Consider the following 121896-nt stretch of genomic DNA (forward strand, 5'->3'; position numbering starts at 1 on the left):
ATCCTGACCTCCCGCTCTAGCGGGGCATCCTCGGGGCAGGGCCTGCCTGTCACCCTCCACAGCCCCACCCGGGGCCCCAGGACGCTGGGTGTCTGCCCAACAGGCTCCTCCTGCTGCCCCTGAGCAGGCAGCACACCCGCCTACAGAGGCCCCGATACACTCCTCCTAGTGCCCCCACCCTGGCCTGCACCAGGCGGCCTGGCCCCTAGCCTGGTTCCCCCTGCATGCCTCCTGAGCTGTATTCTGAGCCCTGCGGCATCTCCTTTACAGAAGGCGGATCGCCTCCCAGCGCTGCTCCCTCGAGTTTCTGGAGGACACGGTGGGATGCCCCTCGGTTCAGAGGTAAAGGTCCTGTCTGCCGCCCGCTAGAGCTCTAAGGCCCTGCGTACTCCGCCGCCTCGTCCTGGGGCCAGAGGGTCCTGGAGGGACTAGTGACCTGTTTGTTTTTCACCTGCAGAACCAAGCACATACCTGGGTCCCCCAGACATAAGGGCCTGAAGAAGACTCATTTCATCAAGAACATGCGGCAGTACGACACCAAGAACAGCAGGTATCCCCGCACAGGGCACCCACTGCGTCCTCCCTTGAACCTGAGGGGTTGCAGTCCCGCCCTGGACCCACAGCTCACCCATGTCCCTTTCCGAGTGGGCTGGCCTCCCTCCTAATTAACCAAGTACCGGTCCATGGCCAGCCCACTGCCTCTCCTCCCCAGAACCTCGGGACACGGGACCGGTGGAAGGGACGTGGGAGCAGGTGGCATGGTGGGATGGGCCCAGGACAGGGCAGGTTTGACCACAACCCACACCCGGCTGCCCAGACTTGCAGTGGCAGCAGGTGCAGCCCTGGAGGCTCGGTGTCTGCAGACGCTGGGTGAGGGCCACTCCTGTCGCTGTGCCTCAGCCCACCCGGCCAGTCCCGAGGCGTCTGAGCTCCTCACCCTCACCCCAAGGGACCCCACACTGTTTCCCCTCCCACTGGAGGCCACACTGCCAGGCATCCACCCTTCCCAGCGGTGGCCGTAGGTTGGACAGTCCTGGATCCCGCAGCATGACGGGCAGGAGCGAGTGCTGAGGAACAGGTGCTACCGGCCTTGAGAGCCAAGCTGGCCTCGGTGGGCACTCAGTGCCCAGCTGTCCCGCCAGAAAAGGAGGGCGTCTCACTATTGTCTTCCCTGCGAGAGGCCCGCCGGGCAGACTGTCCCACTGGGGACGGCTGTTCTGCTGCGAGCACCCATGTGGGGCACCTCGAGGGTGACTGGCTTGGGACCGCCGAGGGGGGCTCCCTGAACCAACGGCCCTCTGGGCACCCACTGGCTTGGGACCGCCGAGGGGGGCTCCCTGAACCAACGGCCCGCTGGGCGCCCACTGGCTTGGGACCGCCGAGGGGGGCTCCCTGAACCAACGGCCCTCTGGGCACCCACCTCTGTCTCCTGTGTCCACCGCCTGACCATGTGAACTAGGGTTGGCCTTTACCCTGCTGCATGGGGCCAGGAGAGACCCTTCCAGTGTGGCCAGTTAATGTGGAGGACCCGTGACATTAGCTACTGGGCTTCGGCCTGAGAGTCCCCTGGACACCTGGGGCAGTTCCCGTCACCAGGCCTCGGCAGGAAGCTCTTCCCAGCAGGGAGTGCTCCCCAGGAAACCCGCCACCGTCTGACACACACCTCCCCGCAGGATTGTGCTGATCTGCGCCAAGCGGTCCTTGTGTGCGGCCTTCTCGGTCCTGCCCTATGGAGAAGGCCTGCGGGTCAGGTGAGTGGCCCGGCCCGGGGCCCAGGGTGGGCTGACCGCACTCGGCAGCTTCACAAGGCGGTCAGTGCAGAGATCAGCTCCCTCCGGATCTTCTCAGGGGCTCTGCCCGTTTCCTGGTTCTCTGCGAGGGGGGTGTCGGCACCTTACTTCTGTGTGAGCTGCCCACGTCAGAGCTGGGGCGTTCCTCCTCGTGGGGACCTGCCACGCAGCCTGGTGAGCAGCCCAGACCACTGTCCTACGCGCAGCCGCGAAGAAGGCGCCGGCCCTCAGGGTGGGGGGCGCCTGCGACCTGGCTTAAGCACAGTCGTGGGGAAACCTGCCCGTGACTGCAGGGCGGGGCACACACCCCCGGAGAGCCGGCTTGGCTGCGGCCACCTCGCTCCCAGCTGGCGTTTTAACAGGAAGCAACTGGGTCCAGGGAAGGAGCGAGACTGGGCAGTTCTTACAACTGGCGCCTTCACTGCGCCGGGGACACGCGTGCCGCGGCCCTTCCCGTGGGGCAGCCCGGCACGTGCCCTCGCGTCCGGGTGGCGTCGAGGGTGCAGAGGGCGCAGCCTGTGATGTGAGCGCTGCTGCCCTGCCCCTGGAGGGGCAGAGGAGGCCAGCAGCTCTCCTGTGCTGTGTTTTTGTTTTTTTTTTATTTTATTTTTGTTACAGATGTTTCTCCTTTTTTACCCCATTGGCACCCTCCTCCCCATCCCCGCACCCCGCTCCCAACTTTGCTGTCCGTGTCCGTTGGTTATGTGTGCATGCATGTAAGTTCATCTCCCCCCCACCCCTGTGCCGTCCGCTGCAGTGACCTGAGGGTGGACAGCCAGAAGCAGAGGCACCCGTCTGGCGGCGTGTCCGCTTCTTCCGAGATGGTCTTTGAGTTGGAAGGTGTGGAGCTGGGAGCAGATGGAAAGGCAAGAGGCGATGCCAGCACACGGGGCGGGGCGGGCACGCTTGGCGCCCACGCTTACGGAGAGGACGAGCACGTGAGGTGGCGTGTCCCTGTCACCTCAAATGCAGGGGCAGAGGGAGCGAGCCACACGGCCCTGAGAGGGAGGGGCCCTGGCACGGGCGGTGGGAGTTCAAGGGCATCAGAGGCAGGGAGACGTTCCTGGGCTACGACCCAGACAAGGCTGGCGGGGTGACGTTCGGGAACGTTCTTGTCACTGAGAACACCGACGTCAGGTGAGCAGCGTCCAGCCCACCTGCCTGGGCTGCGGAGGGCGCGTTTGTGCGGGACTCCGGAAGCAGCAAGGAGGGCGGACCTGATGCGCTCACCTCTCCAGGTCGTGTCCTACGCCAAGTTCCTGTACCCTACCAACGCCCTGGTCGCACAAAAGACAGACGGCCATGGCCCGCCGCCCCAGCCCCGGCCCAGTGTCCCCCGGGCTCTGCCAGCGTCCAGATACAAGCCTGCTGCTGCCAAGTCGGCGCCCACCAGCTCGGAGCTAGGTACCCTGACGGGTGTGCGGGCTCGGGCGAGGTCCCTGCCAGCCAGGCCAGTGGCCCCTTGTAGAAGCAGAAGAATGAGTCACATTTGAGCCCACAGCCCTCAGTCCAGACAGAGGTGGGCTTGGGGTGTGTAGTCAGGGTGCAGCTTTTCAGGACAGACGGGCTCTCGGTGGAGAAGACCCCCAGCCGGCAGTGGAGAGAAGCTGTGTCCACAGAGGGCACTGGGGCAGAGCAGGGTCGGTCCTGATCGGGATGCCCTTCCCTTCCACCCACGCCTGGGCCCCCCCCGGGCCCCGGGAGCGTTGTCTCGTTCCTGGGTGACAGCTGCAGCCTCGGGGTTGCTGAGGCTTGGGTTGCTGAAAACCGGGGGCCAGAGCTCAGGGCTCATGGTGGGTCACTGCTGCCTTCTTCCTGCAGGGAGTGACGCAGGGGACCCCCTGGAGTACAACCCCAACCTGCTGGATGACCCGCAGTGGCCCTGTGGCAAGCACAAGCGGGTCCTCATCTTCGCGTCCTACATGGTACACTGCACTGTGCCCTCGGGCACTCGGGCGGGCTGTGGGCAAGCTGGCCCAGCACTGGGAAGCCCAGCACCACCAGGGCAGGGCCGACACGCTCCACCCGAGACTCTGGCAGCACTGCGGGGAGAGGGTGCAGCAGGCCAGAGAGCAGTGCTGGCCACACAGCCCAGGGTCACCCTTGCCCTCGGCCCACAGGCTCCACGGCCAGGTCCCTGCTGTGCACCCTCAGCTCCCCTACCCTCTGTCCGAGGCGTGTTCCAGGCCTGGAGCCGCTCCGAGGGCTCGGTGCATCCGTGAAATCCTCACAGCAGCCCGGTCCCACCTGCCGCCCTCTGTGTTGCAGACCACAGTGATCGAGTACGTGAAGCCCTCCGACCTCAAGAAGGACATGAATGAGACATTCCGGGAGAAGTTCCCACATGTCAGACTAACACTCAGCAAAATCAGGAGGTAGGGAGGGCACAGACCACCCAGGGACACCCCCTCACCACTTCTAGTGTGTGTCGTCCTGTGAGGTCCTGTTGGCCTCTCCTCCCATTTCCCATGGATTCCTGCACCTGACAGGCCCAGATGCCCCTCCTGTCCTCTGATCAGGCCACTGGGACACACACACACGGATGGACACACGCATGCACATGCCTCTGCCAGTCAGGCTGCCTCCTTGCTCCTGCAGCTGCCCACACCCGCTGGTGCCCACATACTCCTGAGCCCACATGCTCCACGAGTTGGCTGCACCTCTTGGGTAGGCAGGAACTTGTGGGCCAAGGCAGCTACCCCACGGCCCACAGAGAGCAGGTACTGGAGCTGCTGGCCAAGGAAGGACTCCAGGTCACTCCAGGGGTCTCGCCCTGCTGAATCCCACTAACACCCCAGCCCCGCAGCTGCAGGTTCCTGGAGTGGACCAGATGCCCCCCAGTCCACCCTCACCTCAGCTCCTGTGCAGTTGTGGTTTCCCGCCTGCACAGTCCCAGTGTCCCCTTGCTGCCACAGGGGACGGGACTCTGTCCTCTGTGGTGGCCCCTAGAGGATGGTCAGTGCAGGCCTCCCCGTACAGTTGGGGGGTGCTGTGGTACCCAGCCAAGGGGCGAGTGGAGCCCAAGACCAGCATGCTGCTTGCCCACCAAGCTGAGGGCCCTGGTGCTGGGCTGCACCCTCCTGGAAGGAACAGAGCTGTTCTAACGGCCCCAAGGCATGTCCCTGTGTCCTGGAGAGGGGGGCGCCCCCCCCAAGAGCGCCTGACTTGCGTTTAAACCCGCAGTTTGAAACGCGAGATGCGGAACCTCTCTGAGGAGTGCAACCTGGAGCCGGTGACCGTGTCCATGGCCTACGTGTACTTCGAGAAGCTTGTCCTGCAAGGCAAGCTCAACAAGCAGAACCGCAAGCTGTGCGCCGGCGCCTGCGTGCTGCTCGCCGCCAAGATCAGCAGCGACCTCCGCAAGAGCGAGGTGAAGCAGCTCATCGATGTGAGTGCGCTCCCAGCCCCGCCCCGCCTCCTGGCCCCGCCCCTTCCAGACCCGCCCACCACTTCCCCTCCGGTGTCACCCCAGCCAGCACTTTTAAGACTGGGCACCACCCCTGGGGAGGGTGGTCATTGCCCACTAGTGAACCTGGAGTGGGACCCCCGCCCACTCCCAAACCTGCTGACTTAGGGACCAGAGCAGGGGACCCTGCTTAACCCTTCCCTCTTTGCCCTGGCCAGTCTGGCTCAGTGGTTGGAGCGTCAGCCTGTGGACTAGAGTTCCGGGTTCGGTTCCTGCTAGGGGCACGTACAAAAAAAAAAAAAAACCACAATCCTTCCCTCTTCTTCAACGCAGAAGTTAGAAGAAAGGTTCCGGTTCAACAGACGGGATCTGATTGGGTTCGAGTTCACCGTGCTCGTGGCCCTGGAGCTTGCTCTCTACCTTCCCGAGAACCAGGTGTCACCTCATTACCGACGCCTCACACAGCAGTTCTAGTCGGGGACCCCACCCAGACAGCCCGTGCCCACGCCACTCGGCACACCCCCGTCGGGGGGCTGCCCCCTAGGCAGTGAAGTGCACCCCTGCGGGGAGGCGCTGGCCAGCCCTCACACGCTTGCTTCCTGGGCCGTGGCTTCCGTTCCAAAGAGCACTGCACCACCACGGCTCCCGAGCGCTCTCATTCTTGCGCCAACAGGACGTGGGATCTGCTTGTTCTCGCGGGCCTGAGACTGGCCTGGCACCGGACCTTGATGCACCACGGCATCTGCTCTTGTTCGTGTTGCCTCGCCTTCCACGTACCACGTACCAGCCGCCACCACATGGTGTCACAGCAGAGATCTGGGTTCCCACGTGTTGCTGAGAGTCAAAGTCAGCGCACTGTAGCATTAATCACGACTGTTTCTAGTTTCTTGATGTGGAAACCACTGTGGAGCACACCCCACCCCACGGCCTGGCTCCGCCCAGCCCTGCTGTCCACTCACCCACCAGAGCCAGCAAGAGCAGTTTTACTCTTGGGCCTCTCTTCTCCTGAGCATCGTGTCACTGTGAAGTCCTGAGACCCGAGTGTCGCACACCCCACAGGCCTCAGCGATCACAGCTGTCCCATGCAGGGACTGCCCTTCACCTCACAGGAAAACCCCGCTGGCCCAGGGCACTCCGGACCTCTGGACAACTGCATTGCTGGCCTTTGGCTCTTGATCTTACTAAGCAATATCGTGACAGGAAAACAACCTATTTATTGTCATCTGAGATTCTGTCCTGTAGGTCTTTTAAGGGAACACAAACTGGTTAAATGAGGTGTGCTGAAGTTGACTTGAAAGCACACTTGATCCTCAAGCTGGGAGACTGACCACTCAGCCCTGCACCCCTCGTACTGTCTCCCCAAGAGGGGCTATCAAGGCCAACTGGCCGGTGCATCACCACACTGAGCAGACCCTGGCTGCTGGCGCGTGTCACTCCCGTGCAGGCCCCCGTTCAGCTTTTCCAGGTCTGTCATCCGTGCACGAATTGTGTCCAGTTCTGCTGCTTGCTGCCCTACCAAACACACTGTAAGAACCAATGACAGCTGGTCTGGAAAATGGCCACGTTGCTTCCCTAGTGTACTACAAACTCATCACTGGAGGGGCTCTGGGTCGGCCCCACCCCGCATTCTCTCCATGTGGACTGGTGTTTGCAGAAAGGCCAGTCCCGCTCATCACAGCACCCAACCACCAGCAACTCAGCCCAGACCCCAGCAGAGGGGCAGGCCAGTCACAGCCCACTGCTGTCTGCAGGCCTGGCTGCTCCTCCCACACTCCTTCAGGCTAATGGAGGCTGCAGGACGGAGGGCCAAGCCGCACTGCATCCTTAACTCACTGCGGTGTCTCCCTCTCCAAGATGGCCCCCAAACCCAGCGAGCGTACAAGGTGGATCAGAGGGTGTATGTAGCTGCTAGGCCCCGGCAATTTCTGGAAAGCAACCTGTCCGACCACCATACATCTCAAAGACACTTGTTACAAGCACTGTAAGGGACTTTTAAATTATGTCCTGGTTTACAACTTAGCCTCGAGGGACCTATCTCCTTGGGAATTTCTGTACAGATGTTAGAACAGCATATAAGTATGGTAATTTAAATTTGCACATTTATGTCCTAAGATTTAGTCGTTTATCAGTCTTGTCTGTAACCTTCCCGGCGGTGTCCTTAGCAGTGCTGAGAGCTGCCACTGTGTGGCACTCAAGAATCCCCGCAGCAAAACCAGTGTTAAGCCAAACCTCAGCCTGAGCCCCATCCTCTGGAACAAGCCGACACCTGAGGGTCCAGGCCCAGTGCCCAGCAGCTGTGCACCTGAAATGTGTGTTAAGCAACTACCTGACCTCAGTGCCGAGTTGTGTCACAGACGTTTGTATTTGTGCTTTACAGTAAAATTTGGTTTTGCAGCATGTTTCATAGGTCATCTCCTTTCAGCCGGCTGGTCCCTCCTCGTCAACCTTGCACAGCAAAACATCAGCCCTGAACCCGAGCCCAGGGGAGCACACACAGAATGGACCAACAGGGGGGTTTCCACTATTTATTTATGACAAATTTCATATCTGTGATGCTCTCCGCTCAGAAGTTCCTAAACAAAAGGAAGACCGACATTAAAGCCTAGTCCACAGAGAACCCCCGCCCCTGCCCAGCGCAAGCCCTCTTACTTTGAGACAATGCCATCAGCCTTGGCCAGTCGGAGAATGGAGTCATCCGACTCCCCCTGAGAAAAAGCACAATGAGGCTCTGGTCCCTGCGGCCCCAGGCTGGCAGGTCTACTGGGGACCACCCAGCCCTAGCGTAGGCCCTCTCCGGTGTCGTGGTGATGCCTCCCCGGAAAGGGGGAGGCCTTGGGGATGGGGATGAGGGGCTGTGATCACTGGGAAGCACCAAGATAAAGGGCGGACCCTTTGAGCACCGTTTCCACCCCAACCCCCCAGGACCGGGCAGACAACCGACGCAATCCAATCCCGGGGCCGAAACCTATCCGGCCGACAGACGGCCTCAAGCCCGAGAAACAATCGAACAGCAGGCCCGGTCACTCACCATCCTGCGAATAGCCCCGCAGATAGCATAGGTTTTAAACTGGCCGTTGAACCTGCCTGTCACCTTGTCAACCTATCGACGGAGGAGGAGGTCACCGACGGGCTCGGGGCGCCGCCCGAACGCGCTCCCCGCTGCGGGGCCCCCACCGCCCAGCCCCGCGCCGCCGGCTCACCTCGGCCACGTTCATCTGGATGGACGCGTGGTCCTTGGCGCCGATGATGCGGTTGCTGGCGGAGCTGCGGGGAGAGCGCGGTGAGCGGGGGCGGGGGGGCGGGGGACGGACTCGGGACGCGGACGCGGGCGGCGCTCACCATTTCCGCGGCACGTACAGGTCCACGAACTCGCCGGCGTCGTTCTGCATGGCTAGGCCGCGCCTGCGAGACCCCGCGCGGCGCCGTGAGGACGAGGACGCGCCCGGGCCCCCACCCCGACCGCGCGCGCCCGGGCCCCCACCCCGACCCCGCGCGCGGCCCCACCCCGACCCCGCGCGCCCGGGCCCCCACCCCGACCCCGCGCGCCCGGGCCCCCACCCCGACCCCGCGCGCCCGGGCCCCCACCCCGACCCCGCGCGCGGCCCCACCCCGACCCCGCGCGCCCGGCCCCGCGGAGCCGGCACCGACCACGCGGCCTACCTGCTGCCACCACGAGCGCGTCCGCGAAAAGAAAGCCCGACGTCCCCCGGCAGCGCTATGGGCGGGCGGGGCGGGGCCTCGGCCAGTGCTTCCGGGTCCCGGCGCGCCGCGGCGAGTCTGCGCAGAGCCTGGCCGGCCGCCCGGGCGCACTTCCGCTTCCGGTGGGCGGGGCCAGGCGCGTCCGCTGCGAGTGGGTGGGTGGGCGCAGCCCGGCTGGCGGGGCGCCTGCGGTTCCTCCTGCGGGCCGGGGTCCCTGCCGCCCCCGTCGGGCAGGCGAGCCCCGCGCGCCGCCGTCCCGGCTCCCACGGTGCCCTGGGCACCGCCACGACCTCCATCACCATCACCATCACCCTCACCATCATCACCATCACCATCACCCTCATTACTGTGCTGTGGCCCCAGGTCACACGGGCAGACGGGGGTCCTGGGCTGTTCGCTACAGAAGCCGCACTAGAACCACCCCAGGCCCGGGCAGGGCCCCACTGAGGCTGCCTAGGGGGGTGGCAGTGGCCCCTGCGCATCCTCGGCCCCACCTGCGGGCTCCCCTCAGACAGGGCGGAGGCTCTGGGGGGGGGGGCCCGCACACCTCCAGGGGAGGCCCCCCTCCTCCCAGACCCGCTGCTGCTGGGCCAGCAGGGCCGGGCCAGCCCGAAGCGCATTGTGTGTGGGAGAACAGCTCCGAACGGGGAGACTTCCTTCCAGGCCTGGGCGCGCGCCAGGGTGAGCGGTGGGTCAGGGCCGCCGGACAAGCTTCCACCGCGTCTGGACAGGATCGGCCACTGGCCCTCCGGCCTGCCCTGCTTTCTGTTGGGAGGGGGGCTGGCTCTTGACAGTCCCACCCCAGAGGGTCCCCTGGGGAGTGGGAGGATGAGGTGAGCCCCCCATGGGGCAGGTCCTGGGCTGCTCTGTGCTTTTATCCTCACCCGAGGACATTTTTCCATTTTTTGTTCAGACAGCGGAGGGAGAGAGAGAGAAACATCGACATGAAAGGGACACATCGAGTGGCTGCCACCCACACAACCAACCAGGGCCAAACCAACCGAGGCACGTGCCCTTAGCGGGAACCGAACCCGGGTCTCTCAGGACCGCAGGCCGACGCTCTAACCGCTGAACCAAACCAGCCAGGGCCCATCCTCTGTTCTGAGACAGGTTCCCATTCAGTCACGAGCCCTCCGGTGGGTGAGGCTCAGGGACAGGTGAGTCAGGCCTGCGGGGAGCCTGGGGCCCTCTGCAGCATTACTCACAGGCCGTCGGAGCCCCAGGGAGCCGGGCCAGCATTCTGTGCGCTCTTACTGTCGTTCAAATACTTTACTTTGTCATTTTATTTTCTACTTTTTCTTATTGCACGTTGTTGGGTTTTATTCACTGAGACACGACCTACACATACGTAATAAAGAGCACAAACCCTAGGTTTCCCACCCCCTGTTTTGACACCCGCGTCCACCCGACGGGCAGGGCTCACCACTGACTTCGCCAGCATTGGGTCAGGCTGGGGCGGGCTCATCCCCTTCCCCACTCAGCTCCAGGAGGCTCCCACGGACCCTTCCCAAGATAAAGGTGAAGGTGCCTCAGTCCACCTGGATGGCCAGCAGCAGAGACCCCTGCCTGGGCCACCCCCAGCGGAGAGACACTGTGAGATGGGAAGCGTCCGAGATGCCCCATCTTCTGACCCCTCTCGTGGCCAGAGGACTGAGCCCAGTGACAGGAAAGGAGGCACTTCCGTCCCAGGAGCACACGGTGTGTCCAGCTGGCTTGTCCCGCAGACACTCCGAGGGCTCGCCTTACTGGCCAGAGGCCAAGACGGTCCAGCCAAACCGTGCCGAGCTCCGGGTCCAGGGGAGACGGTTGCAGAGAACAGGCAGACTGAGCCTGTGTCCTGGTTCCAGGCTGACCTCGGACCCTGTGCAGAAAGAGCCCTGACCCCCTGGCCCTTCTCTCTGAGCCTCAGTGTCCCCATCAGGAGGGTGAAGCTGCTCTCCCTGGTGCTGTGGGTGAAGTTGAGGACTGAGCCGGAAAGGGGCAGCTAGCGGCCTTGTCGGGGGTGAGCGATGAGACGCGCCCACACCTGGGGGCAGGTGTGCCCCGCAGAAACTCACGCCAGCCCTTCGCTGCTGCTTGCCCCTGCAGAACCGGGTCTGATGGGCGGTCTGTCGGCCTGTCTGGGAGGTAACCTGGGACCATCTCAGGCCCTGGCTCTTCTGCCCTTGGAGGAGTAGGCAGCGTGGCCAGTCCATAAGCAGCCGCCGGTGGCAGAGCGAGCTCCAGGTGCTGGAGTCCCGCAGGGCTCACAGGACACAGTGCCCAGCGGCCACTCGGCAGTGTGCGGGGGCCACGGAGGCTTGGGGAGGGTCCTGGCCGCCAGTCTGGCACCTGGTTAAGGCCTCAACAAGGAGGCCCCTAGTGAACCCAGTTTACAGAGCAGGAACTGAGGCTGAGGGAGAGGAAGTCGCTCCCCAGAGTCGCAGTGCTAGGGCGCGGGGTGGGTTTGAACCCAGCCTCAGGCTCCGGGGGTGGAGGGGTGAGAAGCAGGAGAGGGTCCGGTCCCTCAGTGTCGAGCTGTGAGGAGGTTCACGGTCCCCCAGTGTCGAGCTGTGAGGAGGTTCACGGTCCCCCAGTGTCGAGCTGTGAGGAGGTTCACGGTCCCCCAGTGTCAAGCTGTGAGGAGGTTCACGGTCCCTCAGTGTCGAGCTGTGAGGAGGTTCACAGCAGGCCTTCGGGATGGCACATTCAGAAGCAGCAGTTTGAGGTCCCATCTCCCCTCCCTGGTGATGCCCAGAGGGGGACTAGAGGGGAATGTGGCCCTATTCCTCAGGCCCCTGGGTGGTGACAGGGCCTGTTTTCTGAGGCCCATCCATGCACCAAGCCAGCAGCTGCTGAAAACAGGCCCCGAGGCAAAGGTGTGCACCCAAATTCCTGCCCCAGGTGAGGGCCTGGCCGGGCTTGTCTGGCTGGCCCCGCCCCGTCCTCTGGCTCCAGACAGCTTCTCCCCTCCCACCAGCTCCTCTGGTGCTGGGGTGCTGAGGCCCTGGGGTGTCAGCAGAGCCCAGCCAGGCAGTGCTGTGAGACGTGCAGGTGGCAGTGTGGGGCTGTCCTGGCCCTAGGGTGGGCACTGGCCCCTGTCCCCAGGGTGCTCATGGCCTGAGAACGAGGGCATACACATCTTAGCTCTGGAGGTCTGGGGCAGAGGGTGTCACTCACAGCCGGTGCAGGGACGTTGCTACGGGCCACCAAAGGGGGGCGGGGGCAGGGAGGCTGCTGTGCCCAGTGCCTGGGACAGCCCAGCAGGTGGCCTTTGCCAAAATGCCAACAGTGCCTGGTCTGGGGCTTTGAAGGGTGATGACCCAGCTGGAGCCTCTCGAGGAGGGGACACCGCCATGCAGTGACCAGCCCTGATTGGAAGCCTGGGTTGAGGGCCGGGGGCAGGTGGGGTCTGGTGCGGGCCTGGGAATTCAGGAGGCGGGGCCTCCGCACCACTGTCTCCCCCAGGGCCCAGCTTCCAGCAGCCTCTGCCACATTCCTCCCCTGGGTGGGCAGGGGGTGGGGGCTCGGTGCATTCCTGGAGCTGGAGATAGTGGAGGGGGAAGGCATCCCCCTGGAGCCCAGCCTCGGGCCTTGCTGAGAGCCTGTGGGTACGTGTCCAGCCACCAGCACACGCTGCAGACAAGCCCCGTGTGGTCCTCAGCGGAGCTTCCTGACAGTCCGGAGCTGTGGCACGAGGGTCACAGCCTCTCTGGTCATCTCGCTCAGAGCCGGACCTTAGGGAGCGCACTTACTTAAGTGCTGGCCCAGCCCAGTCCCAAGGGCACTGGGTGTTTAGCACAGGGTGGCATGTGGCCAGAGGGCCCAAGTTAGACGGTAGAGGCAGGCAGGCCAGCAGCCCAGGGGCCCAGGGAGACCAGGTCATGCAGTGAGCCCTGGGGCGCTGGGGACTCTCGGCTTTTAGACCCCAGGCCCCACCACCACCGGTGCCTGGTAGGAGTCTCTTCTGTTTACATTCCCCAGATGTATGTCCCCAGAAGAGCCTAGGACCAATGTTTTGTAAATGTTGAAACTTGAGGCAAACAGAGCCCTGGAGTTGAGCCCACCGGCCCCTTCTTTACAGGGGCAGGGGCTGGGGGCAGGGTATCCTGGAGGAGCCCACCTGGCTTGCCCCCCTCCTCCCTGCCAGCCAGAATTGAGCTGCAGGCTTCCAGATGGGCAGGCAGGATGGGGCGCCCCCACCTTTCTGACATTCTCGAGCTCTTCCTTTATGAAATGGGGGTGACTGTAGATGGGAGTGGTTAGGGTGTTATTTATACTTGAAGCACCGTTGACCCCAGGGTCCCCCAGTCAGGCCTCCTGGGGAACAGGTGGATTTCACTCTCCGGCCCCCAGGGAGGAGCCGGCGGGCTAACCCACACAGTGGCCAGGGGCCGGGTGGGTGCTCCCTGAAGACAGGGCAGGAGGGATCGTGACTAAGCCATCTCTGCAGACGGACCCCCGTTGCGGACTGAGTCAGTCCCCTGTTTAGGGTTGGCTGTTGTGAGTTCACGGTGGCCCTAAACACAGGCCCACGCCTCCCTGAGGGTCACGGGAAGCAGGGACCAGCTGTGAGCGTCAGCGGCTGTGTGGGTGGTCCCCTGGCGCCTGAGACAGCTCTGTCTCCCCCCCTCCACCTGCAGGCCTGACTGGCACCCACTCCCGCCTCAGCCTGCACAGCTGCCACTCACATCTGCAGTCCTGTGCGAGGTGCGACCCGACCCGGCGGAGCCCTCTGACACCTGGGAGAGGTGGGGACCCGTGTTCACACCCGCCCTGGACACTGCCCAGGAGTAGAAGGTGCCGAGGAGCCGGGGCCAGAGCTCCCCAGGGGGGCAGACGGGCGGGCAGGCCTGGCAGGAAGCGGCCCCGGGACCAGGCTGCTGCCCCTGGTCAGAAACGTGTCCCTTCTCCACGCGCCCGGGAGAGCCAGGTGCCCAGAGGCAGACAGGGAGGTTGGTATGGCCCAGACCTGCCTGGGTGGCTGAGCTTGGCTATCTAGGGCAGCAGTGGGGACAGACAGAGAGACAGGGAGAGAGTGGGGGACCAGAGAGGGCGAGTCAGAGGCTGGGCAGTGGAGATATGGAGGGGGGATGGCGGGGCTGGGGTGGGGAGGTGAGGGCAGGGCAGGGGTGGGGTGGGGAGCGAGTCCCAGCCAGAGTCCTGCCTGAGGAAGGAGCCAGCCCAGGCTGGCCCAGGAGGGCAGGTGACTAGCCGAGGGCCCGTGGTGGCCTGGCTGTGAAGGCACAGCCTGTGGCTGCCGGACCCAGGCCAGTGTGGGGCAGAAGGGCCACACATGCTGGGCGTTTGTGTGGTTTGTGCGGTGCCGGGAGGGCAGGCCGACCAGACCTGCAGTTTGTGACTGGCAGTCCCAGCGGGGCCAGGCCCCAGGAGCTGCAGGCCACGCTGGACAGGGGTCAGGGCTCATGTGACCCCGTAAAGGCACTGGAGCCTGGGAGGCTGGGTGGGGTCAGTGAGGCAGTCCAGGCTTCGCTCCCCACAGCCCGGCCTGTCCTTCCTGGGAAATCGGATCCTTCCTGGGCTCCGAGGCCTCCTGGCCATATAAGGCCGACTGTGGGCACCTCTTGGAGAAGCTGCAGAGCCCTCACCCTGCCCCCCATGGGAACAAGGGTTTGGCCAGGCCCCAAGGACCAGGCGGGGGAGGGGGCCTGCAGGACCTCTGCCCTTCCAGGGAGCGGGGCAGAGCACGCCAGGCCGCCAGGCCGGGGCTGGGGGTCCCTCCCTCTGTGCTGGGGAGTCCCCACCCCTAGCCTCCTGCCCCCAGGGCTGGGGGCTGGAGCAGAGAGGTGGCGAGGATGGGACGGGGGTCCTGGTGGGGACACACAACAACATGTGGGGGACCATCACATATGTGTTCCCCATATTTCTGGGATCAGGAGGCCTGGACCCCAACTTCACAGCACAGCAAGGTTCTGGGAAGTGCCGGGATGGGCCCCCCTCGAGGGAGGTGCATGGGGCCGGGGTCCTGAGAACAGCCAGACACCAATGTGTCTCTCACATCGATGTTTCTCTCTCTCTTCTCTCCCTTTCTTCCATTCTATCTAAAAATATCCTCGGTGAGGATGAACAAAACAAAACAGAAAGAAATTCTCCTGTGACCGGCTGGGGCTCACTCTCCCAGGTCCCCGGTCTCCCCCCTCCAGCTCTCTCCCAGCTCCTACATTCCCTCTGGTCCCTCCTGAACTCAAACGCATAAAAGAAGCCGCAAACCGTCACTTCTGGGAAGCGTGTGTGATATTGCCCCCCCCCCCCCAGCAAGGTCGTGTTTGGCTCAAGTAAGTCTCATAAAAATTCTCTACAGGTCTGGACATCTCTTGCGTCAATAGGGGCAGGGGCCCTATTGTGTGCAGGGTGGAGGTAAGCAGGCCCCGTTCTGGGGGGGCTGGGGGATCCTCAGGCAGTGACTGACCGGAAGGGGGCGGGGCTGGGCTGCAGCCCGGGGCCTGGCTTTCATCTTAGGCCAAGCAGGAGCCCAGGTTGCCTGGGGGGCTGGGGGGGGCGGCAAGCAGCCAGCCCAGCAGGCGCTCAGCCCCTGGAGCTGTTATCCTGGGGGCTCCAGCTCTTCCCAAAACCAGGGTCCCCCACGTCAGTTGGGGGCGGGGCCTCTCCTACATTCAGGGGGAGACACTGAGGCCGGGCCTCTGGGCTCCTGGAGACCCACAGGGACATCAGGCCGACCTCCCGTTGGAGAGCCACAACCGGTTCCCGAGCTCCCCAGGTGTGTGTGCCTTTTGCACCTGCCCGGCCTGGACGCCTGTTGGGAAGAGGAGTCCAGGGGGAACGACAGATCTGGGGAGACTCTTCGGAGAGTCCAGGCCTTGTGGCACCCGGGCACACCTGTCTGTGCCCCTCCACCCCCATCAGGGTGCCCCGGGTCAGGCCTGCAGTGGACACCCTGGGAGTATGGCCTATGAGAGGGCGCACAGGGGTCAGAAGGCTCCCAGAGGAGGGGCCTTGGCCGGGCAGTGTGTGGGTTACCGGCTGTTCCACCCGCTGGTGTGGCTCAGGGGTTGAGCCTCGACCCTGCACCAGGAGGTGGCCGGTTTGATTCCCGATCAGGGCACGTGTCCAGGTCGTGGGGCCCGATCCCCAGTGGGGGGCGGGCAGGAGGCGGCCAGTCGATGTTCGCTCTCATCGATGTTTCTATCTCTCTCTCCCTCTCCCTTCCTCTCTCTCTCAAATCAATAAAGGAAAAAAAAAACCTGGCTATTCCTTGGTGGGGTCAACCGAGAGCCTATGGCCTCCGGTTTCCCAGGACCACGTGCCCTGGGGGCTGAGCCCAGCCCAGCGGTGGCCCAGTTGGGGCGGCAGCAGGGAGTGGAAGGTACCACTCCTTCCCAAGCAGCAGGGGCCTATCCCCAACCATCCTCATGACAAAAACAAGGGGGTCTCCCCTGGCCCCCCCTCATCTGAGGACAGCAGCTCTCAGGGGGGAGACAGGTGGCAGCCTGCAGGGATAGGGGTGCCCCTGGCCTGGGGAGGGGTCCAGCTGCTGCTCTGGGCTTCCTGCCAGTCCTCTGGTCCAGGTCCTCATTCCTGGAGGCCTGTCCTCTGCCCACTGGTCCCGGGCACTGGACTGGCTCCCACAGGAACGGTGCCAGCCAAGGACAGGGGAGGGCTCCTGGCTGAGCAGCGACCACAGCTCGTCCACCCTGCTGCTGAGGCTGCTTCCCGCCGGGAGTCCTTGGCGCCCGGCTAACGTGGCCCTCCTCCCTCAGGACTGGGCTCCCCTTCCAGCAGCCACCAGAATCGGCCTTGCCGTGCCCCCAGTTTCTCTGCTCCGTCACACAGATGTGCTTGCCCGCTGGTTCCGTGGAAGGGCACCCGTTAGGGGTCAGCTCCCACCCTGCGAACTGCAGCACCAGCTCCCCCACCCCTCTTCCTGCTGAGACAGACCTGGACCAGGAAGCGGCGGCCCCTCCCTCAAGCCGACTGCAGGGCCCCTGCTTCCCCCTCCTCCCAAGGGTGCGGGGCCGTAGACAGAGCTGGGGTCTGGGACCGGAGGCCAGCACAGCCACCTGTTACGTATTGCAAGCACAAGGACGAGGCGAATGTGGGTGGAGGGAGCACCCCACACAGCTGCTGCCTGGAGAACACCTGGCCGAGCCAGGTGTGCGGGGCCTGGCCTGCAGGTGGGGCGGCAGGTGCTCCTGGGGTGCTGTTGCAGTGGGGGGGCACCCACCCCAGGACTGGATGTGCCTTTCCTGGGGATTCAGGACAGAACACTGGGCGACCTGGTGTGGGAGGGACGCGCGACAATCGGGGAAGGCAGTGAATGACTGGCCAACTCCTGCCGTCCCCTTCCTGGCTGGGCACACGGGCACACAGTGGGGCAGAGAGTGGACACCACATTCTCCTCTGTCCTCCCCCCAAACGCACTGGCCAGCAGTTGCTCTGGGCAGCTGTCCTGTCCCTGACGAACCCTCCTCCAGCTGGGTGCTGCGCTGACTCAGCGCATTCTCTGGCCTCTCCTGCCTGCTCTGTGCCCTTAGGCGGGGGAGGCCTGGCCGCCAGGGGGCTCAGGGGCGCCCACCCACCACCTCTGCCCACTGGCCCCTCCACGGGTATTGGAAAGTTTACCTAGATCAGGGGGAGGGTTCCCAGTCTCTAGCCCCAGACTTCCAGGGCCCCCAGCTGCCATGGGGTGCCCGGGGGAGAAGTGGGCTGCAGTGGTGGGACCTGGGGCAGGTGGGAGGACTGGGCAGGTCAAATCCCCCATCCAATCGCTACTGCCCCAGGCGCTGTCCTTTGCAAGGGATCATAAATTAGCTCCTGAACCGGCCTGTCTGGTGACTCCAGATTCCTGCAGGTCTTCTGCCCACCCTCTGAGCAGCCCTCCTGACCCAGAGCTGCTCCTGCAAAGGGAGGTGCTCCTTCTTGCCCCCCAACCCTAGGTGGAAGGACTGAAAGGGACGTTAGAGAATTACGAAGGGGGAGAGGGGGAGGGGAGGGAGGCTTATCCCCACTGCCTGTTTCCCAGCTCTGAAGAGAGGGAAGGGGCCGGGCAGCCCCTGGGGACTCGGGTTTGCAGGAGGCCAGGGGCAGCCAGGAAGGGTGACAGTGGTGCTTCCGGGGACAGAGCCCTGCCAGGAACAGCTGGATGCAGCCCCAGGAACTCCCCAGGCTCGCAGGACGGTCCAGGGGGTCCCATGTGGGACAGACACCTGGCTGTCCTGGCTCAGAGAACGGGGGGAGCTGCCAGCCCGGCAGCTGCGGCCCTATCCCCACCCCCTCGGGCTTTCCTTGGGGCCAGTTTGGGCCTGGAGGCTCCCAAACGCAAACAGCTGGGACAAAACCCGAGCTCAGCCTCCAGTTTCTGTCCCATTTCCCGGGCATCCTGCAGGGCCTGCCCTGTGCAGGGGCGTGGTCCTGAGTGGAGGACTCAGCCTGGCCATGATGTTGGCTCCACATGCCCCTCAAGCACAGGCACCCCCTGGCACAGGGTGGGTCCCCCCCGCAAGTGCTCCATACCCGTGCTCCACTGTCTTCCTGGCACCCACCAGGCCATGAACACACTTGCTTTGCTGCATGGGTGGGCACCCGGTCCAGTCCCTCCTGACCATTTCCCTGTTTTAGAATATTTTAAGCAACCCCAGTGGGGATTATGAATTTGACCTGGCCGCCCGGAAACATGAGGTCTGCAATCGGGGGTTTCTCTCTCCCTCCGCCCCTGGGATTCCCCGCAGGGCCCCCCAAACGCGGCCACTCACGTGGCGCAGATGCACCTTCCCGCCCCCCTGCAGGATGGGGGCAGACACCGGGGCAGTCCGAGGGCAATAAAACCGAAAACTGGCCTGGGGAGGGGGAGGGGGCTGCGCGGGGTCTCCGGAGGGCACCCCGTCCGGAGGTGGGGGGACGGTGTAGTAAACGTCTGGGATCCGCGCGGCCGTCGCTCTGGACGCGGTGCGGTTCTAGGGGTGCGGTGGGGACGCGCGGCATCCTCGAAGGACAGAGGCCGGGGCTGGACGCGGGGCAATGCGATCGAGCCCGACTCCCGGCCTTCGAGCCTGCGCCCGGGCCGCCGGGGGCGCTCGGCCGCCGAGAGGTGCCCGAAGTTATGGAAACAAAGAACGGAGCCTCTAGGCTGGGACAAGCCGGGCGGGCCCGCCGGGGACCTGGGCGCCGCGGGGCGCGGGGGTGTCGGCTAGGATCCGAGCCACGCCCTGGGGGGACTGGGCGGCTCCGCGTTCCCACGGCCTGGCCCGGGGCCAGCAGGTGCCCCTTCCGGAGGCCGGCCGGCCGGCTGGGGTCCGAAGGGTTAAGGCCGCCGGCCGCCCCTCCCCCTCCCAGTCCCCGGGGCGCGGGGCTCGGGCGCCCGGGCGGGCTGGGCGGGGCCTGACGTCCGCGGGCGGAGCGAGCCGGCTGGCCCCGCGCTCACACCCCACGGGGCTCCCGCGGCGCGCAGTCCCGGAGTACAGAGCGCGGCCGGGACCTGCGAGATGGGGAGGTCGCGCCCCACGCCGCCGCCGCTGCTGCTGGTCGGACTGGCGCTGCTGGGCGCGGCGCGGGCAGCGACGGACGGCGACTTCAGCCTGCACCCACCCTACTTCAATTTGGCCGAGGGCGCCCGCATCGCCGCCTCGGCCACCTGCGGAGAGGAGGCCCCGGCGCGCGGCGCCCCACGCCCCACCGAGGACCTCTACTGCAAGCTGGTGGGGGGCCCGGTGGCCGGCGGGGACCCCAACCAGACCATCCAGGTGAGCGCGCGCCGGGGGCAAGGTCTCCGCGGGCGGGGAGGGGTGCGGCGGGGGGACACGCGGTCCTGAGGACCCGGCGCCACAGGAGACGGGCAGCTCGAGCCCGATTGGCGGGGAGCGTCCGGGCCGGGCCGGGGAGAGCCCAGGTACGGACCGAGGCCCCGCGTCCCGCCCCGACTCTCCGGTTCCACATTTCGGAGAGCGGAAGGTACCCCAACTTGGCCATTCAGGCTCTACCAGACAACTGCGCGTCCCCAGCCCACGCCGCCACCCGGGAAGGCGGGACGCGGAGTCCCTGGCGCGGACTGAGGACGGCAGGGCGAAGGGGGGCTGGTGCCCAGTCCCTGGCGGCCCCAAGTCCCGGGATGCGGGCGAGGTGGGACTTGGCAGCAGCCGCCCGCTGCCTGCGGGGAGGGGGCGGACCGCTCCGCCTTCCCCAAGACAAGCTGGAGCCTGCCGCTCGCGTCCGGATGGGACCGGGACGGGGCAGGAGGGGCCAGACCCGGCGGGAGGTTCTCCCTACGAGCTGCAAAGGGTGAATCCATCCCCAGCGGGGGCGGGGAGGGGCGCCCAGAGACCTGATGGGGCCCTGGAGGTGGAGGAGGGCGTCAAGCAGCCGGATTGTTGACGGGACGGGAACGGGAGCTCAGTCGGGGCAGCATCTCCGCCCCACACACAGGTGGTGAGGCCTCTGGCTGCAGCCCCCGGGGGACCATGGTTTCAAGTTCTGAATACGGGGGCGGGGGGCGCATGGCCTCCCCAGCCCTGTGAGCCTGTAGGTGGGGATGGGTTAGATGGCCTCACGCATGGTAACCCCCCCACCCCCACTCCCAGGGAGCAGGGCTGCCGAGACCCTCAGGACAGGTTGGGGGCTGGGGTCTTAGGCTCCTTGGCCTGCAAAGCTTCCTGGGGTTGCCTTGGGGAGAGCGGGTAGGGTCTGCGCTGGGGTCCCTGACACCCCATACTAGGCCCATCCTTACACTCCTGAGCCTCAAGGAGAGTTGGGGGCCCCCAGGGCTGATGTAAACGGAGCAGTCTCCTCTGGGGAGGAGGTCCCAGGCCACCACCTTCCTGGTAGGAGAGGCTGGGGGAGGGGAGGAAGGTAGTTGGACAGTTGATTAGCTGGGGTGGGTGATGGAGGAGCCTGGGGGCCCTGCCCTGCCTGCCTCGTGCCTGCCCTTGGCCCTCCCGGGGAGGGAGGAGCAGGAGGGGCCCTGGTGTGGGGAGCGTCCCAGGGCAGAGTGCTGCCTCCCTCAGGCCTGGATTCACCTGCTCTCCTCTAAGCCCTGCCTAGCAGAGAGGAGGTCTCGAGCCCACATGTCAGACAGGGGAACAGAACCCTGGGGAAGCCTCCCAGTCAGCTCCCGTCTGGCTGGGGTGAGCAATGAAAACCAGGGCCGCTGCGGGCCCTTGGCACGTCTGCTTGACGTCAGAGGGCCCGGGTCCAGGGAAGGAGGGTGTGTGGGGGTTTCCAAAGCTGCCCCAGAGGGCCCGGCAGAGCCTGGCCACTCCTCCGGCTGCTCAGCTGAGATTCTGCCCTTCAGACAGTGGAAGCTCCAGGCCCCCTCTGAGCCCCAGACCACTCCTCTCTGCCCACCGGGCGGCCCGGCCCCAGCGGCAGGGACCCCTGCAGGGAGGGGCCTTGCACCTCGGCCTCCTAGTGCTCGAAGGAGCAGCCTGGGGCCTGTGGCCAGGGCTCAAGCACCTCTCCTGCCTCCCGCAGCTGAGTGGTTCTCCTCCCCGATCCGCAGTCTCCTGGTCTGTGAAGTGGGCACGCCGCACCTGATTTGGCGGCCGGGAAGCCATCCTCACACGTTACTGCTTGGCGACCGGTGGCAGCCCTAGCGTTAGGTGCCACCGGGCTGGCCCCGAATGAGGAGCGTCAGCTTGCTCTCCCTGCCCACAGTCCAGCAGAGGCCAGAGCTCTCCCTGCAAGCCTGGACCTGCTGGGTAGAAAGACCAGCAGTCAGATGGAAAGGAGCTGAACAGCCCTGTGACCCTGGCCAAGTCCCTGAATGGCCAGCACCTCCGCCCTCTCCTCTGGGGGCAGCGGGTCTGCTCAGGGCCCTGGCCTCTGACTGGGTTGGTGAGGTGCCAGGGAGGTGAAGCCCACCTCCTCTCCATCCAGAGAGCCTGGTCTTGTGCCAGCGTGGGCTGTGGGTCACGGAGGACGTGGGGCCCGAGGCTCAGGGCCACAGCTCCCAGGGGATCAGGGACGGGACAGAGCTGGCAGGGCTGAGCAGGGGGTCCCAGCAGGGTGAGGCGGTCCTGTAGGGCGACCCTCTCAGCCTCAGGTAGGCACGGGAGGATTCAGGACTGGCCCCGAGGGGAAGTGTGGGCTCGGCCGCTGGCACAGTGACTCACTGGGAGGGGAAGTTCTTATCAGCTCATTTCCTCACTCGCTCCCGGCAAGATCCTCTGGCACAGGCGTGGAGGGAGCCTGGATGCCCTGTCCCCTGGGAGCCCAGGCCAGGCACAGTGGGATTACTGCCAGGGTTGCCCGGGCAGAAACTTCTCTCGACTCAGCCCTCCACCCAGCCCTACAGGGCGCTCCCGGGCTGGGAGGGTCTTGACCTCAGGCCTCCCTCTCTGGAAGGCCACTACCTCCCTGCCAGCCAGGCCCCTGACGCCTACACCCCTGTGCACAGCACCTCTGGTGACACCCTTGAACCCTCTGCTCGCCCCCGAGAGCTCCTACAGGCCCGGGAGCTGGAGCCCCAGGTTCCCGTTTAGGGGCCACCACTCGAGCTTGGTGCTCCGGCCCACATGGCTCAGGCGCTCCTCTGGCGTCCTCCATGGCTCTGTCCCCAAGGTGTGGCCGCCCTGGGTGGGCGCAGGGACACAGTTCAGAACCAGGTCGGTGTCCTGCCCCCTGCCCCTCGCCAGGTCTCAGCCCCGGGAGGCAGTAAACACAGACCCCCTCATAGCCACAGGAGTCCAGGTTTACAGGCAGAGTAAATAAAGCAAGGTGAGGCCTGTGGGGGGTCAGGTCAGCGTCCTGGGTGGTCTACGAGAGCTGGTGGAGGCCTGCTGAGTAGGTGACATCTGAGCTGAGGTAGGGCAGGAGGTCAGGGTGCAAGGGCCTCAGGCAGGAGCAGGGCTGAGCTGGGGGGGACTCAAAGCCCCCAGCATGGGGCCCAGGCTGCCTGTGGGTCTCCCCTCCCAGGTGCACTATAGACGCCTGCCTGGGGCAGACCCATTCAGAGCTGTCCTGTGGGGCCTGGGAGTGGGGGTGGGGCTGCCCCACCCCCTCTCCCACTCCCACCTCCAACTCCTGATTGAGGTCTGGCCCCCCCGGGAGGCTGGGCGGGGTGGTGACTGCCTTTCCCAGACTCATCCTCTGGGGCCTCAATCACTGCCAAGTCCCCGAGGGCGCCTTTGTGTGCAGAGGGATGGCAGGTCTGGTTTCCTCTGGGGTGGGGGGTTGGGCTCCACTGGGCCAGTGGCCAGGGCCCAGCCCTGCCCCCACCCCACCCCAGGCTGGCAGCACCTGCTGCTCCCCGACAGGGACAGCACTCTGCCCCCCCAGAGGACAGGCCCCTGGCAGGTGTCTGGACCGTGACAGAAGCAGCTGCCGGGCCTGGGCTGGGATCGTTAATCCTGGGACGGCCAAGGCAGGTGCCCGCGTCACCCCCACTCTTCGGATGGGGACACTGAGGCTTAGCAGCTACCATGACTTGGCCGGGTCCCAGGGCTCGGAAGCCGCAGAGCCAGGAGGTCCTGGCTGCCCACATGCCTTCACTCTGGGGCCTGTCCCCTCGGGCTACCGGAATGGCTTAGCTCCGTCTCTCCGGAGACTCTGATCCAGGCGGCTCCGGGTGAGAGCCTGGCAGGGCTGTTGTGGGAGACGGCCAGTAGGAGGTGGGGGGGTCCGGCTGTCCTGATGTTTCTGGCCCCCTGGATCCTTTGCCTCCAGGTCATCCCACCTTCTTCTGTTTGTAGGGAACATGTGAGTTGCCCCTTTCCCTCCAGCTCCAGCTCCATGGGTCATCTCTCTTTCCTCAGTGGCTCTTCCTGCCCCAGGGCCTGTGCACGGGCAGCCCTGTGCCCGAAGCACACACTTCCTTGTGGTGTATGTCACCTCCTTAGAGAGGCCCACCTTGATTTTCCATCAAAAGTGGGTGTTCCATCAGGCTGGTGTGGTTCAGCGGTGGAGCGTCGACCCTGCACCAAGAGGTCGCCAGTTCAATTCCTGATCAGGACACATGCCCAGGTTGTGGGCCCAATCCCAGTAGGAGGCAGCCAATCATTGTTCTCTCATCAATGTTTCTCTCTTTCTCTCTCTCTTTCATTTCCTCTCTCTCTAAAATCAATAAAGGAAAAACAATTTATTTTAAACTGGGTGTTTCTCTCCTTTCCACCCTCGGCCCCCCACAGTGGGTGTGGCCACCTCTCACCCGAGCTGTATCCTTTGAGTCAAGAAGGTAGTAGATACGGCAAATGAGGGAATGGTGAGCGAGGGTCCCCAGATTGTGGTGGGCAGTATGATGGGGCCCAGATCGCGGGAGGGTGACTGCAGGGGACCAGCATTCCGGCCCTTCTCACCCTCTGACCTCGCCTCCTAGGGCCAGTACTGTGACATCTGCACGGCCAGGAACAGCAACAAGGCCCACCCCGCGAGCAACGCCATCGACGGCACGGAGCGCTGGTGGCAGAGCCCGCCGCTGTCCCGCGGCCTGCAGTACAATGAGGTCAACGTCACCCTGGACCTGGGCCAGGTAGAGTCTCATTTTAGCTCGCCGAAGCCCCCACCTCTGCATTTCTGCCCTAGGGCTCCCCTTGGGGCACGGACTGGAAGGTGAGGTCCCCACGGAGCAAGGTCTCGGCCGGGAGTCTGGGCGCAGACTGTCTGCAGGTGTCCGGCCCGGCACCCCAGCACGGACAACGGTGTGGCAGCGGCACCTCACCTGTGTTCTTCCCACACCCCTGGGGCGTACAGGGAAAGTGGGTGCTGACCAGTGGTTCCGTGGGCATTAGGGTGGGGGTCCGCCACAGAAGCCGCCATACGCTGAGCCCTGGTGTTTACTGGAGGAATTCCTGCGCAGGGAGCTGGGCCGGCCTGCTGGTGTGGGAGGGCCTCAGGAATGCGGAGGAGGCCTGGAAGTGGACATTCCTGGGATACCTGCCTGGAAGAGCCCCTGGGGTCAGGTGTGCCCCCGGGGTCTGGTGTGCCTGCTCCGGGCCCTGTGCAGGCAGGAGGGAGAGCCCGGGCACTTCCCAGTGAGGAAGAGTCCCCCTTGGTGGACCTGCTGGCTCAGACCCGGGTCCAGGCTGTGTCCTGCTCACTGTGACTGCCCAGGTGCCTGGCCTTGGCATCTTGGCCTGTAAAATGGGCCAGCAATCCTGCTGCCTCCTGGGATGGGGTGGGAGCAGGTGGACAAGGCCAGGCCTGCCCGGAGTTGGGGCTACAAGGTTGATGTGACCAGATGCCCCCCCCCGCGGGGGCGAGGAAGGTTCAGGTCCAGAGGCTAGAGTCCAGGCAGGCTTTGCCGCTGCCCTGTCGTGTGACCTGGTGTGTCTGCCCCTTGCTGAGCCTCTTCCTGCTGTGACCCTGAGGGTGTGGAGAGGAGGGGTCAAGTGTCTTCCGTGAGCTGACTGGAAGGACAGGTCCTGGGCAGGTTCAGAGTGATGCCCAGTACCCCCTGCTCCGGCCTGGAGGCACTCAGCCCTGGCCCAGTGGTCGGGTGGGTTCAAGTTCTGACAAGTGGCCTGAAATACCAGGGGGCCTGGACTGGCTACGGTGTCAGAGAGGGGGTGGGGCTGGGTGGGAGCTGGGGAGAGGGCTCCCTGCCCCTCCTGGGCTCTGCCTGCAGGTCTGGGGCTGGTGCTGGTGTCTGGCCCAGGTCTGGCTGGGGCTTGGCCCAGTTCCTCCTGCTCACGGTTCTCCCCACACGCACGCTCTCCTGCCCTGGGAGCCTGGGAGGGGCCTCAAACCCCTGTGTGACCTGGGGTCGCCTTCCCTGGCACTGTGGGTGGGAAGGGGAGCGCCCCAGGGTGGTCAGAGGGCCCCCGTTCTGCACCGAGTTGGTGGGTCCTTTGAGCTGCTGTCCCTCCCCTCCCCTCCTGAGGGACAGGCCTGGCTGGGCTGGGGGAGGGGCGAGGCTCCAGCTGAGGATGCAGTGGCCCAGTCTCCATGGCAACCCCAGACTGGCCTCAGAGCAGGTGGGCACAGTGCCCGCAACCGGAGGTGCAGTAGAGGGGCTGAGGCGCCCACACAGCCCCCCACCCACCCTGGCGGTGACCCCTGAGCCGCCATCTCTGCATCTGTGACCCGGCCAAGCTGAGGCAGCAGGAAGCTCATTGGCTTCATAGGCGGGTCCTGGGCCAGGGAGAGGGTTCGCCACCTGTGCATCCTGCCTCTCCAGGCCTCAGTTTCCCGATTTCCAGATGTCTGGGGAACCTATCCACCTACCATGGTCCCCTCCCCCCCACCCCCATTCACTGACCCGCCCACCCTCCCTTCCTCCTTCCATCTGCGTGTTCCTCCCTCCGGCCTCCCGCCACACACCCCTGGTCCCTGACCACCCGTACTCGGGGCTGCCCACCGTGGTCAGGGTGGGGTGCGGCACAGGGACTGGGCCGTGGACCCAGGTTCCTGCCCCACGGCAAGAAGGTCTGAGCCACAGTGGGATTCCCGTGAAACGTGGGCAACGGGGCCCCCTCGCTGAGCCACTGAGCAGGCACTGGTCTCTGGGATGCCACTTGCTGGGTTTGGGCACGGAGACCAGGCTGGGGCAAGAAGTGAGATCTCGGGGGCTCGGAGCCTCGGGGAGGCCTTTGGAGGTGGAGGCCCTTGCAGTGACCCTGGCTCTGGTGCCGGCAGCCGCCGGTGCCCAGGGCAGAGCCCTCGAGCACACTCCCTGGGCAGGTGCGAGACAGGCCAAGCGAGGGGCCTGGCTAAGCTAACCCGGCCCGGGGTCCTGACCGCGCCCGGCTTCTCCCACTTTGGAGGCGAGGGGCCGGGTGGGGCTGGGGCTTCCGTGAGGAAGCGGGGCGAGGGGCAGCGGGCTGGGCACTCCTGCTGGCTGGCTGCCAGCTGTCTTTGTTCTGTGATGTGGAGCGGATGCCCTGGAGAGGGGGTGGGGCAGCCGCCCGGGCATCAGGCAGCTTCCTGCTCCCGGGCTGCAGTGTCACAGCTCACAGCTCGTCGAGGCCTGGTGGGTGGCCCAGGGCTGGCTGGTCGGTTGAATCTGTTCTGCTCTTTCCCATGGGGGGGGGGCATGGGACCCTCTTCCTTCCCAAGTGGCAGATGGAGACCTGGGGCTCTGGGAGCCAAGGCCTGGCCGGGAGGGTAAAGAGGGGGCCAGGGCTCGACACCCTGTCCTGCTTCCTGCATGCACCTCGGCCAGGGACCCTCAGGCCTGAGACCACCTCTATTCTCAGCTGGCTAGATGCCAGCCTCGGAAGGGGTTCTCCTCCAGTGGGGCCGAGGGCCGTGTCCTGCGTCCAGCGGTGACCTGCCCAGGGTCCCCCTGTCTTTCCCGTGGGACCTCCTGTTGCCTCAGGCTCTCCCTGCCCGGGACTCGGACAGCGTGGGTGCTCCTGACCTCCTGGGCTCAGGCCACACATGAGGCAGGTCCCTACCCAAGCGCTCTTCCTCGCCAGGGTCTGCCACAGGGTCTCAGGCCTCTGCCCCCTCTGCCCAGTGGCCTTAAGGACCTGGGGGAGTGGGTGGAGGCCCCCTGGTGGCCCTTACCTGTGGCTGCAGCCACACTCCCCGCCCGAGTCAGGCTTCAGGTGAGCAGAGGCACAGACTGGAGGGACAGGTGGAGGGGTACAGCCTTGGGATGTAGGCTGGGGTGGTTGACGGTGAGGCCAAAAGTGTGGGTTGGGGCTAGAAATGCCAGCTTGGGGGGGGGGTTCCGTGCCCTCCCGAGGGAACCGCAAACCAGCCGGGCTGCTGAGGAACAGAGCTCCAGGGGGCTGCCAATGCTGGGGGCTGAGTGCTCCCCGGGCACCTGGGGACACTGAGCACCTGCTAGAGGGGCTTTGCACCTCAGCCAGAGTCCCCCCCCCATGGCTCCCTTAGCTGGACCCCCATTTCCAGGCGCATGCCCTCCAAGGCTGGCCGGCCCAGGCTGCCTGGACAGGTCTCCTGGTCCCAGCGTGCCCACTGGCCTGGTTCCCCAGCTGGGCACTTGGCCATATGGCCAGGCCCCCAGAAGGGTCAGCGGGGTTATTCAAGGGGAGCGGCAGGAAGTTTGGCCGAGGCTGGCCAGGCTCTGGTTACAGAGCCCAGCAACCAGGACAGGTGTGGGGGCCAGACCGGACACAGCCCCTTGAGCTGGGCTCCCTGGGGTGGACAGTGGGGGGGCTCCTGGGTGGCCAGCCAGCGGCACCTCCTGTTCCGGCACAGGCCCGCCTCTCCTCACGAGACCCCACGAAACCCTGCCCTTGCCTGGCCTTCGCTCCGAGGACACGGGCCCTTTGTCCCAGGTCCCGTGCTTCCTGTCCCTGCCACACTTGCCTCCAAGAGCCGCACACGGTCAGCCTGGCTGCTCACCTCTGCTCACTCTGGGTGCACACATGTCCCCCGCCACCTCACACTGGACCCCCAGGCCTCGAGGCCCCCAGAGGCTCCTGGTTTTCATGTTCCTCTTTTTAATTGATTTTTTTTTCTTTTTTAGAGAGAGATAGAAACATCCATGTGAGAGAGAAACACCGATTGGCCGCCTCCTGGATGCCCCTCACTGGGGATGGAGCCCGCAAGCCGGGCCGTGCGGGGAATGGAACCGGACCTCTCAGTCCATGGGACGGCGCTCCATCCCCTGGGCCACGCCAGTCGGGCTGTTTTCATGTTTTTAAACAAACCCCCCAGTGTTGACCTCCAGCAGTACCGCTCACCAGAGACTAAACTGTTTGGGTTTGGGGTCCCCTTGGGATAAACTCCGCTTCCTGTGGTCTGGGGTGACCATCTGGCCTGACCTGGTCACCGCAGGGGGGAGGGGACGAGCTGGTGAGCTGAATGCCCGTCAGGAGCCCTTCCCCCGCACCCCGCTCTGCACCCCGCTTTGTCGGACACCACCCAGTAGGGCCGGGTGCTGGGGGCCCTGCCTGTCCTCCCTGCGTTTCCATGTTTTATTCTTCCGTTCCCCATCTCTCCCGGAGCCGGGTCCTCCCTGATCCTGCCGCGTGGACGGCCGTGCTGTTTACCCAGTCGGGGGCCTGCACAGACACACCTGCCTGCCCGGCCACCCAGCCCTGCGGGGGTGTTTATCTTGACCAGGGTTTCCAGAGGGGTCTCTGCGGGGGGGTGGGCACACGGGGGAGAGGGCAAACTGGGGGGGCAGGTCCAGGTGCGTTCAACACGCGGGTGGGGCCCAGAAGGCAGCCCCCAGTCTGGGCGGGGAATCTGGGAGGTTTGGGTGCCCACTGGTCACTCCGAGGGGAATGGCTGGGGAGCTAGCCCGGACGCTGGGTCTAGGAGGGGCTTCCTGCCTCCACCCGGCCACAGCCTGGGACCCGGGCCCAGCCCCAGGGATCAGCACCGGGCCTGCTTCCGGCAGGGCCAGGCTGAGTCACACGCTGCCCAGTGATTCACAGCCCGCCAGGGGTGGGGGCTGGGCCCTCTTCCCCAGGGTCCCGAGGTGCGCCAGGGCAAAGGTGGGTGTGCTGGCTGACCGCCTTGCAGTCCGGGGTTCCAGCTGAGGCCTTGCCCTGGTGACGCGGGTGCCTGGACCTAGGAGCTGCTGGCCAGCCGGCACCCCTTGCCACCCTCTAGGGTTTCAAAGACCCTGCTGGGGTGTCCAGATCCCAGCCAGGCCCTGCGCACTCCCCTCCCCCACCAGAGTGTGGTGTGATGTCAGGTGCCCCGTCCCAGACTGGTGGCTGCTGGCTTCTTGTTCACCTCGGGGACAGGTGACCTCGTCCCCTGCAGGCCTCTGGCCGCCGTACCCTGTGTTTGTCTCTCCACTGCCCCTGTGCCCACGGAGCGGGTATGACTGCCCAGGGCCACAGGACCACTGGGCCCAGAACCCACCGTGGCTTCCTGCTCAGGCCCCGCCCCCGTCAGGCATCAGTGAGGGGTGGGGGCAGATGGCCTCCTGGGGGACCCTGGCCCTCTGCGGTCAGGCTGGGCGTGGGGGCCGGGGTGCGGTGACCGAGAGGCCGTCGGGCTGCTGTCCTGGAGAAGTGCCTGCCCCAAAATAGCCAGATTGTTAAAAATAACTCAGGAGGCTTTTGTTTGGCTTTTGCTTAAAAGACGTTCTTTCCTTCTGCAGAGAACTCGCAGCAGCGGGAAGGTCAGCCTGTGCCAGCAGCCCAGCCAGGGGTGGGGGCGGGGCGGCCAGCAGGGCGGTCAGGGGGCAGCCGGGGCCCCGCGCCCCCCGGTCACGCCCAGGGTGGCCCAGGGCGCGGCACCAGGTCAGGGACAGACGGGGATTCAGGCCCTTCCTCTCCTCCAGGCCCTCGGGGACGGACAGACGCCCAGGGCCCCTGTGTGACGGGCCAGGTGGGCAGACGCAGGAGGCGGGGTCTTGCTTGAAGTGCGCCCGGCCTGGTGGGCGTGGGGGAAGTTCCCATGACGCCCTTGTCCTGCCCGATCAGTGTCTTCGAATCAATATTTGTGCAAGTGCCCTCAGCTGGGAAAAATGCGGCCAGCTGCTGCCGGGGGAGGGACCGAGCCGGCCAGGGAAAGGCGGGGGTGGCTCTCAGGGTGCTGGGGGGAGCCTTCAGTCTCCTGGGGGCCTCGGTGACTCATGGACACCAGGTCCCCAGGGCTCCCTGGAATGCTTGAGGGTTGGTCAAGGTGCCAGCTGGGTGCAGGGTCTGCCCCCCCGGGACTCCTGCCCCTCCCCCAGCTGCGCAAGGAAGATGACCTCAGAGCCTGAACATGGGTGAACAGGCTACACCCGCCACCCCAGGGGAAGGCCACTTGGCTTGACGTGGGCTCGTCCGAGAGCCGCAGGCCTTCCGGGAAGGGTTCGCACTCCACACAGGCGTGTCTCCGGGTGCTGGGACCCTGCCCCGCGGACATTCCTGGCAGCCTGTGCCTCCTGAGGGCTGGGCCTCGAGGGGTCCACTGTCGGTCCCTCCATGGTCGCCTCAGCTGGTCCGGGGAGGATCCTGCTCCCCAAAGGGCACCGTCTTCCCTGGGCCTGCTGAGCATGGCGTCACCCTCAAGGTCTATGCACAGTTCAGAACCCACCAGGGGGCGACCCTGTGAGCAGAGCTGGGGTTGGGGTGTGGACTGGGGACCCGCATTCCAGGTCCTGCGTAAGGGTGGGCACCCCCGACGGGTGGCATGTTCACCAGCATGTCTGGGCCTACCACTCCCGAGTGCAGACTGGGGGTGTCTGTCCCACCGCCCCCCGTCCGGTGTCCGTGGAGCCCAAACACCACGCACAGGGTGCAGGCTGGACACCAGCAGGCTGGACAATGCTGTCCGGCTTTCTTGTTCCCTTGGCTTTGGGGCCGCTTGTCCTGAGAGCTGCCGGGACCCACTGTCCTTCCCTGTGGGGGCTGAGCCTGGGGTGGGCACTCCCCGGGGGGTGTGGGCATAGAAGACCCACCTGCTGGGGTGTGAGGGTGGAGCTTGGGGGGGTCTGGGTGGCCCAGCCGAGCCACGGGGGCCTCAGGCTCAGCAGCTGCTTCTGAGCCCTCATTGTTTCCTGGGGGCTGTGGCCTGGGGTCAGGGGTCCCAGGTGCCGACGTGGGGACCCCACCTTGTGCTTCATCCCTGGGGAGCTGGACGAGGGATGCCTTTGGCAGCGGGAGCCTGGCTCCCCATTTTCTAGTGTCTCCCTCACTGGGACCTTGTGACCACAGAGAGGCTGGGCCCCAGCTGCTCCAGGCCCCTACCCCTGGGGGCTGGTCAGTGGAGGAGCAGGTTCCGAATTGGTTCTGAGAGTGATGGGGAGTGGCCAGGTGAGGCTGGGACAGGGCCCCACCCAGGAGGGGTGTCACCTGCCTACCGTGTGTGGGGCAGGCAGTGTCTGGCCGTGGCACAGGTTGGCCACAGGAGCCATGGCAACGGGTGGGGGAGGGCGAGCAAGCTCCTGTCTCGGGGTCTACAGACAGGCTGCCCCCCAGTCTCGGCCTCAGAGTCCTAGGCCGTGGGCTCCTGGGGCAGGGATAGCAGGCAGGTCTGGGCTCTGAGCCATCGCACCCCGACCTCCGCAGGGAGCCCTCAGAAATGGCAGTGTCCCCCATGTAGGCCTCAGTGGCCAGGTCCCCATCGTCACGGCCGGGGCTGCTCCCTGAGCGGGTGGCCCTTTCACTGGGGTGTGTGACGCCCTCGGGAAAACCCACAGAAGTCCACGTGGGAGAAGGGAAGCCTGCGCCGGGGGCGGTGACCCTCCAGGCTCAAGGAGAGAGGCTCAGGGCATCAACCCCTCACCCCCGCAGGTGTTCCACGTGGCTTACGTGCTCATCAAGTTTGCCAACTCCCCTCGGCCGGACCTCTGGGTGCTGGAGCGGTCCACGGACTTCGGCCACACCTACCAGCCGTGGCAGTTCTTCGCCTGTGAGTGTCCCGGAGCCAGGAATGGCAGGCGTGTTCCCGGGGGGCGTGGTTCCCTCCGGGTGGACTCACGACCTGCAGCTCCCGAGGGGCAGAGGCAGCCAGTTTTGCCACCGCGTTGAGTGTGTGGGAGCCCCATGCCCGTGCTCGCTGCGGGCCATGCCACGCCACGTGCCACCCAGACTGATCGTGGTGACAGGATGCTCCGGTTGGGTGGGCCTAGGTCACCTGTCCACCCGGTACTCCCCACCCAAGAGTGGGGGCGGGGCCGCCCTCTATTGGGGGGAGGCAGCACAGGGATGAGGGCCATCCAGGGGGCCAGAGGCTCGAGGTCTGGCCTGGGCCCGCACTGTGCACCAGGGGCTGGTTCCCTGCACAGACCAGCCGTGGTGCCCCGGGAAGCCCAGTCATGCAGGCTGGTGCCCCCGGGCGCGGGGTCCACAGGCTTTCCCGCACCCTGCACCCTCACCTTCCCCCCGGTCCTGCAGCCTCCAGGAGGGACTGCCTGGAGCGGTTCGGGGTGCCGAGGCTGGAGCGCATCGCGCAGGACGACGACGTCATCTGCACCACGGAGTACTCCCGGATCGTGCCCCTGGAGAACGGCGAGGTGGGCTGGGCGGGCGCGGGAGGGTCCTGCCGGGGCGGCGGTGGCAGCTGACCCTGATCCCGGGGCGGCGGTGGCAGGTGACCCTCCGTCCTGTCCGCAGGTCGTGGTGTCCCTAGTGAACGGGCGCCCAGGGGCCATGAACTTCTCCTACTCGCCCTCACTGCGCGACTTCACCAAAGCCACCAACATCCGCCTGCGGTTCCTGCGCACAAACACTCTGCTGGGCCACCTGATGGGCAAGGCGCTGCGGGACCCCACCGTCACCCGCCGGGTGAGCCGCAGGGGCGGGTGTGGATCACGTGCGGGCCGGGTGGGGGCGGGCGGGCCGCGGAGCTCACAGCCGCCTGCAGTACTATTACAGCATCAAGGACATCAGCATCGGTGGCCGCTGCGTCTGCCACGGCCACGCAGACGTCTGTGACGCCAAAGACCCCACGGACCCCTTCAGGTGAGGCCAGTGGCTTCCTGTTTCCTTCACGCCTGCCCAACCCGGTGGGGGGAGACCTGGTTCCACTGCCCGCCGTGCCCTGGCCCCTGCGACCTGCACTGGCCACCACCCTCGGTTCCCAGGTGCCGTGGCCCTGGCCCTGCGGCCAGTGCAGGTGCTGCTTGTCTAGACCCTGAGCCTGGGGCCCGAGGGAGGGGAGCTGCAGAGGGAGGCAGTGGGCCTGAGGCTGCATGTCCCTGTCCTCTTGGCTGGATGGAGTGCCCACCCCCCACCTTCCCCCAGGGCACAAAGGACACACGCCAAGCCCTGACCTCCCCCTCACACCTCAGGCAGGGGCCAAAGCCCGGGAGGGGGAGCTGGGGGCAGCAGCCCCAAGCCCACGGAGTCAGCCATGAGGCCTGGGTGCCTGCTCTCTCTTTTTTTTTAATCCTCACCCGAGGACATTTTTCCATTTTCGTTCAGATAGAGTGGGAGGGAGAGAGAGAGAGAGAAACATCGACGTGAAAGGGACACATCCAGTGGTTGCCACCCGTACGACCCAACCAGGGCCGGGGACAAACTGCAGCCGAGGTACATGCCCTGAGCGGGAACCGAGCCCTGTCTCTCTGTGCCGCAGGCCGACGCTCCAACCGCTGAGCCAAACCGGCCAGGGCTGGGTGCCTGCTCTTTACCAAGCTCCCGGGAGGTGCGGTGTGCCCAGCACCGTCCTTGCCTGGAAACCACAGCCCCCATGCCACACTCTTGGATTGGGCCTGCTCTGTGCCTTCTGCTGGGGTTTTATTGCTTTGCACCCCAACTTGCAGGGGGGACGAGCACCGCCCAGGCAGCACAGAGGCGCACCCCCATGTCACAGTCAAAGCTGCCCAGAGGCAAACCCCAAACCTGTCCGTGGCGACGGTCAGCCTGGCCGGAGGGCTCAGGCAGCCATAGGCAGGCCCTCGGGACCTATATGCTGTCCAGGCTCCGCGCCCCGGGCGGGAGCTCCTGCCTGCCCAGCTGGCCCAGGGATGGCTCCGGGGAACTCAGTGCCAAGCAGGAACTCACGCGGGCTGGCAGGGGGCCCGCCTGGTGTCGGGCGAGGGGCAGGTCTGCCCTTGCCTGCTGGGCGGCTCGGCACCCTCCCTGACGCACCTCACCTGGGCGAGGAGGAGCTCAGCCCACCCTCCGGGCGCAGGGCTGCCGTGGTTCCCAGAGCCGCACGCCAGCGCACACCAGTGTCCCGCCCTCCCCCGCCCCAGCCTGGGAAGGTCCGTGGTTGTTGCCGTGTGTGTCTCTCTGCTCCGGCAACCACCCCAAGACACCGCAGGCAGTGCTGTGCTTCTCCCTGTTCTGGGGTGCTGGGGCATCTTCTCCCCTCGTCCCCACATGGCCGGTGGAAGGGGCAGGGGACCTCTCCGGGGTTCTTTTATAAGGACAATAATCAATGAGGCTCTACCTCATGACCTCATCATCCCCATAGATCCCAACGCTGTCACTGGGGGCACATGTGCATTTGGGGGGGACTGGTGAGTCCCCTGCATGTCCTTCCTAGTGCTGCGTGTCAGCGTCTAAAAGGGCTGCTCTGCCTCACTCGTGGGGGACGCTCGAGCTGACTAGAGCTCTGGTTGAAGGGCTGTCAACCCTGCAGAGATGTCAGCTCACGGTCTCTTGGCGTCTGGGTGCTCCGGAGAGTCCCCCGTCCCGTGCACTGGGCATGCCCGTTGCCTGGGCATCTTCTTGGTGCTCTGCAGGTCCACCCTGTGGCCTCGAGGGGTGGACGTGGTTTCTCTGGCTCAGGACTCGTGCTTTTTGAATCTGAGAAGAAGACTCTTTGCTGATTCAAGACCCTCCCTGGCCACCAGCGCTCCCTGTTGGGTCTCCTCCTCTGCCCCTTTTCTCTTTCTGGAGTTCGGGTCACGGTTCCCTTCTGTCCCAGGCGGTCTGGATGCCCCGTCTTCCGAGCGGTCTCCCGGGCGCTGCTTCTGCTCCGAGCGTCCTCGGTGGCGCCCGACGCGCCGTGCAGCTCACCCACGGCTCTGACGCGATGGTTCCGTTTCCGTTTCCCGTTTATGGACGTTCTGACGGCCCTTCTGTGACATCTGCCTGTTTCTCGTAGCGTTTCAACCCTCAGGTTATCGTCTCGAAACACTCTCATTTTCTGGCTTCTGCTCACTGTGAAGCTCTGGGGTCGAGCCCTGTTCTGTTGTGATGGCCGACCCTGCTCGGGGACACCGGCCTCCAGGGGCTTTGTGAGGGCTTTTGCCAAACACGTGAGGGTATCGCCAGCCCGGCACCACTACGCATGACATTCTCAGCTTAGGGGGGCCCTGAGCACGTTGATTATCGAAACGTCTAACAGCAGCTGCAGGGCCTTGGCTGCAGATCCAACACAGATGGCGTCCTGTGACTGCCCATCTGTGGCAGGGCCTCCCCTCCGTGGGGGCCCCCAGGAGTCCTGGACTCTGAGGGACAGCAGTGTTGAACCCCCCCCCCCCCCGCCGCGGACCCTGGTGGGGACGGGGCGAGGCTGTGGGGTTGGAGCTCTGGGTCTCCGCGCCTGGCTGGGGTCCTGCACCGTGCTGGCCCAGGACCCAGGGACACGCAGCCCAGCATGGGCCCCTTCCAGCCCCCACCTTAGCGGATGTGCTGGATGGGGCCCTGACATGGGCGTCTGCAGTAGGTGGCCGCCACCTCAGTTCCCAGTTGCGTCCAGCTGTCCCCTCCCACGGAGCCAACAGGAGCTGCTGTCCAGGACAGCGGGCAGGGCTCCAGCCCTCTGACGCGTCCACTCCCGGCTAGAAGAGGAAGCCGTTCTTGGCCACCTGCCCCTGGGGACATGCCCTGGACCCGAGGGGGCATCTGGCTGAGCTCAGGGCTGCCTGCTGAGCGAGACCTGGGCCTCGGGTCCTGGCCCTGGGGGGCGGCCTGGCTCTGGGGCCCGCGCTGCAGGCTGACCACCCGGCACCCCGCCCCCGCCCTCCCGTCCCCCTGCGTCCGGGCGGCCCTGAGCCCGCTGTGCTCGCGTCCCCAGGTTGCAGTGCGTCTGCCAGCACAACACGTGTGGGGGCTCCTGTGAGCGCTGCTGCCCCGGCTTCCACCAGCAGCCCTGGAGGCCGGCCACCCCCGCCAGCGCCAGCGAGTGCCAGTGTGAGTCCCCGCGCACACACGCTCTTGCACACGCTCACACGTGCACCTCAGCTCACTCACTGGCCACACTCCTCGCACGCACACGCAACGCTCATGGGTGTCCCCGCACGCACGCGTACTCACGTGCTATGCACCCGTGTACACACGTGTTCACAGAAGCACGTACAACACACATACTTTGTGACCCGTGCGCAGCACACACGCGTACACACGGACCACACACACACATGCATGGGTGCTGTTTGCACACTCGGGCAGTGTGACATGGACTGGCACCGGAACCAGGCCACGTCCCGGGTGGTCGTCCATGGTACGTGGGATGCGGCCCCGGGGACCCACCAGGCGGGGTCTCGGGGGGCTGCTGACAGCGGGGTGCCTGCCCTGCCCTCCAGCCTGCAACTGCCACGGCCACGCGGACGACTGCTACTACGACCCCGAGGTGGACCGGCGCAACGGCAGCCTGAGCCAGGACGGCGTGTTCCAGGGCGGGGGCGTGTGTCTCCACTGCCAGGTGGGCTCAGGCTGCTCCCGGGCAGGGGGCCTCCCGGGTCGGGTCGGGTGCTGTGGGCGGCCCGGCTCTGGGGTGCGGCCCGGACTCAGAGGCCCTGTCCCCCCAGCATCATACCACCGGCATCAACTGTGAGCGCTGCCTGCCCGGCTTCTACCGTGACCCAGACCACCCCCTGGACTCGCCCCATGCCTGCCGTCGTGAGTGGGGTCCACCGGGAGGGCGTCCCGAGGACTGGTGGCCAGGGGCAGGGTCTGCTCCGGCAGGGTGTCCAGGGCCTCCACACCCGGGGCCCTTCCCCCGCTCCAGGAGGTCGGCCGTGGCTCCTCCCACCGCCCCTCCTGGACCTGGCAGCCTCGGGTTTGGGTTTTCATGACTCCCTGCCCCTCCCCCCCAGAGTGCAACTGCGAGTCCAACTTCACGGACGGGACGTGCGAGGACCTGACCGGCCGCTGCCACTGCCGGCCCAACTTCTCGGGGCAGCGGTGCGAGGCGTGTGCCGTGGGCTTCACCAGCTTCCCGCGCTGCTACCGTGAGGGCCCGGCGGGGGGCGGGGACCCGGGGCACCTGCCACCCTGCCCAGCTGCCCTCTGTGCCCTGTGCCGAGCCAGCCTGGCTGACACGTGTGTCTCCTCCCCAGCGGTGCCCCCTCTCAACAGCACTGTGGCCCAGGTACAGCAGGCCGGAGAGATTATCAGTGAGTGTCCCCCAGGTGCCCCTTCCCGCCCTGGGTCCCTGGAGCGGTGGGGCCGGAGGGAGGCCCACGAAGGCCCAGTAGGGAGACGGGATGTTCATTTTGGTCACGTTACTTTTGGTTCTTTTCACGTTGTGCAAACAATGCATATTCGTGCTGGAAAACCATCAGAGGTCTAGGTGAACGTGCCCTGGCCGGTTTGGCTCAGCGGTTGGAGCGTCGGCCCGCGGACCAGCAAGTCCCAGGTTCGATTCCGGCCAAGGGCACGTATCTCGGTTGCAGTTTGTCCCTGGCCCTGGTCGGGGTCGTGCAGCAGGCAACCAGTCGATGTGTCGCTCTCACATCGATGTTTCTCTCTGTCTCTCTCCCTCCCACTGTATCTGAGATAAATGGAAAAATATTCTCGGGTGAAGATTTTTTTTCTTTTTTTTTTTTCCTTACCCGAGGACATTCTTCCACTTTTTGTACAGAGTGGGAGGGAGAGAGAGGAAAAGAGAGAGAGAGAAACATCGATGTGAAAGGGACACATCGAGTGGCTGCCACCCGCACGACCAACCAGGGCCGGGGACAAACTGCAACCGAGGTACGTGCCCTTAGCGGGAACCGAACCCGGGTCTCTCCGGACCGCAGGCAGACGCTCTAACCGCTGAGCCAAACCGGCCAGGGCTCTCGGGTGAAGATTTAAAAAAAAAATCTAGGTAAGCTTAGCATGGAAGAAGAGACTGCCCGGCGCCACCCTGTGAATAGCCCCGTCCCCCCGCCAGGCCCGCTCGGCCACGCACGCTGCCTGTCCACGCACAGCCACAGGCTCCGCGTGTCGGTTCCCACCCAGCACAACCCTGTGACGTGTGACTTGTCCTGTGTCGTACAGAAAGGTGTCGCGTCTATTTAACCATTTCCCCCTTGCTGGGAACGTAGGTTCTTTCCCACTTTCTTTTTTTAAATAATGCTCTGATAAACATCCTTGAAGCTCAACCTCCCATACGTTCTGAGTGCTTCTGCAGGAAGATTTTCCGGAGTGGGTTCTGCCCCGGCTTGACTCGGGGCTGTGGGCTGCCAACTTCCTCTCGGAATGAAGCCGGCTGCCAGCACCCGTCGTCACCCCTTAAATCAGGGCACTGTTTTCAGGACACCACACGGTTCAGGGTTGTCAGCTTATTCTCCTCCCCTGGGGACTCTTCTCTCGAGGGTTCCTGGGGGTGTCTTTTGGTCGACAGCCTGTTACAGTCCACTCAGAGGTGTCTTCCTTCCGCAGAGGACACCTCGGCTGTTGTAAATGCTGCAACAGTGGGTGCAGGTGTCTTTTCGAGTCGGTGTTTTCATTTTCTTTGGGTAAATACCCAGCCGTGGAATTGCTGGGTCCTGAGGCAGTTCTAGGGTTCAGTTTTCGAGGACTCTTTGTACTGCTTTCCACAGTGGCTGGGCCTGTCTGCTTCCCACCAACCGTGCACGAGGGCTCCCCTTTCTCCACACCCTCCCCAGCACGTGTGTGTTGATGTTTGGATGACAGCCTCTCTGACAGGTGTGAGGCGACGTCTCATTGCGGTTTGAATTTGCATCTCTTTGATGGTTAGTGACTTCAGCATCTTTTCATGGGTCTGCTGGCATCTGTAGGTCTCCTTTGGAGAAGTGTCTACTCAGATGCTTTGCCCATTTTTTAATTGGATTGTTTGGGTGTGTTTTTGTTTTTGTTTTTAATCCTCGCCTGAGGGTATGTTTCCCATTGATTTTTGTTGTTTAGAGAGAGAAACATCGATGTGAGAACCATTAACCAGTTGCCTCCCATATACACCTTGACCAGAGATTGAATCCGCAACCTAGGTATGTCAGGACTGGGAATCGAACCCACAACCTTTCGGGGTATGGGACAATGATCCAACCAACCGAGCCACCCAGCCAGGGCTGTTTGGTTGTTCTGTTTTTTGTGTTTTGGGTTGTTGTTTTTTTTGGTGGTATATGCCCCTAGCAGGAACCGAACCCGGGACTCCCTGGTCCACAGGCTGATGCTCAGCTGCTGAGCCAAACTGGCCAGGGCTGTTTGGTGGTTCTGTTTTTTGTGTTTTTTTGTTTTGGTGGTATATGCCCTAGCAGGAACCAAATCCGGGACTCCCTGGTCCGCAGGCTGATGCTCAGCTGCTGAGCCAAACTGGCCAGGGCTGTTTTTTGTTTTTTTTTTAATCCTCACCCAAGGATATTTTTTCCATTTATCTTCAGATAGAGTGGGAGGGAGGGAAGGAGGGAGAGACAGAGAGAGAAACATCGACATGAGAGAGCCACATCAATTGGGTGCCTCCCGCATGACCCTGACCAGGGCCGGGGACCAAACCGCAACCGAGGTACATGCCCTTGACTGGAATCAAACCCGCAACTCTTTGGTCTGCAGGCCAACACTCTAACCGCTGAGCCAAACCAGCCAGGGCAGTTTTGGTTTTTTTTATGTTGAATTGTGTGAGTTCTTTATATATTATGGATATTAGCCCCTTATCGAATGTATCATTTGAAAACATCTTCTCCACTTCAGTAGGTCCCCATGCAAGCAGTATTTCACTTTTAATCAGTGAATTATATAACGAATTTTATTAATGCCTTTCCCAGCATGGACATGCCATTGAATGTAAATGCTTTCATTAGTAGGACTGGTTGAAAGATTTCTTGTTTTGGTTTGCAATTCACCTTGTAAAATCCTTGGAAATTGGCCTTGGCCCATGTGGTTCAGCTTGCTGGAGCATCTTTCTGTGCACTGAAGGGATGCTGGTTCGATTCCCTGGTCAGAGCACATATCTAGGTTGTGGGTTTGATTCCCGTGGTAGGGGCGCATACAGGAAGCAACTAATTGATGTTTCTCTCATATATCATTGATGTTTCTCTCTTTTTCTCCCTTCCGCTCTCTCTCTAAGACCAGCAAAATATATCCTCGGGTGAGGATTAAAATAAAATAAAGTTATCATTTTGCCTCAGAGTGTAGCTTTGGCTAGGTGAGTCCCACAGGGTTGATTGTTGTGTTCTCACCACTGCTTTACCCTACATAGTTGGTCAGTTCAGTTTTTATTTTCTTTTGACCCAAGTTCTTTAGAAGTATGTTTGTCCTTCCTTCTTGGAGGTCTGATTTCCTTCCTGTCCTTTCTTTGTTGGTTCAGTTCTCGTTTTACTACATTATGGTCAGATTTGGTGGCCTGACAATTTCTACTTTTTGTTTTTAGAACTTGATGTTTTGTTTGTCACCCTTTTAGGTTGTTCCATGAACGTGTGTTCTCTGTTGGGTACAGATTTCTGTGTGTGCATCACACACATACGTGTGAATTAGTCTATCTAAAGCCACTCCATCTCCTTGCCTGGTTTTCGTCACATTCTGAGAACAGTAGATTCAGTCTTTCTCTCTAGGACTCTGGTTATGCCAAACTCGCGATTTTCATAGTTAAGCTTTCCACACCACGAGACCATAGTTACCCTGCGCTGGGAGACATAGTTTTGCTGCCTCTCTGTCGAGGGGTGAGTCCAATTTCTCAGCACACAGCCCTTTGTGCTCACGGATGCTCCTGGCCGTGGGTTGACATCGCCTGTCCACGCTCACCTCCCCTGATCTGTGCTGAATGCTCTTCCTTCACGTAGTTGTTTCCCATCTGAGTGGTTCAAGGTGTGTCCTTTCCAGAGGACGTGACTGGATTTCCCTTTTAGTCACACGGCCGCCTTCGGGTTTTATCTCAGGAAGCGTCGTGGCTGGTGAGGGACGGTGGCTGCGTCAGTGGGGTCTCCTGCCTTTGGCTGGGTCGAGCAGTCAAGCACGTTGTGGTCGGTTGGTGTTTCCTTCTCTGAGGGTTTGTAGGGCCTGGTCCGTGGCGACCTTTCTACTTTGGACAAATAAAGACCTGTTGTTTCCTCTCAGTAACAAAAACTAGTACTGACGGCCTCTTTTTATGTACAAGTTAAGGCTTGGGCATTTTTTCCCTCCTTTTCCCACGACCCGGAACACTTACAAAGACTAGACTTTTCTTTCGCCACGTGATGACCCTTAGTTTAAGCTCTTTGTGGTTGTGCGAACGCCCGTGGTTGACTTGGTATGCACGTCACGAGTGACTCAGTGGTTGTGTCCAGTCTCCCTCATTTCGTCACACGACTGCTTCTCCCCAGACGCTGGTTTTCCTGTCTCGGGAATTTTATCGTCATTTACTTGTTCGATTCTAAACTTAAACAACCGCATTTTCAGTTACAGTCGACGTACAGCAGCACGTTAGCTTCGGGTGTGTAGCGCGTGGTTAGACGTGTGCACCCCTGACGCAGTGATCCCCCACAGGTCTCGTGGCCCGGCCTTTCCCTGTCTTCGTCTATATGTGTGCAGAGTGAAAAGGCTGGACACGAGTTTGTGGACACGGGAAGTTTTCCAGCGGGGCGGGCCAGGTCTGCCGCGCCCCTGACACTGCCCCCTGCCCCCCGATCCCCAGACTGTGACTGCATCGCTACTGGGACCCAGGACAACGCCTGTTGGAAAGACCCACGGCTGGGACGCTGCCTATGCAAACCCAACTTCCAGGGCACCCACTGCGAGCGCTGTGCCCCAGGGTTCCACGGCCAGGACTGCGAGCGTAAGTCTGGCCCCGCCCCCCCGCCCCCCACCCCCGCACAGCAGATGCCCAGAGCCAGGCCCTCTCTGACCGCGCGTGGTGCCCATCCTGCAGCCTGCCAGTGCTCCAGCCCTGGCGTGGTGGACGGCGACTGTGACCGTGACTCGGGCCAGTGCACCTGCCGAGTGGGCTTCGAGGGGGCCTCGTGTGACCGCTGCGCCCCTGGCTACTTCCACTTCCCCCTCTGCCAGCGTGAGCAAGGCCTCCCAGTGGGCACGGCGGGGGGGCCTGGGCCCGGGCTCTTGTGCGCCCTGCCCAGCAATCTGTGCGCCTCTCCGCTCCCAGTGTGTGGCTGCAGCACTGCGGGGACCCTGCCCGAGGGCTGCGACGAGGCTGGCCAATGTCCCTGCCGGCCAGGGTTCGACGGCCCGCACTGTGACCGCTGTCACCCCGGCTACCACGGCTACCCTGACTGCCGAGGTGAGCGGGGGACCGGGGCGGGGCAGAAGCCTGGGGTGCGGGGGTGGGGGATAGAAGGGCCCCAATGCCCACGGCCTGACCCTGTGTCCCTTACAGCCTGCACCTGCGACCCCCAGGGGGCCCTGGACCAGCTCTGCAGCGCAGGCGGGCTGTGCCGCTGCCGCCCTGGCTACGCAGGCGCCACCTGTCAGGAGTGCAGCCCCGGTTTCCACGGCTTCCCCACCTGTGCCCGTGAGTGTCCTGGCAGGAGGGGGCAGCGGGGGCGCCCCCCGCCGCATGCCCACACCCCCTTCTCCCCCAGCTTGCCACTGCTCTGCCGAAGGCGCCCTGCACGCGGCCTGTGACCCCCGCAGTGGCCAGTGCAGCTGCCGGCCCCAGGTGACCGGGCTGCGGTGCGACTCGTGCGTGCCCGGCACCTACAACTTCCCGTACTGCGAAGGTGAGGCCGGCGTGTGCGTCCGCGTGCCTCCTCAGTCAGTGTCCGCGCACGTCGCCGTGTGTTTTCTCCTGGACGTGTGTTCACGCATGTGTTCGTGTGCTGTGTGTGCTAGTTGTGTGTCCGTGGCCACGTGCTAGGAGGGGGTGGGCACCCGCCCTCTGGTGTGGGGACCGGAGGTGCACATCTTCATGCTGTCTACACGGGGAGCTGTGGGTCCCGGCCAGGCCTGGGGAAGCCCTTTGCCATCAGGGTCAGTGACGAGGGATGACCGAGCAGATGTCTCTCCACAGCTGGCTCCTGCCACCCCGCTGGCCTGGACCCGGCCGATCGTGTTTTTCCCGAGGTGAGCCCAGGTCAGCCCTTGGTGGGATGACCATTGCTTCCCCTGCGAATTGATCACTATGGAAACCTCAAGGCTCATTTGTTCCCTGGGCTGACCCTGTCCACACTCCAGGTGACACCAGACACAGTGCAGGATTAGGGCTCCAGGGCCAAAGGTTTGTGGCCAGGAGGGCAGGGGCCCACTCTGACCCTCGGTCTCATCTTTCCCAGGCACAGGCCTTCTGTGCGTGCCGGGCTCACGTGGAGGGGCCAAGTTGTGACCGCTGTAAACCTGGGTTCTGGGGGCTGAGTCCCAGCAACCCCCAGGGCTGCACCCGTGAGTCTGCCCAGAGTGGATGTTGGCGGCTGGGGAAGAATCCTGGGTGGACAGGGAGGTGAGGGCTGGCCCCACAGAGTCCGGGCTGTCCTACCCCTCCCCCTCTCTGCCCCTCCCCCAGGCTGCAGCTGTGACCCCAGGGGAACACTGGGTGGAGCTGCCGAGTGCCAGCTGGTGAGTCCGAGGGCCAAGGTGTGGGGGCTCGGGGGGGGGGCAGATGCACGGGACCCCCCTAGTCCCACCTCTCCCCCCACCGCAGGGCAGCGGCCAGTGCTTCTGCAAGCCCCACGTGTGCGGCCAGACGTGCTCCGCGTGCAGGGACGGCTTCTTCGGGCTGGACCAGGCCGACTACTTTGGCTGCCGCAGTGAGTGCCCCTTACTGGGCTGTCCCGGGAGGGCTGAGGCCCAGGGAGGAACAGTGGCGTCAAGGGACACAGGTAGGGCCCGGGCACCCGGAGGCCCAGGCATTTGGGGGGGCACTCACTGAGCTGCTCCTGAATGCCTGGCCAGGCCCCAGCTTGGGGCGGGGTCTGCCCTCGGGCCTCCTCCCTTCACCCCTGCACCCCAGCAGACATCACCAGTCGATCCCAGTGCCCTTGCCCCTGAGCCTGGAATCGGAACCTCCCTTGTCCAGAGTCCCAGCTGGCTTCACTCTCTGTTGCTCCCGACCAGGCTGGGGAGCCCAGGGCGGAGCCGGGGCTGTGGGAGGGCGCCGAGGCGGGAGGGGCCAGGCAGCCCCGCCCTCACTCCCTCCTGCTCTGCAGGCTGCCGGTGCGATGTTGGCGGTGCGCTGGGCCAGGGCTGCGAACCGAGCACGGGCGCCTGCCGCTGTCGCCCCAACACCCACGGCCCCACCTGCAGCACGTGGGTGCCCATTGCGGCTGGGGGGGGCGGCCTGGGGGAGGCAGCGGCTCCCGGGGCTTGTCCTGACGCCCCTGCCGTGGCCAGGCCGGCGAGGGACCACTACCTCCCTGACCTGCACCACCTGCACCTGGAGCTGGAGGAGGCGGCCACGCCCGAGGGCCACACCGTGCGCTTTGGCTTCAACCCCCTCGAGTTTGAGAACTTCAGCTGGAGGGGCTACGCGCAAATGGCGCCCATCCAGGTGGGCATGGGGGTGGGTAGGCCTCCGAGTCCACAGGCCCGGCCCGGGAATGGCCAGGGAGGGTGACCCCTACTCTCTGCTCCCCTCCACCTCAGCCCAGGCTGGTGATCAGGCTGAACGTGACCTCCCCTGACCTCTTCTGGCTCGTTTTCCGCTATGTCAACCGGGGGCCCACGAACGTGAACGGGAGGGTCTCTGTGCGGGAGGAGGGCAAGCTCGCCACCTGTGCCAACTGTGAGTGCACCCGCGGCCCCTCCTGCACCCCACGCGCCTCCCACCTGGCCTCAAACCCCTGCGCCCACTCGGTTCCATCCCGCCCAGCGCCCGGGCTCACGCGTGCGTGGGAGGCCGGCCTGTCCTGCTAGCCCTGCGGAGTGTGGCCTGGGCTGTGACCAGTCTTCCTGCCCTGACCCCCTGCCAGGCACGGAGCAGAGTCAGCCTGTGGCCTTCCCACCCAGCACGGAGCCCTCCTTTGTTACCGTGCCCCAGAGGGGCTTTGGGGAGCCCTTCGTGCTGAACCCCGGCACCTGGGCCCTGCTCGTGGAGGCGGAAGGGGTGCTCCTGGTGAGGGGGGGAGGGGAGGGGGCGGGGCCGAGGGGGCGGGGCGGTGTGTGGGCGGGTCTTAGGGGCGGTGTGTGGGCGGTAGGGGGCGGTGTGGGGGCGGGCCTGAGCGGGGTGGGCGGGCCCACAGCACTGACCTCCCACCCTCCCACCTCCAGGACTACGTGGTTCTGCTGCCCAGCGCCTACTACGAGGCGGCCCTGCTGCAGCTGCGGGTGACCGAGGCCTGCACGCTCCGGCCAGCTGCCCAGCATTCTGGGGAGAAGTGAGGGCTGGCCCGGCGGGGGGAGGACCTGACCCTCAGGTGCTCAGGCCTCTGGCCCGGTGCTGACCGCAGACTGTGTCTCTCCACAGCTGCCTCCTCTACACCCACCTGCCCCTGGACGGCTTCCCCTCCACTCCTGGCCTGGAGGCCCTGTGTCTCCGTGACAACAGCCTCCCCCGGCCCTGCCCCAGGGAGCAGCTCAGTCCCTCGCATCCACAGCTGGTCATCTGCCAGGGCAATGACGTGCGTGTCCCAGGACCGCAGGGAGTGGCAGGCGCAGTCACACCTGGGGACGGGTCCATGTTGCAGTGACAGGACCCAGGCGCAGGGCCGGAGGACGCAGGCCAGGCCAAGGGTTAACCTGGGAAGTCAGGACACCCTCCGGGCCTCATCCCAGCCCCAGCCCCTCGGCTCGCCGTGAGGGTGGCGGGTCGCTCGTTCACTCTGAAGCTCAGGCTGGACCTCGGAGCGCTGTGCTCAGCAGGCCGTGGGCGGAGGGCTCCCAGTGAGCAGAGGTCAGAAAGCTGAGCGGCTGCAGGTCCTGGAGGGCCCGGGGCGTCAGGGGCGAGGAAAGGCAGTGTCCAGGCGTGTCCACAGAGCGTGTGGGGTCCTGTGCTCAGGCGGGAGCTGGGGCAGGCCTCTGACTGCCCTGTGCCCCCAGGTGGATGTCCAGCTGCAGGTGGCAGTGCCCAGGCCAGGCCGCTACGCCCTGGTGGTGGAGTACGCTAATGAGAAGGCCCGCCAGGAGCTGGGTGTGGCTGTGCACACCCCCCAGCACCTCCCCCAGCAGGGGGCGCTCACTCTGCACCCTTGCATGTACAGGTACTCCGGGTGGGAGGGCTCAGGCCAGGGGCTGGGGGGAGGGTTGGGCCCCAGGGCTGTCCCTGCTGACTGCCCTGCCCATCCCCAGCACCCTCTGCCGGTGCGCCGCTCTAGATGACCAGCACCACCTGGCAGTCTTCCACCTGGGCACAGAGGCCAGCGTCCGGCTCTCTGCCCAGCGGGCACACTTCTTCCTGGTAAGCCCCCAGGACCTCCCATGGCCTGAGATCTTTCCGATTTTAAACCCGTATACAAAGAGAAGAGCCCTGGCTGGTGTTGCTCAGTGGTTAGAGTGTTGGCCCGCATCCCACAGGGTCACAGGTTCGATTCCCGGTCAAGGGCATGTACCTGGGTTGCAGGTTCAATCCCCGGTTCCAGTTGGGGCGCATGCGGGAGGCAACTATTGATTCTCTCTCTCTCCCCTTTCCTCCCTCCCTTCCACTCTTTTTAAAATTCAGTGGAAAAAATATTCTCAGGTGAGGATTAATAAAAAAAAAAGGTAGAGAGAAGAGTGTAACGAGCCCAGGGACCCGCCCCCAGTGCCTCCTCGCTCGTGCCCTGCCTGGGTTTTTCTGGAACCCCCCACCTGCAGGGTTTTTCCTGTGGGCACGAAACGTGTCTGCCAGCCGTGCCGCGGCCCCCCCAGAGGAAGTGTGGTGTGCTGGAGGAGTGGCAGGGGACAGTGTCTGGAACAAAAGCCCATTCTGGGATATATTTTACTAAAGCGTATCGCAGTGTGAGCAGGGCCCTCCCTGGGGTTGGGAAGGGTCCGTGCACGGGGGGTGCCGAAGCTTAGATTCAACAGCATTGTGGCCATGTGAGCCCCACAGGGCTGATGAACTCGTGGTTGAGCTGTAGTCACTGAACACTCAACCTCAATCACCACCTCGGGCCCAGAACCAAGCACAGGGCTTGTTCCGCACACGACCGAGTGGGTGGCGTCTGCCCTCCGCAGTCACGCACGGCCCTGTGCGTCCACGCCCCTGGGCCCCTAGGAAGTTGAGAGCGACATACCGATTTTTATAAAAGCGTCCGGCACTGGTGAGAGACTGGCCACACTGAGGAGGGAGCCGTGCCCCGTGTCGGGGTGCTCGTCCCACTTTGCCAGTTGGGGTGCCTGTCCCTGTCTGTCTGTGCGGAGGCCCCGTGGGCTTCCCAGCTCCGTGGACGTGGACTAGGTCGTGTCCGACTTTGCACAGAGCTTTTCCATGTACACGGGACAGCACCAGACGGCACAAGATGCCCTGTGGGCCCCCAGGGCAGCCACTCCCCACACTGGCCGCACCCTGGCTCTGCCCGTTCTGGAACTTTCCGGAACAAATCACACGAGCCCGTGGCAGGGACGAGTGTGGCTGCGGTCATGCGTGCTCCTTGTCCCTGCTTCGAGGTGCCGATTCGGTCTCATTTGTCACGTGTGCACTTTCGATGGGTGGACGTCCCGGGGCAGAAAGATGTCTGTGAACCCACCCGGAGCTGGGGGGCAGGCGATCACCCTGCAGATGGCAGTGGGGCAGCTGGCCGAGGGGACCGGCCTTGGAGATAGCTGGGAGGTGCCCCAGGCCCCAGAAGCTGCACTCGGCGGGGGTTGTGCCCCCAGGGGAGGGGTCGGGGGGCCAGGCAGGGACTAGGTGCCAAGAGCAGGACTCGGGTTGGACGCAGTGTGGACGGGCTCCGCCTGCACCTCCATGTCCACACCTGGTCTCTGCCCACAGCACAGTGTCACCCTGGTGCCCGTGGAGACGTTCAGCCTGGAGTTCCTGGAGCCCCGGGTCCGCTGTGTCAGCAGCCACGGGGCCTTCAGCCCCAGCAGGTGGGGCTGGGGGGCAGAGGGTCCCCAGGGGCTGAGCGGCCGGGAGGGCACACGGGCTAGGCCGGGGCTCACCCCTACGCTCCCCCTAGTGCCGCCTGCCTGCCCTCCCGCTTCCCGAAGCCGCCCCAGCCCACCATCCTCAGGGACTGCCAGGTGCTGCCGCTGCCCCCCGAGCTCCCGCTGACCCGCTCGCAGGAGCTCACGCCAGGGGCGCCCCCCACTGGGCCCCAGCCACGGCCCCCCACTGCTGTGGACCCCGACGCCGAGCCCACCTTGCTGCGACACCCCCAGGTGAAGGCCCAGGCCCGCGGCCGGGGTGTGGGCAAGGCGGGACTCACCGGGCCCTGGCGCCCACCCCCTCTGCCCGCTCACGGAGCCTCCCCCGCAGGGAACGGTGGTGTTTGCCACCCAGGTGCCCGCCCTGGGCCGCTACGCCTTCCTGCTGCACGGCTACCAGCCGGCCCACCCCACCTTCTCCGTGGAAGTGCTCATCAACGGGGGCCGCATCTGGCAGGGTACGCGCTGCAGCAGCGGGGGGCAGAGCCCTGGACCGGGACCCGTCGGGGTCTCTGATCCACACGGTCCTGTCGCGGGGTCACCACACGTGACCAGATGATCCCGTGGCTCCCGTGGCCCATGGCACAGTGCCTGTCACCTGGCTGAGTGACAGGTCCACATACCGCCTCCTGTGGTCAGTTCTCAAATGAGGTGCCCTAGGGCCCAGCCAGTGCCCAGTGTCAGCAACCCTGCCTCCCAGCCCCCTTCCCAGACTCTGCTCCTCACGTCTGTTTCACAAATCAGGGGTCACCCATCTGTCACACACGGGAATCGAGGGTTCACTGGGATGCTAGTCGGTGGCACGTGTGCCTACGTGTTCATCCATTGTGTTTCCACGTCATTGGCCGGGCCCAGGGGTCATGGCCGGTTCAGAGAGTGAGGGCCGAGCCCCTTCTCCCTGGTGATGCGAGGTTTGCCCTGGTCAGGAGGGGCCTTGGGGCTGATCTGCCCTTTCTCCCCCTCCAGGCCACGCCAATGCCACCTTCTGCCCACACGGCTACGGCTGCCGCATCCTGGTGGTGTGTGAGGGCCAGGCCATCCTGGACGTGACCGACAGCGAGCTCACTGTGACTGTGCGTGTGCCCGAGGGCCGGTGGTTCTGGCTGGTGAGTCCTGAGGCTGGTGTCCCTGGTGTGGACTCCCCGAGCATGCTCAGGGACCTGCCGTCCCCACACCTTCACACCGCCATGGGCCACTCAGCCGTGGCGTGGGTCCTGCCTGCCACGCCCAGCCCGTGCCAGGTGCCAGAAGCAGGTCCATCAGTAAGACTCCAGCGGGGGTCCAAGAGCTAAAACGATGCCCTAGGGCCCTGCTGGTCAGAGTGGTCTTCCTGGAGGAGGCGGGACCTGGACGGGTAGAGAGGGAGGGGCCCTGGGAGGCCGGGTGCCTTGTCGTGGGTGCTGCCGCTTACCCTCCCCGAGCTTCCGTCAGGCCGTGGAGGCTGGCCTCCCGCCGAGCAGCCCAGGCGAGGGCCCAGTACCGGCCAGCCTGGCCGGGTCCCAGGGTCAGGGTGATGCCACCACTGTCTTAGCTGCCCGGCCCCACCACGGCCAGTCGCAGCGACCCCCCTGGAGGTGCGCTCAGCCGGCAGGCTCTGCCACACTCCCCTGACCCGGCGGGCCCCTGGGAGGTGACCAGACCCTGGTGCCCTAGGAGTATGTGCTGGTGGTCCCTGAGGACACCTACAGCCCCAGCTACCTCCGGGAGGAGCCCCTGGACAAGTCCTATGACTTCATCAACCAGTGCGCCTCCCATGGCTACCACATCAGGTGGGCTGGGCTCAGGGCGGGGGTGGGGGTGGGGCAGGGCAGGGTCTGGCAGGGCGATGGCCTCACCGCCTGCCCCTCACCCCAGCGCCACCAGCTCCTCCCAGTTCTGCCGGGATGCTGCCACCTCCCTGTCCCTGTTCTACAACAACGGGGCTTGGCCGTGCGGCTGCCACGAAGTGGGTGCCACCGGCCCCACCTGTGAGCCCTTTGGGGGCCAGTGTCCCTGCCGGGCCCACGTCATCGGCCGAGACTGCTCCCGCTGCGCCACCGGCTACTGGGGCTTCCCCAGCTGCAGACGTGAGTACCTGCGCCCCCGGCTCGCGGGGCTGTGCCTGAACGTGGGGGCTGCCTGGTAGAGGGGCCCACCAGGAGGTGCGGCCTTGGTCAGGAGAACACCCCACAGCCTGGCAGACCAGTCCAACCACCTCCCATCGGTGGTACCTCGGGCAGCTTCTGGCCTTGCAGGGTTGGCCAGACGGTGGTCCTGGGCGGCCAACACCTCGTCAGACCAGCTGACCGAGGCTCAGGCCTGAGCTCTGGAACTGGGCCGGGCAGGGTGAGGGGGTCCCCGGTCTCCGAGCGGGCAGAGGGCCCACCAGCCCTGCGCGCGCCCCACAGCCTGCGACTGTAACGGCCGCCTGTGTGACGAGCTGACGGGCCACTGCATTTGCCCACCGCGCACCGTCCTTCCCGACTGCATCGTCTGCCAGCCCCAGACCTTCGGCTGCCACCCCCTGGTCGGCTGTGAGGAGTGTAACTGCTCCGGGCCCGGCGTGTTGGAGCTCGAGGACCCCACCTGTGACAAGGACAGCGGCCAGTGCAGGTGCGAGCCGGCAGGTGCTGCGTGACCATCGGGTGGGGGCCCCGAGCGCCCCGAGCTCGCACTCCCTCCATGCCTGCTCCTTGGGTCCAGAGGGCCCCTCCTTCAGCTCTGGGGGCAGGGGGCGCCTGCCTCTCACTTCAGTGTGAGGGGTCCAGGTGGAGGGTGGCCAGTCAGCTCCGGAACCACCTCGGCAGGTGCAGACCCCACGTGGCTGGGCGCCGCTGTGACGCCTGTGCTCCTGGCTTCTACGGCTACCCCAGCTGCCGCCCCTGTGACTGCCACCCCGCCGGCTCTGCGCCCAGCGTGTGTGACCCCCTCACGGGCCAGTGTCACTGCAAGGTAAGGGCCGGGCGGCCGGGGCCTGTGCCCGCCTGGCCCTTGTCCTGATCACCCGCTGCAGGTCAGCCTCGGGGACAGGGGCTAGTGTCCCCATTGGCGAGCGGACGGCAGTGGGCCAGAGTGGCCGAGGACCCGCAAACAGCTAGCCAGTTCCCTCACCTTGACCTCCTGCTCCCGCTCCCAGGAGAACGTTCAGGGCCCCAGATGTGACCAGTGCCGCCTTGGGACCTTCTCTCTGGACGCCGCCAACCCCAAAGGCTGCACCCGCTGCTTCTGTTTCGGGGCGACGGAGCGCTGTGGGAGCTCCATCCACACCCGCCAGGAGGTGCGTGGGCAGGGCCTCCGGAGGGCACGTCACTCCCTGACCAGCGGAGTCTGCTGTGCAGGGTGGGCCCTGTGACATTCGGGGGTGCTCACCAGGTGTCCCGCCCATGTGCCCGCAGTTTGTGGACATGGAGGGCTGGACGCTGCTGAGCAGTGACCGGCAGGTGGTGCCCCACAAGCTGCAAGCGGAGGCGGAGCTGCTCCATGCCAACCTGCAGCAGGTCCCCGAGGCCTTTCCCGAGCTGTACTGGCAGGCGCCACCCTCCTACCTGGGGGACCGGGTGAGCAGGCACACCGCCCCGGGAGGGCGCCCACGTCCTGGGAGGCTTGGGGGCTCCATAAGCATGCTCAGGCCCAGCCTCAAGACCACCGTGGGAGACCCTGGGCCCACGGACAGGTCAGATTCCTGTCTGCTCTTCAGGTGTCGTCCTACGGGGGGACCCTCCGTTACGAACTACACTCGGAGAGCCAGCGGGGAGACGTGTTCACCCCCGTGGAGAGCAGGCCAGACGTGCTGCTGCAGGTGGCCGCGGGGTGGTCCCAGCAGGGTGGGCGGCGGGCATGGCTGAGCCGGGGCAGCGGGCAGCCCTGACCACGCTCCTGCCTGCCCCTAGGGCAACCAGATGAGCATCATGTTCCTGGAGCCCGTGCACCCGGAGCCGGGCCACACACACCACGGGCAGCTGCAGCTGGTGGAGGTGAGTGAGCTGGACCCCGGCGCGACCCAGGAAAGGCCAGAGGGGTCCAGAGGCTGTGCCCACTCAGGTTGGAGAACGGTCCAGGAGCAGGCCCAGGCTCGTCCCACACTCGCCTTGCCCTGCCCTTCTGGTTGCTGGGCCCTGGGCTCCCGCGGTGACCTGCCTGTGTGTGTGTCCTTCCCCCGTCTCTCTGCTTGTCGTCTGTCACTTCAGAGGAGGTCTGTGTCATGCCCGGCCCGGGGGACGCGCTGCCTCCTCCCTGTCTCTCTCTCACGTCTCCGATGAACAGCGCTTACATCTTACGAGTTCAGATTTAAGAATTTTTTCACTTGCAGTTAGTGTTTTCACGTCTCCTTTGAGAAAGTATTTGTCTCTCAGATCGGAAAGTACTCACGTACGCTTTTTCCCGAAAACTTACTCTTTGTACGTTTGAAATCTTGACGCGCCCGGAATTGGTTTCTGCGCACGGTGTGAGGCAGGGGTCCGGGTGCTGCTTCCTGTGTGACGGTCGTTCTGGCTCCGAGTGCCCCCTCCTGCCCCCTGGGACCTGAGTGCCCCCCCCCCCCCGCGGGAGGGTCTGCTCTGGCGCCTGTCCTGCCCGCTGAGGACCTGTGGTGGCCCCGCAGGGTAACTTCCGGCACGCGGAGACCCACAGCCCCGTGTCCCGGGAGGAGCTGATGATGGTGCTGGCCGGCCTGCAGCAGCTGCAGATTCGCAGCCCCTTCTCCAAGTTCTCCACGGCCGTCTCCCTGCGCAGGGTGGCGCTGGAGGTGGCCAGCAAGATGGGCAGCGGGCCTCCGGCCAGCAATGTGGAGCTGTGCATGTGCCCTGCCAACTACCTGGGGGACTCCTGCCAGGTGAGGGGGGAGGGGCAGGCTCCAGGGGGGCCACTGTCTGTCTGCCCTGCCCCTGCACACCCTCCGCCCCCAGCTCCACTTTTACCTTCCACCCCATTGGGCTCACCCCCTCTCTCCCGCCCACGGGGTGGCGTCCTCCCAGCAGACCGACCTTGCCCCTCAGGCTGAGCCAGCGCTTGCTCACCTGTCTGCTGCCACCCTGTGCCCCTGCCAGCCCTCGGTCCATTCACTGCCCATGTACCTGCTGGACTGTCTGAGCTGACCTGAGTGGTCCCTGGTCTGCCCCCCAGTGGGGCCTGACCTGCCTCCTCTTCTGATCACTAACCCCCGCCCCCCAGGAATGTGCCCCTGGTTACTACCGGGACATCAAAGGTCTCTTTTTGGGTCGCTGCGTCCCCTGTCAGTGCTACGGCCACTCAGACCTCTGCACCCCTGGCCTGGGCTCCTGTGTGGTGAGTGGGGACGGGCAGAGGGCGGGCGGCCGCCAAAGGCATTGAGGGACCTGTGGGTCAGTGGTTACGAGTGTGCTGGGGTCTGGGGAGGTGCCCTGGGCGGTCCCTGGTGGGGCTGAGGGGGCAGACGGGCCTCCACCGTCAGGGCTGCCCTGTCCCGTCGGCAGGATTGCCAGCACAACACCGAGGGCGACCGCTGTGAGCGCTGCCAGGCCGGCTTCGTGCGCATGGGGTCCGAGGACCCCGCAGCCCCCTGCGTCAGCTGCCCCTGCCCGGTCTCTGTGCCGTCCAACAAGTAAGCTGGTTGCATCCGCACTGACCTCGGGGAGGGTCAGGGCAGCCGGGTGGGCCCCTGAGGCGGGCCCCCCGACTCCTGGAGTCTGGCCCAGTTGGGTACACAGGTGCCCACGCAGGGTGTGCAGGTATGTGACAGCCGCCTCCGCTTTTGCAGCTTCGCGGTGGGCTGCGTCTTTCCAGGGGGCCGCACCCAGTGTCTCTGCAAACCCGGCTACGCAGGCGCCTCCTGTGAGCGGTGAGCCTGGGGCGGCGGGCAGTGGGCTGCGACGTGGGCGGGGGCTTCTCCAGCGCAGGCGCGCGGGCCGCTGACCCCGCCCTCTCCCAGGTGCGCCCCCGGCTTCTTCGGGAACCCGATGGTGCTGGGCAGCTCGTGCCAACCCTGCGACTGCAGCGGCAACGGGGACCCCAACATGCTCTTCAGTGACTGCGACCCCCTGACGGGCGCCTGCCGCAGCTGCCTGCGCCACACCGCCGGGCCCCACTGCGAGACCTGTGCCCCCGGCTTCTATGGCAACGCCCTGCTGCCCGGCAACTGCACCCGTAGGCCCCCGGGAGGGGCAGCCTGCTGGGGGGGCTGGGGGTCCCGGTCTGGGCCCAGCAAGAAGAGGGCAGGGACTGACCCCTGGCTGGGCCCAGGCTGCAGGGGAGGGCAGTGGACCGTGAGTGGGAAGCTGGGGTCCGAGCAGGAGGTGCTGGCAGCCGATTGGCCTGGGATGGAGGTGGTAAAAAGTGAGGGGTCAGGGGTCTCCTTGGGGGCAGGTGGAGAGTTGGGGAAACAGGAGCTCACCAAGCATCGGTGGGGGGAAGAGGATGGGTTAGGGGAGGGCCACTGGTACAGCCCCACCTTCCACAGGGTGTGACTGCTCCCCGTGTGGGACAGAGGCCTGCGACCCCCACAGCGGGCGCTGCCTGTGCAAGGCTGGCGTGACGGGACCTCGCTGCGACCGCTGTCAGGTGGGCTGCCTGGGAGCGGCAGGGCCTGGTGTGCAGGGTGGGTCCTGGGGCTGGAGGGGCTGGGCCTCAGGGCTGGGGGCGGGGCCTTGGCCACAGGGGCGGGGTCTCAGGGCTGGAGGGGTGGGGCCTTGTGCACAGGAGGGCTGGGGGCGGGGCCTTGGCCACAGGGGTGGGGTCTCAGGGCTGGAAGGTGGGGCCTTGGTGCACAGGGGTGGGGTCTCAGGGCTGGAGGGGCGGGGCCTTGGCCACAGGGGTCGGGTCGGAGGGGCGGGGGGCCTTGGCCACAGGGGCGGGGTCTCAGGGCCGGAGGGGCGGGGTGTGGGTGTGAAGAGTGGAAACTGGAAACTGGCCGTGGAAAGATTGGAGGAAGCCGGGTCTTGAGGGCTGGGCAGAGCTGTGACCACACCTGTGCCCGCAGGAAGGACACTTCGGCTTCGAAGGGTGCATGGGTTGCCGCCCGTGTGCCTGTGGACCAGCCTCCAAGGGCTCCGAGTGCCACCCCCAGAGTGGACAGTGCTACTGCCAGCCGGGGGCGGCAGGGCCCCAGTGCCGAGAGTGTGCCCCTGGCCACTGGGGGCTCCCGGAGCAGGGCTGCAGGCGTGAGTGTGGAGGGCAGGACACCACGGGAGGGGGCACCTCAGGGTGGCAAGCACCCAGGGGCCCTTTGCGGCCACTCAGCGCATCTCACCCGCCCGCCCAGGCTGCCAGTGTCAGGAGGGCCACTGTGACGTGCACACGGGCCAGTGCACCTGCCCCCCTGGGCTCAGCGGCGAGCGCTGCGACCGCTGCGGCCACCACCAGGTGCTGCTGCCTGGGGACCCGGGCAGCCGAGGTGTGCACTGCGAAGGTGCGTCCCTGCACGCGTCCAGCCCCGACCACACCTGTCTCGCCCTTGCACTGACCTAGTGACCCCAGTGTTAACCGCAGCTTGGGGAGTCGTTCTGTGGCCCCAGCTCTCCTCCTCAACTTTCCGAGGGACCCCACACCTGTCCTTATGTTGATCCTCGGAAACCCCCCATGCTGACCTCTGACCCTCGCCAACCTTGTCACCTTAGCCCAGCTCAGTATCCCCATGACCCCGGCTGACCCATCCCCACCATGCGGACCCCGTGACTCCCTCCCTGGCCCCACCACAACCCCACACCCTGCACTGACCCGCCCGACTGCCCGCAGTGTGTGACCACTGCGTGGTCCTGCTCCTGGATGACCTGGAGCGGATGGGCGCCCTCCTCCCCGCCATCCGTGAGCAGCTGCATGGCGTGAACACCAGCACCGTGGCCTGGGCCCGGCTGCACAGGCTGAACGCCTCCATCGCTGACCTGCAGGTATGAGCGGCGGCCCCCGGCCTCTCCCTCCCAGGGTGCAGGCGCTCACTGTCCCCTCCCTGCAGAGCCAGCTCCGGAGCTCGGCAGGCCCCCACGAGACCTCGCAGCAGCTGGAGTCACTGGAGAGACAGAGCACGAGCCTCGGGCAGGACACGCAGCGGCTGGACAGCCAGGCAGGACCCCGACACCCCCAGGGACCTCCCATAGGCCCCTTTCTCCCAGCCCCGAACCACCCATTGTCCCTCTTGATCCTCCAGTCAGGCCCCAGGCCACTGCCCAGGCCCCCAGCGCTTCCTCACACCCTCCAGCCAGCAGAGGCTGTGGGCTGATGGGGGTTCTGTGTCCACAGGCCACGGGGGCCCGAGTCCGGACTGGCCAGCTGCTGGACAGCACGGAGGCCACACTGGGCCAGGCACAGACACTGCTGAAGGCCATCCAGGCTCTGGACCAAACCCTGAGGGGTAGGGACTGGCCCAGGTGGGCGGGGGCAGGGCGTGCACAGAATGATGCTCAAGGCTCAGAACGGGGTTTGGCCTTGAAGAACTGACAGGTTCTGGATGCTTCTGTGGGGAGATGGTGCCTCACCAAGTACACAGCAGGGCAGAGGAGGGAGGTGGGAAGTGGGTGTGGCCAGAGTGAGGGCGGAACCTGCAAGATGGGCCAGGGCTCCCCCTCCAGGGCACCCCTCTCGGGCATCTGTCTCCCTGGGAAAACTCCCTGGTGAGCACCTTAGTTACGAACTGAAAGGTGTCATCGGGAAGAGCTCAGAGGGGACCCACTCCAACCCAAGAGTTTGGGAAGAGGTGAACTTTCAGCTGAGCACGAGACAGGAGGGGGTTGGCCCAGGGCCGAGGAGTGGGCGGCTGTGGAGGTGAGGGGTGTGGGCGAGGGGGCCAGGCTCTGTGGGGATGCTCAGCAGGAGTCCTGGGCCTGAGCTAGTGGGCTGAGGTCCTCCCCCAGCTTGACGGCCCCTCCAACCCTCAGGGCTCATGACAGACCGCCTGGCGCCAGAGAACACCTCGGCCCCGTCGGGTGAGCAGCTGCGCCGGACACTGGCCAAGGTGGACCGGCTGCTCAGGGAAATGCGGGCCCGCGACCTGGGGGCCCCGCGGGCAGTGGCGGAGGCGGAGCTGGACCAGGCCCAGAGACGTGAGTGGTGTTGGCCAGCAGGGCAGGGTGGGGAGGGCCGAGGTCAGCATGGAGCAGTCTGACGGCCAGCAGGAGTCACTGCCCAAGTGACCGTCTCCTTACGGGGTCTTTGCCAGTGCTGGCCCGCGTGCAGGAGCAGCTGACCAGCCGCTGGGAGGGGAACCAAGCGCTGGCCGCCCGCACCCGAGACCAGCTGGCCCAGCACGAGGCCGGCCTCATGGACCTGCGAGAGGCCCTGAACCGGGCGGTGGGCACCACGCGGGAGGCTGAGGAGCTCAACAGCCGCAACCTGGAGCGTCTGGAGGAGGCGCTGGTGAGGGCTGCCCCCCAACCTTTCCTTTCCCCTCCCCCACACCCTCCCTTCTCTACAACCCCACCTACCCAGTCACCCCGTTCACCCCTCACTCCACCTGCCCACCCCTCACCCCACCTGCCCACCCCTCGCCCCACCTGCCCACCCCTCACCCCATCTGCCCACCCCTCGCCCCACCTGCCCACCCCTCACCCCGACTATCCATCCCTCGCCCCATCTGCCCACCCCTCACCCCGACTATCCATCCCTCGCCCCATCTGCCCACCCCTCACCCCAACTATCCACCCCTCGCCCCATCTGCCCACCCCTCACCCCGACTACCCACCCCTCGCCCCATCACATCTCTGTGTCTGTCACCTGCCCACCCCTCGCCCCGACTATCCACCCCTCGCCCCATCACATCTCTGTCTGTCACCTGCCCACCCCTCACCCCACCTGCCCACCCCTCGCCCCATCACATCTCTGTCTGTCACCTGCCCACCCCTCGCCCCATCACATCTCTGTCTGTCACCTGCCCACCCCTCGCCCCACCTGCCCACCCCTCGCCCCATCACATCTCTGTCTGTCACCTGCCCACCCCTCACCCCACCTGCCCACCCCTCGCCCCATCACATCTCTGTCTGTCACCTGCCCACCCCTCGCCCCATCACATCTCTGTCTGTCACCTGCCCACCCCTCGCCCCATCACATCTCTGTCTGCCACCTGCCCACCCCTCGCCCCTCCAGCATCGGAAGCAGGAGCTGCCCCGCGACAGCGCCACTCTGAGGGACACTCTGCAGGCCGCCAGAGATACCCTGGCCCGGGTCTCTGAGCTGCTGCACGGCATGGACCGAGCCAAGGAGGTGAGCACTGCCTCCCAGGCTGCACCCGGTGGGGTCGGATGCAACTGCATGCAGGACGTGGCCCCTGGGGTCCCAGATGAGGGCGTTGAGTAGGGGGTGGGGACGAGGGTCCCACCAAGCCCCTCCCCCCCAGGAGTATGAGCACCTGGCTGCCAGCCTGGACGGGGCCTGGACACCGCTGCTGGAGAAGATTCGAGCCTTCTCCCCCGCTAGTGGCAAGGTGGACCTGGTGGAGGCTGCTGAGGCCCACGCGTGGCGGCTGGACCAGCTGGCACACAACCTCTCCAGGTGCAGGGCTCAACGAGGGGTGCCCTCAGGACAGCCAGGTCCTGCCAGGGGAGGAGGGGTCACAGTTGGTCTGGCAGGTCCTAGAGGGAGAAGCCACTGTCTTCACGGGACAGTGAAGGCCCAGCGCTGTGATGGTGGGAGGCCCAGGTGCCGGCCTGAGGGTAACTGGGCCCCCTACCCACACCGCCTTGGACCCTGCCCACCTCCCTCCTCAGCATCATCCGCGGAGTCAACCAGGACCGCTTCATCCAGCGGGCTATCGAGGCGGCCAACGCCTACAGCAGCATCCTGAGAGCCGTGCAGGCCGCCGAGGGCGCTGCTGGCCAGGCCCTGCAGCAGGCAGGCCACACGTGGACGGTGAGGCTCTGCCCCGCCCGTCCCTGTGCCCCTGCCCTCTGGCTGCCACCAGCTGGGTGCGAAGGGTCCTGTCCCATGTCTGCAGATGGTGGTACAGCAGGGCCTGGCCCCCCGCGCCCGGGGACTGCGGGCCAACAGCAGCGCCCTGGAGGAGGCCGTTCTCGGGGAGCAGCAGAGGCTGGGCCGCGGTGAGTGCGGGGTCGGTGCAGGGACCCTCGGCCTCTGGGCACACGCGTGGCGGCTGCCCTGTGCGGGAACCTGCTCCTCACTGGGTGGCATGTCCACCCCTGGGCGCCCTGCACAGGCCCACTGCCCAGCCTGGCTTGTGAGGAGCCCGGGGCTGTGGAGGTGCCCAGGTCAGAGGACCAGCTGACGGTTCTCCCTGCTGTCCTGGCTGGACGGCTATGTGCGTGGCTGTCCTGTGAGAAAGGGCAGGGGGGAGTCGGGAGGGTCCCCTGTTGCTAGAGCCGTGGGCAATGGCTCGGGTTTTTGAGCCTCTGTGGTTTCATCCACAAAATGGGGAGGATTACATTTTGCTGTGGGACCAGGAGGTGGCCCCGACTCTGGCGCCTCCTCCTGAGCCAAGGGCCCTCGTGTCCACCTGTCAGCCTTGGTCCAGCCTGGTCAGGAGGGCCAGAGTGGGCTGCACTGGACCCTGGGGGCGGGGGCTCCTTGGTGCTGAGGCTGCCTCCCCCGTAGTGTGGGCCACCCTCCAGGGCACCGGGACCCAGCTCCGTGATGCCCGGGCCAAGAAGGAGCAGCTGGCAGCCCGGGTCCAGGACGTGCAGGCCATGCTGGCTATGGACACGGGTAGGTTGAGCCCCCTCCCTGCACAAGTGTCGCTCCAGCCAGCACCGTCCAGTAGGGCTCTGATGGGGCACCTGTCCACACATGCACTGTCCAAAATGGCAACCAGGGCAGCCACGGGGAATTCTGAAGTGGGCGACCTGGCCCTGAGGACCTGCCTCTGGTCGGGAGGCAAACACCTAACTAAACAGACCCAAGCAGCAAAGGACGGGACGGGGAGCGCTTAGGGAGAAATACGCAGGGCGTGGGGGTGTGCTGTCGGGACCCTGGCGGCCGGGGGAGGGTAGTCCGTAGGAAAGCAGGGCAGTGGACGTGGGTACGAGGGAACGGGTGTGGCAGCAGCCGAGGGCGAGGTGGGGGCCCTGGGGTGGCTGAGAGAACCCAAGGGGCTCGGAGCAGAGGAGCAAGGGGTCGGACCCAGGTTGGGAGGCATCCCTGGGGTGCCCGCCCCAGAGCAGGACGTCACCGCGAGCATGGCCGAGGGGACGCAGGGACTTCGGTGGGGCCACAGGAGACAGGATGGTAGCGCGGGGTGGCCCTGGTGGCTGTGGGGAGACAGGGCTGAGCTGAGGCATCAGGTGACTCTGCTCTGGTTCCAGAGGCCGGCCCGGGAGGAGCCATCTGAGTGGGGGTGGAGGGCGGGTTTCCATGTTCTCAGCATCCCTGTTGCTAGTCGTAGTGGGGGAGACTTGGTCTCCCCGATGGGAGGTGAGGCCAGGGGGTCTTTGCTGAAGCCCGCGGGGCCTGCCCACTGCCTGCCACAGATGAGACAAGCAAGAAGATCGCTCACGCCAAGGCTGTGGCCAACGAAGCGCTGGACACCGCTGCCCGTGTGCAGTCCATGGTTCGGACCCTGCAGAAGAACCTGGAGCAGTGGCAGGGCCAGTACGGGGGCCTGAAGAACCAGGACGTGGGCCAAGCGGTGCTCGATGCAGGCCACTCAGGTGGGCCCCCACGCACACAGCACCCCCGGGAGCAGGCGGGCCCGGGGCGAGGAGGCAAGGCGCTCAGGGCCGCCCTGCCCTCGCTCCCCCTGCAGTGTCTACTTTGGAGAAGACGCTGCCGCAACTGCTGGCCAAGCTCAGCCTCCTGGAGAACCGGGGGGCGCACAATGCCAGCCTGGCCCTGTCCGCCAGCATCGGCCGTGTGCGGGAGCTCATTGCCCAGGCCCGAGGAGCCGCCAGCAAGGTGGGCGCAAGTGCCAGGGAAAGGGGGGGGGCGCGTCTGGGAGACCGAGTGGTGGAGGCTGATGGGCCGTGCACCCTTCACACAGGTCAAGGTGTCCATGAAGTTCAACGGACGCTCGGGGGTGCAGCTGCGTGCCCCTCGGGACCTCACTGACCTCGCTGCCTACACCGCCCTCAAGTTCTACCTCCAGAGCCCAGAGCCAGCGTCTGACCAGGTCCCCGAGGATCAATTTGTGCTTTACATGGGCAGCCGCCAGGTACAGAGGCTAGCTTGGCGGGCTGGGCAGAGACGGGCATCAGGTTGGAGCGGGTGGGCCAGGCTGGGTCCCTGTCCCACGGAGTCTTGTACCACCACAGGCCACTGGCGACTACATGGGCGTAGCTCTGCGTAACCAGACAGTGCACTGGGTGTACCGCCTGGGGGGTGCGGGCCCCGCAAAACTCAGCATCGATGAGAACATCGGGGAGCAGTTTGCAGCCATCAGCATTGACAGGTGGGAGGCCTGCCCTCCGCATGCTTCCCCCACCCCCTGGCCGGGTGGCATGTCCGCTCCACACCCCTTCGCTCTGCCCTCAGGACCCTCCAGTTCGGCCACATGTCTGTCACGGTGGAGAAGCAGATGATCCATGAGACCAAGGGCGACACCGTGGCCCCTGGGGCCGAGGGACTGCTCAACCTGAAGCCCGACAACTTTGTCTTCTATGTCGGGGGTTACCCCAGCAACTTCATGGTGAGCCTGGCAGGCTTGGCCCAGGGCCATCCCTGGTGCTCTCCTTCCGGCAGCTCCTGCTGGGTGTCCGGCTTCCGCTGGCCGCCTGCAGGCAGAGCCCCTCCTCTTGGGTCTGTCTGGCGTGGGAGGCACCCTGACCATGTGCTGTGCCCACAGCCCCCGGAACCCCTCCGCTTCCCCCGCTACCGGGGCTGCATTGAGATGGACACACTCAACCAGGAGGTGATCAGTCTCTACAACTTCGAGAAGATCTTCCATATCAACACTGCGGTGGACAAGCCGTGTGCGCGGTAGGTGCGGCCTGGGGCCCGTCCCCCCAGCCCTAGGCCCACCCTCCACTGACCCCGCGACCTCTGACCTGCAGCTCCAAGTCGACCGGAGACCCATGGCTCACAGACGGCTCCTACCTGGAGGGCACGGGCTTTGCCCGCATCAGGGTGGAGAGACAAGCCAGCACCACCAAGCGCTTCGAACAGGAGCTGAGGCTGGTGTCCTACAACGGGATCGTCTTCTTCCTGCAGCACGAGGCAGGCCCGCTGGCCCCGCCCCTGCAGCCGGCCCCACCCCCGCCCGCTGGCCCCACCCCCGCGGCCGGCCCTACCCTGGCCCCGCGGCCGGGCCGGCCCCACCCACACCCGCTGGCCCCGCCCACCGCCCTGCCCTACCCTGGCCCCGCCCCCGCAGCCGGCCCCACTCCCGTCCAATGGCCCCGCCCCCGCGGCCGGCCCTACCCTGGCCCCGCCCCCACATCCGGCCCCACCCACGTCCGCTGGCCCCGCCCCCGCGGCCCTGTCGGCCGGCCCCGCCCCCGCGTCTGGCCCCGCCCCGCGCTGACCCCGCCCGCCGCCCCGCAGAGCCAGTTCCTGTGCCTGGCCGTGCTGAAAGGCCACCTCGTGCTGCTCTACGACTTCGGCGCGGGCCTGCAGGAGGCCGTCCCGCTGCAGCCCCCTCCGCCCCTGACCGTGGCCAGCAAGGCGGTGAGGCTGAAGCCGGAGATCGGCGGGAGGGTCGGTGGGGCGAGGCGGGGCAGGGCGGGGCCGGCCGGTGGGAACACCACAGGCTGAAGACCCCACGGCCTGCCGTCCAGATCCAGGTGTTCCTGCTGGGGGACAGCCGCAAGCGCGTGCTCGTGCGCGTGGAGAGGACCACCGTGTTCAGCGTGGATCAGGAGAACACGCTGGAGCTGGCCAGCGCTTACTACTTAGGGGGTGTGCCTCTGGATCAGCTGCCAGCGAGGTGAGCGCCCCGAGGTGAGGGCAGGCAGGGGCCCTCATGCTGTCTCCACCACGCCCATGCCTCCCTCACTGCCAGCCCCCCAACATTCACTTGCCCTGCAGCCTGCAGCGGCTCTTCCCATCTGGAGGCTCAGTGCGCGGCTGCATCAAGGGCATCAAAGCTCTGGGCAAGTACGTGGACCTCAAGCGGCTGAACACCACGGGTGTCAGCGCTGGCTGCACCTCGGACCTGCTGGTGAGCCCCGCCGCGGCCCCGCCCCGCCCCGCCGCGGCCCCCCCGCCCCCGCGGCCCTGCCCCGCCCCGCCGCGACCCCGCCCCGCCCCCGGCCCCGCCCTGCCCCGCCCCACCGCAGCCCCGCCCCGCCCCGCCGCGGCCCGCCTGCCCCTCCAGCAGTGCCGGCCTCACGTTCGCTCCCTGTAGGTGGGACGGGCCATGACTTTCCACGGCCATGGCTTCCTGCCCCTGGAGCTCCCAGGTGTCGCGCCCCTCACCAGCAGTGTCTACTCTGGCTTCGGCTTTCGCAGCACCCAGGACAGCGGTCTGCTGTACCACAGAGCGTCCCCGGTGCGTCCAACCCAGCCTTGGTTTGACCGCCCGCCTGCCCCCCAAGTCTGCCTGCCCAGCTCTCCCTGTCTGAAGTCTGTCCAGCCCTCCCCCAGTCCGACCTGTGGCAGCAGTGTGGGGCCTGTGTGGCTGGAGGGAGAAAGTCTGGGCCCTGGCTTGGTCCGCTGACCTGACCCCTGTCCCCAGGATGGGCCCTGCGAGGTGTCCCTGCAGCAGGGCCATGTGACACTCCGGCTTGTGAGGACTGAGGTGAAAACGCCCGGGGGCTTTGCTGACGGTGCTCCCCATTACGTCGCTTTCTACAGCAACACCACAGGGTGAGCCAGGAGCGGGGGGCGGCTGCAGAGCCAGGGCCTGGGAGACACCTGCCGCAGGTGGGCGGAGGCCGCGTGGGAAAGCACTGCTGTCCTCACAGGGTCTGGCTCTACGTGGACGACCAGCTGCAGCAGATGAAGGCCCACCGGGGGCCGCCCAGGCCGCAGCCCCAGCCCCAGCCCGAGGGGCCCCATCAGCTCCTGCTGGGAGGCCTGCCCGAGTCCAGCACCATCCGTAACTTCAGTGGCTGCATCAGCAACGTGTTTGTGCAGCGGTGAGTTGGGCGGTGTTGGGAGGGCTGTGCTGACCACGGCCATCCAGGGGCCTCCGGCTGCTGACTTCCTGGCCGCCCTCCACAGGCTCCTGGGGCCCCAGCGCGTGTTTGACCTGCAGCAGAATGTGGGCGCCATTAACGTGAGCTCAGGCTGTGCCCCGGCCCCTGCTGCTCAAACAACAGTGCAGACACCTCGAGGACTACGGGCCGCAATGGCTCGGAAGGTGGGCACCACCAGGGGAGGGGGTGGGGGCAGAGCTGGGGTGGGCAGAAGATGGCCCCCAAGCACCCCCATCTGACCCCACAGGTCTCCCGGCACAGTCGACATCCCACCCAGGACTCTGCCTGCACGCTGCCCCGGTCCCTCAGGACCATCCACGGTGCCTACCAGTTTGGGGGTCCCCTGTCCAGTTACCTGGAGTTTACAGTTGTCCCAGCACCCCCTAAGAACTGGTAAGGCCAGGCCAGGGGGGGTGGGTGTGGAGGGGCTGCCCAGGCTGACGCCCCACTTGGCTTTCAGGCTCACCTTCTCGATGGTAGTCCGCCCGCGCACCCGAAGGGGGCTCCTGCTCCTCGCTGCGCCCCTGGAGGCTGGCAGCCCCTCCCTGGCACTCTTCCTGAGCCACAGATACTTTGTGGCTCAGACGCTAGGCCCTGGGCCTGAGCTCCGCGTCCAGAGCCAGCAGCGTTCGAGGGCTGACCAGTGGCACAAGGTGAGGGACCGAAGAGAAGGGATGTGGCGGTGCTCTGGGTCCCCCTGACGTGCCTCTCCCCACCCCCAGGTGTCCGTGCGATGGGAGAAGACTCGGATCCAGCTGGAGGTGGACAAAGTCTGGACCCAGAGCCCGGAAGACTCTGGCCGGAATCCTGGCCAGCAGAACCAGAGGACAGAAGGCCCCCAGCCCTACACTGTCTTTTTCGGGGGTCTTCCTGTCAATGGCCCCAAGCTCCCAGTGAGAACTGCCTCTCCCCACCCAACCTCCCCTCCCTGATCCCCAGCCTGGGACCAGACCCCACGCGCCCCCTCTGCACCCAGCCCTGGGACCGGACCTCATGCCCCCCATGGCACCCCCACAGGTGTTCATCAGCAGCAACTCCTTCAGTGGCTGTGTGAGGAGACTGACGTTGGACGGGCAGCCCTTGAGCACCCCCAACCGAATGGTGGGGGTCACGCCCTGCTTCTCAGAACCCCTGGAGGCGGGCCTGTTCTTTGCCAGCAGCAGGGGAGCCGTCACTCTAGGTGTGTCCACTGTCCCCTACTGCCCGAACGTGCCTGGGCTGGGTGGGGTGGGAGCCCTGCCCGGGAAGCAGGGCCTGGGGCGTGCCCCCCTCCCCTCACAGCCCCTCCCCGCAGACACCCTGGGGTCCACCCTGCCCGATGTGAGCCTGAAGCTGGAGGTGCGGCCCCAGGCGGCCACAGGCCTCATCCTCCACCTGGGCCAGCTCCGGGCACCCCCCCGCCTGCAGCTGCAGGTGCTAGGGAAGCAGGTAAGCGGCGAGTGGCGGTGACCCAGGGGCAGAATTGGGGTTGGCAGGGCCCTCCTGATGCCCACCCCCACCCCAGGTCCTCCTGTGGGCAGATGACGGTGCAGGCGAGTTCTCCACGTCAGTGACACTCTCCAAGGCGCTTTGTGATGGCCAGTGGCACCGACTGGCAGGTGAGCTGGCCCCTCCCCCATGACCAGGGCCATCTCTGACACCCCGCTTCTGCCGAGCCTGGGAGGGACTCGGGAGGACAGCAGTGCAGAGGGCTCCTCCCAGCCCAGCCCAGCCCCAAGGAGCCTGTGCCCCACAGTGACCAAAAGTGGGAACGCCCTGCGGCTAGAGGTGGACTCCCGGAGCAACCAGACCCTGGGTCCTGTGCTGTGGGCCTCAGCCAGCACCCCGGCGCCTCTGCATTTAGGGGGCCTGCCTGGTGAGTGTGGCCTTAGCCTAGGGGTGGGAGGGACGCCCCTGGGAGACCAGGCACAGGGGTCTCCCTGCAGTCACCCCACCTCATGTCTCCCTTCATCTCCCCTGCACCCCAGAACCCACGGACACACAGCCTGGGCCCCGCACCCTGAGGCACCCTTGGCCTCCAGCCTACCGTGGCTGCATGAGGAACCTGATGGTGAACCAGGCCTTTGTCACCCTGCCTCGCTCTGCAGGGGTGCAAGGGGCCGTGGGGGCCAGCGGCTGCCCCACCACATAGACCGCTGGCCCTCTGGGACCCTCGCCATGAGGAGGGCCTGCAGGGCCCCCACACTGAGCCCACGGCAGGCAGGGTCCTGCCTCTCAGCGCCCACCCCACAGTTTGCTGACGCCACCCTCGGCCAGTTTCATAGATGAAGTTTGTGTAGATTTATCTAGACTCTAGATTTCATGGGTGACCTTGTTTCTGGAAATGGTTTAAGTTATATGTCTGACTTTTTAAATGAAAGTATAAAATGCAATAAAATGAGGTTTCTATTACCTTTTATGTTTCATAATTAGGAGGTTTTCCTTCCACCAACTTTAATAGTGAGAAGTGTGTGGCATCACTGCCCCTTCTCTTGAAACAAAGATAGAAAAGGAGCTTATTTAACTGACTTGACTTTACATTTCGAAAGAGAACGGCGGGCGACAGGTGAGCAGAGCCATGGAGGCCCGAGTGGCCGGCCTCCCCAGGTCTCTCCTGTCACTACACTGCAGACCGAGGGGCAGCTTGTGACCCAGCCCCCGTCCAGAGAACGGGACGGGCTGTCACAATCCTGGGCACAGAAACACCAGAGTTGGCAGGTAAAAGAAAAGACTTTTATTTACTAGCAAGTTGGACAGGTGTGCGGGTGTGGACAGACCACAAACACACTGCTCACCGCACAGCCGAGAACCCCACCCGCGAAAGACAGCAAATAACTTAATCTAAGCTCATGTCCTCCTCTTCATCCTTCTTGTCCTTCCCGTCACCCTCCTTCTGCTCCGACCTGGCACTGTTCTGCATGGCTTCGGCGAACGCTCCCACATCTGCAACGCAAAGCCAAGCACCTTCCTGGCCCCGGCCCCTGCGTGCCGGCTCCAGGCCACGGGGACGCCAGCCCTGTGCTGTGCAAAGGGGAAGCTTTTCCCTCTACCGCAAGGGGAAAACAAATCCTGCTGTGGCTGCAGGCGGAGGAGCAGACACTTACCACCCTTGTTGGCAGCCTCCACGGCCTCCGCAGGCAGGCCAAACTGGCACATGAGAGGGCCCAGCTGCCCTGAGGCCAAGGCCGCGCTGAACATGCCCAGGGCCTGCAAGGAAGAGCCAGGCATCTCTGAGCAAGCACTTGGGCAGGGCCTGACACACTCAGCAGAGGCACCAAGGCGCTTGGTGCCATCGCCAAGTAAAGGGGCAGCCGGGCCAGCGTTACCTGCTGGAACTGGGGGGAGGTCAGTGTGTTCTGGATCTCGTCTGCGGTCTGTGGCAGAGACTCCCCAGAGGGCAGGTAGGGCAGCAGGCGCTCCTGGACGTCCGCATTGGCAAGGATGGGTGCCATGATCTCGGGTGTCAGGACACTGGCCAGGTCAACTAGGGCACAAGCACACACATCAGGGGCTTGAGGTGCCCGGACACCCATTTGGGAAGACAGCAACAGCTGAGCTGTGACCTGCTGGATGTGGCACAGCATGGCCCAGGGACAGGCTCGGCTGTGCCTTGGAACACCAGCGGGCAGGGCCAGCAGACACCGGCAGCTGAGGAGCACGTGTTACCTTGCGGGCCACCTGCTGGCCCGGCCGGCACATCCATTGTGGCTAGGATGCTCTGGAGGTCGCTCAGCTGGATGGGCTGGGCGGGGCTGGCGGCCGTGCTGGTCCCATTCCCTGAGCTGGGCGCAGGGCTTGGGCTGGTTGCCGAGGCAGCTGCTGGAGCAGAAGGGGCTGGGGTGGCGCGGGCAGAAGAGGTGGTGGAAGATGGGGTGACCGCCGCTGACTGGCTCCGGGAGCTGGGAAGAGCAGAGCAGGTGGGTGCCACACGGGTACCCACACCACGTTGGTCCTGCCCGAGGCCCCTGCATTGGGAAGAACCTGGACTGGGAAATGACCCTCCCGGACACCTATTCTGTCTTGCACCTCCGATGTCCAGTCTCTGAAGGGGTGAGATCGGGGTGACGCCCAAGGGCGCAGGAGGGCAGGGTGCGGCTCACCTGGACGAAGAGCTGCTCGCTGGAGGCCCTCCGCTCCCCAGTAAACTGGCCAGGCCTGGCCCAGTCAGGGCCCCCAGCCCACCTACAAGGAGCAAGGAGACGCGTGCTCAGATGTGGCGCTCACCCGGAGAGCCGCCTCCCCTCTAAGGGGCAGGAGCCCCGCGCCGAGGCCGGGAAAGCAGGGAACACGGAGAGCAGAGCCCAGGGGTGGTGACTGCTCGGACCCGAGGGTTCTGGGAGCCGACTCCTAAGCAGACGGCCTGTACTCCCTTCCTCACGGGGGCCGAGGCAACAGTGGTGCACGCCCAGTACAGGGCAGCAACTGTTCCACATTTGTCCCAGACCCACAGGTGGCCCAGGCCACGACTGAGGGAGCACTTCCTTAGGCCCCTGCCCAGCCAGCCGAGCTCCGGGCCACACAGCTGGGCCCCCCCGGGGCCCTGGAGGCCCTGCCCGCCCAGCTCCCCCACACCAGAAGGCACAGCGGCCCTCCCCCAGGGAAGGCAGCGCAGGGAACACACTCACAGACACCACTCAGAGCCAATTAGGAGCTTAAAGGAAACAGACTCGAACGCAAAAGCAAGCACAGCTGAGGGTGCCGCCTTCGGGCAAAGGCGCGGGCCGGGCGGGCGGGCGTTACCCAGTCCTCCGAGGCCGGCGGGTCCGATGAGCTGCAGGAGCTGGCTGTGGCTCATGTTCCCCAGCAGGCTCTGCAGGCCGCCCTCACCTGGAAGACAGACGGCGCTCAGGCCAGGCCGGCCGAGGAGCAGCTGCAGCCCACAGCCTGCCGCCCCCCATGAGCACCTCGGAGATGAGCCAGGGCGGGGCGGCTGGCCCCGGGAACTGGTGCAGGCTCCTAACTCGGACTCTCCACTTCCCCTCGCTGGCCCAGCCCTGGCCGGCTGCTCAGTGGTTAGAGCGACGGCTGTGGACCAGAGTCGCGGGTTCAATTCCAGTCAAGGGCATGTACCTCATGCAGTTCAGGCCCTGGCCCTGGCCAGGGTCATGCGGGAAGCAGCCAATCAATGTGTCTCTCTCACATCGAGGTTTCTCTTTCCCTCCCCCCTTCCCTCCCACTCTATCTGAAGATAAATGGAAAAATATCCTTAGCTGAGGATTTAAAAACAAACAAAATGGTCTGGCCTGGCTGGTGTTGCTCCGTGGTTAGAGCATCAGCCCACACACTGGAGGGTCATGGGTTCGATTCCCGGTCAAGGGCACATACCTGGGTTGCAGGTTCGATTCCCCAGCCCTAGTCGGGGTCTTGTAGGAAACAACCAATTGATGTATCTCTCTCACATAGAGGTTTCTCTCTCTCTCTCTCCCCCTTCCCATTCTCTTAAGGAAAAAAATAAAATTCAATGGAAAAACATCCTCGAGTGAGGATTAACAACAACAAAACCAAAAACCAAACAACTGGTCTGGGCCCTGGTTGGGTAGTTCAGCTGGTTAGAGAGCCGTACTGATACAATCCCTAGTCAGGTTGATGTAAGAATCAACCAACAAGCGCCTCAATAAGCGGGACAACAAATCAACGTTCTGTCTCTCTCTCTAAAATGAACTAAAAAACAAAGCCCAGTCAGGGAGCCGCACATCGGTCACCTACTGGGACCACACAGCACACCGGGGGGGTGAGCATTACCGCCGAGTGCAGACAGCTCATGGCCTCCACTCCCGCTCGCCCCCAGCGCTCCGGGCATCGGCGGGTTGTTCAGATACTCGTTGACTTTCCGGCAATGCTCCTCGTCCTGGTCTGTCTTGGGCTCCTGTGGGGACGACAGGACAACAGCCACAGCTGAGCAGCCGCCCACCGTCGACTCAGCTTGTAGATGAGGGGTCTGAGGCTCAGAGAGATGAAGTCACCTGTCCACGTTCCCACGGACCCGGGGAGAAGGACCCCGCAGCCCACACGGCGGACACACGCTTCCCAGCGCGAAGAGCAGGCGACAAGCCAGGGCAGAGCCGCCCTGCAGACCTGATGTTTCCCGCGGAGGCCGACAACCACAGGCCTCCCTCCAACAGCGCACGGAGCAGCGCCCTCTCTCAGCCCGGCCCACAGCCCCTCAGATGAGCGGACACGACAAGGAGCCCCTGGGTGTGCTGGGCAGCGTCACCCTGTCGGCACCCAAGACTTCTCTGGCCAGTCACTGAGCATGTGCTGGGGACACAGGGACGTGACAGACACGCAGAGGGAGGAGCCGCTATGTGAGCAGAACTGGCGCGAGCAACCACGCTAGCGTGTGGCGAATGTCTGACGAGATTTCTTGGCAAAACTGGAGAAACTAGCTCTGCCCCTGAGGCCACAGACCTCAGCCCGTCTGAGTCTGCAAACCCAGTCTGACTGGAACACGGCCACGTCCAGGCACGTCCTTCCTGCCCACGGCCACTCTCCCACTGGGTTGGCACAAGTGAGCAGCCCCCAAGAGGAAGCCTTTCCAGCGGCTCTCGAAAGTGCTGGGGGGAGGGCAGCTGGGTCAGCCTCTGGGAGGGAACTTGGTGACACCTGCAAAAACAGCACCCACGTGCGCCTACCACCCAGCGAGCGAGCATCCTCACTTCACAGGGACAGCCCGCACACACGGCCCGGCACAAGGCTCTGCTTTGCCTGGTGCCTGCAGCAGAAGCAACTACGCCAAACCCACAGGCGCTGCTGGCAGGAGGAACGGCAGCAGCTCGACTTGATGAAAAGCTGCCTACGGTCCTGGGTACAAGGAAGCCCTGGTGTGCTGACCTCAGAGACTCCTGAGACGCCGCTGGGGGAAGGGCAGGGCTCAGGAGAGCCTAGAGAGGACACTGCCTTGGAGACGACATGACTGCCCTGCTTCTGCCCTAGGGCCCCATGACCCTTGAGGGGGCTGGGAGACAGGCAGACCAGGGGCCACGTGCCCTCGATGCACTGAGCCAGGGCCTGGCCTGGGAGTCACTGCCTGTCTGCCAGGGAGTTCCACACCTTGAAAAGCACTCAGGGCCCAGCCAGTGTCTGGACTCTGGAAGCTCCCCTCCACTCCCCACCCCCACCCAACACACACCCACAGAAAGGCCATCCAGGGAACCCTGGGGCCCCGGCAGGCTGGTCGGGTCGGCACCAGCTGACTGTGGAGGCTGATTCTGCCACGTGGTGAGCAGGTCTCTGACCTGACCTGGAGACAGCGGAGAAGACAAACAAACAGCCGCCCACACACCTGCATCCAGAAGAAGAGCCGCTTGGACCCCGCCTTGAACTTGAGCACGTAGACCCTCCCACTGGGGCACTGGGGCACGCGTTTGAACTCACAGTCATCAGGGAAGATGATCAGATCCTACGAGCCACAGAAGGGGAAGGAGTCAGTGTCACGGAAACACGTCAAGCCCCCAAAACCCAGGAAAACGTGCTGGGCCCTGTGTCTCAGCAGGTGGGGAAGGGAGGAGAGGGCACAGGACGAGACCACGCTCCTCACCAGGGTCTCTGCAGGGCAGACAAACCAGGGTCAGGGGCACCCGGGAAGGGTGTGAGGGCCAGGAGCAGGCCCAGTGCTGAACAGGGAAAGTAGGCTTTCGACTCCTGAAGGATTTCTTAAGAGATATTTTGGGAACAACATTCCAAGATGAGTCTAAAAGTCAGCTGGACCTGCTCTCGAATCTAACAGGACAATGTGGTCTGAGGACAGAACAAAGGGAAAAGAAGCCTGGAGAACGCGGCCGGTGGGCTGGAGGAAACGCTCCAATTCGGAGCAGCTGATCTGCCGGGTGCCGAGTGCACACGGCCATGGCAGAAGCCCGTGTCATCTGCGGGGCTGCGAAGCCCCGTCCCCAAACCAGCCAGCTCCCGAGGGCAGCAGAGCAGAACCGCACGCCCCGCCCCGCCCTCCGGGCCCGGGGGCAGAGGCCGCAGCCCCCCAGCTCTGGCCGCCACCAGGCAGCGGCCTCGGCCTCGGGGGAGGCGCCGCGCTCACGTCTTCCACGTTCCCGGACGTCCGGTCTTTCCAGCAGAAGTGGATGAGGGAGTCGTCCGTCTGCTGGATGTACACGAGCCCTTTCCTCTTGTCGGGGGTGACGGTCGTGCCTTTCAGGGACATCTTTCCCGCCCGGAACTCCACCAAGTACTTGTTGGAGGACCCGCGGGAGCCTGGCACCAGGCTCGGAAACAGGGCGCCCGAAGTCGTCATCCTGCAGGAGGGGGGCGGGCCGGTCACCCTCCGCCGGCGCGCCAATGGCAGGGGCCCCCGAAAGCTGCCAGGCACCAGCTCCAAGCCGCGGGGCGGGGCGCCGGAGCCAGGGCGCCCCCGAGCAGCCCCCGTCCCTCCGTCTGCGAGCCCGAGAATCTAACAACTTGGGTGGCGGGAGGGGGTCTGGGACACGCGGCCGGGCTGACGCCGGTGCCTGCGGGCGCGGCCCGCCCCGCCGCGCACCCCTGACAGCCGGCGCCCGGGCTCGGCGCGGGGCGGAGGGGCCCCGGGCCGGCCCGCGAGTCCCGGACCCCCTCCCCGGCCCCCAAAGTCCTCGCCCCGCGCGCGGGCCCCCGGGCCTCCCGGCCCCCGAGAGCGCCGGCCCGCTCACGGACGCCGGCTCCCAGGCCCCCAGCGCTCGCCGCCCCGGGCCCTCTGCCCGCCCCCCGGCCCCTCCGGCCCCCGCGAACCCGGCGCCCGGCTCGGGGACCCCCGGGGGCGCAGGCCCCGCCCCAGCCTCCCCAGAGCCGTCCCCGCCCCCGGCCGCCCCGCTCACCTGGCCCGCGCGGAGACTCAGCAGAGAGGTGCCGTCCGGGATCGCTCTTCCTCCTCAGCGCCTGCCGGGCCCCGCCGGAAGCCTCCGCTCGCCCCGCCCCGCCCGCCGCTCTCGCCGCCGATTGGGCCCCGTCAGGCGACAAGCCGGCACTGGCCTGCGAGCGATTGGCGACGGCAGCCGTCCATCGCCCCGCCGCGGCCCGCCCCCACGCCTGTGGCTCTTTTCCGGCGGAAGTGCGGGCCGGCGGCGCGCGGGCCAGAGGGGCCCCTATTGTTGCTGTGTCATAGGGGCGCGGCGGCGGCCCCTGGTGGCGGCGCCGGGAACGGCGGGGCGGGCCGGGCCGGGCGGAGGCGACAGAGCTCGGGACGGCCCGGGCGGCGGGGCACCTGCAGGGCGCGAGGCGGCGTCTCTCAGGGTTCCCGTCGGTGCGGGGCGTAGGGGAACTAGTCACGGGCCCAAGGAAGCGGTTACGTTAGGACGCGGGGGCTGGCTTCGTGCCCTCCGGGAAGTACTGTACCGCGGCCGGGGACTCGGTGCGTGGCCGCGGTGCCCGTCGGACCGGCGGGGCCTCGGAGGCTCGTGGTCCCGTCTGCGGCGCCCAGTCCCACCCGGTGGTGCCGGCAGGCTGTCTCCCCTCATTCCCGGCTGGGCCAGCGCAGACGCGAGGCCGCGGCCCCTGCCCCGCTGGGTTCTCCCCGGACCGGGCCCGGGCCGGGCCGTCCTGCCGCCGCTCCCGCACATCGAACATGCCCGTAGCCTCTTCGGGAAAAGCACAGAGCGAAGCGTCTTCATTCCCCGGGCTCCTGCCGGGCCTCGCAGGGACGCCACTCCCCTCCGCTGCGGGGATCTCGTCGCAAATCGTTGCTTTTCATTGGAAATGTCGTTTTGGTTCATAATGGATGGGTTTGTTTTTCATTCGTTGATATTTCTATATTCATTTAAGTTTCCAGTTTGGTAAATATTGCTACAACCCACATACAGGGCTTGTCCTTCGGTGACCGGTTTATGTCACTGAGCATCATGTCCTCAGGTCTGTCCACGTTGTGACAGGTGTCAGGGTGTCCTTCCTGTTACCGCTGAGTAACTGCTTGTCCATCCACCCATGGACGGGCACCTGGGTGGCTCCCACCGTCAGCCACGGGCATGGCGCTGCGGTGGGCATGGCGCTGCGGTGGGCACGGTGCAGGCCCCTCTCCCGGGCCCTGCTGGCCGCTCCTCGGGGTGTGGGTCCGGAAGTGGACTTGCTGGGTCCTAGGGTGATTCCACTTGTAACTTCCTGCGGGACCACCGTGCCGTTTTCCGCAGCGGCTGCACCATTTCACATTCCCACCCACAGTGCACCAGGCTCCCAGTGTCTCCCCATCTCCGCCCAACATTGTCTCAGGTTTGTTTTTATAGCAGCCGTCCTCATGGGTGTGAGGAGTCTCATTGTAGCTCTGACTTGCATTTCCCGGGGGAGTGATGTTGAGCATCTTTTCATGGGCTTATTGGCTGTTTATCTTCGGTGAAATGAAATGTCTATTCAAGCCCTTTGCGTAGTTTTGAGTCAGGTCGTTTTGTTGTTGAGTTTTAGGAGTCCTCTGTATATTCTGCGTGTGAACCCGTCATCAGATGTACGATTTGCAAATACCCCCACTCTGTGGCTTGCCTTTTCACTCTGACGGCAGTGTCAGTGCACAAAACGTTGTACATTTCCATGCGGTCCAGTTGGTCCATTTTTTCTTTTCTAGCCCAGCCCTTGGTGTCATACCCAAGTTGTTATTGCCAAGTGCAGTGTTGTGAAGCTTGTGCCCTAGTTTTCTTGTAAGAGATTAAAGTCTTACAGTTAGGTCCCTGATCCACTTTGAGCCCGTTTTGTGTATGGGGTGAGGTAAGGGTCCAGTTTTCCCAGCACCACGTGTTGAAAAGACTGTCCTTTCCCCTTGAATGGACTTGACGCCTGTCATTTGACTATATATCGTGATGCGGTGGCAGTGACAAGTTGGTGTGAGTTTGTCAGGTGCGCACACAGTGAATTTCACTGAGCAGGGCTGGAACCCACTTCCTCCACTTACCAGCTGTGAAACCTCAGGCACGCCCCCCTTCCTGCACCTCCTTCCCCTGCAGCCTGGGTTGGGCTGGACAGGATGTCCCAGTGTCACCAGGCCTGGGCTCCGGCAGGGCTGTGCCACGCGGTGGGCCACACCTGTGCACCTGAGCACGCCGAGGGCAGTCACACCTTGTGACTGTCTGTTCCTCTGTCCGGAGCCACCTTGGCTGTTGGGGTGGGTGGCCCACTCAGTTCACCCTCCTGGGAAGCACACAGCTGCTGGGCACCTAGGACAGCGCCTAGTTCTTTCCAGCCACAGGCTCCAACCCCTGGAGAGAAGAGAGATGCAACCGGAGCCCCTGATGCTCAGGGAACCCAGACCCCTCGTCCATTATGTGTGCCCACCCGAGGAGGTCACAGCAACCCTGACACCCTTCTCCCATGACAAGCAGTCTTCTGAAACAGCCCACTCACTGGGCCAACCCGACCCCGGTGGGAGGGCTCGCCCGCAGCCGACCTGCAGCCCTTTCCGAGAGGCCAGAGCCACGGGGACGGTGAAAACGACTCGGTGCAGAAATGCCAGCTGCGGCCACTGTGCAGGGACCTCGTTCAGCTGGGGTCAGACCTGGATTTTCACAGACCAGAACCAGTCCTGCAACAGCTCTAAGGGCAGCTGGTTCTGTTCATGCGGATGGGTGTCAGCCATGGTCACAAAGTGTGGTCCTGTTTGGCATTTCTGTGCTGCAGCCACGGGGGAGCACGGACCAGCCCAGCACATGCACCCCATGGAAGGAGGACCCGTGTCTGTGTGGTTGCTCCTGCAGGGACCAAGCAACCCCTTCCTAACCCTCTGACCCAGGACAGTGGTTCTCAAACAGGCAAAGGAGCAGCGTGTCCAGGGAGGACTGGCCATCCCGTCACCTCATCCCAGAGGCACGCAGAGTGCTGTCCTCACTGTGCAGGACCCTCAGCTGAGGACGCAGGAGACAGTGAGGTGGAAGGGAGTACACGGGGGAACCCCCATGCACAGGCCCTGGGCCTGGGCACACGCTCCCCCTGGGACCCGACCTCTGCACCCACTTTGGACACAGCAGCGTCCTTGGAAGATGTCAGAAAGTCCGGACGTTGGGACAGGAGGCGCAGAACTAGAAGGAACCCCTTGGGGGCCAGCTGTCCGTGCAGGGCGCACCTCGCCATCAGTGCCTCCGAGGAGAAGGCGCTTCTGGATTCTGGGTCTTGGCTTTGTCACGGCGGCTCCGTCTCCTTGCTGCTTGCGCACGGAGCGCTCCCCCCAGAGCGGGTCCTGAGAGAAGCAACCCTCAGGGCTCCTGGGGAGCCTCAGGCGCTGCTCCCATCCGGTTCCGATCTCCTGACCCTGTGACCCAGAGAGGACCCAGCAGACAGAGGGCTTGTCCTCCGCACCCAGGCCGTGGGGAGAAGTGGGGAGAAGTGGGCCGCCGGGGCTCTGAGGCCACCGAGCTCGTCTCCAGGTCGTGTGGCCAATGTGCGAGCTGACCCTTCCCCAAGCACAGCAGCACGAGCCTCAGGGACGGTCTGAGAGGGAGACAGAGGCCAGGACAGCCATGGGGCCCTGAGGGGCGCCTCCATTCCTCGGGAGTGGGACACAGTCTCCCACGGCGCTCCCCTGTGGAGAGCGTGTTCCCTGAGCGACACTGAGACAGGCAGCCCGAGGGGAGGTGCTGCACTGCCCTGAGGGGCCAGGACCTGCTCCCCAGGACTTGTGAACAGGGCCACACCCTCGAGAAGCCAGGGGTGCCGACGCCCTGACCTTGACCCCACCTGGGAGGGCAGCACCACCCCTGGACAGAGCTGAACCACCCAGCAACCCAGAGGTACAGGCGTCCCCCACACTAGTGGCCTGTTAATCTACGGCACCAGTGGGCCCACAACACTGATTCACGTTCCACAGGAGGCGCTCTGAGCCGCGGCCTGCACCCCGGCTCCCCGGGGGCTCGGGAGGACAAGCAGAGTCGGCAGACGGCCGTGCTCAGGCTCCGCCACAGAGGGCTCCGGCTGCCAGGCCCCGAAATCAAGTCTTCAGAGCGAGTCTCCGCTTTCAAAAGTGTTTTAATTACAAACGTGATTTTGAAGCCTGGACACACAATGATGATACCCTCTCAGAGGGAACCCGCCACTCCATACAACTGCATGTGCATCTGTGTCTGTGTGCACACGTGTGCACACGTGTGTGCGTGCATGCCCACACGCAGATTGTCTTCCATTCAGAGAGTGGGACCATGATCTACGCGTCGATGTTTCTACAGGAAGAAGACGTCACCCGGTAAGGACGTGTGCTGCGATGGACATACACTGTGTTCTGTCAACTACCCAGTTCCCCTGGAGAAAGCCTCCGCCCTGACCCATGCACACCAGGTGACCCGTGTCTCACAGGTGCATGCTGGGAAAGCAAGGACACGAGCTGCGGCACCGGCACAGCTCTAGCGCCCCTGCGCGGCCGGCCTGGCCCTGGTGACGACTGACAGGGCCAGGGCGGGCTCCCTTCAGGCCGGGCGCCACCTGGGGACTTGGTCAACAACGCGAGTGCTTCTGGTTGCCATGGCAATGCTTCCTGTGCACATGTGCAGCTGGTGAATAACACGTCTTGATCTTCAGCAAATCCTAGTCAAGCAGTTTTAACTTAAATATTTAAAAGTCATTTTACATCACTGATAATTGGCAAAAAAATACAGAATCTGACGATGCCTCATTCCGCCCAGCCCGATGCTCTGGCCGCGCGGCTTCTGTGGCCGACACAGACGGTGGTTCCCGGCCGCACAGCGCTCTCCGCAGGGCTGTCTAGATCCACCTTTTCCTGTCCTGGGCTCCAATGTAAACTACTTTCGGACGCTCCGCGACACTGCGCTCTGGGGGACAGGGTCCCCTTCCTGCTCCTTCCTTAGCTACAGCGTCATCAAGGCTGCTGTTGGCCGCGCACGCCCTGCTGACCTCACGTGAAAGAGAATGAAAGAATGTTTCTTCTCAACCCTTACTGAGAACATGATGATCCCACGGGAAGCTTTATGAAGAGACTGCAACAGTAGTAAATGATTGGCAATCAAAAGTTAATTAGGATAAGTCCTCAGCCAGGGATGGCACTTTCTCTGTGAACACGGTCCTTAGAAAGGCTGATTCTGCCGTGACAGAGGAGCCACTTGGTCCAGCCTGGCGGGTGTCCGGGCCCCGGGGCCGTCCGGACCTCAGTAGATGTCCGGGCAGCCTGTGAAATCGCGCTCAAAGTAGCCCCCTGAATACAGCCAGTCGGGGGCGCCAGTGTGCGGGTTCCTGCCCTGGTGAAACCACCTGCAACACAGAGGGGGGTCAGGGAGCAGTGGTGGCCACACCGTCACTAGCCGTGCTGGGAGGATGGAGCCCTCTGGTTAGGCATCGCCCCAGTAACAGGCACGTCTAACGGCAGCCCAGGCGGCCGCTCCCTCTGGGCTTATCCATCACCTTTCACACGTACAGACACCCTACGAACACCCCAATGTCAGCCTCACTTCCTGACGGAAACCTCACACTTAACAGAGAACACTCAGGTGGGCTGTCGCCAGGGAAGGGGTGCGGGCCCTCAGCCCCCATGCCTTCCCAGTGAGAATGGTCACAGGGCCGTTTCTGTCCCTTCGAGCAGGCCAGGTTTCCGTGGCCTGTTAATGGGAGAGCGCTCGGTGGCCCCAGCTGTCCCGTGAGCCGATCCAGTCCTGTCACCAGTTCCTGGCTCCCAGCGAGTGGCCGCCTGCCTGCGGCTTGAGATTTACCAGGGAGCAGGTGTGGAGGACTCAAAGTCAAAGTGATTGTCTTCTCACAACATACGTTTTCAGTTGGCTACTTCAAAAAACAATGAGGGGACATGAACTATTTTCAAACTGTCTTTTTCTGGAAAAAAAGCACATTCCACATATCAAACTATTAAGATCATAATAGTCAATGAAAGTGGAAGCCCAACCATCGCAAGTTGGTTCTGAAAACGGCAGCCACATCAGAGCCACGAGGACGTCCCTGCGCCCTGGACACAGCCAGGGGACCCTTCTCGACAGGGAGAAGCGCCCGAGGGCAGCTCTGCCCAGGCCCTGAGACTGAGCTGCCCCGTGCCCTCGAGCTGCGCTTCAGTCCGTGGAGCTGACCTGGGAGAGCGCCTGCCAGATGTGCTGGCGTGTTGTCTCTCAAAGAACAAACGACAGCCCTGGCCGGTTCTGCTCGGTGGTTAGAGCGCGGGCCTGAGGACCAAGGAGTCCCAGGTTCGATTCCGGCCAGGGGCACGGGCCTTGGTTGCGGTTCGTCCCTGGCACCAGGTGGGGTCGTGCGGGAGGCAACCAGTCGATGTGTCTCTCTCAGCTCGATGTTTCTCTCTCCCTCCCTCCCTCTCTGAAGATAAATGTAAAAATATCCTCAGTGAGGATAAAAAACAACAACAGCTAACTGGACACACTCCTCCCTGGTCCATCTCCTCCGGGCAGAGGCGTGTGCAGACACAGGTGTGTGCACCCCACTCGCAGGGCACACCCCAGTGGTCACGGGGTGAGTGCTTGCAGGGGGAGGCCAGCGGGCCTGCTCCCCACCATGCGGCGTGGCCTTGGCTGCTGGGGTGCTGTGTCGGGGGCGGGGGACAGAGGCCGCACCAGCAGCAGCACCTCGGGGCGCACAGCCCTCCTCCCTGAAAGCTGCGCTCTCCCTGGGTCATGGCCACGTCTTCTTCTGCGTGTTAGAGAGAGTGCTCAGAGTCGGATAGGCGGGGCCAGGATGGGGAGGCCCGTCTCAGGTGCCCCGCCCTCACTAGCAGGGCGCTGGCTTCTGGGAGCCTCCGCCCATCTGCGGGCAGGCACGAGCTGGGCACAGGGAGCTGGGCACAGGGAGCTGCCCCCATCATAACAGAAACAGAGACCGCTCTTCCTCGCTGTCCCCAGGTGTGTGTGTGGGGGTCCTCCTCGCTGTCCCCAGGTGTGTGTGTGGGGGGGTCCTCCTCACTGTCTCCAGGTGTGTGTGTGTGTGGGGGTCCTCCTCGCTGTCCCCAGGTGTGTGTGTGTGTGGGGGTCCTCCTTGCTGTCCCCAGGTGTGTGTGGAGGGGTCCTCCTCACTGTCCCCAGGTGTATGTGGAGGGGTCCTCCTCGCTGTCCCCAGGTGTATGTGGAGGGGTCCTCCTCGCTGTCCCTAGGTGTATGTGGAGGGGTCCTCCTCGCTGTCCCCAGGTGTGTGTGGAGGGGTCCTCCTCGCTGTCCCCAGGTGTATGTGGAGGGGTCCTCCTCGCTGTCCCCAGGTGTATGTGGAGGGGTCCTCCTCGCTGTCCCCAGGTGTGTGTGGAGGGGTCCTCTTCCTCGCTGTCCCCAGGTGGGCAGGTGGCCTCCCTCCCTGTCACTGGCAGCACGTGGGCCTCACCTGGTCTGCCACTCGACCTCGTCCTTGGCGCGCTCCCTGCGGGCCGCCCTCTGCTTCTCCTCCAGCCGCTCCTTCTCCTGGCTCGCCAGGTCTAGGCAGCACAGGGCTGGGTCAGGACTCGGGTGGACCGCGAAGAGTCACCGTCGTCGAGAAACCACACCCAGGTTCCCAGGTCTCTGGCATCGCGGACAGCAGGTCCCAGCACAGCGCCAGCCTTGGGCACGTGCACAGATCCCGAAGCCGTCACCGCAGGGCAGTGTCCCCAGAGCCCAAGTGTGGGCCACCCCGAGCCGTGCCCCTCGCACTGTCACAGTCACCTTCCCCTGCAGCGTCGGCAGCTGTGCTGCTGCTGAGGACTGAGGACCCTAAGCACGAGGCCTTGCCGCCCGCCCTGCTGTCCACACCCCTCCCTGGGCAGTTTCTTTACTGCCACCACGGCCACCACAGCAGGAGCACCCTGCGCGGACACCGGGGGTCCTGCTGCTGCCCTGGCCCAGGTCAGCAGGAGGCAGCCGCTGTCACACCGGCCCCTCCCGCCGCCCGCACAGTGGTCACCCAGACTGCGCCGCCAGGTGCAGACACGGGAATGTCTCCTGCACCTGCAGCAGGGCTCCACCTGGACGGCCCGTGGCGAGTTCACTGAACAGCATGTCCAGCTTTTGAAACGCAACCCTGGTGTGTGGAACCTGATCGAGGTCTCAGGGACGTGAGCTCGGCATGCATTCCTTCGCGTCACGTTTTCCCAGCAACTCAGTCCCACTGCCACTTACAGAAGGACCGCGAAGGGGGAGCTGAGCCCGGCCCTCGAGCTGTGCCAGCTGTGCTGGGAGACCTCGCGCCTGTCGCTCCTGCAAGGCCGCCCGCACCCCTACGGGTCACCACGTGCCCCCCAAATCCCCCGGACGCTCAGGCACGCACCCATGTTGCCGTTCTCCATGCTTCGGATGTCAGGGCGCAGGCGGCAGTCTGTGGGGGCCAGGACTTTCTCCATGCCCGCCGGCAGCTCGTTGAGGCTCACGGTGAAACTGGTGAAGTTATACATCTGAGGGACGGACAGGGACCTGTGACCATGGCGGCACCTCTTCTGTGTGCCACCCACTCCGGACACAGATGCCCCTAGAGGCAGCCAAGTGTCCCGCTCCCTGGAGACGCTCCTGCAGAGGCCACGCAGGGTCTGGGCTCCTTCCCTGGCCTGAGAAGCACCTGCCTCGGTCTCCTCTGGGCCCCCCACTGGCACCAGACTTATAGGTCTGTCTCCCCAACACCGCTAGGATGAGTGTTTGTCTGCTTTACACGTGCTCCGCTGTTATAAGATGTGATAACACAATAAAGTGTGATAGGTTGTACATTTATGTATAAATAACAATACATAATATGAAAATAAAAGATTATTATGTAGTATGTTATCATATATAGTTATTTATATACATGTTATTGTATATAATAAACTTATATGTAATACAAATGGCACATTTAATTTTCAAAAATAAATATCAAAATGCACTTAAGCATCTATAGTGACGAGTCAGAAAGACAACCTGTGTGAACTGTCCGAGGGAGGCGCGGCAGCGCAGAGCTCGGCCCAGTCCCAGGGCCGCACCCGCATGCCAGACACGCGGTGAGCGCGGCACCTCCACCCACACAGACAGCTGCCTGCCGCTGGGGGCTGGGCGTGGCTCGGGGGGACAGGAAGCCCGCGGGCATGTACTGCAGGGCTCAGAGGCCGGGAGACAGGCCCTGACTGCTCTGGGACAGGGACTGGGGGGCAGGTGTTGTGGGGGGCAGAGACCTGGGCAGAGTTGGGAGGCCGGGTGTTGATCCTCCAGAGTAGCCTGCTGCCTGGAATGACCTGCACAGTGTCCTGGGCCTCGGGCACGGCCTCTGCCATGTCAGCATCCGCTTTCTCCTGGAACAGAGCGCGTGGTCGTGGGGGAGGCAGGGAGCTCCGGAGCACCTTTCAGACCCGGCACTGGGCCCCTGGCAGAGCAAGACGCCCTGCTCAGGAAGGAGGCACCGCGCCCGCCGGGGTGGCTCCGTGGTTGAGCGTCAACCCTGCACCAAGACGTCGCGGGTTCGATTCCCGGTCAGGGCACAGGCCCAGGTTGTGGGCCCATCCCCAGTGGGGGGCGTGCAGGAGGCGGCCAGTCGATGTTCTCTCTCATCCATGTTTCTATCTCTCCCCCTCTCCCTTCCTCTCTCTCTAGAATCAATGAAGAAGGAAAAATAAAGGCACAATGCCTACAGTTACCTTTCGAAATTAAGGGGCCCTGGAGAAGGAAGACAGCGGTTATTCCTGCAGCTGTTAGGGGAGCGCATGTCAGTGTGACAAGCACCGGAGTGACAAATGCAGCTTAAGGGCTACACCGGCCGCAGGTGACAGGGTTTGCTGTGGGAGCCCAGAAGCGCCCGGCGCCTTCGCCAGCGCACCGCCCGGCTCTCAGAGCTGAAGTGCAGGGAGGACGGCACTGCTTCCGCAGCAGGTCCACGCGGGCAATGCGGGCGGACACATGCTAATAAGGGCGGGCCTACGCCGACGAGGGCGGGTCCACGCTGACGAGGGCGGACCTATGCTAATGAGGGCGGGTCTACGCTGACAATGAGGGCGGACACATGCTAATGAGGGCGGGCCTACGCCGACGAGGGCGTGTCCACGCTGACGAGGGCGTGCCTATGCTAATGAGGGCGGGCCTACGCTGACAATGAGGGCGGGCCTATGCTGACAAGGGCGTGTCCACGCTGACGAGGGCGGGTCTACGCTAATGAGAGCAGGTGTACGCTGCCCAGGGCGGGTCTACGCTGACAATGGGGGCGGACATATGCTAATGAGGGCGGGCCTACGCCGACAAGGGCGTGTCCACGCTGACGAGGGCGGGCCTATGCTAATGAGGGCGGGTCTACGCTGACAATGGGGGCAGACATATGCTAATGAGGGCGGGCCTACACCGATGAGGGCGTGTCCACGCTGACGAGGGTGGGCCTATGCTAATGACGGCGGGTCTACGCTGACAATGGGGGCAGACATATGCTAATGAGGGCGGGCCTACGCCGACGAGGGCGGGCCTATGCTAACGAGGGCGGGTCTACGCTAATGAGAGCAGGTGTACGCTGACGAGGGCGGGTCTATGCTGACGAGGGCGGGTCTACGCTGACCAGGGCGGGTCTACGCTGACCAGGGCAGGGCGCCGAGGGTCGTGAAGAGGCACCCGCCCTGGCCGGTAGTCAGGTGTCAGAGCATCATCCCTCTCGCTAAGCCAAGGTTTCACACCCAGTCCCAATGAATGTGTAAGGAAGTGGAACCACAAACTGATATTTCTCTCTGAAAATCAAATAAGTAAAAAACTAAGACTTAAAGAAAGTAGAGGTACCCAGAACATGGCATTCCCGGAAGGAAATGAAGGGCCCCTGGTTGTACCCAGCTCACCGGGGTGGCAGACGCTGACACAGGCCACTCCCCAGCTGCCCCACGCAGACAGGCCGCCAGCCCCGAGGCCGGCAGCCGGCGTCTGTGCGCACCGCCCCGCGAGGGGCAGGGCCCGTGCCCGGCAGTGCCAGGCACTGCAGCCCTTACCAGCTGTGCCTTCCTCGGGGACTCGCCCCTGCGCTCCTGCTTCCGAAAGGACTCGTACGCCGTGGGCTCTATGCCCCACAGGCACTCCGTCCACTTGCCGTAGATGATGAACAGCTTCTTTTTGCTGGAACGAAGGGATTTACAAACCAAATGGAGAGCGATCACCACAAACCCCCCACGCCAGCTCCCCACTCCCGCCGCGGGCCAGTCTCATCTGCCTGCTGTCTTCCCGCCAGTCTCAGCCTATCTGCAGAAACGCACAGAAGGACACCCACAGTTCCAGCCTCTCCGCGTGCCCTCTGACACGGACGACCCTCGTCACTTCACACGCTGAAGTCCTGACACCCCCAAGCGAAAGGGAGAAGAGAGGCGCAGAGCAAACGGGGCGCAGTGCTGAGCGGTCAAGCCCTCTGTGCCCGTCCCGCCCGACTGCGCTGAACTTGCAGCCCGTTCTCTGTAAGCCACGGGCACAGGCTCCGCCCACTGCCTGCTTCCTCTCCAGGGCCGCAGGGCAGGGCACCGCTGCCCACCCACTTCCTCGGACAGTGACCGCTTCTGGGGGCCCCTCCAGACCAGCCACCAGTGCCGGGCCGTCCCTTCCCGCTGGTCTTCGGGGAGAGCAGGGTGGGCCCCGGGCTGTGTCCCAGAGGCCCGGCAGCACCGCTCCTCTCGGGGGACAGCTGGGGGACAGCTGGGGGACGCGCTGTCGCCAAGAGGCCGTGTCAGGAAAGCACTAACTGGGGTTTGGGTGGGAAAACGGAAATCAGACCAGGGCTCGCACACGCAGAGGGTTAGCGGGGTGTCCCGAGAGTGCTGCCAGCCACACCCACACATCCCCGCCCTCCCCAGGGCGTATGGGCGGTCGGGAGGGAAAAGGCAGGCTGAGCAGGTGGGTTTCTGGCCCGAGTGGACAGGCAGGAGAGCTGCTGCTCCACACAGACACTTGCTTCTCAGGGAAAGTGCAGATTTTAGGAGCTGGAAGGAACCTCGTGACACTATGTGGCCCAGACTGCTTAAGGAAAAAAAGAGAACTGAGACCCAAAACACAGGGTGACTGACCACAAAGTGGGACTCAGAGAATCTGCTAAGACGCACTAGTGACCAATTCTCTGCTCGCAACCCCTCTGAGCTTCCCTCGTTTACGGCTGGGAAAAACCAGCCCGAGAGGGAGCAGCCTGGGGAGCCGGTCAAGGATTGGCCTCCGCCTGCGGGGACGTCAGCTCCGCCTGCAAACCTGCAGCGCCCTCTCAGGGGACCTCCCGGCTCTTCGCGTCCACGTCACCCTCGTCACCCTTGAGAGAGGGCGACACGGCCCGCCACTCACCACCCAGGACTGACACCAAGGTTCTTTTATCTCGTCACACTCAATCATGAAATGTTTTTTCCAAACGAGGTCTAAGGAAGCCCTACTTTTCCGATTGTGAACAGACACCCTGGCCGGGTGGCGTACGCGGACCTACTTTTTGTCTTGAATGTGTCCTTCCACTTTGTGAAGCTCTTTTCCAAACAACCCGCACGGCCGGAAGTGAAGCACACACTTGTCTCCAGTCCTGGGGGCAGAGCAGACGGGCCTGTTGCAGGACGTGAGCGTCCAGGAAAGGCCGGAGGGAGGGGGAGAGCGGGGGTGGGGGAGGAGACAGAGGCTGCCCGGCTGGGGTGCCCAGGAGAGAAAGCCACTGGGACGGGGCCTTCCCAGGTGCTGGGACGGTCACCTGCCGCCCGGGGTGGCTACGCAGTTCAGTGCACTCACTACGTAGCACCTGGATGTCCACTTTTTTATTATTTTTTATTTCTTAGAGTGGGAGGGAGAGGAGGAGGAAGAGAGAGAGAAACATCGATGTGAGAGACACAGCGAGTGGCTGCCACCCACACGACCCCAACCGGGGCTGGGGACAAACTGCAACTGAGGTGCGTGCCCTTAGCGGGAACCGAACCCGGGACTCTCTGGTCCGTGGGCTGGTGCTCTAACCACTGAGCCAAACCGTCCAGGGCTGGGCGTCCCCGTTAAATGGGTGGACTTCATGACACATACATTACATCGCAATAAAGCTGTGAAGAAACAGAGCTGGTCAGTCCTGAGCTTCCAGGAAGGACGGACAGACCGCGGAGTGGACAGGGCAGGAACGATCACTGCACGGTCACCAGGGACCACTCTGCTATTTAAAATTTCGCAAGTCGCCCTGGCCGGTTAGGCTCAGCGGGTGGAGCGTGGGCCTGTGGTCCGGAGAGACCCAGGTTCGGTTCCCGCTAAGGGCACGTACCTCGGTTGCAGTTTGTCCCCGGCCCTGGATGGGTCGTGTGGGTGGCAGCCACTCAATGTGTCCCTTTCACATCGATGTTTCTCTCTCTCCCCCTCCCTCCCTCCCTCCCTCCCTCCCTCCCACTCTATCTGTACAAAAAATGGAAAAATGTCCTCGGGTGAGGATAAAAAAAAAAAAATTTCACAAGTTAACTTGCGATTGAAAAGAAAACCACCTTCCACGAGGAGGGTGAATGGTGCCCCAAGGCCGACCAGAAGCAGGTCCCACCGCCCGGCCCCCGCCCACGGGCAGCACGCAAAGCTGGTGAGAGGAGTCCCAGCCGCAGCCAGGCCTCAGGATGGCTCTCGGGCCCTGCGGGTCACCTGTGGTTCAGGATCTCCACGGTGCCGTACTGCTCGATCCACAGCTTCCCGATGATCACGTTGTGCACACAGCAGGTCGGGTTGGTCCAGGTGTAGGCCTCACTGTGCCTGTCGAAGGGCCAGGGACAAGCGTCTGAGCCTGCAAGGCCCACACTGGGCCCTGAGAGCAAGCCCGGCCAGTGGACTGACCACCTTGACGCCTGCAGCCGAAGCTTGGCTTTGAACTGCCTCTAAGCAGCCCCTACTTAGCATTCCTTTGAAATGTATTTCTTCTTCCCTTTGTAGCAACAACAAAGCTTTCTACTTGACCGTCAACAAAGCACTCCAGAGCGTGAGCTCCGCCTGGGCCTCGGCCACGGGTGGTCTGCCGTGCAAGGACACTGCACACACCTCCCCCTTTGTTCCTTATCCTCCCAGGGCCTGGCCCCAGGAGAGAAGGCCCCACAGAGGTGAGGCAGCAGATCCCGGACCTGCGTCCCCAGGGAGGCTGCGTCAGGGCCACTTAAGGGCAAAAAGCACCTCTGTTTAGAGTCTTTCCCGAGGAGCATGTGCAATCCCTGGATTTCTCAGGCGGGACCCAAACCCGCGAACCCGAGGTCTGCAACCTTTCCCCACTGCCTCACCCCAGGAAAGAGGGCTGCTCCCCCAGCTCCCCGTGGGCCTCTGGCAACCAGCCAGGCTGAGCCAGTGGGGAACAGACTCCATCCGATGCTCCCCCACAGCTGCCTGCTGCCCGCAGCGGCCTCAGCTCAGACCTGCCAGCTCGTGGGGACTTGTCAGCAGTGGTGATGGCAGCAGCCAGGCGACTGCCAGGTGCCACCTTGGTCTCATGGTCTCCGAGCAACACTGGGCTGGGCATTCGGGTTGGATGGGACAGGGCGGGGCAGCCTCAAAGGTGGCCCCCAATTGCCTTGCCTCCTGACGGTCTGTGTGACCGGCAGCACACGTGGGGGAGGGGCACAGCTAGGACACCCCCCCCCCAAGTCAGTTGATAAACGCACCAGGCTTCCCTCCTGGCTGCCTGTGCCTGGTCCCTGCTCTGAGGGCACCGCTGGGTCCCCCCGACCCCCGAGGTCAGTTCATTAACACACCAGGCTTCCCTCCTGGCTGCCTGTGCTGGTCCCTGCTCTGAGGGCACCGCTGGGTCCTCCCCCCCCCCCGACCCCCGAGGTCAGTTCATTAACACACCAGGCTTCCCTCCTGGCTGCCTGTGCTGGTCCCTGCTCTGAGGGCACCGCTGGGTCCCCCCGACCCCCAAGGTCAGTTCATTAACACACCAGGCTTCCCTCCTGGCTGCCTGTGCCTGGTCCCTGCTCTGAGGGCACCGCTGGGTCCCCCCGACCCCCGAGGTCAGTTCATTAACACACCAGGCTTCCCTCCTGGCTGCCTGTGCTGGTCCCTGCTCTGAGGCACATCAACACCGACTGCAGGGAAGCAGGTGCTCCGCCCAGAACACAGCCTGGCCCGTGTCCTGACGGCCTCCTAGGGGCCCCGAGCAGAACCCCCGCGCTGGTCCTGGCTGCGGAGTGAGGCCGTCTGGCAGGAGAGGCGACAGCTATGAGCAGTGCCCGGCGCACGAGCTGAGGGACCAGGCTGCGCAGGCTCTGCTGCTGGAAGGCTGCCCTGGGCACGGCGTGCAGGGCCTCCTCCAGAGAAGAGCCTGGGGCAGAGGCTCCCTCCCACCAACAGCCAGCACACTGCGGGGGAGGTGGCGCCCAGGGAGGCTCACCTGAGAAGTTCCAGCGTGATTGTGCCCCGGGGCTCCGCCTCCACACTCTTCCCCCAGAACTTGAGCTTCGGGTAGATGGAGCCGTGGAACAGGAAGTCCTGACAGAGGCCTTCAGAGTGAAACGCACTAATGGGGGGGTGGTGGCTGACCTGCTCGGATATGAACCTGAACCCCAAGTCTTCCCTAGGCAGGGAAGCAAGAGAGAGAGAAGGGGAGCCCGTTAGTGACAGCAAACCCAAGAAGGCCGGCTCAGGTCCCTATCGGCTCAAGGCGTGGTGGCCATGTGCACACGTGGCTGCAGGGCCCACGTTGGGAGAGGCACTGGGAGCCGGGGCCACACGTGGCTGCTGCACGTGGCAGAGACACGCCCACGTGCACTGAGGTCAACGTGGCCCAGTGCTGACAACACACACACACTGCTCCAGGCCACCCGAGCACACGCAGGTCTTCAAGCGTCTCGCAGCCATGAGCCAGGCCCGGCAGCAGACATGCCAGGGTTCGAGGGCTGCCCACAGCCCCCACTGACAGCTGCGACTCCCCTTTCTGAGGGGGCTCCTCTCTGGCCTCCTCTAAGGCTCCCACAAGTTATATGATGGGAATCTCAAACCCCAAGATATTTTTGGCCAGAAAGTAGGTTTTTTAGCACACGCTCTTATTCAATAAGAATGTCACGTTTTAATTGTTCCAGAACTGTGAATACACCTACAGTTGTAGTCATTAATAATTATAAAACTAAACAGACAATTACTAACTTAACTGGAATCTGAATTTCCAACCATTACAGAGGAAAGAAAGTAAAAAAATTGGATTTTAAAAGGTTGCCTACCAAGGTATGTAATTTACAAAATGAACACTTGTCTAAGAAAAGCAGTGGTATTTTTAGCTTCCAGGAGCTGTCGGGGAGCACTCCTCAGTCTGTGGGTCCCAAACAGAAGGCTGCTCGGGCCCAGACACCGGGAGCCGCAGCCACGGCCCAGGGACCGGAACAGGCGGGCCGTACGAACACTGCAGTTCGGAAGAACGAGCTTCTCAACCACTCCAGGACACTGTGGCCACCCTCGGTCACCCCTGGACGAGGCGAAGGACGAGGGGTCACCCCAGGCATGCGGCATAGCCCTGGCTGGTCTGGCTCAGAGTTAGAGCGTCGGCCCGCAGCCGGGTCAGGGCACGCACCCAGGTTGCGGGTTTGATCCTGGTCAAGGTGCGTACAGGAGGCAGCTGATCGATGTCTCTCTCCCTCTCCCTTCCTCTCTTTCTAAAATCAATGAAGACATATCCTCTAGTGAGGATTTTCTAAAGAAAGAAAACAAGGTGAGGTCAGAGGCCACAGGCACCGCGGGCGCGGGCGGCGGGCCTCCCCCCTCCTCTCAGGTGCCCGGCTCTCGGGGTGCTGGTGCCAGGCCAGCTCAGTGCCCCCGGGCCTGCACTCCCGGGCAAGGCTGCCTGTTTGCAGACACGCCCTCTCCATTCTGGTCCAGCCACGACCCTGCTGCCCCCTTGCTTTGCGTCGCCAGGGTTTGTTAGGGATCGAGCACCCGTCCACGCACCGTCCTCTCACGCGTGCTCCAATGCCTCAGGGAGCCTGCCACCCGAAGGGCCTGTGCTCAGAGGGCAGCCCACGCTGCAGAGAGAAGCGCCCTCCCCATAGCGCACGCGGCACGCGGGAGGCGGGCCTCACCTGGTCAGCTCGTAGGTCTCTCCCAGCAGCGGGTTGAAGGGCTTGCCGGTCCTCTCCCACTGGGAGGCCACAGCTGACACCGCGAAGGCCGCCACGCACTGCGGACAATACACAGGCCGTGAGCGTCCCGCCAGGAAGGGGCCCGGGCTGCAGGGCGCGTCAGGCACCCGCTTGTCTGCATCAGGACTCACTCTCTGGTTCCTGGTCAGTCTCCCCTTGCATGAGTCTGAGGTCACAGAGCTTCTGGGGAGTGCCTCCTGTCACCACCCTTTTCTCAAAACCACGGACAGCAGGAGCCCTGCTGCTTCCAGGCCCCAGCCTGACCTTCAGCAGGTCCTGCGGCAAGGGCAGTGTCCCACACACCACACAGGCATGTGGACTCACACACGCCATGTTGTGTGCGTGCACAGGGGCATCACACACACGCGCACAGGCACACAGCACACATGCACAGGCACACACAGCACACATGCACACACACAGCACACACACAGGCACACACAGCACACATGCACAGGCACATACAGCACAGATGCACACACACAGCACACACACACAGGCACACAGCACATACGCACAGGCACACAGCACATATGCACAGGCACACAAGGCACACATGCACACACACAGCACACACACAGAGCACACACAGCACACACGCACACACAGCACACACGCACAGGCACACACAGCACACATGCACACACAGCACACATGCACACACAGCACATACGCACAGGCACACAGAGCACACACACATGCACACACAGAGCACACAGCACACGTGCATAGGCACACACAGCACACAAGCACACACAGCATATAAGCACACATGCACACACACGCACAGGAAGTGGTGCCGAAAAGACCTGGGAAGAGCCAAGGCAAGACCCTGTGCACACCTGTGGAGAACACGCCCAGCACAAATGTCTCGGCTGCTGGGCAGGACAGGACCCCAAGTGGGTGCGAGCTGCACTGGCCCTTCTCCCCTGGGGAGGTGCGGGGTCCCCGGCCAGTCTAATGGGATCACACCTGTCCGGAGCCGCGGTCTGGCCCCGCCCAGCACAGGGCCCGGCCCACCTGCATGCGCTCCAGGGCCTGGGGCTGGAGGGAGGCTCTGCGGACGAGGTAGACGTGCTCCATGTACTCCGTGATGCGCTGCAGGAAGCTCAGGGGCTCGTTGAAGGCGATGGGCATCGTGATCTTGGACAGCTCCTGGGGGCGGGGAGGGTGTCACGGGCGCTCTTCCAGAACGCACAGTCCCACAACCGCCCCACGGAGACAGTCAGCTCTGGGAGTGGCAGATGCCTGCGGGGACCAGATCTGAAACCCTTGGGCTGGGTGAGCTGACCTCGAAGGGAGGCCACGGGCCCCTGCCCCTCACCGTGAGCCCCACTCTGTCCCACGGGACAGGAAGGCTCCCAGTTCTCTGCCTGTCCCCGCCCACCCCCAGCCCAGAGCACATGCACCCAGAGGGCAGGGGCCACCCCCAGGGGCCACCCCACCACAGCAGGTCCTTGGCGCCACCTCCAGGCGGTAGGTGGTCCCCGAGCCTCGCTCAGGAGCCATCAGCTGCCACCACGTCAGGGCAACTTGGAGCCTCAGCCCAGCAAGTGAGACCGCCCAGTGCGCAGCGCCTACGTCTGCTCAGGGGCCTCCAGTCAGCCAAGTGTGCGCTCTGATCCCTGCTCTCAGGCATCGAGCGGGAAAGCAAGCGGTGTGGGGAGAAGCCAGGAAGACGCTCCAGGACTAAGGGACAGCGCTCTGCACAGGGCGCTCCGAGCTGGCGTGTGGGGAGGAGGAACTGGCAGCCTTAGGGAAGGCAGAGGCCCTCTCCGGAGGGAGCCAGAACCAGGGCAGGAGGGCAGGAGGGAAAGGGAGGAGAGGGGAGAAGCACCGACGATAACCTGGGAAGGGCGGTGCCCTGCTCACATGTCAGGACAGCAGATGAGAGTCTACTGCTCACCCGGCCTCAGAGCCTCTGACCCCACCATGGGCAATGAGAGCAGCCTCACACCTGCAGGCAGAAGGGCAGCGGTGCCCCCCGGGGTTCCACCCATGGGCAACACGCACACACACTCATCCTGGGCCCAGAAACGCCCCACGCCCACAAGCAGGGAGGCCGCTGCAGATGACGAAGGGGGCGGGAGCCCTCATCATCCAAAGAAGTGGGAAAGCGACACACAGTCACTTGATGCGTGAAAAGACCAACCATAGAATTTTTTTATCCTCACCCGAGGACACTGTTCCACTTTTTGTTCAGACAGAGTGGGAGGGAGAGAGAGGAAGAGAGAGAAACATCGACGTGAAAGGGACACATGGAGTGGTTGCCACCCACACAACCCAACCAGGGCCGGGGACAGACTGCAACCATGGTACATGCCCTTAGCGGGAACCGAACCCGGGTCTCTCTAGACCGCAGGTTGATGTTATAACCACTGAGCAAAACCGGCCAGGGCCCACATAGAATTTTTACTGCTGCCTCTAGGGGAGGGACAGGGACAGGGACAGGAAGCTAAGTATGTGTATAGGGGAATATACCTTGTTTGGGAGCTTTAACTTTGGACTTAAAACTTTAAAGCAAAGTTACATTATTTATTTATTTTTCCTTAACCTCACTTGAGGACATTTTTCTATCTTTTGTTCAGACAGAGTGGGAGGGACAGAGAGGAAGAAAGAGAGAGAGATAAACATTGACGTGAAGGGACACATCGAGTGGCTGCCACCCGCACGACCAACCAGGGCCGAGGACAAACTGCAACCGAGGTACGTGCCCTTAGCGGGAACCGAACCCGGGTCTCTCTGGACCGCAGGCCGACGCTCTAACCGCTGAGCAAACCCAGGGCGCAAAGTTACATTTAGAAAAGCAAGCTGTGTACATGGAGAATAGAAAGGAACAAAGGAGCCTCGACCCCCTGGGGCACAGACACCCCGAGAGGAGCCGCGGGCAGACAGGAGGTGCACCTGAGAAGGGAAGAGCCGGGGTGCCGTGGGCGGGCGTCCCGGGAACATGCTGTGGGCGGAGCTGCTCCTGCACTCAGAACTGTGGGTGCCCACCAGTGCTGCTAGCGCCTGGGGGTCAGTGTGGGAGGGAGACACACACGAGCCAGAGGAGGCTGACAAACCCTGTCATCCCTGAAACAAATCAAGACACACAGCTATCTCCCCTAAAAGGATCTGGGGACAGGGGCCACGCAGCGGCCTGCCGGGCCCAGCGGTGGTCCTGAGGCCGCTCGCTCTCTGGACAAGTGGCTGATGGCAGGCCCTGGACAAGAAAGGTACAGGGTGGCGCAGCCCGTGTGGCTCGGTGGTTGAGCGTCGTCGCACAGTCTGAGGGGTCCGGGTTCGATGCCCCGTCAGGGCACATGCCCAGGTTGCAGGCTCGATCCTCAGCGGCGGGCATGCAGGAGGCAGCTGATCAATGTTTCTCTTTCACATCAATGTTTCTCTCTCTCCCTTCCCCTCTCTCCAAAATAATCAATAAAATATATTTTTAAAAAGTACAGGTACAGGGCGAGCGGCGGCATCACTTGCAGGAGACCGCGGCCTGGAGGAGGGTCTCGGCCAGGGCGCACAGCCTGTGCGCAGCACGTCCAAGCACACGGAGCCACTGCTCGGGTACAGGCCGGACGTGCCGGGAGGGGCGCGAACCATGAGCCTGTCAGACGCCAAGGACGCGCCGGCTGACCGCAGCAGAGGCAGGGCTGTCTCACTGAGACCACTGGGCGACCCCGGGTGACACGTGGGGGGGCGGTGCCAACCGCTCTGCAGCCCTACGGAGTGCAGGGGCCTCGGCGCTGACACGGCAGCGCTGCGATTCAGAAAGAGAACGAGCCGTCCCGATGGAAGGGCCCAAACCAGTCCCACACACGGATGCAAACCCACGAGCGCCCTGGAGTGTGGACGGAGGCCCGAGGGCAGCGCAGTCCCGACGGGGCCTCGTGCTAGCGAGCAGGCTCTGTGGGCTCAGGGAGCCAGCACTGAGGGGTCGCCTCCTCAGCACTGTCCACAGACAAGAGCCCGTCAGGGGACGACGCTCGCAAGCAGTGCAGAGGACCCACAGGGTGACCAGCACTCTGAGGACAGCCCCCAGCGTCGTCCCAGCTCTCGGGGAGACCAGCCGGCTCCCAGGGGCGTGCACCGCAATGAGGTCAGTGTGTGGAAAAGACACCTCGGGTGTCGAACTCCTGAGGAGGCAGGACCAGGAGCTGGTCAAGTTCAGTGGAGTCTGTCTTGTAGCCCCAGACACACGTCTGTCCATACCGAACTGTTCAGTGACAAACAGAGATCACGCCACTGAAAGATGAAACGCCACACAGGTCACAAACAAGGCCACCGCACGGTGCAAGTGTGTGGCCAGGGTCCGCATGCAGCGCCTACGGCAGCCTGGAGCAGGACACCTCGTGGGACATGCCCACCAGCCTCCACAGAGCACCTCAGTGCTCAGCAGGGAGACAGGCCAGTGTGTGGCTCAGATGAGCAATGTCGCCATGGATCCTCCGCGGGGGCCCGCCCCTCGGTCACCGTGTGTGGTGGTGATGTTAAGGGAAGTGGGGAAGGGTATACAGTACTCATTGTGCTGTCTCGCAACTTCCTATAAAGTCTAAACGTTTTCTAAAATAAAGAGTTAAAATAAACATGAAATTTCCCTGAGGAAAAAGGACTGAAATGGATAAGGGCAGCAGACAGCCCGTTAGGGCAGGTGCGGGCACCGGAGAAGCAGCAGGGCCCTTCCGGGCGGACCCTCCAGCTGGAGGCTGAGTCTCCGACGCGGCGCCGAAGGAGCCTGCCCTGCGCCTGGGAGGCTCCGTCCCGAGAAGCACAGTGAGGATTCTCACCCTCGGTGGACAAGACAGGAAAAAGGCCTGTGGCTGCCGGACACAGTCACCACCTTCCTCTGCCACAGGCTGTGAGCATCTGCGTTCTGCCTGCAGCCGCGTGGACGCCTGCGGGGCTCACCCTCTGTGCCCAGAAGCCCGAACACCGCCCACTCCGCCGCTCCCCAGGCGGCCGCGGCACTCACCAGGCCGACACACTTCTTCAGGATCCCCCAGATGCTGAAGTCGCTCCTGGTGAACATCGGGGCCGGCAGGGCCGTCCTGGAAAGCAGTGGCCACGTGTCTCAGTTCCTCTGTGGGCCCCTCACGGCTGGTGATTCTGCTCAGAGACCACTCTTCCCCCTGAACCTGCGCCTCCCTCTATCCTGGCCTTGTGGCAGGCCCCCTGGGAGACAGTGGCCACACAGACGACTCTCCTCCCAGGGCTGACAGGTCCCCTTGTCCCCAGGGAGCCCAGCAGGACCATGGACAGAGGCCAGGCCACGAGGGCCCCAAGAGGGAAGTGGATTAAGAAAACCTTTTCAGGCCGGCCAGCATGGCTCAGTGGCTGAGCGTCAAACCTGCACCAAGAGGTGGCTGGTTTGATTCCTGGTCAGGGCACATGCCCAGGTTGTGGGCCTGATCCCCAGTGGGGGGGGCCATGCAGGAGGCAGCCAGTCGATGTTCTCTCTCATCCATGTTTCTATTTCTCTCTCCCTCTCTCTTCCTCTCTCTCTCAAATCAGTAAAGAAAAAAAAATTAGAAAAAAAAACCTTTTCAGAAACAGCTGCTCACCCCTTCAAACCTGGGTTTCCTGAGGTTCCTTCCTGCCCAGGTGCCCTCCCACCAACCAAAGCAGCCCAGTCATGCTGCACCACGAGACCTCCTCACAGCCAGCCGGGCCAGGGGCCCCTGGCCTCCCTCCTGGGAGTTTGGCTGGAATGAGACCCTGGCTCCACCTGGGAGGGAGGGCGCTGCGTGGGGAGGGGGGCAGGTTTGGAGGGGCTTGAACCATGACCAAAGGTTGAACCCTCGGCTCCCCGCGACCCAGCATCCCCTGGATCTGCCTGTGGAACCCGGATGGGGGTGGGCGGCTCCCCGCGGCCCAGCAGCCCCCCGACCTCCCTGTGGAACCCGGATGGGGGTCAGCGGCTCTCAAGTGTCTGCTGTCCTGGGAGGAGGACCAGGACTCTGGCTGGAACAACACCAGCTCTCATCCACGGGGACCCTGGGACCCCCGGGGCTCGCACAGGGCAGCTCTGTCAGGACACACTGCCACACGTTTAGCTTCCGGGACGACAGGGAGAGGAGGAGGCAGCTGGAGACACAATGGGAGAGACGGCTGCCGTTCACAGGGCCCCGCGTGCCAGGTTGCTGGCAAGTGACACCTGGTGACTGGGCGGCTGTCACCTGGGCTGGACCGAGAGGGGCGAGAAGGGAGCAGGGGACAGGAGAGGAGCGGGGACAGCAGAGACAGAGGAGGCAGCGAGCGGCAGGCAGGCCGAGCCTGAGGTGGGGCCCTCGAGGCCCCTGTGGACGGGCCCAGAGACAACGCGGAGGGGCCAGAGCAGGAGAGGATGCTGGCCCTCAGCCTGGAGGAAGGTGACCTTAGGGTTCCTGGTCCAAACCGAGGTGCTTCTGAGAGGAAAAGGGTGCGGTTAGGGATGCTCCAGTGGGCGGGGCACCATGTGGACATTCCCCTGAGAGCTCTAAGCGAGAGGTGGGTGTGGCCTGGTCAGACCTGTCCTCTGGGGTCGGAAGTTACGGGGCGGCGGCCGCAGCAGACACGGGAGCACTTTGGCAGGCAGGCTCACAGGACCCGGCGTGTGCCGAGGGAGAGGGACGGGGAGGGCAGCAGCAGGGGGACCTGCTGATGTCCAGGACCCAGGCGTGTGCCGAGGGAGAGGGACGGGGAGGGCAGCAGCAGGGGGACCTGCTGATGTCCAGGACCCAGCGTGTGCCGAGGGAGAGGGACGGGGAGGGCAGCAGCAGGGGGACCTGCTGATGTCCAGGACCCGGCGTGTGCCGAGGGAGAGGGACGGGGAGGGCAGCAGCAGGGTGACCTGCTGATGTCCAGGACCCAGGCGTGTGCCGAGGGAGAGGGACGGGGAGGGCAGCAGCAGGGGGACCTGCTGATGTCCAGGACCCAGGCGTGTGCCGAGGGAGAGGGACGGGGAGGGCAGCAGCAGGGGGACCTGCTGATGTCCAGGACCCGGCGTGTGCCGAGGGAGAGGGACGGGGAGGGCAGCAGCAGGGGGACCTGCTGATGTCCAGGACCCGGCGTGTGCCGAGGGAGAGGGACGGGGAGGGCAGCAGCAGGGTGACCTGCTGATGTCCAGGACCCGGCGTGTGCCGAGGGAGAGGGACGGGGAGGGCAGCAGCAGGGGGACCTGCTGATGTCCAGGACCCAGCGTGTGCCGCGGGAGAGGGCCGGGGAGGGCAGCAGCAGGGGGACCTGCTGATGTCCAGGACCCAGGCGTGTGCCGAGGGAGAGGGACGGGGAGGGCAGCAGCAGGGGGACCTGCTGATGTCCAGGACCCAGGCGTGTGCCGAGGGAGAGGGACGGGGAGGGCAGCAGCAGGGTGACCTGCTGATGTCCAGGACCCGGCGTGTGCCGAGGGAAGGGAAGGCGGGGAGGCAGCAGCAGGTGACCTGCTGATGTCCAGACCCAGCGTGTGCCGAGGGAGAGGGACGGGGAGGGCAGCAGCAGGGGTGACCTGCTTGATGTCCAGGACCCAGCGTGTGCCGAGGTAGAGGGACGGGGAGGGCAGCAGCAGGGGGAACCTGCTGATGTCCAGGACCCAGGCGTGTGTGCCGAGGGAGAGGGACGGGGAGGGCAGCAGCAGGTGACCTGCTGATGTCCAGGACCCAGGCGTGTGCCGAGGGAGAGGGACGGGGAGGGCAGCAGCAGGTGACCTGCTGATGTCCAGGACCCAGCGTGTGCCGAGGGAGAGGGACGGGGAGGGCAGCACAGGGGACCTGCTGATTTCCAGGGACCCAGGCGTGTGCCGAGGGAGAGGGACGGGGAGGGCAGCAGCAGGGGGACCTGCTGATGTCCAGGACCCGGCGTGTGCCGAGGGAGAGGGACGGGGAGGGCAGCAGCAGGGTGACCTGCTGATGTCCAGGACCCGGCGTGTGCCGAGGGACAGGGACGGGGAGGGCAGCAGCAGGGGGACCTGCTGATGTCCAGGACCCAGGCGTGTGCCGAGGGACAGGGACGGGGAGGGCAGCAGCAGGGGGACCTGCTGATGTCCAGGACCCGGCGTGTGCCGAGGGACAGGGACGGGAGGGCAGCAGCAGGGGGACCTGCTGATGTCCAGGACCCAGGCGTGTGCCGAGGGAGAGGGACGGGGAGGGCAGCAGCAGGGTGACCTGCTGATGTCCAGGACCCGGCGTGTGCCGAGGGACAGGGACGGGGAGGGCAGCAGCAGGGGGACCTGCTGATGTCCAGGACCCAGCGTGTGCCGAGGGAGAGGGACGGGGAGGGCAGCAGCAGGTGACCTGCTGATGTCCAGGACCCAGGCGTGTGCCGAGGGAGAGGGACGGGGAGGGCAGCAGCAGGGTGACCTGCTGATGTCCAGGACCCAGGCGTGTGCCGAGGGAGAGGGACGGGGAGGGCAGCAGCAGGGTGACCTGCTGATGTCCAGGACCCAGGCGTGTGCCGAGGGAGAGGGACGGGGAGGGCAGCAGCAGGGTGACCTGCTGATGTCCAGGACCCAGGCGTGTGCCGAGGGAGAGGGACGGGGAGGGCAGCAGCAGGGTGACCTGCTGATGTCCAGGACCCAGGCGTGTGCGAGGGAGAGGGACGGGGAGGGCAGCAGCAGGGTGACCTGCTGATGTCCAGGACCCAGGCGTGTGCCGAGGGAGAGGGACGGGGAGGGCAGCAGCAGGGGGACCTGCTGATGTCCAGGACCCAGGCGTGTGCCGAGGGAGAGGGACGGGGAGGGCAGCAGCAGGGTGACCTGCTGATGTCCAGGACCCAGGCGTGTGCCGAGGGAGAGGGACGGGGAGGGCAGCAGCAGGGTGTCCTGCTGATGTCCAGGTGGGCCAGTCACAAGGTGCTGAGGAGGGGCTGGCGCAGAGGTCCGCCTGCCGCTGGCCAGGCCACCGGAGCCCTAGGAGGTGTGCCAACACCTGCCACGCACATGGCCAGCAAGGAAAGGCAGGAGTCCTTGGGGCTGGCAGGGGGCAGGCATCTGGGCCTAAAGCTCAGAGCGGGGGGTGTGCTAGAGCCAAGATGCAGAGTAGCACAGGCTGGACAGCCCCCCATCTCACACCCTGGCAGACGCTCGGGTCACTGTCATCAGAATCTCCGTGCACGCGAGTGAGACGCGGGGGTGGGGGACTGGCGTGTGGTCTCACTGCACCGAGGACGGTCCACCTGCAGTGCTCCCGGCCCTGGGTATGGCGCCAGGCCCTCTACGCTCCAGGGCAGGGCGGCCACCCCGGCATTCTACAGACAACAGGACCAGGACTGCCACAAGCGCCATCCCTGCCCTCCAGAGCCAAGGAGGGCAGTACTGCACCTCAGAGTCTCGGTGGCACGGGGTGCTGGGCGCTGTCCGAGGAGCTGGCTCACGCGGCACTCGGGACTCAGCACGCTGGGGCCAGCACAGGCACTCGGAGACTCTGAAACCCACGTGGGGGCGGCGTACCTGTGCTTTTGCACCCCATTCTCCTGAGGGGGCCTCTCTCCGACTTTCCCAAGGCCGTTACTTTTGCTGGGGTCCACGCGGAGCGCCCCAGGGGCCTTCTGACTTGCCTCGGAGAAGTCCCCAGAAGAGTTCTCGAAGTCGGAGCCTGCACAAGACACGCAGAGCGGTGACTGCAGGGCCCGGGGGGGAGCCTGCCTCCCCGAACTCCGTGCAAGCAGAATCCGGAGCGCCACTCTTTCTGACAGACGGCTGGACTCGGGAACCTGCTCCCAGGCACTGAGAGAGAGGCGCAGGAGCAGGAGCACGGGGGAGTGCCCGAGCGAGGCTGCCCACTCGGACGGAGCTTCACACAGCACAGGCTCCTTCAGGCGCTGTGGGCCATCGGCTGACCGGAGGTCCGGCCCCAGGGTCCAGAACAGGCTTCCCGTGGCCTCAGTCAACAGCTCACCCTCTGGGCGGGCGCCCCCACAGCACTCCAACCCAGCTCTCTCGGTGGCAGCGTGTCCTGTTTGCGCCACGTCCTAAGGGCCAACCCACTGGCCTGGTTCCTAAGGAGGAGGACACTGCGCCATGCAACTACCAGAACCAATCGGACCAACGACAGTCACTCAGCGAGCAAGTGATCAGTTTAACTGCAGAACCACGACATGGCAAACCAGAATCACAACGCAGGACGTTCTCCAGGACCATCAGACGCCCCGCGAAGGGCCACCCCCTGGGCCGGGCTCTGAGACCCTTCCCATCGAGGGGCTAGCTCGAGAAGGAACAGGTGACAGTGGAGAAGGAGGGCGTGCTCCTCCCACGAGAGCCAGCAGAGGGAGCCGGCCACGGCTTCAGCCCAGTGACGACCCAGACTCTTCAGCGGAGGCTCGAGCTCACAGGAGCTCAGGGTTCCCCCAGTGGCCCCATTTCACTGAAAGGAAGGGGTGTCAGGTAGGGTAGTTGTTGTCAGACCCCAAATGTACAACATTTGCTGGTGAGCCTCCCTGAGAAGCAGCAAAATACCTTCTTCGTGCTCTTCTGCGCTGGCAACTCACAGGCATAGCGGTGAGATCCGCTGCTCCGTGACTTTGAAGGACGGATTAAGACAAAACTTCTCAGCCCGGCCGGTGGGGCTCAGTGGCTGAGCGCCGACCCTGCACCAAGAGGCCGCCGGTTCAATTCCCGGTCAGGGCACATGCCCAGGTTGTGGGCCTGATCCCCAGTGGGGGCCTGCAGGAGGCGGCCAGTCAATGTTCTCTCTCATCCGTGTTTCTATCTCTCTCTCCCTCTCCCTTCCTCTCTCTCTAAAATCAATAAAGAAAAACATTTAAATCAATAAAAAATAAAAATTAAAATCAATAAAGAAAAAGGATGAACCTCTTAAATGATCTGTTTTCTGAAAGAGCCTCTCGTGTCCACACTGAGCCCAAAGCAGCGTCTGCCCGGCCCGTCTGGACGTGGTGGAAACTCCGCGCCGGGGGAGTGTCGCAGGGCTGCCCTCTGCCGTTGCCAGCACCGCCCTGCGCCAAGGTCCACGTGGACTGTCCGGCAACCACACCCGGACACGAGCGGCGAGCAGGCCAAGGTCGCTGACAAGCACGCTGCGTCCCGTCTGAGCCCAGCCAAAGCTCCGCAGTGCGTGCTCACTGTAAAGAGGGGACGCGGGAACCACCTGCAGCAGCCCCGCAGGACACCCTGAGGGAGTCTGGGAGGGCCAGCCCGCAGTCTGCACGCGTGCTCTGAGACCTTCGTCTCACCCACGGCTGAGGAGTGCCCTCTGTCGAAGTCGTCCCCTCAGTCTCTGCTGGGTCTAGAGACGCTTTGGGGCAGTCACAGGGGAGCCCAGCACTCCGGACGGCGAGGCAGCCAGTTCTGCATCTTCTATGCCTTTCACTGCACGGGGACACTTCCTGTCCTTCTTCCTTCCGTTGTTTGTTTTGGAACCAAAGGACCCAGGTGACAAACGAGCTCAGCTGCCTCTCCCCTCAGGCCCACGCAGGCAGCGCGCTGCGCAGACAGGCCGAGAAGCACCCTCCCAAACGCTGCGCTGCGCGAGCTCCAGGCCACTCCGGGAAAACCTCTGGCAGAAGCTCAGAGACGTCCAGAGGGCTCGGTCACACTGGTTCCCAGGAGAGGACACACCAAGGCCGGGCTCTCTGGGATGCAAGGGCCAGGAGGCCCAAGGGCAATTCCTTGACCCTGCCACTGAGTCGGTTTCGGGGAGAGCTGAGGTGTCTGAGCCAGTGAGTCACAGGCACACCTCTGGGGGGCGACATCTGCTCAGTGCCCCTTCCCCTTGGGATTCTGACAAGAATAAGCCAGCAGTCCGGCCGCCTGTCCTGCACCGGCTCCCACTCCTCTGGGAGGGAGAAGTCGGCTGGGACTGACACAGGCCCTGAGCGCTGGCAGGGACCCAGGGGACAGCGGGCACGTGCGGAGGACTGTGACAGCGTCAGGAGGAGCCTCGCTGTGCTGGGCACCATGTCACTTTGGCAGTAACCACACAAGCGGCCCTGACTGCATGTGAAAAGATCATCGCAGAAACCTGGCCTGGCCTAGTGTTCCAAAGCTGCTGCTTCTGTGTCCTCTGCCTGAGGAGGGGTCCCTGGCCCCAGTAACAACCCTCAACGGGAAAAACAAAACGATAGTCCACGTGGACGGTGGGCAGGGCAGGGGGAGTGAAGGGCCGTCCTGACCTTCAACAGCTTCCAGCCTCGTGCGGTCACCGCAGTCACCGCGATGGGGGAGGGGCTCCTCCAAGCGCCCCTGATGCACCCGCCCACCGGTGAGCCCCTGATGCACCCGCCCACCAGTGAGCCTCAGGGCGGCCACCACCCCCAGCAAGCACCCGGCAGCGTGGCTTCCAGCCCGGCACTGAGGCAGCTTGGCACCCACAGGCTGCGGCAGGGCAGCGGGGCTCTGAGCACCTGCCCCAAGAGCAGCTCCTTGCCAGTCGGAAGTGTAGCTGCCCTTCTCAGCATCCCGGCTGCAGTCAAGCTTCCTCCGCAGCTGGAGCCGGGCCTGGGAGCACGCTGCCCCACTCCTGAGGGCTAGGTCTGAGGCCCGGGCGGGGCACTTCTCCCCCATGCGCTGGCGCGTGGCAGGCGCGTTCTCTGCGCTCACCTGTGACGGCGTCGAAGAACTCCTCGTCCCCGTTCATCCTCGGCAGCCAGGAGCCCTGCCTGGGTCTGCAGCGTCCTACTGAGTCATCGCGCTGGGTCTACATCGATGGTGCAGGCGCTTCGCCTGGGAGCGGTGTGGGCTGCAGTCCGATAGTGGGGGGACCTACGGGCAGACACATGTTGGATACTTAGCTTTCAGGAGTTCTGTAGCTTAGAAATGTTTTTCCAATACCCAATTACCATTTTTAAAAATCAGTCTCAGTTACATCTCAGCAAAGAAATAAAGTGAATGATATAACAAATGGAGGCCCTGGCTGGGTGGCACTGTTAGTTGGAGCGTCATCCTGAGCACTAAAAGGTTATGGGTTTGATTCCGGGTCAGAGCACGTACCCTGGTTGCAGATTAGGTCCCCAGACGAGGCACGTATGGGAGGCACCCCATCAATATTTCTCTCTCACACAGAAGTCTCTCTCCACCCCTCCCTCTCTCTAAAATCAATGAAATACATATATATATCCTCTGGTGAGGATTTTTTAAATCTTTTTAAAAAAAGCATGATTCATAAGATATGAGCGGAAACAATTATAATACAAACATCCGTTGAAAAGATCAATAAGTAATTATTACTTGAAGAGTTATTTATTTTAAGATCATTTACAGTTGTGCAGAAAATGATAAAAGGGTGGACTGGGCCAGCCGCACGCACAGGCGGGCCCAGCTCGCGCATCGGGCTCAGCGTGGCTCAGGGATCGTGCTAGAATAGGTTCCCCATTGCCCGGCCGGTGTGGCTCAGTGGTTGAGCGTCGACCCTGCACCAAGAGGTCGCCAGTTCGATTCTGGCCAGGGCACATGCCCAGGTTGTGGGCCGGATCCCCAGTGGGGATGCAGGAGACGGCCAATCCATGTTTCTCTCTCTCTCTCTCTCCTTTACCCTGTCTCTAAAATCAACAGAGAAAAAATATGTGTTAAATAGGTTTCCTGTCGACAGGAAGCCAGTGTCCAGCTCTAGAGAGCTGCTGTACACATTAACTGCTGTCAGCATGACCGGAAGTCTCCTCACATGCTTCTGGCTCCACAGTAACTCACGCCATTAACCTGTCCCATCGCAAAGAGCAGCATTTTACAAGTGACAGGCGGCTGAAGCCCAAGGGCAACCTCGTCCCCAAAGGTCTGGCTTCTGTGGACGCGAGCAGTCTGTCGGTAACTGTGCTGCGACGTCAGATGGGCCCGGGCTCCCCGAGCGCTGAGAGGAGCGACGGCCAGGCCTGGTGACACCTGCAGGGCAGCAGTGCGGAGCGTCCACGTGGGGACCCAACTGCATCGGTTCCTCCGCCTCCTTTCTGGTTTCTTTCCCACCTTCCCCAGCCCCGGGGGCGCTGTGACGAGACGTTAGTGCCACCAAAGTAAGGCACAGGCTCAGTGTGACCCCTCTCAAAATCCCTGAGGCATTTCCTGTAGAAATAGAAAAAGCTCACCCTAAAATTCCTATGAAATTCCAAGGGACCCTGAATAGACAAAACAACCTTGAGAAAGAAGAACAAAGCTGAAGGACCCCACTTCCTGGTTTCAAAACCCACCACACTGCTCCAGGGAGCACAGCAAAGTGGTCCTGGCCGAGACAGACACTAGGTCGGGGACAGGACAGAGCCCAGAGCAAACTTTCACACGGGCAAGTGACCTGTGGCCAGGCGTCAAGACCATTCAGGGGAAAGGACAATCCTTCCAACACACGGTGCTGGGGAATCTGGACATCCACCTGCAGAAGAACGCAGTCGGCCCTGACCTCACACAAAATGATACAAAACATGCGAAATACACAAACATTAACTCAAGACAGGTCAAGAACCTAAATGTAAGAGCTAAAAGTGTGAAACTGGAAGAAAACGGGACTCGAGCTTCACAACACTGCACTTGGCAATGACGTCTTGGGTATGATACCAAGGGCTGGGCTAGAAAAGAAAAAATGGACCAACTGGACCGCATGGAAATGTACAACGTTTTGTGCACTAACACTGCCGTCAGAGTGAAAAGGCAAGCCACAGAGTGGGGATATTTGCAAATCGTACATCTGATGACAGGTTCACACGCAGAATATACAGAGGACTCCTAAAACTCAACAACAAAATGACCTGACTCAAAATGACCTGACGCAAAGGGATTGAATAGACATTTCATTTCACCAAAGATAAACAGCCAATAAGCCCATGAAAAGATGCTCAACATCACTCCCCAGGGAAATGCAAGTCAGAGCTACAATAAGAGCTCCTCATACCCATGAGGACGGCTGCTATAAAAAACAACCAAATCCTGGCCAGTTTGGCTCAGTGATTAGAGCATCAGCCTGCGGTCCAGAGAGACCCCATTTCGGTTCCCGCTAAGGGCATGTACCTCGGTTGCAGTTTGTTCCCGGCCCTGGTTGGTCGTGTGGGTGGCAGCCACTTGATATGTCCCTTTCATGTCGATGTTCCTCTCTCTCTCTCTCTTCCTCTCTCTCCCTCCCACTCTGTCTGAACAAAAAAATGGAAAAATGTCTTTGGGTGAGGATAAAAAAAAAAGAGGTCGTGGGTTCGATTCCCTGTCAGGGCACATGCCCCGGTCGTGGGCCAAATCCCCAGTGGGGGACATGCAGGAGGCAGCCACTTGATGTTCTCTTTCATTGATGTTTCTATCTCTCTCCCTTTCCCTTCCTCTCTTTCTAAAATCAATAAAGAAAAAATTTTAACAAAAAACAAAGAAACCCAAAACAAGTGTTGGCGGAGATGGGGAGACACTGGGAGCCTGGTGCACTGTGGGTGGGAATGTGAAATGGTGCAGCCGCTGCGGAAAACGGCACGGTGGTCCCGCAGGAAGTTACAAGTGGAATCACCCTAGGACCCAGCAAGTCCACTTCCGGACCCACACCCCGAGGAGCGGCCAGCAGGGCCCGGGAGAGGGGCCTGCACCGTGCCCGCCGCAGCGCCATGCCCGTGGCTGACGGTGGGAGCCACCCAGGTGCCCGTCCATGGGTGGATGGACAAGCAGTTACTCAGCGGTAACAGGAAGGAAACCCTGACCCCTGTCACAACGTGGACAGACCTGAGGACATGATGCTCAGTGACATAAACCGGTCACCAAAGAGCAGACCCTGTCTGCTTCCACTTTCATGAGGGGCCAGAAGAGTCAGATTCACAGAGACAGAAAGTAGATGGCAGTGCCAGGGGCTGGGGGAGGGAGGGGTGCTGAGGGCACAGACGGGGTGCTCTGGGACGGGGGAGAAGGCTGGCACAGCCGTGAGTGCCCCGCTGTTACTGCACTGCACACGGGAAATGGCTAAGGTGCAAGTTATGTTATGGCCCGGCCCTGTGGCTCAGGGGTTGAGCGTCGACCCTGCACCAAGAGGTCGCCAGTTCGATTCCCGGTCAGGGCACATGCCCAGGTTGTGGGCCTGATCCCCAGTGGGGGGCGTGCAGGAGGCGGCCAATCGACGTTCTCTCTCATTGATGTTTCCATTCTCTCCCTCTCCCTTCCTCTCTCTCTAAAATCAATAAAGGAAAAAAATTTTTAAAAGAAAAGAATTATATGTTATATATCATTTAGCACAACTTTAGAAGTCGGAAATGACAAAGAAGCGACTGCACAGACCGAGCTGCCAGGGTGAGGCTGGCACGGCCTGTGCTGATGGGGGAGCTCCCGTCCTCACTGAGCCCAGCTCGTCCTAAGGGAGGACCCACATCCCACCACAGTCCCACTCGGGGAAACGATCCTCCCTCTCGTGGCTCAGAGCAATCGGCCTGGACTTCGGGCCCAGGATGCGGAGCACGAGGGAGGAGGCGGGCCTGGAACACAGATGGGCGAGGAGGGGCCCAGGGAGGGTCCCCACCCCCCGAAGGTCACACTCAGGAATCACAGAGCTGGCGCCCAAGGGAACGGAGCCTCATGAGGCCGAAGCCAAGAGGCCGCCTCGCTAACTGGACACGTGCTCAGGCACCGGGTGCGCCACACCGGGCTCGCTGGGGACAAGTCCCCGCAGGCATAGCAAGAGCCCCTGCATGGCCAGGTGGCATCTGGCACAGCCCACGTGTGGGTCCAGAGCCGGCTCGCTGTGAGGCTCTCGTCCCCGCAGGGCCCAGGACAGGGTGGGCCTCGGGCCAGTGACATAGCAAACTGTGGGGCTGACTGGCAGCCCCCATCCCCATGCTCAGATCCAGGCCCAAGCAGCAGAGCCGGCCCGTCCACAACCGCCCCCAAAACCACCGCATCGGGCAGGACCCAGGACAGGAGCCAGGCCAAGCACACTCGCCACGCTCATTGCCAAACCCAGCCTGGACTCTCGGGTGTGCTCACTGGACACGCCGTGGGCTGACAGCATCGTGGCTGGAAGGCACTGCGGTAGAACACACGTCACGTCCGTTCCCGTCACGCCAACCCTTCCAGAGCCTGTGTGCTCGCTGTCCGTCTCTGGCCGGTCCCCACACACTCGAGCCCTGTGACACAGGGCGGACTCGACAGCGACCCTGGAGGCTGCTCCCTTGCTCTGCAGCGGCACACGGCGAGGTCAGCCGTGCTGAGTGCAGCACCAGCCAGCGTGCGTCTCGTCCGCTGCTCGGACAGCGTCTCAGCCTCCTCCAGCTGCGATGCCTTTCCTGGCTTGGGCTTCATGCCCGAGTCAGCTCCCTGACTCCACGCGCAGCTGAAGGGCAGATGTCAGCTCCTCATTCTGACAAACCAGCAGGCCGGCAGGGCCGAGCAGGCTGCAAGTCACCAAGAGGACCAGCTGACGCCACCACTCCACGCAAGACGCTAAGCTTCCAGACGAGGACAGCAAACGAGCCTGTCTGCTGTCACAGCCACAGCATCACCCAGCTCACCGTTCACCACGCCAACAGCGTGGCCCTGACAGGCTGCCGAGGGGACCCAGCCTGGCCCCAGGAGCCGGGACCAGCACTTCCTGCTGGGGCCCGACAGGTGAGGGACTAGAGTCCCACAGCCCACAAGTTCCCTCAAGTCCCTTGCCTCCCTGACCAAACTGGTTATTCAACAGTGAGCACCAGAGACAACCAACACTTCCAGGAACAGGGTCACGTGATGCAGAACAATCTGGAACAATCCAGAACAAAGCGCTTGCAAACCCACACATGATGAACGGAAGCTCTCCCTGCAAACACGTGTCAATCAACCCATCACTCCGTTCCGAAACACGGAGAAAAGCAGTTCGAATGCAGAATGAGGAAGGAAGCTCAGGACAGTGCCCGGCCCACCCAGGCACGCGCCCAGAGCAGGGAAGAAATCAGACTCAATGGGGCCGCCCGCCCCTGCTTGTCCACCTCTGGCGAGCAGAACCAGGGCCCTGGATCGGCAGGTGGTGACTAGACAACCAGAAGTCCCGGCTCGCAGCCCTGGGGGGGTGGGGAGACGGGGTGGGGGGAGCCCACTGTCTCCCCAGGGCACCCACCCACCAGCACATCCGCTGCCCCTGCCCCGTCTGTGCAGCCAGGCAGGACGCTCCGGCCGCCGTCATCTGACAGAGTCCAGGCCGACACCCCTGCCCTTTCGCCTGCTGCCCTCTCCCCTCCCAGGTCCTTCCTTGTCAGCCCCAGTTCCACCTGCTCGGCCTCCGAACCGGTTCCCCGAGCTGAGAAACGTGTCATCCTACACGAGACCGCCCTGCTCATTCCCAGCTGCACTTCCTGAGCACTAATGGGGGTAGGGTTCACACCGAGGTCTGGAAAATCCCCGAATTACTACACCTTCCCCCAAAAGAGAGAAAAATAAAAAGGGACAATGACAAACTTCTGTTTGTGTTCATTTTTCCCAGGAGGATGACTCATACTCTTCATTCAGTTCTCAGAGGGCCCCGACCCAGAACAAGGTCCGGGCGCAGCCGGGCCGCATGGTAGGAGGGTGCTGCACATCCGTGGGCCTCCCTCCCGAAGCCCACACTGGGGGTCCCCAGCAGCCAGGCTGAACCCCAGCGGAGCCAGTCAGGCCCGTCCACCCGAGGGGCATCAGCGCCAGCCTACACACGCACGGCTGCCTTAGGATGGGCCCCTGCACCTCCCACTGCGGTGTGGCACTTCCCACAGCTACTGTCTCCGTGGGACCCCGGCACTCGAACCTGGCTCACCCACGTTTGGTACCAGACGGCCGTGGCCCCGCTCCTGCAGTGTCTAACGGGTGCCCCGGCTAACACCGGCCACAGCTGCAGTCCTCCGCGTGCTCCTGCTCACTCTCCCAAGCTGCTGGCTGGACATCGGATCACACAGCTGCCCTGGTTTTAAGGCACTGGTTGGAAGTCGCAGGTGCCGGTCACAGCCGACTCTCCTCACGACCAGCCTTTGCTTGTTCAGCAGGACACACGGCGCTCACTCTGTGCTCACAGCCTGCCGACCCCACCGCTGCATCGTCGGATCTGGGACCTGAAGTCCAGCCATCTCTCCCCAAGCACCCACACCCGCTGGGAACAGGCTTCTCCCAGCACTTTTTAAGGCCAGTGAGCCAACCTTCTGGTCAAGGTACGAGCTTGAGTCAAACAGGTCGGCCCACCAAGAGCCACTCAGCGGGTCCCCACACCGACATGGCTGATGGTCTCCTGAGCACGGGAGCCCTGGGAGGGAGATGTCCGGGAGGTCAGGGCACACCCTTCCCGCCGCCCTCATTCTCAGGCCCCTGACCTCCAGGCCAGGGCTAGCTCACCAGCACCATCCCGGAGTCTGAGTCCCCAAATAACCCTGCAAGGTTCCCCCAACACAGAGAGAAGGCAGAGACACACGGCCGTCAGGCACATGGTGCACACGTCCCCGCTGCCTGACCCGAGTGCTTTCCGCAGGCGTCTCCCACTGCTCGGCTCACGCTCAGGCTAGAAGGTCCACGGAAGGACGGCGAGGCTGGGATTCTGCACGTGACCCTAAGTGCCCTTCTGAATTTGCAAAGAAAAGTAAAGAAGTGCCATCATGTTCTCAGGCATGGCTAGGCGACCGTTCAGTCACACGGTCACTAAGGAGCGCTGTGGGCACAGGCCAATGTGTCCAAGGTGGGCTTCACCCTGACAGTGCCAACACCTGAGGTTTACCAGTAAAAACCTTTGAAACAGTACAAATGACAGCAGAGATACAAATTAACCAGTGTCCTGGGAAACTGTTTCAAGTGTCAAACCAGAACTGAACCATCGACTCCAAGGGTTTCCATGTCTCCTAATATCTAAGTCGTGTTCAAACACCAGCTTCCTTTCAGGCTCAATAAGCTAAAAACCGCCCTGAGGTGCACCAAGCTCAGGGTCAAGCCTTGCATTTCACAGCTAGTGCTCAACACTCTCGAGTCAGCCTCCCCGCGGGAAGCCGGCGGCGACCAGGAGACAGCCCGCACCCCCAGTCCTCTGCTGAGGGACAGCAGGTCCTCACAGTCCAGGGCTCTTTCTATAAGTAAAACCTCGCTGAACAGTCATGATTTTAAAGTACTGCTGACATTCAACAGAACACCTGCCTACCAAAGACTTCCTCCGCTTCACTTCTAACTCCACTGGTGTGTCCGTGAGTCACTGTCGTGGGGTCGATTTCAACACGCTCAGGTCAGCGGCCGCAGGTGAACTGAGCACCCAGGACAACACCAGACACCCTCCCCTACGTTTTCCTCACGTGTATTCCTCACAGCAGAGACCCGAGATGGGAGCAGGTGACTTTCCCTCCCCCAGTTAGAGGCGAGGGGGCCAGAACTCAACAGCCCCAGCCTGTGCTCTCCCCTCTGATCCCAGGAAGATTCTTAACCTCTCAACGGAACGTCAGTCACCTCAAGGTTTATCGCCACCCTTTCGTGCAAAGACATAAACCCTCCCAGGAAAAGACGAACTCTGGCTTCTCACGGGAACACCAAAGCAGTGATTTTTCAAGAGACAGCGACTTCCCTGTTTGAAGATAGTATGAAAGTACATAAAATGTCTCAAAACTTTCCCCACACACACACAAAGTGTAAGTACACATCCCATCTGAGACTCTGGCTGGCACTTCCCAGGGGCACGGAGGGTAAGAGCATCTGGGACGAAAGCCAAGTGGCACTTCTTAAACTGAAGCAACCCCACGTCAGTGTCAGACAGCGAGGGAGCCCGACGCGCAGGTGAGGGGCGGAAGGTGCCTGCCCTCCACGGTCACCAGCCGGCCCCCTGCGGCAAGTGTGCTGGGAGCCGAAGGACCCAACGGCACCCTGTTCCTTCCCACTGTGGGACCCCTCGCCGTCCCTGCTCCTCCAGCTCCCTCTACACACCGTGAGCAGCAAGGACTTTGACACTGGCCACGACAAGGGGCTTCGGCTATATCTGGGTAGCCCGGTGGAGAATTAGTTTATTAGAAGAAATAAAATGGGTTTATAAACATTTGTACTCATGAAAAGAAAAAAAAGTGAGCCCGGCCAGTGTGGCTCACTGGTTGAGCGTTGACCCCTGCACCAAGAGGTCACCAGTTCGATTCCCGGTCAGGGCACATGCCCAGGTTGTGAGCCAAATCCCCAGTGGGGGGCATGCAGGAGGCGGCCAATTGATGTTCTCTTTCATCAATGTGTCTATCTCGCTCTCCCTCTCCCTTCCTCTCTATCTAAAATAAATAAAGTAAAAATAAAAAAAATAAACATTAAAAAAGAAAAAAAGTGAAAACCTATTATCCATGCAGCAAGAAAAAAAGTTCTAACACACTGTAACCAGCACAATTAGAATATTCTAAAGAAAAATGTTTAGGGGACACTGTAAACGAAAATGTGGGTTTTCAAAGGCAGTATAGAGAAGTATTTAACAGTGTGAACTCCAAAGGGTTCTGGGTTTGATTCCAGTCAAAGGGCACATACCTGGGTTGCGGTTTGGTCTCCGGCCCCTGTTGGGGTCGTGAGGGAGGCAACCAACCGATGTGTCTTTCTCACATCGATGTTTCTCTCTCTCTCTCCCTATCTCCTTCCTTTCACTCTGTCTAAAAATCAGTGGAGAGCCCTGGCCAGCTTGGCTCAGCAGTTAGAGCATCAGCCTGCAGTCCAGAGAGACCAAGGTTCAGTTCCCGCTAAGGGCATGTACCTGGGATGCAGTTTGTCCCCGGCCCTGATCCAACCAGGGCCGTGTGGGAGGCAGCCACTCGATGTGTCCCTTTCACGTCAATGTTTCTCTCTCTCTCGCTCTTTGTCTCTCTCCCTCCCACTCTATCTGAACAAAAATTGGAAAAATGTCCTCGAGTGAGGATTAAAAAAAAAAAAAAAAAAAATCAATGGATAAAAATCCTCGGGTGAGCATTAACAACAAGAGTGTGAACTCCAGAGCCAGAACGCCTCCTGGCTCCATAACTCACTGCTGTGTGACGTAGAGTAAATTACGCAGCCTCTCTGTTCCTCAGCTTCTACATACGTGAACCGAGGATCATGTTAGCACTGGTTTTGCAGGTTGTTGTGAAGACCACACGGATGAACCCACTGCTAACAGGAAGGCAGGGGAAGCAAACAGGAAAGGTGATTCTGCTAAGGAGATCCACCCACTTACTCATCACTCATCTTCACGTTTTAAATGACAACACCAATGCCCGCACAGCCTGCAAGGAGGAAGTGCAGCCGACCAGGTTCCTACCCTCAGCAAGGGAAAAGGGAACTGGGGTTGGGAGCACCGGCCCGGGCCAGAGACTGCTGGAGACAATGGTTTCATCTGCTCCTCCGAGCAGCCCTGCCTGGTGCGGCTGCCTGTCACAGAGGAAGGAACGGAGGCCAGGAGAGCAGGGCCCAGCACAGTCAGGAAGGACCTCTGCTTTCCCGCTGTGTCCTCTGGTCATCTCCAAGGGGACACAGAGAATGAGACCTGCTTCCAGATGTCCCAGAAAAGGGACTAAGGCAAGAGCTGCTGGCTACTGGTCCAGAGCTTGTCCTAGACAGACCTTACAGGATAAAAACCCAAAATACCCTGAGCACAGCTTCCCGGGAGGTGATCCCCACACCTGGGAGCACCCTGAACGACGCAACCACCTAGCTTCTTGTCCCGGTAAACCCAGCCGTCTTGATCTGGGCTCACAAACGTGTAAAGAGCGAAAGTCCCAGGCTCCTGGTGACCCCAACTCCACTGGGGAGAAGGGAGCCTTTTAAAACCTGATGACATATCTGATTTAGCGAACGGGTGACTCAGGAAAGAGCTGTCCACCGGACGCGTGGTCTGCTGAGGTCGACAAATTAAAAACAAAGCGAAGCCGGGAGCGGGCCGGACAGCAAACCTTCCGGGGGAGCCGGCGCGGCAGGTGGTCGTCCCGGGAGGGAGTGGGGGCGCCGACGTCCAGCGCAGGCTCCCGAGTCAGCCGGGCCGCCGGCGAGCCCGCCGTCCTGCGCCCCGGCCTCCGATTCGCCCCGAACCCGACTTCCGGCCGCGCTGCAGGTCCAGCTGGGGCCGCAGTTGCCCGGCGACGCGGGGTCTCGGCGGTCGCCCGGGACCCAGGCCCGCCGCCCCGCTGCCAACTTTCCTCCCAAGTTTCCTCGGGGCCGGGACTCTTGGGCCGGGGCCGGGGCCGGGGGCCGGGGGGCGGGTCGCGTCAGGGCCTGGTCGCCGGGTGGTGGGCGCGGAGCTCCGGCTCCCCGGGCCCGGCCCGGCCTCCCTGCCGCTCGCCCGTGGCCCAGGCCTGCCCGCCCGCCCGAGGCCGGGAGCCGTTCCCGGAGACGCGGGGTCCGGGCTGGGGTCACTCACCTGGACCGCGGTTCGTCCAGCGGCCGTCTAATCTCGCTGCCCGCCCCGCCCCCGCCCCTCAGGCCCGCGACCCACTGACACCAAGGCGGAAGTGCGGCCGGCCGCCCCGCCGACTGACAGCCCGCGCCAGCCACTCGAGGCGCCCCGCGCCGCCGCATAAATCGCCGTCCGCCCAATCAACGTTCGACCCGAACGCCACGCCGGGAGGCGGGACTATGCTAATCACGGCAGCGAAGCAACACCATTCTTCGCGACCCAGAGGTCCCGCCCGTGCGGAGGAGTGACGACGCAGAAAACCAATCATAGTATGGAGGGGCGGGGTTATGCAAATATTAACCCCAAGTGGGTGGGCTAGAGGTAGGAAGGGGCGAGGCTTGGAGAGCTGAGTTTACAAACACCGAGTCAGGTGACTGGAGCGCGGACGCTCCGCGGGCAAGTGGCCCTGTGCCCAAGGCTTGCGGTCCCCGAGGGCGGGTGGAGGCAGACGGAGGCAGAAGTCATCCTCCCAAAGCTGCCCCCCTCAGCTCAAGCATCTTGCAGGGCTCCTCACCGCCCAGACTCCTTGGCATGCCCTTCACCGCTCACCGAAACCCTGCGCCTATTTACCCTCTGGCTGCATTCCTGACAATTCACTCCCCTGTTTAAAACCTTTGGGGATTCCCACGGACCTGCAGCGGCCCGGTGGTTAAGCCCAGAAACTCTAGGGTTGGACCCCGAGCTTGCATCCTTACTAGCTGTGTGGCCTTGGGCCTATGAGCCCCAAGAGTTTCCTTTGCATACCAAGTGTCTCCCACCCGCATCTCATTTGGGTCTTGAATCTGGATTGGGGTGGGTGGAGTAACATGAACCAGGCAGCTCAGGGGTGAGCAGGTGACCCTGTGCTGGCCAAGGGGGTCAGAGAGCTCAGGCCAGAGGGATGGCTGGGGTCAAGTGATTCTCCCACCTGCTCACAGACCTCCCCAGAGCTGAGGGAGGTGACAGTAAGTGTGAGGCTACGGAGGCATCTTGTCACCATGAATAAAGGGGGCCCCTGGGAATGAAGCCACCCCAGAGGAAAGCAAATACCCCAAGTTGCCTGGGACCAGCTATACCTTAAGCAAGCTCTATTCTAGACTCTCCGTTATCTGGCTGGCAACCTGTTTCTTTCTGCTTGAGCCAGTGAGGTGGGTCCACAGAGCACTGCGGGTCCCCACGATCACCGAGCATGTCCTGCCACAAAGCCAGCCCCAGCTGGGCCTCTGCACTCCGTCCTCCACTGACACACAGCCCCCAGCAGAACGAAGGTGCCCAGAGGTCAGGAGCAGGCCTTGGCTTCGGACGCTGGTGCCCCCTGTAAACAGCAGGGCATAAGTAAGTGGACAGGGCCTCTGCGGCAGGGGTGGGGATCAGGTTGCATTTCTGCGACCAGAACGCCAGCCATACCCGATCCCCAGGCTGGGCCAGCTCTCTGGTGGGTCTGCTGTCAGCGGGTGCTGGCAACGTATGGGGACTGAAAAGGATCTTTCCCAGCCTCTGCTGGGGAGGGAAACCAGAGGGAGGCGGGGCTAGGTCTCAGAAACAAAGGTGTTGCCATGGTTACCCCTGGAGAAACCAACTCCAGCAGGAGAGGGAAGGGTGTGGAGTGCGTGCAGGCCCCCAAACCTGGACACTGATGAGGCTGGTTGCCACGGAGATGCTTGCAGCTTCCTTTGTGGGCCTGGCCCAAGTCCCTGCGCAGTCCTGGAAACCCACCACCCTCCATGACCCTCGCTAGTCCCTAAGACTCTGACCCCCATGCAAAGGACAGGCCCCAAAGAGGCTCAACCTACCAGCCCAATTCTTGGCCGTGAACTTGAGAGTGAGAGAGCCAGGCCAGAGAAGAAGCTGGGGTCCAGTGAGCCTCAGGTCTGCCTGTAGACCACCCCATGTTACCCCCTTTAAACAGAAACAGTAGCCCAGCTGGTGTGGCTCAGTGGCTGAGCATCAACCCCTGCACTAAGAGGTCACTGGTTCGATTCCCAGTCAGGGCACATGCCCCAGGGTGTGGGCCCAATCAGTGGGGAGCATGCAGGAGGCGGCCAATCAATGTTCTCTCTCATGGATGTTTCTGTCTCTCTCTCCCTCTCCTTCCTCTCTCTCTAAAATCAATAAAAAGAAAATTAAAAATAAGCAAATATATAAAAGCAAAAATAAATACATAAATAAACAGAAACAATAAGCTCAGCTCCCAGCTGCTGCTGCCTCCTCCTCGCCCTGAGGCCATGATTGGGTGGGAGCCCTCTTTCAATTGGGAGCTGGAAGGATAGTGCCTTGGGGCCAACTCTGGATCATTTTCATGATCTTTGCTGGGTGAAGAGGCTAACTCCAGAGTCAGAATTCTCCAGGAATGGGATAAAGGACTGGAACAGAAAAGGAGATTGTTTTGGGTCATGCAGTAGGGTCAGGACAACACTGACAGCTGACATTATCCAGCGCCTGTGATTTTTTTTTTAATCCTCACCAGAGGACATTTTTGCATTTCTCTTCAGATAGAGGGGGAGGGGGAGAGAGAAAGGGAAACATCGATGTGAGAGAGACACACAGACTGGTTGCCAAACACATGATCCCAGCTGGAGCCAGGGACAAACTGCAACCGAGGTATGTGCCCTTAGTGGGAACTGAACCCGGGACTCTGGTCCATGGGCCGACACTCTAACCGCTGAGCCAAACCAGCCAGGGCCAGCGTCTGTGATTTATAGGCTGCATCAAGTTTCACATTTGCAACAGTCGACGAGTAGACACTGTCACTGTGCCCACATCCCAGATGAGCAGGCTGGGCCTCAGGCAGGCGAGAGGCAGACCTGGCCTGCCATGAGGAAGTGGTTCCCCCACATCCTGGACCAGGATCCATACTTGAGCAAGATGCCCAGGTGCTCCTGAGTGGCTGGGACCTCAGGGGGCTGGTGGGCCAGGTGCTCCATGGTAGGGAATCGTCACTGTGTCCCCCTCCATCTTGAGCACTTGGGCCTGGCTCTGGCCCCAGAGTCTTCTCTGAACCCCAGGACATCATCCAGGTGTGGTCCTCAGAGTTTGAGACATGCTGATCCAATAGATCATTTTGGGGTGACTGCTCCCAGACCAGGCCAACCCCGAAAGTGAATCCCACGGTCGTGTCTCTGTGACTCCCCAGGCAGGGATGCTCAGAGCCTCCCTATCCAACTCCTTCTGGATCAGGATCAGTAGCTAACACAGCCCACGACCCCTGGAAGGTGGCCTTGCCTCCCTCATCGGCCAGCGGACCCTGTGGGCATGAAGCCTGGCGTGCTGGGCCAGAGGTCCCAGCTGCGTGGGACACATGCCCTGGTTTTGCCCCAGGAAGCACAGTCATGGACAGGGTCCTCAAGGGGACTGAACAGAGGCAACTGCCCCCCACTTCAGATGGGGAAACTGAGGCTCAGAGAGTGGAGCAGCCTGCCCAGGGCCACACAGCAGAGCAGGTCAGCGGTGCCAGCCCTGCCCACAGCCCACTGACTCCACTCTGACCTCCCCAGCAGGTCTCTGGGCCTGGGCTGATCTCTTATCTCTGTCTGTGACCAGAGCTGCCTCATGAGCTCCCACAGGGCTGGGCAGTCAAGAATGCTGGGGCCCAGCATTGCTGACCAGCTTTGCCCTGGGGAGCCTGGCCTGAGGCCTGCCCCTCTCCCTGCCGCCCCCACCCCCTCCCTCTGTGGCTCGCTGGGGGATCCTTTTCCTGGATGCAGCCCAGGCGGCCACGAGGTGGTGGCCACTGTGGCTTGGTGCTGGCCCTCACGTGGCCCAAACTGTTCCTTCCCACGCAACTTTGCAACGTGCTCCGCGCCCTGCCGTCAGAAGAGAGTATTTTTAGTGTTGACCCACCACCTGAAGAGAGACAAGTTATCAGTAGCAGCCTCAAAGGGCATTTTCATTTATTCTCCCATGGCTTTGGGACCTGAGCAATCTGGGCCGGTTAAATTCTGCAGCTTTTTACCTCTTAACTTCCTCAGGCTGCAGCCTGGCCTCCAGGAGACCAACCTGGCCAGGAAGGAGCAGGCAGGAGTCAGGACCCACAGGAGCAGAGAGAGGGTGGGGCAGAGGCCACGCCCAGAGTAAGCAGGAGTGAGGGGCGGAGCTTCCTTGACCACTTCCAGCTCCTGCAGTAAGTAGCCTGAGCACTTACTGAGCGCTTTCTGTGTGCCCGTTTTCTGTGTGCCCACTTTCTTTTTTATCCTCACCTGAGGACACCTTTCCATTTTTGGTTCAGATAGAGTGGGAGGGAGAGAGACAAAGAGAGAGAGAAACATTGACGTGAAAGGGACACATCGAGTGGCTGCCACCCGCACGACCCAACTAGGGCCAGGGACAAACCGCAACTGAGGTACGCGCCCCTAGCAGGAACCGAACCCTGGTCTCTCTGGACCGCACGCTGATGCTCCAACTGCTGAGGCAAACCAGCCAGGGCTGTGTGCCCACTTCCTGCGTGCCCACACCAGCTGCACACCTCCCAGTGCATTGCCCCAGTGAAATGCTGCGGTCACTCTGAGGTTTCCCAAACCAGATGCCATGCAACCCCAAGGCCTTTCTGGCTGTTATTAGGTGTTGCTGGAAGAAAAGGGTCCATGGTCAAGTGGGTCTGGGAAAGCTGTTTAAACAAAGCCAATTAGTGTCCCCCTTCAGAGCAGGGCTTCCCAGGACCCTGCACACTCTGGTGTATGTGGGAGCCTCTCGGATTCAGAAGGGCCTGCTGGAGACTCAGGATTTATTAAAACTGGGAACTTTTCTATGGAATGTATTGTAGGAGGCTGGAATGGCCATCCGTCTTGCTGTGGGGACATTTGGGCCAACTTGGCTGCCTGTCCTTTAGAATTAGTTAGAACTACGGGGCAGAGAGGATCATCTGGGACCATCTGGGACCCAGTTCCTACATTATTGTGTCACACTTCTAGCGCTGGCTTCCATTCTCATTGTCACCTCATGGCCCAATATGGCTGCTTGTGCTCCAGCCATCACATGTACATTCGACCAGGAAGAAGAAGGGAGGGAAAGAACAAGGACAGAGGTGCTGCCCCACCAGGTGAGTTGGCACCCTTGGAGGGTCTGTCACTCAAGCTACACCAGGTACTGCTGCTGACATCTCATTGGCCAGGACTTCATCCCATACTGCTCTTGGTGCAACAGCAGCATTTTAGCCAAATGCACCACCAGCCCTAATACAACAGGGGACCCGCAGAAGAAGACCCTGGGTGCACATGGTCAGAGGACCTGTGCAGACCCCTGACAGCACCCAGAGCCCTGTGGCTGGGCCTGCCTTTGGTGTCCTCCAGCTTCGGCCAGGGCAGGCCCAGAGCTGTGGACACCTCGAGAGGTGTGAGGGCACAGTCACTGCCTGAGCAGAGGGGCGGTGCCGGGCACGAGGCAGAACTCTCAGTCCCCGACACCTACAGCCTGGGCCCCTACCTCACGCCCCAGCAGCCTCGGAGCCGTCCCAGGCCACTGAAGCGCTCATGGTGGGCTGTGGTTTCTGTCTTCCTGGCTGTGTCCCGAGTGCTGGCACCTGGTTCCCTCTCACAGCACCTGCTGAGCACCTGTGGCCCTGCCGGCCCTGCCCAGGGCAGGTGGGGGTGGCGGTGCCGCCACCAGCAGGCACAGACCCAGGGGGCCACAGGGCGAGCAGGGGGCTCTGCTCCTCTCTCTCTCCTCTTCCTGGGGCTCTGGACCCATGTGGGTGAGCACCGGGACCAGTGGGGCGGGAGGGAGCAGGAGAACAGACAGCTGGGCTGGGAGTAAATTTAACTTCCCGGAGCTGCGGGCCAGCCCCAGTGCCAGGGAGCTGCCAGGCACGGGGGTGGGAGGGGGAAAGTTTAAACACGCCTGAGGAGTGGGGAGGGGCGCAAAGGGCAGCGTGATCCATTTCTCTTCCTGCCAGCGGGGGTGCGGGGGGACAGTGTGATCCACTTCCATTCCTGGCAGGAGCACCGTCCTCTGGAGGATGGGGTAGGAAACAGTGGGCATCTGGGGGCAGGCGTGCCCGCCCTTCCATCATTTCATTCCATCCGTGGGAGAGGAAGGCAGGGCGGGGGGAGGGGACAGCCAGCATCCCAGACCTGCCATGGCTCACGGTGGAGGGTGAGGGGCCCAGCAGGCAGGACTGGGGCTGCAGCTTGGGCGGCCGGTGGGTTCTGAGCTCAGCGACCTTGAGGGAGGGCCCAGGCCCTCTCTGTGCCCCGGGCCACCAATTCTGCAGCTGTCCCAAGCGAGGCAGGTTCGGTGCAGGACTCGGGGTTCACAGGAGATTCAGGAGCTGCAGGCCAGCTGGGTGGCTCTGCCCCCTCCAGGTAGGGCAGCAGGCGGGCCAGCAGGCCCGGCTTGTTCTGGGGAAGAGGTGAAGGGCGGATCAGAGGCCTCCTGTGGGCAGCTTGCCAGCACTGCCCGGCCGAGGGAAGACAGTATGCTGGGAGTCCCACAGCCTGGGGCTCAGGGGACCCTCGGGGCTGGGTCCTCTCCAAGGCACCCCAGAGACAAAGCTAGCCCTGCACCTCCAATCACTCACAGGCCTCAAGGACACGTGACCGTCCCGGCTCCTAGCCAGGCTGCGCACAGTGGGTGCTCAACTATGCCCGGGAGCCCGCCGAAGTGAGCGCAGTGCCTGGTCTGCGGCCACCCAGGGCCGGGATGGAGCTGGCAGCCCTGCGGTGGGTCTGCGCCTGCTCAGAGGCCTCTGAGGGCTTCAGTTCCCGGGCTCGGTGAGGCTGCTGGACAGGAAGCCCGTGGGATGGGCTGGGGGGCCAGAGGCCCGGGAGTGGCCCCGGAGCAAACATCTGGTGCTCTGCCCGGCATCCACCCTGTCTTCTGGGAACAGCCCCAATCCAGCGGGGACCCCACCCCTAGGCTGACCTCATCACTTTGCAGTGAGCAGTCGTGCCCTGGGCTGGGGCACAAGCTGCATCTGATCCTGGGCAGAGAGCCATGGGATGTCCCCCCACGAGGGGGACAGCGGGGGGCGGGGGGGCAGGAGATCCACCGCCAGGTACCGTCAGAGGCACGCCCTGCCCGGCCACGGTTTCTGTGCCCCCTTCTCCCCACATGCGGAGGACAGTTCCCTGTCTGGACCCCTCCTCTCTCTATCAGGTGTGCCCAGCTGGCTCCACCCCCAGAAGGCACAGGTGAATCACTCAAGGACGGACTCCGAGAAGCCCCAGGTGTTTGCACCAGGTGGCTGACCCAGTGCCGCACCGCTGTCCAGAGGGGAGTGGCTCAGAAGAGAAGAACCTCCTCGTGAACCCCGTTACCTGTTGGGGCGTTCCCAGCTCTGCCTGAGTCAGCAGAGCCAGGTTAGAAAAGACGGGGTGACGCAGTGCCAGGGACAGGTGGCTCAGACAGGTCGGGCAGGGGTGTGAGGAGAGGGCAGGACCGGGCCAGGGTAGGGGGTCCCATTGGAGGGTCGGGCACCCCCTCCCACAGGGCCGCGGGGCAAACAGGTGGCCGCCCGGCGGCAGTGGAAGGGCAGAGCTCTGGTCTGGGCGGAGGGCTGGCAGGCCACTGTGCTTCACCAGCACCCAGAGCCGCGTCCCGGCTCCCGGCCTGGCTCGGGGTGTCCAGGCCCAGGGGAGATGTGCACAGAGCCAAGCTCCGGCGAGACTGAACGAGGGGCTGCTGCAGGCCACCCCAGCCCCGCCACACCCCTGACCCCAGCCCTCCACTGGCCGAGCTCCCACCCCACCTTGGCCACGCATCCCGGGGCTGCCCGGGGGGCTGGTCTCCTGAGCTCTCTGGATGTGTACATGTGCCCAGGCCTAGGGGAGGGGGCTGACACGGAGCAATCTCCTGACCTCTGCCCTGACCCAGGAACTGGTCCTACCGCAGAGGGAGGGGACGTTTCTCTGACCTGACCTGTCCCTACCTGGAAGCACCAGCTTCCTCCAGGAACCCCCGTCCCTGGTCTGAGTCAGAAGCACACCCACAGACTCATACCCACACCACACACAGACACACCCACACACACACACCACACAGACACACAGACACACACACACACACACACACCACACAAAGACACACACACACCACACACCACACACACACCACACACAGACACACAGACACACACACCACACATACACACATAGACACACACACCAGACACAGACACACACACAGACACACACACCACATACAGACACACACACACCACACACACACACACCACACACAGACACACACACACCACACCACACACACACACACACACACACACACAACACACGACACACACACACACACACAACACAACACACCACACACACACAACACACACACAACACACACACACACACACACACACACACACCACACACACACACACACACCACACACAGACACACACAGACACACACACACCACACACAGACACACACACACCACACACAGACACACACACACACAGACACACACACACCAGACACAGACACACACACACCACACACACCAGACACAGACACACACACCAAACACAGACACACACACAGACACACACACACCACACACAGACACAAATACACAGACACACACACAGACTCACACCCACAGACACACACACGCACACAGACACACACACACACCACACAGACACACACACCACACAGACACACACACACAGACTCACACACAGACTCACACACAGACACACACACACACACCACACACAGACACACAGATACACACACACACGAGAA

The 121896-nt window shown here is 63.4% G+C and overlaps 5 protein-coding genes across 5 annotated transcripts in view; 2 read left to right on the forward strand and 3 right to left on the reverse strand.

Annotated features, from left to right (window-relative positions):
* Positions 1-7657, forward strand: part of CABLES2 (Cdk5 and Abl enzyme substrate 2) — a 10031-nt gene extending 2374 nt beyond the window's left edge. Inside the window, exons 2-10 of the mRNA XM_036245528.1 lie at positions 271-342; positions 458-550; positions 1674-1751; positions 2548-2656; positions 3029-3194; positions 3612-3715; positions 4059-4165; positions 4974-5178; positions 5530-7657. Coding sequence (XP_036101421.1) covers positions 271-342; positions 458-550; positions 1674-1751; positions 2548-2656; positions 3029-3194; positions 3612-3715; positions 4059-4165; positions 4974-5178; positions 5530-5670 — 1075 coding nt within the window. The 3' untranslated portion in view covers positions 5671-7657. The remainder of the gene's footprint in view (positions 1-270; positions 343-457; positions 551-1673; positions 1752-2547; positions 2657-3028; positions 3195-3611; positions 3716-4058; positions 4166-4973; positions 5179-5529) is intronic.
* Positions 7658-7708: 51 nt separating this feature from the next.
* RPS21 (ribosomal protein S21) lies at positions 7709-8924 on the reverse strand. The gene is made up of 6 exons (XM_036245529.1): positions 8857-8924; positions 8536-8598; positions 8397-8460; positions 8225-8296; positions 7846-7901; positions 7709-7769 (listed from the first exon to the last, which is right to left on the reverse strand). Exons 2-6 carry the CDS (start codon positions 8583-8585, stop codon positions 7760-7762), a joined length of 252 nt encoding a protein of 83 aa, XP_036101422.1. The 5' UTR covers positions 8586-8598; positions 8857-8924; the 3' UTR covers positions 7709-7759.
* Positions 8925-19334: 10410 nt separating this feature from the next.
* On the forward strand, positions 19335-66294 carry LAMA5 (laminin subunit alpha 5). Its single transcript, XM_036244487.1, has 80 exons — positions 19335-19592; positions 24158-24310; positions 31938-32055; positions 32541-32659; positions 32760-32930; positions 33010-33107; positions 36118-36233; positions 36626-36744; positions 36851-36941; positions 37139-37273; positions 37382-37438; positions 41875-42015; positions 42109-42246; positions 42340-42474; positions 42571-42705; positions 42776-42913; positions 43204-43256; positions 43466-43571; positions 43693-43745; positions 43831-43936; positions 44336-44435; positions 44520-44676; positions 44772-44910; positions 45098-45240; positions 45396-45502; positions 45592-45745; positions 46164-46324; positions 46413-46521; positions 48037-48134; positions 48224-48425; positions 48523-48649; positions 49158-49297; positions 49845-49960; positions 50046-50257; positions 50579-50783; positions 50978-51122; positions 51307-51447; positions 51566-51727; positions 51868-51969; positions 52061-52144; positions 52771-53001; positions 53340-53453; positions 53621-53748; positions 53905-53985; positions 54076-54290; positions 54604-54704; positions 55123-55303; positions 55405-55551; positions 55878-56029; positions 56095-56202; positions 56379-56490; positions 57014-57178; positions 57295-57491; positions 58218-58334; positions 58468-58622; positions 58838-58979; positions 59065-59167; positions 59679-59789; positions 60551-60730; positions 60826-60974; positions 61060-61230; positions 61331-61467; positions 61551-61704; positions 61861-61994; positions 62069-62231; positions 62559-62681; positions 62792-62940; positions 63042-63174; positions 63361-63504; positions 63691-63821; positions 63920-64093; positions 64179-64317; positions 64401-64546; positions 64614-64806; positions 64876-65046; positions 65171-65333; positions 65448-65581; positions 65658-65751; positions 65889-66008; positions 66121-66294. The coding sequence occupies exons 1-80, from the start codon at positions 19335-19337 to the stop codon at positions 66282-66284; spliced, it is 11070 nt and encodes a 3689-aa protein (XP_036100380.1). The 3' UTR covers positions 66285-66294.
* Positions 66295-66825: 531 nt separating this feature from the next.
* Positions 66826-73011, reverse strand: ADRM1 (adhesion regulating molecule 1). Its single transcript, XM_036244365.1, has 10 exons — positions 72934-73011; positions 72165-72378; positions 71415-71531; positions 69875-69998; positions 68873-68959; positions 68233-68314; positions 67799-68031; positions 67459-67616; positions 67237-67339; positions 66826-67075 (listed from the first exon to the last, which is right to left on the reverse strand). The coding sequence occupies exons 2-10, from the start codon at positions 72375-72377 to the stop codon at positions 66969-66971; spliced, it is 1224 nt and encodes a 407-aa protein (XP_036100258.1). The 5' UTR covers position 72378; positions 72934-73011; the 3' UTR covers positions 66826-66968.
* A 3966-nt stretch (positions 73012-76977) lies between these two features.
* On the reverse strand, positions 76978-113245 carry OSBPL2 (oxysterol binding protein like 2). Its single transcript, XM_036244364.1, has 14 exons — positions 113189-113245; positions 102529-102690; positions 99424-99568; positions 94975-95050; positions 91032-91166; positions 89952-90049; positions 88274-88456; positions 86545-86652; positions 85382-85471; positions 83922-84045; positions 82143-82259; positions 81272-81395; positions 80354-80444; positions 76978-78283 (listed from the first exon to the last, which is right to left on the reverse strand). Exons 2-14 carry the CDS (start codon positions 102563-102565, stop codon positions 78181-78183), a joined length of 1431 nt encoding a protein of 476 aa, XP_036100257.1. The 5' UTR covers positions 102566-102690; positions 113189-113245; the 3' UTR covers positions 76978-78180.
* Positions 113246-121896: the final 8651 nt, after the last annotated feature.

This window comes from Molossus molossus, unplaced genomic scaffold, assembly GCF_014108415.1.
Source record: "Molossus molossus isolate mMolMol1 unplaced genomic scaffold, mMolMol1.p scaffold_m16_p_6, whole genome shotgun sequence".
NCBI classification, from domain to species: Eukaryota; Metazoa; Chordata; class Mammalia; order Chiroptera; family Molossidae; genus Molossus; species Molossus molossus.

Coding starts and splice junctions, on each gene's coding strand:
- LAMA5 (XM_036244487.1), top strand. CDS start 19,335: ATGGGGAGGTCGCGCCCCACGCCGCCGCCGCTGCTGCTGGTCGGACTG. Junction 37,274..37,381: donor CAGCTTCCCGCGCTGCTACC/GTGAGGGCCCGG, acceptor TCTCCTCCCCAG/CGGTGCCCCCTCTCAACAGC. Junction 65,582..65,657: donor TGCAGGTGCTAGGGAAGCAG/GTAAGCGGCGAG, acceptor CCCCCACCCCAG/GTCCTCCTGTGGGCAGATGA.
- RPS21 (XM_036245529.1), bottom strand. CDS start 8,585: ATGCAGAACGACGCCGGCGAGTTCGTGGACCTGTACGTGCCGCGGAAA. Junction 8,461..8,535: donor CTGTACGTGCCGCGGAAATG/GTGAGCGCCGCC, acceptor CTCTCCCCGCAG/CTCCGCCAGCAACCGCATCA. Junction 7,902..8,224: donor GCGGGGCTATTCGCAGGATG/GTGAGTGACCGG, acceptor GCTTTTTCTCAG/GGGGAGTCGGATGACTCCAT.
- OSBPL2 (XM_036244364.1), bottom strand. CDS start 102,565: ATGAACGGGGACGAGGAGTTCTTCGACGCCGTCACAG. Junction 86,653..88,273: donor ATCACGCTGGAACTTCTCAG/GTGAGCCTCCCT, acceptor GCCCTTCGACAG/GCACAGTGAGGCCTACACCT. Junction 78,284..80,353: donor GAGGTCGAGTGGCAGACCAG/GTGAGGCCCACG, acceptor TCTGTGTTGCAG/GTGGTTTCACCAGGGCAGGA.
- ADRM1 (XM_036244365.1), bottom strand. CDS start 72,377: ATGACGACTTCGGGCGCCCTGTTTCCGAGCCTGGTGCCAGGCTCCCGC. Junction 71,532..72,164: donor CGTCCGGGAACGTGGAAGAC/GTGAGCGCGGCG, acceptor TGTGGCTCGTAG/GATCTGATCATCTTCCCTGA. Junction 69,999..71,414: donor GGCTCTTCTTCTGGATGCAG/GTGTGTGGGCGG, acceptor TCGTCCCCACAG/GAGCCCAAGACAGACCAGGA.